This window comes from Heptranchias perlo, unplaced genomic scaffold (assembly GCF_035084215.1).
Source record: "Heptranchias perlo isolate sHepPer1 unplaced genomic scaffold, sHepPer1.hap1 HAP1_SCAFFOLD_423, whole genome shotgun sequence".
NCBI lineage: Eukaryota > Metazoa > Chordata > Chondrichthyes > Hexanchiformes > Hexanchidae > Heptranchias > Heptranchias perlo.
In genome coordinates, this window is record NW_027139435.1 from 1,520 (window position 1) to 145,698 (window position 144,179).

A 144,179-nucleotide genomic window follows, 5' to 3' on the forward strand; every position below is an offset into this window, starting at 1 on the left:
AGAGAGAGAGTGTGTGGGGGGAAAGAGAGAGAGAGAGGGAGGGTGTGGGGGGAGAGAGAGAGGGAGGGAGAGTGTGGTGGGAGAGAGAGAGGGAGAGGGAGGGTGTGGGGGAGAGAGAGAGAGAGGGAGGGTGTGGGGGAGAGCGCGAGGGAGTGAGGGTGTGTGGGGGAGAGAGAGAGAGGGAGGGTGTGGGGGGAGAGAGAGAGGGAGGGAGAGTGTGGTGGGAGAGAGAGAGGGAGAGGGAGGGTGTGGGGGAGAGAGAGAGAGAGGGAGGGTGTGGGGGGAGAAAGAGGGAGGGTGTGGGGGGAGAGAGAGGGAGTGTGTGGGGGGAGAGAGAGAGAGAGAGAGAGAGGGTGTGGGGGGAGAGGGAGAGAGAGGGAGGGTGTGGGAGAGAGAGAGAGAGAGAGAGAGAGAGAGGGTGTGGGGGGAGAGGGAGAGAGAGGGAGGGTGTGGGAGAGAGAGAGAGAGAGAGAGAGAGAGGGTGTGGGGGAGAGAGAGAGAGGGAGGGTGTGGGGGAGAGAGAGAGAGGGAGGGAGGGTGTGGGGGGAGAGAGAGAGAGGGAGGTTGTGGGGGTAGAGAGAGGGAGTGAGGGTTTGGGGGGAGAGGGAGAGAGAGGGAGGGTGTGGGGGGGGAGAGCGAGGGAGGGAGTGAGGGTTTGGGAGGAGAGAGAGGGAGAGGGAGAATGTAGGGGGAGAGAGAGAGCGAGGGAAGGTGTGGGAGGGAGAGTGGGTGAGGGAGAGAGAGAGATTTTGGAAGTTATGATGAACCTTTATAAAACACTGGTTCGGCCACAACTGGAGTATTGTGTTCAATTCTGGGCACCGCACTTTAGGAAAGATGTGAAGACCTTAGAGAGGGTGCAGAAGAGATTGACTGGAATGATTCCAGGGATGAGGGACTTAAGTTCCGTGGATAGACTGGAGAAGCTGGGAATGTTCTCCTTGGAACAGAGACGGTCGCGAGGAGATTTGATCGAGGTATTCAAAATCATGAAGGGTCTAGACAGAGTAGATAGAGAGAAACTGTTCCCATTGGCAGAAGGGTCAAGGACCAGAGGACATCGATTTAAGGTGATTGGCAAAAGAATCAAAGGTGACATGAGGAAAAACCTTTTTCCACAGCGAGTGCTTATGATCTGGAATGCGCTGCCCGAGGGGGTGGTGGAGGCAGATTCAATCATGGCCTTCAAAAGGGAACTGGATAAGTACTTGAAAGGAAAAAATTGCAGGGCTATGGGGATAGGGCGGGGGAGTGGGACTCGCTGGATTGCTCTCACAGAGTGCCAGCACGGACTCGATGGGCCGAATGGTCTCCTTCCGTACTGTAACCAATCTATGATTCTATGATTCTAGCGGGAGAGAGAGAGAGAGAGGGGGCGGGTCGCGGGGCGGGAGCGAGTAATACACACACACACACCAGTAATACACACACAACGCAGTAATACACACACACACACCAGTAATACACACACAACGCAGTAATACACACACACACCAGTAATACACACACAACGCAGTAATACACACACACACCAGTAATACACACACAACGCAGTAATACACACACACACCCCAGTAATACACACACAACGCAGTAATACACACACACACACCAGTAATACACACACAACGCAGTAATACACACACACACCAGTAATACACACACAACGCAGTAATACACACACACACCCCAGTAATACACACACAACGCAGTAATACACACACACACACCAGTAATACACACACAACGCAGTAATACACACACACCCCCCCCCCAAGTAATACACATACACACACCAGTAATACACACACACCCCAAGTAATACACACAACGCAGTAATACGCGCACACACACACCAGTAATACACACACACCCCAGTAATACACACACACCCCAGTAATACGCACACACACACACACCACAAATACTCACACACACACCCCAGTAATACGCACACACACCCCTCAAGTAATACACATACACACCCCAGTAATACACACACACACACACCCCAGTAATACACACACACACCAGTAATACACACACACACCAGTAATACACACACACACCAGTAATACACACACACACCAAGTAATACACACACCTCCCAAGTAATACACACACACACCAGTAATACGCGCACACACACCCCAGTAATACACACACACCCCAAGTAATACACACACACGCCAGTAATACACACACACACCCCCAAGTAATACACATACACACACCAGTAAAACACACACATGCCAAGTAATACACATACACACACCAGTAATACACACACACCCCAAGTAATACACCCCCCCCCCAAGTAATACACACACACACCCCCCAAGTAATACACACACACCCCCACCCCAAGTAATACACATACACACCCCAGTAATACACACACACCCCCAAGTAACACACACACCCCAGTAATACGCGCACACACACCCCAGTAATACACACCCCCAAGTAATACACCCCCCGCAAAGTAATACACACACACCCCAGTAATACACACACACCCCCAGTAATACACCCCCCCCAGTAATACACACCCCCCAGTAATACACACACACACCCCAAGTAATACACACATACCCCCAGTAATACACCCCCCCCAGTAATACACACCCCCCAGTAATACACACACACCCCAGTAATACACACACACCCCCAGTAATACACCCCCCCCCAGTAATACACACCCCCCAGTAATACACACACACACCCCAAGTAATACACACATACCCCCAGTAATACACCCCCCCAGTAATACACACATGCCCCCAATAATACACCCCCCCCAGTAATACACCCCCCCCCAGTAATACACACACACACTACCCAAGTAATACACAGACACCCCCAGTAATACACACACACCCCAGTAATACACATACACCCCAGTAATACACACACACCCCAGTAATACACACACACACCCCACATAATACACAGACACAAACCCCAGTAATACACACACACACCAGTAATACACACCCCCCCCCAGTAATACACACAACACACTACCCAAGTAATACACACACACACCCCAAGTAATACACACACACCCCAAGTAATACACACACACACCCCAAGTAATACACACATACCCCCAGTAATACACACACACACCCAGTAATACACACACACACCAGTAATACACACACACACGACCCAAGTAATACACACATACCCCCAGTAATACACTCCCCCAGTAATATACGCATGCACTCCCCAGTAACACACACACACACACGCACACCCAGTAACACACACACCCCCCACCGACAAGTAATAAACACACACCACCCCCCCATTAATACATTACCCCTCCCCACCCCGGTAATACACACCCGCCCCCCAGTAATACACACCCGCCCCCCAGTAATACACCCCCCCAGTAATACACACACACACCTCAGTAATACACACACACCCCACGTAATACACAGACACAAACCCCAGTAATACACACACCCCAGTAATACATACACAAACCCCAGTAATACACACACACCCCAGTAATACATACACAAACCCCCCAGTAATACATACACAAACCCCCAGTAATACACACACACCCCAGTAATACACACACACCCCAGTAATACATACACAAACCCCCAGTAATACACACACCCCAGTAATACATACACAAACCCCCCAGTAATACACACACACCCCAGTAATACATACACAAACCCCCCAGTAATACACACACACCCCAGTAATACATACACAAACCCCCCAGTAATACACACACACCCCAGTAATACATACACAAACCCCCCAATAGTACACACACACCCCAGTAATACATACACAAACCCCCCAGTAATACACACATACCCCAGTAATACATACACAAACCCCCCAATAGTACACACACCCCAGTAATACATACACCCCAGTAATACATACACAAACCCCCAGTAATACACACACACCCCAGTAATACATACACAAACCCCCAGTAATACATACACAAACCCCCAGTAATACACACACCCCAAAATGGACTGAGCACTCATCACATATGTTGATGCACAGCTCTGTAAAATAATTCCAAAAAGCAGGAGCATTGAGGCAGTTGCCATGGTAACTCACTTTATTCTGCGGAGTGTGTAGTTTGTTGGAATGCGAGAGTCTCTGCCTGGATCCCAGCTGCATGTCATGCTGACCGTGTTCTTTACGGTTGTTACGCAGGTTAAGTTGACTGGTTTTTCTGGAGGGACTGCAAACACAAACATTATCCAGAGGATGTGGAGTGAAGCATTTGAGAGTGTGTCAGCGCTGAGCCGAGAGGCAGGGCCCAACGACACAGAGCCCCGGCCTGCAGGGTTAGCCTGGGTAGACAAGAATCAGGTCACCAACTCTGGTGAGAGGCATTCCTGGAGCTTTGATCATGTCACGTTGTGACTGTAGGATAGTGTATAATATCACAGGGATAAAAGCTTTACAATGCGGAGGTCAGTATTATGTTTGTATTATGAGAATGTATTCTGTGTGATCGAGGTTAACATACTTCAGATTGGGTCGTTATGATTTTTATTACCTGCAGAATGCTGAGAGATGTAAAACGGGTGGTACAAATCACGATCACCCGTTCACACCGTCCCACAAAATCCAGATTCACCCCACGACCCACATACAAATCCCCCGCCCCCGAAGGCAGCGAATTCCAGATCATAACAACTCACTGCAGAAAAAACTGTTTCCTCAGGTCACCTCAGGATCCTTTGGCGATCACCTGAAATCCGTGTCCTCTGGTCACCGACCCTCCTGACACTGGAAACAGTTCCTCCTCATTTACTCTGTCAAAACACCTCATCATTTTGAACACCTCGATTAAATCTCCCCTTAACCTTCTTTACTCCAAGGATAAAACACACTGTATATAATCCAGATTCATAGTCCCATTACCAACACACACTGTGTATAATCCAGATCCATGGTCCCATTACCAACACACTGTGTATAATCCAGATCCATGGTCCCATTACCAACACACACTGTGTATAATCCAGATCCATGGTCCCATTACCAACACACACTGTGTATAATCCAGATCCATGGTCCCATTACCAACACACACTGTGTATAATCCAAATGCATAGTCCCAATAACAACAAACACTGTGTATAATCCAAATTCATAGTCTCATTACCAACACACACTGTGTATAATCCAGATTCATAGTCTCATCACCAACACACACTGTGTATAATCCAGATTCATAGTCCCATTACCAACACACACTGTGTATAATCCAGATCCATGGTCCCATTACCAACACACTGTGTATAATCCAGATCCATGGTCCCATTACCAACACACACTGTGTATAATCCAGATCCATGGTCCCATTACCAACACACACTGTGTATAATCCAGATCCATGGACCCATTACCAACACACACTGTGTATAATCCAAATGCATAGTCCCAATAACAACAAACACTGTGTATAATCCAAATTCATAGTCTCATTACCAACACACACTGTGTATAATCCAGATTCATAGTCTCATCACCAACACACACTGTGTATAATCCAGATTCATGGTCTCATTACCAACACACACTGTGTATAATCCAGATTCATAGTCTCATTAACAACAAACACTGTGTATAATCCAGATTCATGGTCTCTTTACCAACACACACTGTGTATAATCCAGATTCATAGTCCCATTACCAACACACACTGTGTATAATCCAGATTCATAGTCCCATTACCAACACACACTGTGTATAATCCAGATTCATAGTCCCATTACCAACACACACTGTGGAAAATCCAGATTCATAGTCCCATTAACAACACACACTGTGTATAATCCAGATTCATAATCCCATTACCAACACACACTGTGTATAATCCAGATTCATAGTCTCATTACCAACACACACTGTGTATAATCTAGATTCCTAGTCCCATTAACAACAAACACTGTGTATAATCCAGATTCATAGTCTCATTACCAACACACACTGTGTATAATCCAGATTCATAGTCCCATTAACAACAAACACTGTGTATAATCCAGATTCATAGTCCCATTACCAACACACACTGTGTATAATCCAGATTCATAGTCTCATTACCAACACACACTGTGTATAATCCAGATTCATGGTCTCATTACCAACACACACTGTGTATAATCCAGATTCATAGTCCCATTACCAACACACACTGTGTATAATCCAGATTCATGGTCTCATTACCAACACACACTGTGTACAATCCAGATTCACAGTCCCATTAACAACACACACTGTGTATAATTCAGATTCATGGTCTCATTACCAACACACACTGTGTATAATCCAGATTCATAGTCCCATTACCAACACACACTGTGTATAATCCAGATTCATGGTCTCATTACCAACACACACTGTGTATAATCCAGATTCATAGTCCCATTACCAACGCACACTGTGTATAATCCAGATTCATAGTCGCATTACCAACACACACTGTGTATAATCCAGATTCATGGTCTCATTACCAACACACACTGTGTATAATCCAGATTCATGGTCTCATTACCAACACACACTGTGTATAATCCAGATTCATAGTCCCATTAACAACACACACTGTGTATAATTCAGATTCATGGTCTCATTACCAACACACACTGTGTATAATCCAGTTTCATAGTCCCATTACCAACACACACTGTGTATAATCCAGATTCATGGTCTCATTAACAACACACACTGTGTATAATCCAGATTCATAGTCCCATTACCAACACACACTGTGTATAATCCAGATTCATGGTCTCATTACCAACACACACTGTGTATAATCCAGATTCATAGTCCCATTACCAACACACACTGTGTATAATCCAGATTCATGGTCTCATTACCAACACACACTGTGTATAATCCAGATTCATAGTCCCATTAACAACAAACACTGTGTATAATTCAGATTCATCGTCTCATTACCAACACACACTGTGTATAATCCAGATTCATAGTCCCATTACCAACACACACTGTGTATAATCCAGATTCATAGTCCCATTACCAACACACACTGTGTATAATCCAGATTCATAGTCCCATGAACAACAAACACTGTGCATAATCCAGATTCATAGTCCCATTACCAACACACACTGTGTATAATCCAGATTCATAGTCCCATTAACAACAAACACTGTGTACAATCCAGATTCATAGTCCCATTACCAACACACACTGTGTATAATCCAGATTCATGGTCCCATTACCAACACACACTGTGTATAATCCAGATTCATGGTCTCATTACCAACACACACTGTGTATAATCCAGATTCATAGTCCCATTAACAACAAACACTGTGTATAATCCAGATTCATAGTCCCATTACCAACACACACTGTGTATAATCCAGATTCATGGTCTCATTACCAACACACACTGTGTATAATCCAGATTCATAGTCCCATTACCAACACACACTGTGTATAATCCAGATTCATGGTCCCATTACCAACACACACTGTGTATAATCCAGATTCATGGTCTCATTACCAACACACACTGTGTATAATCCAGATTCATAGTCCCATTAACAACAAACACTGTGTATAATCCAGATTCATAGTCCCATTACCAACACACACTGTGTATAATCCAGATTCATGGTCTCATTACCAACACACACTGTGTATAATCCAGATTCATAGTCCCATTACCAACACACACTGTGTATAATCCAGATTCATGGTCTCTTTACCAACACACACTGTGTATAATCCAGATTCATAGTCCCATTACCAACACACACTGTGTATAATCCAGATTCATGGTCTCTTTACCAACACACACTGTGTATAATCCAGATTCATGGTCTCTTTACCAACACACACTGTGTATAATCCAGATTCATAGTCCCATTACCAACACACACTGTGTATAATCCAGATTCATGGTCTCTTTACCAACACACACTGTATATAATCAAGATTCATAGTCCCATGACCAACACACACTGTGTATAATCCAGATTCATAGTCTCATTACCAACACACACTGTGTATAATCCAGATTTATAGTCACATTACCAACACACACTGTGTATAATCCAGATTCATAGTCTCATTACCAACACACACTGTGTATAATCCAGATTCATAGTCTCATTACCAAAAAACACTGTGTATAATCCAGATTCATAGTCTCATTACCAACACACACTGTGGAAATCCAGATTCATAGTCCCATTACCAACACACACTGTATATAATCCAGATTTATAGTCCCATTACCAACAGACACTGTATATAATCTAGATTCATAGTCCCATTACCAACACACACTGTGTATAATCCAGATTCATAGTCCCATTACCAACACACACTGTGTATAATCCAGATTCATAGTCCCATTACCAACACACACTGTGTATAATCCAGATTCATGGTCTCATTACCAACACACACTGTGTATAATCCAGATTCATCGTCCCATTACCAACACACACTGTGTATAATTCAGATTCATAGTCTCATTACCAACACACACTGTGTATAATCCAGATTCATAGTCTCATTACCAACACACACTGTGTATAATCCAGATTCATAGTCCCATTACCAACACACACTGTGTATAATCCAGATTCATAGTCCCATTACCAACACACACTGTGTATAATCCAGATTCATGGTCTCATTACCAACACACACTGTGTATAATCCAGATTCATAGTCCCATGAACAACAAACACTGTGCATAATCCAGATTCATAGTCCCATTACCAACACACACTGTTTATAATCCAGATTCATAGTCCCATTAACAACAAACACTGTGTACAATCCAGATTCATAGTCCCATTACCAACACACACTGTGTATAATCCAGATTCATGGTCCCATTACCAACACACACTGTGTATAATCCAGATTCATGGTCTCATTACCAACACACACTGTGTATAATCCAGATTCATAGTCCCATTAACAACAAACACTGTGTATAATCCAGATTCATAGTCCCATTACCAACACACACTGTGTATAATCCAGATTCATGGTCTCATTACCAACACACACTGTGTATAATCCAGATTCATAGTCCCATTACCAACACACACTGTGTATAATCCAGATTCATGGTCCCATTACCAACACACACTGTGTATAATCCAGATTCATGGTCTCATTACCAACACACACTGTGTATAATCCAGATTCATAGTCCCATTAACAACAAACACTGTGTATAATCCAGATTCATAGTCCCATTACCAACACACACTGTGTATAATCCAGATTCATGGTCTCATTACCAACACACACTGTGTATAATCCAGATTCATAGTCCCATTACCAACACACACTGTGTATAATCCAGATTCATGGTCTCTTTACCAACACACACTGTGTATAATCCAGATTCATAGTCCCATTACCAACACACACTGTGTATAATCCAGATTCATGGTCTCTTTACCAACACACACTGTGTATAATCCAGATTCATGGTCTCTTTACCAACACACACTGTGTATAATCCAGATTCATAGTCCCATTACCAACACACACTGTGTATAATCCAGATTCATGGTCTCTTTACCAACACACACTGTATATAATCAAGATTCATAGTCCCATGACCAACACACACTGTGTATAATCCAGATTCATAGTCTCATTACCAACACACACTGTGTATAATCCAGATTTATAGTCACATTACCAACACACACTGTGTATAATCCAGATTCATAGTCTCATTACCAACACACACTGTGTATAATCCAGATTCATAGTCTCATTACCAAAAAACACTGTGTATAATCCAGATTCATAGTCTCATTACCAACACACACTGTGGAAATCCAGATTCATAGTCCCATTACCAACACACACTGTATATAATCCAGATTTATAGTCCCATTACCAACAGACACTGTATATAATCTAGATTCATAGTCCCATTACCAACACACACTGTGGAAAATCCAGATTCATAGTCCCATTACCAACACACACTGTGTATAATCCAGATTCATAGTCCCATTACCAACACACACTGTGTATAATCCAGATTCATGGTCTCATTACCAACACACACTGTGTATAATCCAGATTCATAGTCCCATTACCAACACACACTGTGTATAATTCAGATTCAGAGTCTCATTACCAACACACACTGTGTATAATCCAGATTCATAGTCTCATTACCAACACACACTGTGTATAATCCAGATTCATAGTCCCATTACCAACACACACTGTGTATAATCCAGATTCATAGTCCCATTACCAACACACACTGTGTATAATCCAGATTCATGGTCTCATTACCAACACACACTGTGTATAATCCAGATTCATAGTCCCATTACCAACACACACTGTGTATAATCCAGATTCATGGTCTCATTACCAACACACACTGTGTATAATCCAGATTCATAGTCCCATTAACAACAAACACTGTGTATAATTCAGATTCATAGTCTCATTACCAACACACACTGTGTATAATCCAGATTCATAGTCCCATTACCAACACACACTGTGTATAATCCAGATTCATAGTCCCATTACCAACACACACTGTGTATAATCCAGATTCATAGTCCCATTAACAACAAACACTGTATATAATCCAGATTCATAGTCTCATTACCAACACACACTGTATATAATCCAGATTCATAGTCCCATTACCAACACACACTGTATATAATCCAGATTCATAGTCCCATTACCAACACACACTGTATATAATCCAGATTCATCGTCCCATTACCAACACACTCTGTATATAATCCAGATTCATAATCCCATTACCAAAAAACACTGTGTATAATCTAGATTCATAGTCCCATTACCAACACACACTGTATATAATCCAGATTCATATTCCCATTACCAACACACACTGTATATAATCCATATTCATAGTCTCATTACCAACACACACTGTGGAAATCCAGATTCATGGTCCCATTACCAACACACACTGTATATAATCCAGATTTATAGTCCCATTACCAACATACACTGTATATAATCCAGATTCATAGTCCCATTACCAACACACACTGTGTATAATCCAGATTCATAGTCCCATTACCAAAAAACACTGTGTATAATCTAGATTCATAGTCCCATTACCAACACACACTGTATATAATCCAGATTCATATTCCCATTACCAACACACACTGTATATAATCCATATTCATAGTCTCATTACCAACACACACTGTGTATAATCCACATTCATAGTCTCATTACCAACACACTGTGTATAATCCAGATTCATAGTCCCATTACCAACACACACTGTGTATAATCCAGATTCATAGTCCCATTACCAACACACACTGTGTATAATCCAGAATCATCGTCCCATTACCAACACACACTGTATATAATCCAGATTCCTAGTCCCATTAACAACACACACTGTATATAATCCAGATTCATAGTCCCATTACCAACACACACTGTATATAATCCAGATTCATAGTCCCATTACCAAAAAACACTGTATATAATCCAGATTCATAGTCCCATTACCAACACACACTGTGTATAATCCAGATTCATAGTCCCATTACCAACACACACTGTATATAATCCAGATTCATAGTCCCATTACCAACACACACTGTATATAATCCAGATTCATAGTCTCATTACCAACACACACTGTATATAATCCAGATTCATAGTCCCATTACCAACACACACTTTATATAATCCAGATTCATAGTCCCATTACCAACACACACTGTGTATAATCCAGATTCATGGTCTCATTACCAACACACACTGTGTATAATCCAGATTCATAGTCCCATTACCAACACACACTGTGTATAATCCAGATTCATAGTCCCATTACCAACACACACTGTGTATAATCCAGATTCATAGTCCCATTACCAACACACACTGTGTATAATCCAGATTCATGGTCTCATTACCAACACACACTGTGTATAATCCAGATTCATGGTCTCATTACCAACACACACTGTGTATAATTCAGATTCATAGTCTCATTACCAACACTAACTGTGTATAATCCAGATTCATAGTCTCATTACCAACACACACTGTGTATAATCCAGATTCATAGTCCCATTACCAACACACACTGTGTATAATCCAGATTCATAGTTCCATTACCAACACACACTGTGTATAATCCAGATTCATGGTCTCATTACCAACACACACTGTGTATAATCCAGATTCATAGTCCCATTGCCAACACACACTGTGTATAATCCAGATTCATGGTCTCATTACCAACACACACTGTGTATAATCCAGATTCATAGTCCCATTAACAACAAACACTGTGTATAATTCAGATTCATAGTCTCATTACCAACACACACTGTGTATAATCCAGATTCATAGTCCCATTACCAACACACACTGTGTATAATTCAGATTCATAGTCCCATTACCAACACACACTGTGTATAATCCAGATTCATAGTCCCATTAACAACAAACACTGTATATAATCCAGATTCATAGTCTCATTACCAACACACACTGTATATAATCCAGATTCATAGTCCCATTACCAACACACACTGTATATAATCCAGATTCATAGTCCCATTACCAACACACACTGTATATAATCCAGATTCATAGTCCCATTACCAACACACACTGTATATAATCCAGATTCATAATCCCATTACCAACACACACTGTATATAATCCAGATTCATAGTCTCATTACCAACACAAACTGTGTATAATCGAGATTCATAGTCCCATTTCCAAAAAACACTGTGGAAAATCCAGATTCATGGTCCCATTACCAACACACACTGTATATAATCCAGATTCATAGTCTCATTACCAACACACACTGTGTATAATCCAGATTCATGGTCCCACTACCAACACACACTGTATATAATCCAGATTCATAGTCTCATTACCAACACACACTGTGTACAATCCAGATTCATGGTCTCATTACCAACACACACTGTGTATAATCCAGATTCATAGTCTCATTACCAACACACACTGTGTATAATCCAGATTCATGGTCCCATTACCAACACACACTGTGTATAATCCAGATTCATAGTCTCATTACCAACACACACTGTGTATAATCCAGATTCACAGTCCCATTACCAACATACACTGTGTATAATCCAGATTCATAGTCCCATTACCAACACACACTGTGTATAATCCAGATTCATGGTCTCATTACCAACACACACTGTGTATAATCCAGATTCATAGTCCCATTACCAACACACACTGTGTATAATCCAGATTCATAGTCCCATTACCAACACACACTGTATATAATCCAGATTCATAGTCCCATTAGCAACACACACTGTATATAATCCAGATTCATAGTCCCATTACCAACACACACTGTGTATAATCCAGATTCATAGTCCCATTACCAACACACACTGTATATAATTCAGATTCATAGTCCCATTACCAAAAAACACTGTGTATAATCCAGATTCATAGTCCCATTACCAACACACACTGTGTATAATCCAGATTCATAGTCTCATTACCAACACACACTGTATATAATCCAGATTCATAGTCCCATTACCAACATACACTATATATAATCCAGATTCATAGTCTCATTACCAACACACACTGTGTATAATCCACATTCATAGTCTCATTACCAACACACTGTGTATAATCCAGATTCATAGTCCCATTACCAACACACACTGTGAAAAATCCAGATTCATAGTCCCATTACCAACACACACTGTGTATAATCCAGATTCATAGTCCCATTACCAACACACACTGTGTATAATCCAGATTCATAGTCCCATTACCAACACACACTGTATATAATCCAGATTCCTAGTCCCATTAACAACACACACTGTATATAATCCAGATTCATAGTCCCATTACCAACACACACTGTATATAATCCAGATTCATAGTCCCATTACCAAAAAACACTGTATATAATCCAGATTCATAGTCCCATTACCAACACACACTGTGTATAATCCAGATTCATAGTCCCATTACCAACACACACTGTATATAATCCAGATTCATATTCCCATTACCAACACACACTGTATATAATCCAGATTCATAGTCTCATTACCAACACACACTGTATATAATCCAGATTCATAGTCCCATTACCAACACACACTGTATATAATCCAGATTCATAGTCCCATTACCAACACACACTGTGTATAATCCAGATTCATGGTCTCATTACCAACACACACTGTGTATAATCCAGATTCATAGTCCCATTACCAACACACACTGTGTATAATCCAGATTCATAGTCCCATTACCAACACACACTGTATATAATCCAGATTCATAGTCTCATTACCAACACACACTGTATATAATCCAGATTCATAGTCTCATTGCCAAAAAACACTGTGTATAATCCAGATTCATAGTCTCATTACCAACACACACTGTGGAAATCCAGATTCATAGTCCCATTACCAACACACACTGTATATAATCCAGATTTATAGTCCCATTACCAACATACACTGCATATAATCCAGATTCATAGTCCCATTACCAACACACACTGTGTATAATCCAGATTCATGGTCTCTTTACCAACACACATTGTGTATAATCCAGATTCATAGTCCCATTACCAACACACACTGTGTATAATCCAGATTCATGGTCTCTTTACCAACACACACTGTGTATAATCCAGATTCATGGTCTCTTTACCAACACACACTGTGTATAATCCAGATTCATAGTCCCATTACCAACACACACTGTGTATAATCCAGATTCATGGTCTCTTTACCAACACACACTGTATATAATCCAGATTCATAGTCCCATGACCAACACACACTGTGTATAATCCAGATTCATAGTCTCATTACCAACACACACTGTGTATAATCCAGATTCATAGTCACATTACCAACACACACTGTGTATAATCCAGATTCATAGTCTCATTACCAACACACACTGTGTATAATCCAGATTCATAGTCTCATTACCAAAAAACACTGTGTATAATCCAGATTCATAGTCTCATTACCAACACACACTGTGGAAATCCAGATTCATAGTCCCATTACCAACACACACTGTATATAATCCAGATTTATAGTCCCATTACCAACATACACTGTATATAATCCAGATTCATAGTCCCATTACCAACACACACTGTGTATAATCCAGATGCATAGTCCCATTACCAAAAAACACTGTGTATAATCGAGATTCATAGTCCCATTACCAACACACACTGTATATAATCCAGATTCATATTCCCATTACCAACACACACTGTGTATAATCCAGATTCATAGTCTCATTACCAAAAAACACTGTGTATAATCCAGATTCATAGTCTCATTACCAACACACACTGTGGAAATCCAGATTCATAGTCCCATTACCAACACACACTGTATATAATCCAGATTTATAGTCCCATTACCAACATACACTGTATATAATCCAGATTCATAGTCCCATTACCAACACACACTGTGTATAATCCAGATTCATAGTCCCATTACCAAAAAACACTGTGTATAATCCAGATTCATAGTCCCATTACCAAAAAACACTGTGGAAAATCTAGATTCATAGTCCCATTACCAAAAAACACTGTGTATAATCCAGATTCATGGTCCCATTACCAACACACACCGTGTACAATCCAGATTCATAGTCTCATTACCAACACACACTGTGTACAATCCAGATTCATAGTCTCATTACCAACACACACTGTGTATAATCCAGATTCATAGTCCCATTACCAACATACACTATATATAATCCAGATTCATAGTCTCATTACCAACACACACTGTGTATAATCCACATTCATAGTCTCATTACCAACACACTGTGTATAATCCAGATTCATAGTCCCATTACCAACACACACTGTGTATAATCCAGATTCATAGTCCCATTACCAACACACACTGTGTATAATCCAGATTCATAGTCCCATTACCAACACACACTGTGTATAATCCAGATTCATAGTCCCATTACCAACACACACTGTATATAATCCAGATTCCTAGTCCCATTAACAACACACACTGTATATAATCCAGATTCATAGTCCCATTACCAACACACACTGTATATAATCCAGATTCATAGTCCCATTACCAAAAAACACTGTATATAATCCAGATTCATAGTCCCATTACCAACACACACTGTGTATAATCCAGATTCATAGTCCCATTACCAACACACACTGTGTATAATCCAGATTCATAGTCCCATTACCAACACACACTGTATATAATCCAGATTCCTAGTCCCATTAACAACACACACTGTATATAATCCAGATTCATAGTCCCATTACCAACACACACTGTATATAATCCAGATTCATAGTCCCATTACCAAAAAACACTGTATATAATCCAGATTCATAGTCCCATTACCAACACACACTGTGTATAATCCAGATTCATAGTCCCATTACCAACACACACTGTATATAATCCAGATTCATATTCCCATTGCCAACACACACTGTATATAATCCAGATTCATAGTCTCATTACCAACACACACTGTATATAATCCAGATTCATAGTCCCATTACCAACACACACTGTATATAATCCAGATTCATAGTCCCATTACCAACACACACTGTGTATAATCCAGATGCATGGTCTCATTACCAACACACACTGTGTATAATCCAGATTCATAGTCCCATTACCAACACACACTGTGTATAATCCAGATTCATAGTCCCATTACCAACACACACTGTATATAATCCAGATTCATAGTCTCATTACCAACACACACTGTATATAATCCAGATTCATAGTCTCATTACCAAAAAACACTGTGTATAATCCAGATTCATAGTCTCATTACCAACACACACTGTGGAAATCCAGATTCATAGTCCCATTACCAACACACACTGTATATAATCCAGATTTATAGTCCCATTACCAACATACACTGTATATAATCCAGATTCATAGTCCCATTACCAACACACACTGTATATAATCCAGATTCATAGTCCCATTACCAAAAAACACTGTGTATAATCTAGATTCATAGTCCCATTACCAACACACACTGTATATAATCCAGATTCATATTCCCATTACCAACACACACTGTATATAATCCAGATTCATAGTCTCATTACCAACACACACTGTGTATAATCCAGATTCATATTCCCATTAACAACACACACTGTACATCATCCAGATTCATAGTCCCATTACCAACACACACTGTGTATAATCCAGATTCATAGTCCCATTACCAAAAAACACTGTGTATAATCCAGATTCATAGTCCCATTACCAAAAAACACTGTGTATAATCTAGATTCATAGTCCCATTACCAAAAAACACTGTGTATAATCCAGATTCATGGTCCCATTACCAACACACACCGTGTACAATCCAGATTCATAGTCTCATTACCAACACACACTGTGTACAATCCAGATTCATAGTCTCATTACCAACACACACTGTGTATAATCCAGATTCATAGTCCCATTACCAACATACACTATATATAATCCAGATTCATAGTCTCATTACCAACACACACTGTGTATAATCCACATTCATAGTCTCATTACCAACACACTGTGTATAATCCAGATTCATAGTCCCATTACCAACACACACTGTGTATAATCCAGATTCATAGTCCCATTACCAACACACACTGTGTATAATCCAGATTCATAGTCCCATTACCAACACACACTGTATATAATCCAGATTCCTAGTCCCATTAACAACACACACTGTATATAATCCAGATTCATAGTCCCATTACCAACACACACTGTATATAATCCAGATTCATAGTCCCATTACCAAAAAACACTGTATATAATCCAGATTCATAGTCCCATTACCAACACACACTGTGTATAATCCAGATTCATAGTCCCATTACCAACACACACTGTATATAATCCAGATTCATATTCCCATTACCAACACACACTGTATATAATCCAGATTCATAGTCTCATTACCAACACACACTGTATATAATCCAGATTCATAGTCCCATTACCAACACACACTGTATATAATCCAGATTCATAGTCCCATTACCAACACACACTGTGCATAATCCAGATTCATGGTCTCATTACCAACACACACTGTGTATAATCCAGATTCATAGTCCCATTACCAACACACACTGTGTATAATCCAGATTCATAGTCCCATTACCAACACACACTGTGTATAATCCAGATTCATAGTCCCATTACCAACACACACTGTGTATAATCCAGATTCATGGTCTCATTACCAACACACACTGTGTATAATCCAGATTCATAGTCCCATTACCAACACACACTGTGTATAATTCAGATTCATAGTCTCATTACCAACACACACTGTGTATAATCCAGATTCATAGTCTCATTACCAACACACACTGTGTATAATCCAGATTCATAGTCCCATTACCAACACACACTGTGTATAATCCAGATTCATAGTCTCATTACCAACACACACTGTGTATAATCCAGAATCATAGTCCCATTACCAACACACACTGTGTATAATCCAGATTCATAGTCCCATTACCAACACACACTGTGTATAATCCAGATTCATAGTCCCATTAACAACAAACACTGTATATAATCCAGATTCATAGTCTCATTACCAACACACACTGTATATAATCCAGATTCATAGTCCCATTACCAACACGCACTGTATATAATCCAGATTCATAGTCCCATTACCAACACACACTGTATATAATCCAGATTCATAGTCCCATTACCAACACACACTGTATATAATCCAGATTCATAATCCCATTACCAACACACACTGTATATAATCCAGATTCATAGTCTCATTACCAACACACACTGTGTATAATCCAGATTCATAGTCCCATTTCCAAAAAACACTGTGTGTAATCCAGATTCATGGTCCCATTACCAACACACACTGTATCTTATCCAGATTCATAGTCTCATTACCAACACACACTGTATATAATCCAGATTCATAGTCCCATTACCAACACACACTGTGTATAATCCAGATGCATGGTCTCATTACCAACACACACTGTGTATAATCCAGATTCATAGTCCCATTACCAACACACACTGTGTATAATCCAGATTCATAGTCCCATTACCAACACACACTGTATATAATCCAGATTCATAGTCTCATTACCAACACACACTGTATATAATCCAGATTCATAGTCTCATTACCAAAAAACACTGTGTATAATCCAGATTCATAGTCTCATTACCAACACACACTGTGGAAATCCAGATTCATAGTCCCATTACCAACACACACTGTATATAATCCAGATTTATAGTCCCATTACCAACATACACTGTATATAATCCAGATTCATAGTCCCATTACCAACACACACTGTATATAATCCAGATTCATAGTCCCATTACCAAAAAACACTGTGTATAATCTAGATTCATAGTCCCATTACCAACACACACTGTATATAATCCAGATTCATATTCCCATTACCAACACACACTGTATATAATCCAGATTCATAGTCTCATTACCAACACACACTGTGTATAATCCAGATTCATATTCCCATTAACAACACACACTGTACATCATCCAGATTCATAGTCCCATTACCAACACACACTGTGTATAATCCAGATTCATAGTCCCATTACCAAAAAACACTGTGTATAATCCAGATTCATAGTCCCATTACCAAAAAACACTGTGTATAATCTAGATTCATAGTCCCATTACCAAAAAACACTGTGTATAATCCAGATTCATGGTCCCATTACCAACACACACCGTGTACAATCCAGATTCATAGTCTCATTACCAACACACACTGTGTACAATCCAGATTCATAGTCTCATTACCAACACACACTGTGTATAATCCAGATTCATAGTCCCATTACCAACATACACTATATATAATCCAGATTCATAGTCTCATTACCAACACACACTGTGTATAATCCACATTCATAGTCTCATTACCAACACACTGTGTATAATCCAGATTCATAGTCCCATTACCAACACACACTGTGTATAATCCAGATTCATAGTCCCATTACCAACACACACTGTGTATAATCCAGATTCATAGTCCCATTACCAACACACACTGTGTATAATCCAGATTCATAGTCCCATTACCAACACACACTGTATATAATCCAGATTCCTAGTCCCATTAACAACACACACTGTATATAATCCAGATTCATAGTCCCATTACCAACACACACTGTATATAATCCAGATTCATAGTCCCATTACCAAAAAACACTGTATATAATCCAGATTCATAGTCCCATTACCAACACACACTGTGTATAATCCAGATTCATAGTCCCATTACCAACACACACTGTATATAATCCAGATTCATATTCCCATTACCAACACACACTGTATATAATCCAGATTCATAGTCTCATTACCAACACACACTGTATATAATCCAGATTCATAGTCCCATTACCAACACACACTGTATATAATCCAGATTCATAGTCCCATTACCAACACACACTGTGCATAATCCAGATTCATGGTCTCATTACCAACACACACTGTGTATAATCCAGATTCATAGTCCCATTACCAACACACACTGTGTATAATCCAGATTCATAGTCCCATTACCAACACACACTGTGTATAATCCAGATTCATAGTCCCATTACCAACACACACTGTGTATAATCCAGATTCATGGTCTCATTACCAACACACACTGTGTATAATCCAGATTCATAGTCCCATTACCAACACACACTGTGTATAATCCAGATTCATAGTCTCATTACCAACACACACTGTGGAAATCCAGATTCATAGTCCCATTACCAACACACACTGTATATAATCCAGATTTATAGTCCCATTACCAACATACACTGTATATAATCCAGATTCATAGTCCCATTACCAACACACACTGTGTATAATCCAGATTCATAGTCCCATTACCAAAAAACACTGTGTATAATCCAGATTCATAGTCCCATTACCAAAAAACACTGTGGAAAATCTAGATTCATAGTCCCATTACCAAAAAACACTGTGTATAATCCAGATTCATGGTCCCATTACCAACACACACCGTGTACAATCCAGATTCATAGTCTCATTACCAACACACACTGTGTACAATCCAGATTCATAGTCTCATTACCAACACACACTGTGTATAATCCAGATTCATAGTCCCATTACCAACATACACTATATATAATCCAGATTCATAGTCTCATTACCAACACACACTGTGTATAATCCACATTCATAGTCTCATTACCAACACACTGTGTATAATCCAGATTCATAGTCCCATTACCAACACACACTGTGTATAATCCAGATTCATAGTCCCATTACCAACACACACTGTGTATAATCCAGATTCATAGTCCCATTACCAACACACACTGTGTATAATCCAGATTCATAGTCCCATTACCAACACACACTGTATATAATCCAGATTCCTAGTCCCATTAACAACACACACTGTATATAATCCAGATTCATAGTCCCATTACCAACACACACTGTATATAATCCAGATTCATAGTCCCATTACCAAAAAACACTGTATATAATCCAGATTCATAGTCCCATTACCAACACACACTGTGTATAATCCAGATTCATAGTCCCATTACCAACACACACTGTGTATAATCCAGATTCATAGTCCCATTACCAACACACACTGTATATAATCCAGATTCCTAGTCCCATTAACAACACACACTGTATATAATCCAGATTCATAGTCCCATTACCAACACACACTGTATATAATCCAGATTCATAGTCCCATTACCAAAAAACACTGTATATAATCCAGATTCATAGTCCCATTACCAACACACACTGTGTATAATCCAGATTCATAGTCCCATTACCAACACACACTGTATATAATCCAGATTCATATTCCCATTGCCAACACACACTGTATATAATCCAGATTCATAGTCTCATTACCAACACACACTGTATATAATCCAGATTCATAGTCCCATTACCAACACACACTGTATATAATCCAGATTCATAGTCCCATTACCAACACACACTGTGTATAATCCAGATGCATGGTCTCATTACCAACACACACTGTGTATAATCCAGATTCATAGTCCCATTACCAACACACACTGTGTATAATCCAGATTCATAGTCCCATTACCAACACACACTGTATATAATCCAGATTCATAGTCTCATTACCAACACACACTGTATATAATCCAGATTCATAGTCTCATTACCAAAAAACACTGTGTATAATCCAGATTCATAGTCTCATTACCAACACACACTGTGGAAATCCAGATTCATAGTCCCATTACCAACACACACTGTATATAATCCAGATTTATAGTCCCATTACCAACATACACTGTATATAATCCAGATTCATAGTCCCATTACCAACACACACTGTATATAATCCAGATTCATAGTCCCATTACCAAAAAACACTGTGTATAATCTAGATTCATAGTCCCATTACCAACACACACTGTATATAATCCAGATTCATATTCCCATTACCAACACACACTGTATATAATCCAGATTCATAGTCTCATTACCAACACACACTGTGTATAATCCAGATTCATATTCCCATTAACAACACACACTGTACATCATCCAGATTCATAGTCCCATTACCAACACACACTGTGTATAATCCAGATTCATAGTCCCATTACCAAAAAACACTGTGTATAATCCAGATTCATAGTCCCATTACCAAAAAACACTGTGTATAATCTAGATTCATAGTCCCATTACCAAAAAACACTGTGTATAATCCAGATTCATGGTCCCATTACCAACACACACCGTGTACAATCCAGATTCATAGTCTCATTACCAACACACACTGTGTACAATCCAGATTCATAGTCTCATTACCAACACACACTGTGTATAATCCAGATTCATAGTCCCATTACCAACATACACTATATATAATCCAGATTCATAGTCTCATTACCAACACACACTGTGTATAATCCACATTCATAGTCTCATTACCAACACACTGTGTATAATCCAGATTCATAGTCCCATTACCAACACACACTGTGTATAATCCAGATTCATAGTCCCATTACCAACACACACTGTGTATAATCCAGATTCATAGTCCCATTACCAACACACACTGTATATAATCCAGATTCCTAGTCCCATTAACAACACACACTGTATATAATCCAGATTCATAGTCCCATTACCAACACACACTGTATATAATCCAGATTCATAGTCCCATTACCAAAAAACACTGTATATAATCCAGATTCATAGTCCCATTACCAACACACACTGTGTATAATCCAGATTCATAGTCCCATTACCAACACACACTGTATATAATCCAGATTCATATTCCCATTACCAACACACACTGTATATAATCCAGATTCATAGTCTCATTACCAACACACACTGTATATAATCCAGATTCATAGTCCCATTACCAACACACACTGTATATAATCCAGATTCATAGTCCCATTACCAACACACACTGTGCATAATCCAGATTCATGGTCTCATTACCAACACACACTGTGTATAATCCAGATTCATAGTCCCATTACCAACACACACTGTGTATAATCCAGATTCATAGTCCCATTACCAACACACACTGTGTATAATCCAGATTCATAGTCCCATTACCAACACACACTGTGTATAATCCAGATTCATGGTCTCATTACCAACACACACTGTGTATAATCCAGATTCATAGTCCCATTACCAACACACACTGTGTATAATTCAGATTCATAGTCTCATTACCAACACACACTGTGTATAATCCAGATTCATAGTCTCATTACCAACACACACTGTGTATAATCCAGATTCATAGTCCCATTACCAACACACACTGTGTATAATCCAGATTCATAGTCTCATTACCAACACACACTGTGTATAATCCAGAATCATAGTCCCATTACCAACACACACTGTGTATAATCCAGATTCATAGTCCCATTACCAACACACACTGTGTATAATCCAGATTCATAGTCCCATTAACAACAAACACTGTATATAATCCAGATTCATAGTCTCATTACCAACACACACTGTATATAATCCAGATTCATAGTCCCATTACCAACACGCACTGTATATAATCCAGATTCATAGTCCCATTACCAACACACACTGTATATAATCCAGATTCATAGTCCCATTACCAACACACACTGTATATAATCCAGATTCATAATCCCATTACCAACACACACTGTATATAATCCAGATTCATAGTCTCATTACCAACACACACTGTGTATAATCCAGATTCATAGTCCCATTTCCAAAAAACACTGTGTGTAATCCAGATTCATGGTCCCATTACCAACACACACTGTATCTTATCCAGATTCATAGTCTCATTACCAACACACACTGTATATAATCCAGATTCATAGTCCCATTACCAACACACACTGTGTATAATCCAGATGCATGGTCTCATTACCAACACACACTGTGTATAATCCAGATTCATAGTCCCATTACCAACACACACTGTGTATAATCCAGATTCATAGTCCCATTACCAACACACACTGTATATAATCCAGATTCATAGTCTCATTACCAACACACACTGTATATAATCCAGATTCATAGTCTCATTACCAAAAAACACTGTGTATAATCCAGATTCATAGTCTCATTACCAACACACACTGTGGAAATCCAGATTCATAGTCCCATTACCAACACACACTGTATATAATCCAGATTTATAGTCCCATTACCAACATACACTGTATATAATCCAGATTCATAGTCCCATTACCAACACACACTGTATATAATCCAGATTCATAGTCCCATTACCAAAAAACACTGTGTATAATCTAGATTCATAGTCCCATTACCAACACACACTGTATATAATCCAGATTCATATTCCCATTACCAACACACACTGTATATAATCCAGATTCATAGTCTCATTACCAACACACACTGTGTATAATCCAGATTCATATTCCCATTAACAACACACACTGTACATCATCCAGATTCATAGTCCCATTACCAACACACACTGTGTATAATCCAGATTCATAGTCCCATTACCAAAAAACACTGTGTATAATCCAGATTCATAGTCCCATTACCAAAAAACACTGTGTATAATCTAGATTCATAGTCCCATTACCAAAAAACACTGTGTATAATCCAGATTCATGGTCCCATTACCAACACACACCGTGTACAATCCAGATTCATAGTCTCATTACCAACACACACTGTGTACAATCCAGATTCATAGTCTCATTACCAACACACACTGTGTATAATCCAGATTCATAGTCCCATTACCAACATACACTATATATAATCCAGATTCATAGTCTCATTACCAACACACACTGTGTATAATCCACATTCATAGTCTCATTACCAACACACTGTGTATAATCCAGATTCATAGTCCCATTACCAACACACACTGTGTATAATCCAGATTCATAGTCCCATTACCAACACACACTGTGTATAATCCAGATTCATAGTCCCATTACCAACACACACTGTGTATAATCCAGATTCATAGTCCCATTACCAACACACACTGTATATAATCCAGATTCCTAGTCCCATTAACAACACACACTGTATATAATCCAGATTCATAGTCCCATTACCAACACACACTGTATATAATCCAGATTCATAGTCCCATTACCAAAAAACACTGTATATAATCCAGATTCATAGTCCCATTACCAACACACACTGTGTATAATCCAGATTCATAGTCCCATTACCAACACACACTGTATATAATCCAGATTCATATTCCCATTACCAACACACACTGTATATAATCCAGATTCATAGTCTCATTACCAACACACACTGTATATAATCCAGATTCATAGTCCCATTACCAACACACACTGTATATAATCCAGATTCATAGTCCCATTACCAACACACACTGTGCATAATCCAGATTCATGGTCTCATTACCAACACACACTGTGTATAATCCAGATTCATAGTCCCATTACCAACACACACTGTGTATAATCCAGATTCATAGTCCCATTACCAACACACACTGTGTATAATCCAGATTCATAGTCCCATTACCAACACACACTGTGTATAATCCAGATTCATGGTCTCATTACCAACACACACTGTGTATAATCCAGATTCATAGTCCCATTACCAACACACACTGTGTATAATTCAGATTCATAGTCTCATTACCAACACACACTGTGTATAATCCAGATTCATAGTCTCATTACCAACACACACTGTGTATAATCCAGATTCATAGTCCCATTACCAACACACACTGTGTATAATCCAGATTCATAGTCTCATTACCAACACACACTGTGTATAATCCAGAATCATAGTCCCATTACCAACACACACTGTGTATAATCCAGATTCATAGTCCCATTACCAACACACACTGTGTATAATCCAGATTCATAGTCCCATTAACAACAAACACTGTATATAATCCAGATTCATAGTCTCATTACCAACACACACTGTATATAATCCAGATTCATAGTCCCATTACCAACACGCACTGTATATAATCCAGATTCATAGTCCCATTACCAACACACACTGTATATAATCCAGATTCATAGTCCCATTACCAACACACACTGTATATAATCCAGATTCATAATCCCATTACCAACACACACTGTATATAATCCAGATTCATAGTCTCATTACCAACACACACTGTGTATAATCCAGATTCATAGTCCCATTTCCAAAAAACACTGTGTGTAATCCAGATTCATGGTCCCATTACCAACACACACTGTATCTTATCCAGATTCATAGTCTCATTACCAACACACACTGTGTATAATCCAGATTCATGGTCCCATTACCAACACACACAGTATATAATCCAGATTCATAGTCTCATTACCAACACACACTGTGTATAATCCAGATTCATGGTCTCATTACCAACACACACTGTGCACAATCCAGATTCATAGTCTCATTACCAACACACACTGTGTATAATCCAGATTCATAGTCCCATTACCAACACACACTGTGTATAATCCAGATTCATAGTCCCATTACCAACACACACTGTGTATAATCCAGATTCATAGTCCCATTACCAACACACACTGTATATAATCCAGATTCATAGTCCCATTACCAACACACACTGTATATAATCCAGATTCACAGTCCCATTACCAACACACACTGTATATAATCCAGATTCATAGTCCCATTACCAAAAAACACTGTATATAATCCAGATTCATAGTCCCATTACCAACACACACTGTGTATAATCCAGATTCATAGTCCCATTACCAACACACACTGTGTATAATTCAGATTCATAGTCTCATTACCAACACACACTGTGTATAATCCAGATTCATAGTCTCATTACCAACACACACTGTGTATAATCCAGATTAATAGTCCCATTACCAACACACACTGTGTATAATCCAGATTCATAGTCCCATTACCAACACACACTGTCTATTATCCAGATTCATGGTCTCATTACCAACACACACTGTATATAATCCAGATTCATAGTCCCATTACCAAAAAACACTGTATATAATCCAGATTCATAGTCCCATTACCAACACACACTGTGTATAATTCAGATTCATAGTCTCATTACCAACACACACTGTGTATAATCCAGATTCATAGTCTCATTACCAACACACACTGTGTATAATCCAGATTCATAGTCCCATTACCAACACACACTGTGTATAATCCAGATTCATAGTCCCATTACCAACACACACTGTCTATAATCCAGATTCATGGTCTCATTACCAACACACACTGTGTATAATCCAGATTCATAGTCCCATTACCAACACACACTGTGTATAATCCAGATTCATGGTCTCATTACCAACACACACTGTGTATAATCCAGATTCATAGTCCCATTAACAACAAACACTGTGTATAATTCAGATTCATAGTCTCATTACCAACACACACTGTGTATAATCCAGATTCATAGTCCCATTACCAACACACAATGTGTATAATCCAGATTCATAGTCCCATTACCAACACACACTGTGTATAATCCAGATTCATAGTCCCATTAACAACAAACACTGTATATAATCCAGATTCATAGTCTCATTACCAACACACACTGTATATAATCCAGATTCATAGTCCCATTACCAACACGCACTGTATATAATCCAGATTCATAGTCCCATTACCAACACACACTGTATATAATCCAGATTCATAGTCCCATTACCAACACACACTGTATATAATCCAGATTCATAATCCCATTACCAACACACACTGTATATAATCCAGATTCATAGTCTCATTACCAACACACACTGTGTATAATCCAGATTCATAGTCCCATTTCCAAAAAACACTGTGTATAATCCAGATTCATGGTCCCATTACCAACACACACTGTATATAATCCAGATTCATAGTCTCATTACCAACACACACTGTGTATAATCCAGATTCATGGTCCCATTAACAACACACACTGTATATAATCCAGATTCATAGTCTCATTACCAACACACACTGTGTATAATCCAGATTCATGGTCTCATTACCAACACACACTGTGTATAATCCAGATTCATAGTCTCATTACCAACACACACTGTGTATAATCCAGATTCATAGTCCCATTACCAACACACACTGTGTATAATCCAGATTCATAGTCCCATTACCAACACACACTGTGTATAATCCAGATTCATAGTCCCATTACCAACACACACTGTATATAATCCAGATTCCTAGTCCCATTACCAACACACACTGTATATAATCCAGATTCATAGTCCCATTACCAACACACACTGTATATAATCCAGATTCATAGTCCCATTACCAAAAAACACTGTATATAATCCAGATTCATAGTCCCATTACCAACACACACTGTGTATAATCCAGATTCATAGTCCCATTACTAACAAACACTGTATATAATCCAGATTCATAGTCCCATTACCAACACACACTGTATATAATCCAGATTCATAGTCTCATTACCAACACACACTGTATATAATCTAGATTCATAGTCCCATTACCAACACACACTGTATATAATCCAGATTCATAGTCCCATTACCAACACACACTGTGTATAATCCAGATTCATAGTCCCATTACCAACACACACTGTGTATAATCCAGATTCATGGTCTCATTACCAACACACACTGTGTATAATCCAGATTCATAGTCCCATTACCAACACACACTGTGTATAATCCAGATTCATGGTCTCATTACCAACACACACTGTGTATAATCCAGATTCATAGTCCCATTAACAACAAACACTGTGTATAATTCAGATTCATAGTCTCATTACCAACACACACTGTGTATAATCCAGATTCATAGTCCCATTACCAACACACACTGTGTATAATCCAGATTCATAGTCCCATTACCAACACACACTGTGTATAATCCAGATTCATAGTCCCATTAACAACAAACACTGTATATAATCCAGATTCATAGTCTCATTACCAACACACACTGTATATAATCCAGATTCATAGTCCCATTACCAACACACACTGTATATAATCCAGATTCACAGTCCCATTACCAACACACACTGTATATAATCCAGATTCATAGTCCCATTACCAACACACACTGTATATAATCCAGATTCATAATCCCATTACCAACACACACTGTATATAATCCAGATTCATAGTCTCATTCCCAACACACACTGTGTATAATCCAGATTCATAGTCCCATTACCAACACACACTGTGTATAATCCAGATTCATGGTCTCATTACCAACACACACTGTGTATAATCCAGATTCATGGTCCCATTACCAACACACACTGTATATAATCCAGATTCATAGTCTCATTACCAACACACACTGTGTATAATCCAGATTCATGGTCTCATCACCAACACACACTGTGTATAATCCAGATTCATAGTCTCATTACCAACACACACTGTGTATAATCCAGATTCATGGTCCCATTACCAACACACACTGTGTAAAATCCAGATTCATAGTCTCATTACCAACACACACTGTGTATAATCCAGATTCACAGTCCCATTACCAACACACACTGTGTATAATCCAGATTCATGGTCTCATTACCAACACACACTGTGTATAATCCAGATTCATGGTCTCATTACCAACACACACTGTATATAATCCAGATTCATAGTCCCATTACCAACACACACTGTGTATAATCCAGATTCATAGTCCCATTACCAACACACACTGTGTATAATCCAGATTCATAGTCTCATTACCAACACACACTGGAAATAATCCAGATTCATAGTCCCATTACCAACACACAATGTATATAATTCAGATTCATAGTCCCATTACCAAAAAACACTGTGTATAATCCAGATTCATAGTCCCATTACCAACACACACTGTGTATAATCCAGATTCATAGTCTCATTACCAACACACACTGTATATAATCCAGATTCATAGTCCCATTACCAACACACACTGTATATAATTCAGATTCATAGTCCCATTACCAACACACACTGTGTATAATCCAGATTCATAGTCCCATTACCAACACACACTGTGTATAATCCAGATTCATAGTCCCATTACCAACACACACTGTATATAATCCAGATTCCTAGTCCCATTACCAACACACACTGTATATAATCCAGATTCATAGTCCCATTACCAACACACACTGTATATAATCCAGATTCATAGTCCCATTACCAAAAAACACTGTATATAATCCAGATTCATAGTCCCATTACCAACACACACTGTGTATAATCCAGATTCATAGTCCCATTACTAACAAACACTGTATATAATCCAGATTCATATTCCCATTACCAACACACACTGTATATAATCCAGATTCATAGTCTCATTACCAACACACACTGTATATAATCTAGATTCATAGTCCCATTACCAACACACACTGTATATAATCCAGATTCATAGTCCCATTACCAACACACACTGTGTATAATCCAGATTCATAGTCCCATTACCAACACACACTGTGTATAATCCAGATTCATGGTCTCATTACCAACACACACTGTGTATAATCCAGATTCATAGTCCCATTACCAACACACACTGTGTATAATCCAGATTCATGGTCTCATTACCAACACACACTGTGTATAATCCAGATTCATAGTCCCATTAACAACAAACACTGTGTATAATTCAGATTCATAGTCTCATTACCAACACACACTGTGTATAATCCAGATTCATGGTCTCATTACCAACACACACTGTGTATAATCCAGATTCATAGTCTCATTACCAACACACACTGTGTATAATCCAGATTCATAGTCCCATTACCAACACACACTGTGTATAATCCAGATTCATAGTCCCATTACCAACACACACTGTGTATAATCCAGATTCATAGTCCCATTACCAACACACACTGTATATAATCCAGATTCCTAGTCCCATTACCAACACACACTGTATATAATCCAGATTCATAGTCCCATTACCAACACACACTGTATATAATCCAGATTCATAGTCCCATTACCAAAAAACACTGTATATAATCCAGATTCATAGTCCCATTACCAACACACACTGTGTATAATCCAGATTCATAGTCCCATTACTAACAAACACTGTATATAATCCAGATTCATAGTCCCATTACCAACACACACTGTATATAATCCAGATTCATAGTCTCATTACCAACACACACTGTATATAATCTAGATTCATAGTCCCATTACCAACACACACTGTATATAATCCAGATTCATAGTCCCATTACCAACACACACTGTGTATAATCCAGATTCATAGTCCCATTACCAACACACACTGTGTATAATCCAGATTCATGGTCTCATTACCAACACACACTGTGTATAATCCAGATTCATAGTCCCATTACCAACACACACTGTGTATAATCCAGATTCATGGTCTCATTACCAACACACACTGTGTATAATCCAGATTCATAGTCCCATTAACAACAAACACTGTGTATAATTCAGATTCATAGTCTCATTACCAACACACACTGTGTATAATCCAGATTCATAGTCCCATTACCAACACACACTGTGTATAATCCAGATTCATAGTCCCATTACCAACACACACTGTGTATAATCCAGATTCATAGTCCCATTAACAACAAACACTGTATATAATCCAGATTCATAGTCTCATTACCAACACACACTGTATATAATCCAGATTCATAGTCCCATTACCAACACACACTGTATATAATCCAGATTCACAGTCCCATTACCAACACACACTGTATATAATCCAGATTCATAGTCCCATTACCAACACACACTGTATATAATCCAGATTCATAATCCCATTACCAACACACACTGTATATAATCCAGATTCATAGTCTCATTCCCAACACACACTGTGTATAATCCAGATTCATAGACCCATTTCCAAAAAACACTGTGTATAATCCAGATTCATCGTCCCATTACCAACACACACTGTATATAATCCAGATTCATAGTCTCATTACAAACACACACTGTGTATAATCCAGATTCATGGTCCCATTACCAACACACACTGTATATAATCCAGATTCATAGTCTCATTACCAACACACACTGTGTATAATCCAGATTCATGGTCTCATCACCAACACACACTGTGTATAATCCAGATTCATAGTCTCATTACCAACACACACTGTGTATAATCCAGATTCATGGTCCCATCACCAACACACACTGTGTATAATCCAGATTCATAGTCTCATTACCAACACACACTGTGTATAATCCAGATTCACAGTCCCATTACCAACACACACTGTGTATAATCCAGATTCATGGTCTCATTACCAACACACACTGTGTATAATCCAGATTCATGGTCTCATTACCAACACACACTGTATATAATCCAGATTCATAGTCCCATTACCAACACACACTGTGTATAATCCAGATTCATAGTCCCATTACCAACACACACTGTGTATAATCCAGATTCATAGTCTCATTACCAACACACACTGGAAATAATCCAGATTCATAGTCCCATTACCAACACACACTGTATATAATTCAGATTCATAGTCCCATTACCAAAAAACACTGTGTATAATCCAGATTCATAGTCCCATTACCAACACACACTGTGTATAATCCAGATTCATAGTCTCATTACCAACACACACTGTATATAATCCAGATTCATAGTCCCATTACCAACACACACTGTATATAATTCAGATTCATAGTCCCATTACCAACACACACTGTGTATAATCCAGATTCATAGTCCCATTACCAACACACACTGTGTATAATCCAGATTCATAGTCCCATTACCAACACACACTGTATATAATCCAGATTCCTAGTCCCATTACCAACACACACTGTATATAATCCAGATTCATAGTCCCATTACCAACACACACTGTATATAATCCAGATTCATAGTCCCATTACCAAAAAACACTGTATATAATCCAGATTCATAGTCCCATTACCAACACACACTGTGTATAATCCAGATTCATAGTCCCATTACTAACAAACACTGTATATAATCCAGATTCATATTCCCATTACCAACACACACTGTATATAATCCAGATTCATAGTCTCATTACCAACACACACTGTATATAATCTAGATTCATAGTCCCATTACCAACACACACTGTATATAATCCAGATTCATAGTCCCATTACCAACACACACTGTGTATAATCCAGATTCATAGTCCCATTACCAACACACACTGTGTATAATCCAGATTCATGGTCTCATTACCAACACACACTGTGTATAATCCAGATTCATAGTCCCATTACCAACACACACTGTGTATAATCCAGATTCATGGTCTCATTACCAACACACACTGTGTATAATCCAGATTCATAGTCCCATTAACAACAAACACTGTGTATAATTCAGATTCATAGTCTCATTACCAACACACACTGTGTATAATCCAGATTCATAGTCCCATTACCAACACACACTGTGTATAATCCAGATTCATAGTCCCATTACCAACACACACTGTGTATAATCCAGATTCATAGTCCCATTAACAACAAACACTGTATATAATCCAGATTCATAGTCTCATTACCAACACACACTGTATATAATCCAGATTCATAGTCCCATTACCAACACACACTGTATATAATCCAGATTCACAGTCCCATTACCAACACACACTGTATATAATCCAGATTCATAGTCCCATTACCAACACACACTGTATATAATCCAGATTCATAATCCCATTACCAACACACACTGTATATAATCCAGATTCATAGTCTCATTCCCAACACACACTGTGTATAATCCAGATTCATAGACCCATTTCCAAAAAACACTGTGTATAATCCAGATTCATCGTCCCATTACCAACACACACTGTATATAATCCAGATTCATAGTCTCATTACCAACACACACTGTGTATAATCCAGATTCATGGTCCCATTACCAACACACACTGTATATAATCCAGATTCATAGTCTCATTACCAACACAAAACTGTGTATAATCCAGATTCATGGTCTCATTACCAACACACACTGTGTATAATCCAGATTCATAGTCTCATTACCAACACACACTGTGTATAATCCAGATTCATGGTCCCATTACCAACACACACTGTGTATAATCCAGATTCATAGTCTCATTACCAACACACACTGTGTATAATCCAGATTCACAGTCCCATTACCAACACACACTGTGTATAATCCAGATTCATGGTCTCATTACCAACACACACTGTGTATAATCCAGATTCATGGTCTCATTACCAACACACACTGTATATAATCCAGATTCATAGTCCCATTACCAACACACACTGTGTATAATCCAGATTCATAGTCCCATTACCAACACACACTGTGTATAATCCAGATTCATAGTCTCATTACCAACACACACTGGAAATAATCCAGATTCATAGTCCCATTACCAACACACACTGTATATAATTCAGATTCATAGTCCCATTACCAAAAAACACTGTGTATAATCCAGATTCATAGTCCCATTACCAACACACACTGTGTATAATCCAGATTCATAGTCCCATTACCAACACACACTGTATATAATCCAGATTCCTAGTCCCATTACCAACACACACTGTATATAATCCAGATTCATAGTCCCATTACCAACACACACTGTATATAATCCAGATTCATAGTCCCATTACCAAAAAACACTGTATATAATCCAGATTCATAGTCCCATTACCAACACACACTGTGTATAATCCAGATTCATAGTCCCATTACTAACAAACACTGTATATAATCCAGATTCATAGTCCCATTACCAACACACACTGTATATAATCCAGATTCATAGTCTCATTACCAACACACACTGTATATAATCTAGATTCATAGTCCCATTACCAACACACACTGTATATAATCCAGATTCATAGTCCCATTACCAACACACACTGTGTATAATCCAGATTCATAGTCCCATTACCAACACACACTGTGTATAATCCAGATTCATGGTCTCATTACCAACACACACTGTGTATAATCCAGATTCATAGTCCCATTACCAACACACACTGTGTATAATCCAGATTCATGGTCTCATTACCAACACACACTGTGTATAATCCAGATTCATAGTCCCATTAACAACAAACACTGTGTATAATTCAGATTCATAGTCTCATTACCAACACACACTGTGTATAATCCAGATTCATAGTCCCATTACCAACACACACTGTGTATAATCCAGATTCATAGTCCCATTACCAACACACACTGTGTATAATCCAGATTCATAGTCCCATTAACAACAAACACTGTATATAATCCAGATTCATAGTCTCATTACCAACACACACTGTATATAATCCAGATTCATAGTCCCATTACCAACACACACTGTATATAATCCAGATTCACAGTCCCATTACCAACACACACTGTATATAATCCAGATTCATAGTCCCATTACCAACACACACTGTATATAATCCAGATTCATAATCCCATTACCAACACACACTGTATATAATCCAGTTTCATAGTCTCATTCCCAACACACACTGTGTATAATCCAGATTCATAGACCCATTTCCAAAAAACACTGTGTATAATCCAGATTCATCGTCCCATTACCAACACACACTGTATATAATCCAGATTCATAGTCTCATTACAAACACACACTGTGTATAATCCAGATTCATGGTCCCATTACCAACACACACTGTATATAATCCAGATTCATAGTCTCATTACCAACACACACTGTGTATAATCCAGATTCATGGTCTCATCACCAACACACACTGTGTATAATCCAGATTCATAGTCTCATTACCAACACACACTGTGTATAATCCAGATTCATGGTCCCATTACCAACACACACTGTGTATAATCCAGATTCATCGTCTCATTACCAACACACACTGTGTATAATCCAGATTCACAGTCCCATTACCAACACACACTGTGTATAATCCAGATTCATGGTCTCATTACCAACACACACTGTGTATAATCCAGATTCATGGTCTCATTACCAACACACACTGTATATAATCCAGATTCATAGTCCCATTACCAACACACACTGTGTATAATCCAGATTCATAGTCCCATTACCAACACACACTGTGTATAATCCAGATTCATAGTCTCATTACCAACACACACTGGAAATAATCCAGATTCATAGTCACATTACCAACACACACTGTATATAATTCAGATTCATAGTCCCATTACCAAAAAACACTGTGTATAATCCAGATTCATAGTCCCATTACCAACACACACTGTGTATAATCCAGATTCATAGTCTCATTACCAACACACACTGTATATAATCCAGATTCATAGTCCCATTACCAACACACACTGTATATAATTCAGATTCATAGTCCCATTACCAACACACACTGTGTATAATCCAGATTCATAGTCCCATTACCAACACACACTGTGTATAATCCAGATTCATAGTCCCATTACCAACACACACTGTATATAATCCAGATTCCTAGTCCCATTACCAACACACACTGTATATAATCCAGATTCATAGTCCCATTACCAACACACACTGTATATAATCCAGATTCATAGTCCCATTACCAAAAAACACTGTATATAATCCAGATTCATAGTCCCATTACCAACACACACTGTGTATAATCCAGATTCATAGTCCCATTACTAACAAACACTGTATATAATCCAGATTCATATTCCCATTACCAACACACACTGTATATAATCCAGATTCATAGTCTCATTACCAACACACACTGTATATAATCTAGATTCATAGTCCCATTACCAACACACACTGTATATAATCCAGATTCATAGTCCCATTACCAACACACACTGTGTATAATCCAGATTCATAGTCCCATTACCAACACACACTGTGTATAATCCAGATTCATGGTCTCATTACCAACACACACTGTGTATAATCCAGATTCATCGTCCCATTACCAACACACACTGTGTATAATCCAGATTCATGGTCTCATTACCAACACACACTGTGTATAATCCAGATTCATAGTCCCATTAACAACAAACACTGTGTATAATTCAGATTCATAGTCTCATTACCAACACACACTGTGTATAATCCAGATTCATAGTCCCATTACCAACACACACTGTGTATAATCCAGATTCATAGTCCCATTACCAACACACACTGTGTATAATCCAGATTCATAGTCCCATTAACAACAAACACTGTATATAATCCAGATTCATAGTCTCATTACCAACACACACTGTATATAATCCAGATTCATAGTCCCATTACCAACACACACTGTATATAATCCAGATTCATAGTCTCATTCCCAACACACACTGTGTATAATCCAGATTCATAGACCCATTTCCAAAAAACACTGTGTATAATCCAGATTCATCGTCCCATTACCAACACACACTGTATATAATCCAGATTCATAGTCTCATTACCAACACACACTGTGTATAATCCAGATTCATGGTCCCATTACCAACACACACTGTATATAATCCAGATTCATAGTCTCATTACCAACACAAAACTGTGTATAATCCAGATTCATGGTCTCATTACCAACACACACTGTGTATAATCCAGATTCATAGTCTCATTACCAACACACACTGTGTATAATCCAGATTCATGGTCCCATTACCAACACACACTGTGTATAATCCAGATTCATAGTCTCATTACCAACACACACTGTGTATAATCCAGATTCACAGTCCCATTACCAACACACACTGTGTATAATCCAGATTCATGGTCTCATTACCAACACACACTGTGTATAATCCAGATTCATGGTCTCATTACCAACACACACTGTATATAATCCAGATTCATAGTCCCATTACCAACACACACTGTGTATAATCCAGATTCATAGTCCCATTACCAACACACACTGTGTATAATCCAGATTCATAGTCTCATTACCAACACACACTGGAAATAATCCAGATTCATAGTCCCATTACCAACACACACTGTATATAATTCAGATTCATAGTCCCATTACCAAAAAACACTGTGTATAATCCAGATTCATAGTCCCATTACCAACACACACTGTGTATAATCCAGATTCATAGTCTCATTACCAACACACACTGTATATAATCCAGATTCATAGTCCCATTACCAACACACACTGTATATAATTCAGATTCATAGTCCCATTACCAACACACACTGTGTATAATCCAGATTCATAGTCCCATTACCAACACACTGTGTATAATCCAGATTCATAGTCCCATTACCAACATACACTGTGTATAATCCAGATTCATGGTCCTATTACCAACACACACTGTGTATAATCCAGATTCATGGTCCCATTACCAAAAAACACTGTGTATAATCCTGATTCATAGTCCCATTACCAACACACACTGTGTATAATCCAGATTCATGGTCCCATTACCAACACACACTGTTTATAATCCAGATTCATAGTCTCATTACCAACACACACTGTGTATAATCCAGATTCATAGTCTCATTACCAACACACACTGTGTATAATCCAGATTCATCGTCTCATTACCAACATACACTGTGTATAATCCAGATTCATAGTCCCATTACCAACACACACTGTGTATAATTCAGATTCATCGTCTCATTACCAACACACTGTTTATAATCCAGATTCATAGTCCCATTACCAACACACACGGTGTATAATCCAGATTCATAGTCTCATTACCAACACACACTGTGTATAATCCAGATTCATAGTCTCATTACCAACACACACTGTGTATAATCCAGATTCATAGTCTCATTACCAACACACACTGTGTATAATCCAGATTCATAGTCCCATTACGAACACACACTGTGTATCATCCAGATTCATAGTCTCATTACCAACACACACTGTGTATAATCCAGATTCATAGTCCCATTACCAACACACACTGTGTATAATCCAGATTCATAGTCTCATTACCAACACACACTGTGTATAATCCAGATTCATAGTCCCATTACCAACACACACTGTGTATAATCCAGATTCATAGTCTCATTACCAACACACACTGTGTATAATCCAGATTCATAGTCCCATTACCAACATACACTGTGTATAATCCAGATTCATAGTCCCATTACCAACACACTGTGTATAATCCAGATTCATAGTCTCATTACCAACATACACTGTGTATAATCCAGATTCATAGTCCCATTACCAACACACTGTGTATAATCCAGATTCATAGTCCCATTACCAACACACACTGTATATAATCCAGATTCATGGTCTCATTACAAACACACACTGTGTATAATCCAGATTCATAGTCCCATTACCAACACACACTGTATATAATCCAGATTCATGGTCTCATTACAAACACACACTGTATATAATCCAGATTCATAGTCCCATTACCAACACACACTGTATATAATCCAGATTCATGGTCTCATTACAAACACACACTGTATATAATCCAGATTCATAGTCCCATTACCAACACACACTGTGTATAATCCAGATTCATAGTCCCATTACCAACACACACTGTGTATAATCCAGATTCATAGTCCCATTACCAACACACACTGTGTATAATCCAGATTCATAGTCTCATTACCAACACACACTGTGTATAATCCAGATTCATAGTCCCATTACCAACACACACTGTGTATAATCCAGATTCATAGTCTCATTACCAACACACACTGTGTATAATCCAGATTCATAGTCCCATTACCAACACACACTGGAAATAATCCAGATTCATGGTCCCATTACCAACACACACTGTATATAATCCAGATTCATAGTCCCAGTACCAACACACACTGTATATAATCCAGATTCATAGTCCCATTACCAACACACACTGTATATAATCCAGATTCATAGTCCCATTACCAACACACACTGTATATAATCCAGATTCATAGTCCCATTACCAACACACACTGTGTATAATCCAGATTCATAGTCCCATTACCAACACACACTGTATATAATCCAGATTCATAGTCTCATTACCAACACACACTGTGTATAATCCAGATTCATAGTCCCATTACCAACACACACTGTGTATAATCCAGATTCATAGTCTCATTACCAACACACACTGTGTATAATCCAGATTCATAGTCCCATTACCAACACACACTGTGTATAATCCAGATTCATAGTCTCATTACCAACACACACTGTGTATAATCCAGATTCATAGTCCCATTACCAACATACACTGTGTATAATCCAGATTCATAGTCCCATTACCAACACACTGTGTATAATCCAGATTCATAGTCTCATTACCAACATACACTGTGTATAATCCAGATTCATAGTCCCATTACCAACACACTGTGTATAATCCAGATTCATCGTCCCATTACCAACACACACTGTATATAATCCAGATTCATGGTCTCATTACAAACACACACTGTGTATAATCCAGATTCATAGTCCCATTACCAACACACACTGTGTATAATCCAGATTCATAGTCCCATTACCAACACACACTGTATATAATCCAGATTCCTCGTCCCATTACCAACACACACTGTATATAATCCAGATTCAGAGTCCCATTACCAACACACACTGTATATAATCCAGATTCATAGTCCCATTACCAAAAAACACTGTATATAATCCAGATTCATAGTCCCATTACCAACACACACTGTGTATAATCCAGATTCATAGTCCCATTACCAACAAACACTGTATACAATCCAGATTCATATTCCCATTACCAACACACACTGTATATAATCCAGATTCATAGTCTCATTACCAACACACACTGTATATAATCCAGATTCATAGTCCCATTACCAACACACACTGTATATAATCCAGATTGATAGTCCCATTACCAACACACACTGTGTATAATCCAGATTCATAGTCCCATTACCAACACACACTGTGTATAATCCAGATTCATGGTCTCATTACCAACACACACTGTGTATAATCCAGATTCATCGTCTCATTACCAACATACACTGTGTATAATCCAGATTCATAGTCCCATTACCAACACACACTGTGTATAATTCAGATTCATCGTCTCATTACCAACACACTGTTTATAATCCAGATTCATAGTCCCATTACCAACACACACGGTGTATAATCCAGATTCATAGTCTCATTACCAACACACACTGTGTATAATCCAGATTCATAGTCTCATTACCAACACACACTGTGTATAATCCAGATTCATAGTCTCATTACCAACACACACTGTGTATAATCCAGATTCATAGTCCCATTACGAACACACACTGTGTATCATCCAGATTCATAGTCTCATTACCAACACACACTGTGTATAATCCAGATTCATAGTCCCATTACCAACACACACTGTGTATAATCCAGATTCATAGTCTCATTACCAACACACACTGTGTATAATCCAGATTCATAGTCCCATTACCAACACACACTGTGTATAATCCAGATTCATAGTCCCATTACCAACATACACTGTGTATAATCCAGATTCATAGTCCCATTACCAACACACTGTGTATAATCCAGATTCATAGTCTCATTACCAACATACACTGTGTATAATCCAGATTCATAGTCCCATTACCAACACACTGTGTATAATCCAGATTCATAGTCCCATTACCAACACACACTGTATATAATCCAGATTCATGGTCTCATTACAAACACACACTGTGTATAATCCAGATTCATAGTCCCATTACCAACACACACTGTATATAATCCAGATTCATGGTCTCATTACAAACACACACTGTATATAATCCAGATTCATAGTCCCATTACCAACACACACTGTATATAATCCAGATTCATGGTCTCATTACAAACACACACTGTATATAATCCAGATTCATAGTCCCATTACCAACACACACTGTGTATAATCCAGATTCATAGTCCCATTACCAACACACACTGTGTATAATCCAGATTCATAGTCCCATTACCAACACACACTGTGTATAATCCAGATTCATAGTCTCATTACCAACACACACTGTGTATAATCCAGATTCATAGTCCCATTACCAACACACACTGTGTATAATCCAGATTCATAGTCTCATTACCAACACACACTGTGTATAATCCAGATTCATAGTCCCATTACCAACACACACTGGAAATAATCCAGATTCATGGTCCCATTACCAACACACACTGTATATAATCCAGATTCATAGTCCCAGTACCAACACACACTGTATATAATCCAGATTCATAGTCCCATTACCAACACACACTGTATATAATCCAGATTCATAGTCCCATTACCAACACACACTGTATATAATCCAGATTCATAGTCCCATTACCAACACACACTGTGTATAATCCAGATTCATAGTCCCATTACCAACACACACTGTATATAATCCAGATTCATAGTCTCATTACCAACACACACTGTGTATAATCCAGATTCATAGTCCCATTACCAACACACACTGTGTATAATCCAGATTCATAGTCTCATTACCAACACACACTGTGTATAATCCAGATTCATAGTCCCATTACCAACACACACTGTGTATAATCCAGATTCATAGTCTCATTACCAACACACACTGTGTATAATCCAGATTCATAGTCCCATTACCAACATACACTGTGTATAATCCAGATTCATAGTCCCATTACCAACACACTGTGTATAATCCAGATTCATAGTCTCATTACCAACATACACTGTGTATAATCCAGATTCATAGTCCCATTACCAACACACTGTGTATAATCCAGATTCATCGTCCCATTACCAACACACACTGTATATAATCCAGATTCATGGTCTCATTACAAACACACACTGTGTATAATCCAGATTCATAGTCCCATTACCAACACACACTGTGTATAATCCAGATTCATAGTCCCATTACCAACACACACTGTATATAATCCAGATTCCTCGTCCCATTACCAAAACACACTGTATATAATCCAGATTCAGAGTCCCATTACCAACACACACTGTATATAATCCAGATTCATAGTCCCATTACCAAAAAACACTGTATATAATCCAGATTCATAGTCCCATTACCAACACACACTGTGTATAATCCAGATTCATAGTCCCATTACCAACAAACACTGTATACAATCCAGATTCATATTCCCATTACCAACACACACTGTATATAATCCAGATTCATAGTCTCATTACCAACACACACTGTATATAATCCAGATTCATAGTCCCATTACCAACACACACTGTATATAATCCAGATTCATAGTCCCATTACCAACACACACTGTGTATAATCCAGATTCATAGTCCCATTACCAACACACACTGTGTATAATCCAGATTCATGGTCTCATTACCAACACACACTGTGTATAATCCAGATTCATAGTCCCATTACCAACACACACTGTGTATAATCCAGATTTATGGTCTCATTACCAACACACACTGTGTATAATCCAGATTCATAGTCCCATTAACAACAAACACTGTGTATAATTCAGATTCATAGTCTCATTACCAACACACACTGTGTATAATCCAGATTCATAGTCCCATTACCAACACACACTGTGTATAATCCAGATTCAGAGTCCCATTACCAACACACACTGTGTATAATCCAGATTCATAGTCCCATTAACAACAAACACTGTATATAATCCAGATTCATGGTCTCATTACCAACACACACTGTATATAATCCAGATTCATAGTCCCATTACCAACACACACTGTATATAATCCAGATTCATTGTCCCATTACCAACACACACTGTATATAATCCAGATTCATAGTCCCATTACCAACACACACTGTATATAATCCAGATTCATAATCCCATTACCAACACACACTGTATATAATCCAGATTCATAGTCTCATTACCAACACACACTGTGTATAATCCAGATTCATGGTCCCATTACCAACACACACTGTATATAATCCAGATTCATCGTCTCATTACCAACACACACTGTGTATAATCCAGATTCATGGTCTCATTACCAACACACACTGTGTATAATCCAGATTCATAGTCTCATTACCAACACAAACTGTGTATAATCCAGATTCATGGTCCCATTACCAACACACACTGTGTATAATCCAGATTCATAGTCTCATTACCAACACACACTGTGTATAATCCAGATTCACAGTCCCATTACCAACATACACTGTGTATAATCCAGATTCATAGTCCCATTACCAACACACACTGTGTATAATCCAGATTCATGGTCTCATTACCAACACACACTGTGTATAATCCAGATTCATAGTCCCATTACCAACACACACTGTGTATAATCCAGATTCATAGTCCCATTACCAACACACACTGTATATAATCCAGATTCATAGTCCCATTACCAACACACACTGTATATAATCCAGATTCATAGTCCCATTACCAACACACACTGTGTATAATCCAGATTCATAGTCCCATTACCAACACACACTGTATGTCATTCAGATTCATAGTCCCATTACCAAAAAACACTGTGTATAATCCAGATTCATAGTCCCATTACCAACACACACTGTGTATAATCCAGATTCATAGTCTCATTACCAACACACACTGTATATAATCCAGATTCATAGTCCCATTACCAACACACACTGTATATAATTCAGATTCATAGTCCCATTACCAAAAAACACTGTGTATAATCCAGATTCATAGTCCCATTACCAACACACTGTGTATAATCCAGATTCATAGTCCCATTACCAACATACACTGTGTATAATCCAGATTCATGGTCCTATTACCAACACACACTGTGTATAATCCAGATTCATGGTCTCATTACAAACACACACTGTGTATAATCCAGATTCATAGTCCCATTACCAACACACACTGTATATAATCCAGATTCATGGTCTCATTACAAACACACACTGTATATAATCCAGATTCATAGTCCCATTACCAACACACACTGTATATAATCCAGATTCATGGTCTCATTACAAACACACACTGTATATAATCCAGATTCATAGTCCCATTACCAACACACACTGTGTATAATCCAGATTCATAGTCCCATTACCAACACACACTGTGTATAATCCAGATTCATAGTCCCATTACCAACACACACTGTGTATAATCCAGATTCATAGTCCCATTACCAACACACACTGTGTATAATCCAGATTCATGGTCTCATTACCAACACACACTGTGTATAATCCAGATTCATAGTCCCATTACCAACACACACTGTATATAATCCAGATTCATGGTCCCATTACCAACACACACTGTATATAATCCAGATTCATAGTCCCAGTACCAACACACACTGTATATAATCCAGATTCATAGTCCCATTACCAACACACACTGTGTATAATCCAGATTCATAGTCCCATTACCAACACACACTGTGTATAATCCAGATTCATAGTCTCATTACCAACACACACTGTGTATAATCCAGATTCATAGTCCCATTACCAACACACACTGTGTATAATCCAGATTCATAGTCTCATTACCAACACACACTGTGTATAATCCAGATTCATAGTCCCATTACCAACATACACTGTGTATAATCCAGATTCATAGTCCCATTACCAACACACTGTGTATAATCCAGATTCATAGTCTCATTACCAACATACACTGTGTATAATCCAGATTCATAGTCCCATTACCAACACACTGTGTATAATCCAGATTCATCGTCCCATTACCAACACACACTGTATATAATCCAGATTCATGGTCTCATTACAAACACACACTGTGTATAATCCAGATTCATAGTCCCATTACCAACACACACTGTGTATAATCCAGATTCATAGTCCCATTACCAACACACACTGTATATAATCCAGATTCCTAGTCCCATTACCAACACACACTGTATATAATCCAGATTCAGAGTCCCATTACCAACACACACTGTATATAATCCAGATTCATAGTCCCATTACCAAAAAACACTGTATATAATCCAGATTCATAGTCCCATTACCAACACACACTGTGTATAATCCAGATTCATAGTCCCATTACCAACAAACACTGTATACAATCCAGATTCATATTCCCATTACCAACACACACTGTATAAATCCAGATTCATAGTCTCATTACCAACACACACTGTATATAATCCAGATTCATAGTCCCATTACCAACACACACTGTATATAATCCAGATTCATAGTCCCATTACCAACACACACTGTGTATAATCCAGATTCATAGTCCCATTACCAACACACACTGTGTATAATCCAGATTCATGGTCTCATTACCAACACACACTGTGTATAATCCAGATTCATAGTCCCATTACCAACACACACTGTGTATAATCCAGATTCATGGTCTCATTACCAACACACACTGTGTATAATCCAGATTCATAGTCCCATTAACAACAAACACTGTGTATAATTCAGATTCATAGTCTCATTACCAACACACACTGTGTATAATCCAGATTCATAGTCCCATTACCAACACACACTGTGTATAATCCAGATTCAGAGTCCCATTACCAACACACACTGTGTATAATCCAGATTCATAGTCCCATTAACAACAAACACTGTATTTAATCCAGATTCATGGTCTCATTACCAACACACACTGTATATAATCCAGATTCATAGTCCCATTACCAACACACACTGTATATAATCCAGATTCATTGTCCCATTACCAACACACACTGTATATAATCCAGATTCATAGTCCCATTACCAACACACACTGTATATAATCCAGATTCATAATCCCATTACCAACACACACTGTATATAATCCAGATTCATAGTCTCATTACCAACACACACTGTGTATAATCCAGATTCATAGTCCCATTTCCAAAAAACACTGTGTATAATCCAGATTCATGGTCCCATTACCAACACACACTGTATATAATCCAGATTCATAGTCTCATTACCAACACACACTGTGTATAATCCAGATTCATGGTCCCATTACCAACACACACTGTATATAATCCAGATTCATAGTCTCATTACCAACACACACTGTGTATAATCCAGATTCATGGTCTCATTACCAACACACACTGTGTATAATCCAGATTCATAGTCTCATTACCAACACAAACTGTGTATAATCCAGATTCATGGTCCCATTACCAACACACACTGTGTATAATCCAGATTCATAGTCTCATTACCAACACACACTGTGTATAATCCAGATTCACAGTCCCATTACCAACATACACTGTGTATAATCCAGATTCATAGTCCCATTACCAACACACACTGTGTATAATCCAGATTCATGGTCTCATTACCAACACACACTGTGTATAATCCAGATTCATAGTCCCATTACCAACACACACTGTGTATAATCCAGATTCATAGTCCCATTACCAACACACACTGTATATAATCCAGATTCATAGTCCCATTACCAACACACACTGTATATAATCCAGATTCATAGTCCCATTACCAACACACACTGTGTATAATCCAGATTCATAGTCCCATTACCAACACACACTGTATGTCATTCAGATTCATAGTCCCATTACCAAAAAACACTGTGTATAATCCAGATTCATAGTCCCATTACCAACACACACTGTGTATAATCCAGATTCATAGTCTCATTACCAACACACACTGTATATAATCCAGATTCATAGTCCCATTACCAACACACACTGTATATAATTCAGATTCATAGTCCCATTACCAAAAAACACTGTGTATAATCCAGATTCATAGTCCCATTACCAACACACTGTGTATAATCCAGATTCATAGTCCCATTACCAACATACACTGTGTATAATCCAGATTCATGGTCCTATTACCAACACACACTGTGTATAATCCAGATTCATGGTCCCATTACCAAAAAACACTGTGTATAATCCTGATTCATAGTCCCATTACCAACACACACTGTGTATAATCCAGATTCATGGTCCCATTATCAACACACACTGTGTATAATCCAGATTCATAGTCTCATTACCAACACACACTGTGTATAATCCAGATTCATAGTCCCATTACCAACACACTGTGTATAATCCAGATTCATCGTCCCATTACCAACACACACTGTATATAATCCAGATTCATGGTCTCATTACAAACACACACTGTGTATAATCCAGATTCATAGTCCCATTACCAACACACACTGTGTATAATCCAGATTCATAGTCCCATTACCAACACACACTGTATATAATCCAGATTCCTCGTCCCATTACCAACACACACTGTATATAATCCAGATTCATAGTCCCATTACCAACACACACTGTATATAATCCAGATTCATAGTCCCATTACCAAAAAACACTGTATATAATCCAGATTCATAGTCCCATTACCAACACACACTGTGTATAATCCAGATTCATAGTCCCATTACCAACAAACACTGTATACAATCCAGATTCATATTCCCATTACCAACACACACTGTATATAATCCAGATTCATAGTCTCATTACCAACACACACTGTATATAATCCAGATTCATAGTCCCATTACCAACACACACTGTATATAATCCAGATTCATAGTCCCATTACCAACACACACTGTGTATAATCCAGATTCATAGTCCCATTACCAACACACACTGTGTATAATCCAGATTCATGGTCTCATTACCAACACACACTGTGTATAATCCAGATTCATAGTCCCATTACCAACACACACTGTGTATAATCCAGATTCATGGTCTCATTACCAACACACACTGTGTATAATCCAGATTCATAGTCCCATTAACAACAAACACTGTGTATAATTCAGATTCATAGTCTCATTACCAACACACACTGTGTATAATCCAGATTCATAGTCCCATTACCAACACACACTGTGTATAATCCAGATTCAGAGTCCCATTACCAACACACACTGTGTATAATCCAGATTCATAGTCCCATTAACAACAAACACTGTATATAATCCAGATTCATGGTCTCATTACCAACACACACTGTATATAATCCAGATTCATAGTCCCATTACCAACACACACTGTATATAATCCAGATTCATAGTCCCATTACCAACACACACTGTATATCATCCAGATTCACAGTCCCATTACCAACACACACTGTATATAATCCAGATTCATAATCCCATTACCAACACACACTGTATATAATCCAGATTCATAGTCTCATTACCAACACACACTGTGTATAATCCAGATTCATAGTCCCATTTCCAAAAAACACTGTGTATAATCCAGATTCATGGTCCCATTACCAACACACACTGTATATAATCCAGATTCATAGTCTCATTACCAACACACACTGTGTATAATCCAGATTCATGGTCCCATTACCAACACACACTGTATATAATCCAGATTCATAGTCTCATTACCAACACACACTGTGTATAATCCAGATTCATGGTCTCATTACCAACACACACTGTGTATAATCCAGATTCATAGTCTCATTACCAAAACAAACTGTGTATAATCCAGATTCATGGTCCCATTACCAACACACACTGTGTATAATCCAGATTCATAGTCTCATTACCAACACACACTGTGTATAATCCAGATTCACAGTCCCATTACCAACATACACTGTGTATAATCCAGATTCATAGTCCCATTACCAACACACACTGTGTATAATCCAGATTCATGGTCTCATTACCAACACACACTGTGTATAATCCAGATTCATAGTCCCATTACCAACACACACTGTGTATAATCCAGATTCATAGTCCCATTACCAACACACACTGTATATAATCCAGATTCATAGTCCCATTACCAACACACACTGTATATAATCAAGATTCATAGTCCCATTACCAACACACACTGTGTATAATCCAGATTCATAGTCCCATTACCAACACACACTGTATGTCATTCAGATTCATAGTCCCATTACCAAAAAACACTGTGTATAATCCAGATTCATAGTCCCATTACCAACACACACTGTGTATAATCCAGATTCATAGTCTCATTACCAACACACACTGTCTATAATCCAGATTCATAGTCCCATTACCAACACACACTGTATATAATTCAGATTCATAGTCCCATTACCAAAAAACACTGTGTATAATCCAGATTCATAGTCCCATTACCAACACACTGTGTATAATCCAGATTCATAGTCCCATTACCAACATACACTGTGTATAATCCAGATTCATGGTCCTATTACCAACACACACTGTGTATAATCCAGATTCATGGTCCCATTACCAAAAAACACTGTGTATAATCCTGATTCATCGTCCCATTACCAACAGACACTGTGTATAATCCAGATTCATGGTCCCATTATCAACACACACTGTGTATAATCCAGATTCATAGTCTCATTACCAACACACACTGTGTATAATCCAGATTCATAGTCTCATTACCAACACACACTGTGTATAATCCAGATTCATCGTCTCATTACCAACATACACTGTGTATAATCCAGATTCATAGTCCCATTACCAACACACACTGTGTATAATTCAGATTCATCGTCTCATTACCAACACACTGTTTATAATCCAGATTCATAGTCCCATCACCAACACACACGGTGTATAATCCAGATTCATAGTCTCATTACCAACACACACTGTGTATAATCCAGATTCATAGTCTCATTACCAACACACACTGTGTATAATCCAGATTCATAGTCTCATTACCAACACACACTGTGTATAATCCAGATTCATAGTCTCATTACCAACACACACTGTGTATAATCCAGATTCATAGTCCCATTACCAACATACACTGTGTATAATCCAGATTCATAGTCCCATTACCAACACACTGTGTATAATCCAGATTCATAGTCTCATTACCAACATACACTGTGTATAATCCAGATTCATAGTCCCATTACCAACACACTGTGTATAATCCAGATTCATAGTCCCATTACCAACACACACTGCATATAATCCAGATTCATGGTCTCATTACAAACACACACTGTGTATAATCCAGATTCATAGTCCCATTACCAACACACACTGTATATAATCCAGATTCATGGTCTCATTACAAACACACACTCTATATAATCCAGATTCATAGTCCCTTATACCAACACACACTGTGTATAATCCAGATTCATAGTCCCATTACCAACACACACTGTATATAATCCAGATTCATGGTCTCATTACAAACACACACTGTATGTAATCCAGATTCATAGTCCCATTACCAACACACACTGTGTATAATCCAGATTCATAGTCCCATTACCAACACACACTGTGTATAATCCAGATTCATAGTCCCATTACCAACACACACTGTGTATAATCCAGATTCATAGTCCCATTACCAACACACACTGTGTTTCATCCAGATTCATGGTCTCATTACCAACACACACTGTGTATAATCCAGATTCATAGTCCCATTAGCAACACACACTGTATATAATCCAGATTCATGGTCCCATTACCAACACACACTGTATATAATCCAGATTCATAGTCCCATTACCAACACACACTGTATATAATCCAGATTCATAGTCCCATTACCAACACACACTGTATATAATCCAGATTCATGGTCCCATTACCAACACACACTGTATATAATCCAGATTCATAGTCCCATTACCAACACACACTGTATATAATCCAGATTCATAGTCCCATTACCAACACACACTGTGTATAATCCAGATTCATGGTCTCATTACCAACACACACTGTGTATAATCCAGATTCATAGTCCCATTACCAACACACACTGTGTATAATCCAGATTCATGGTCTCATTACCAACACACACTGTGTATAATCCAGATTCATAGTCTCATTACCAACACACACTGTGTATAATCCAGATTCATAGTCTAATTACCTACACACACTGTGTATAATCCAGATTCATAGTCCCATTACCAACACACACTGTGTATAATCCAGAATCATAGTCTCATTACCAACACACACTGTGTATAATCCAGATTCATCGTCCCATGACCAACACACACTGTGTATAATCCAGATTCATAGTCCCATTATCAACACACACTGTGTATAATTCAGATTCATGGTCTCATTACCAAAAAACACTGTGTATAATCCAGATTCATAGTCCCATTACCAACACACACTATCTATAATCCAGATTCATAGTCTCATTACCAACACACACTGTGTACAATCCAGATTCATAGTCCCATTACCAACACACACTGTGTATAATCCAGATTCATGGTCCCATTACCTAAAAACACTGTGTATAATCCAGATTCATGGTCCCATTACCAAAAAACACTGTGTATAATCCAGATTCATAGTCTCATTACCAACACACAGTGTGTATAATCCAGATTCATAGTCTCATTACCAACACACACTGTGTATAATCCAGATTCATCGTCCCATTACCAACACACACTGTGTATAATCCAGATTCATAGTCTCATTACCAACACACACTGTGTATAATCCAGATTCATAGTCCCATTACCAACATACACTGTGTATAATCCAGATTCATAGTCTCATTACCAACACACACTGTGTATAATCCAGATTCATGGTCCCATTACCAACACACACTGTATATAATCCAGATTCATGGTCCCATTACCAACACACACTGTGTATAATCCAGATTCATAGTCCCATTACCAACACACACTGTGTATAATCCAGATTCATGGTCCCATTACCAACACACACTGTGTATAATCCAGATTCATAGTCTCATTACCAACACACACTGTGTATAATCCAGATTCATAGTCTCATTACCAACACACACTGTGTATATTCCAGATTCATAGTCCCATTACCAACACACACTGCGTATAATCCAGATTCATAGTCTCATTACCAACACACACTGTGTATAATCCAGAATTCATAGTCTCATTACCAACACACACTGTATATAATCCAGATTCATAGTCTCATTACCAACACACACTGTATATAATCCAGATTCATAGTCCCATTACCAACACACACTGTGTATAATCCAGATTCATGGTCTCATTACCCACACACACTGTGTATAATCCAGATTCATAGTCCCATTACCAACACACACTGTATATAATCCAGATTCATAGTCTCATTACCAACACACACTGTGTATAATCCAGATTCATAGTCCCATTACCAACACACACTGTATATAATCCAGATTCATAGTTTCATTACCAACACACACTGTGTATAATCCAGATTCATAGTCCCATTACCAACACACACTGTGTATAATCCAGATTCATAGTCTCATTACCAACACACACTGTGTATAATCCAGATTCATAGTCCCATTACCAACATACACTGTGTATAATCCAGATTCATGGTCTCATTACCAACACACACTGTGTATAATCCAGATTCATAGTCCCATTACCAACACACACTGTGTATAATCCAGATTCATGGTCTCATTACCAACACACACTGTGTATAATCCAGATTCATAGTCTCATTACCAACACACACTGTGTATAATCCAGATTCATAGTCCCATTACCAACACACACTGTGTATAATCCAGATTCATAGTCCCATTACCAACACACACTGTATATAATCCAGATTCATAGTCTCATTACCAACACACACTGTGTATAATCCAGATTCGTACTCCCATTACCAACACACACTGTGTATAATCCAGATTCATGGTCTCATTACCAACACACACTGTGTATAATCCAGATTCATGGTCTCATTACCAACACACACTGTGTATAATCCAGATTCATAGTCTCATTACCAACACACAATGTGTATAATCCAGATTCATAGTCCCATTACCAACACACACTGTATATAATCCAGATTCATGGTCCCATTACCAACACACACTGTGTGTGATCCAGATTCATAGTCCCATTACCAACACACACTGTGTATAATCCAGATTCATAGTCCCATTACCAACACACACTGTGTATAATCCAGATTCATAGTCTCATTAAGAACACACACTGTGTATAATCCAGATTCATAGTCCCATTACCAACACACACTGTGTATAATCCAGATTCATAGTCTCATTACCAACACACACTGTGTATAATCCAGATTCATAGTCCCATTACCAACACAAACTGTGTATAATCCAGATTCATAATCCCATTACCAACACACACTGTGTATAATCCAGATTCATAGTCTCATTACCAACACACACTGTGTATAGTCCAGATTCATAGTCTCATTACCAACACACACTGTGTATAATCCAGATTCATAGTCTCATTACCAACACACACTGTATATAATCCAGATTCATAGTCTCATTACCAACACACACTGTGTATAATCCAGATTCATAGTCTCATTACCAACACACACTGTATATAATCCAGATTCATAGTCCCATTACCAACACACACTGTGTATAATCCAGATTCATAGTCCCATTACCAACACACACTGTGTATAATCCAGATTCATGATCTCATTACCAACACACACTGTGTATAATCCAGATTCATAGTCCCATTACCAACACACACTGTATATAATCCAGATTCATGGTCCCATTACCAACACACACTGTATATAATCCAGATTCATAGTCCCAGTACCAACACACACTGTATATAATCCAGATTCATAGTCCCATTACCAACACACACTGTATATAATCCAGATTCATAGTCCCATTACCAACACACACTGTATATAATCCAGATTCATAGTCCCATTATCAACACACACTGTATATAATCCAGATTCATAGTCCCATTACCAACACACACTGTATATAATCCAGATTCATAGTCCCATTACCAACACACACTGTATATAATCCAGATTCATAGTCCCATTACCAACACACACTGTATATAATCCAGATTCATGGTCCCATTACCAACACACACTGTATATAATCCAGATTCATAGTCCCATTACCAACACACACTGTATATAATCCAGATTCATAGTCCCATTACCAACACACACTGTGTACAATCCAGATTCATGGTCTCATTACCAACACACACTGTGTATAATCCAGATTCATAGTCCCATTACCAACACACACTGTGTATAATCCAGATTCATGGTCTCATTACCAACACACACTGTGTATAATCCAGATTCATCGTCTCATTACCAACACACACTGTGTATAATCCAGATTCATAGTCTAATTACCTGCACACACTGTGTCTAATCCAGATTCATAGTCCCATTACCAACACACACTGTGTATAATCCAGAATCACAGTCTCATTACCAACACACACTGTGTATAATCCAGATTCATCGTCCCATGACCAACACACACTGTGTATAATCCAGATTCATAGTCCCATTATCAACACACACTGTGTATAATTCAGATTCATGGTCTCATTACCAAAAAACACTGTGTATAATCCAGATTCATAGTCCCATTACCAACACACACTATATATAATCCAGATTCATAGTCTCATTACCAACACACACTGTGTATAATCCAGATACATAGTCCCATTACCAACACACACTGTGTATAATCCAGATTCATGGTCCCATTACCTAAAAACACTGTGTATAATCCAGATTCATGGTCCCATTACCAAAAAACACTGTGTATAATCCAGATTCATAGTCTCATTACCAACACACAGTGTGTATAATCCAGATTCATAGTCCCATTACCAAAACACACTGTGCATAATCCAGATTCATCGTCCCATTACCAACACACACTGTGTAAAATCCAGATTCATAGTCTCATTACCAACACACACTGTGTATAATCCAGATTCATAGTCCCATTACCAACATACACTGTGTATAATCCAGATTCATAGTCTCATTACCAACACACACTGTGTATAATCCAGATTCATGGTCCCATTACCAACACACACTGTATATAATCCAGATTCATGGTCCCATTACCAACACACACTGTGTATAATCCAGATTCATAGTCCCATTACCAACACACACTGTGTATAATCCAGATTCATGGTCCCATTACCAACACACACTGTGTATAATCCAGATTCATAGTCTCATTACCAACACACACTGTGTATAATCCAGATTCATAGTCTCATTACCAACGCACACTGTGTATATTCCAGATTCATAGTCCCATTACCAACACACACTGCGTATAATCCAGATTCATAGTCTCATTACCAACACACACTGTGTATAATCCAGATTCATAGTCTCATTACCAACACACACTGTATATAATCCAGATTCATAGTCTCATTACCAACACACACTGTGTATAATCCAGATTCATGGTCTCATTACCAACACACACTGTGTATAATTCAGATTCATAGTCCCATTACCAAAAAACACTGTGTATAATCCAGATTCATAGTCCCATTACCAACACACACTGTGTATAATCCAGATTCATAGTCCCATTACCAACACACACTGTGTATAATCCAGATTCATGGTCCGATTACCAACACACACTGTGTATAATCCAGATTCATAGTCTCATTACCAACACACACTGTGTATAATCCAGATTCATAGTCTCATTACCAACACACACTGTATATAATCCAGATTCATAGTCCCATTATCAACACACACTGTGTATAATCCAGATTCATGGTCTCATTACCCACACACACTGTGTATAATCCAGATTCATAGTCCCATTACCAACACACACTGTATATAATCCAGATTCATAGTCTCATTACCAACACACACTGTGTATAATCCAGATTCATAGTCCCATTACCAACACACACTGTATATAATCCAGATTCATAGTTTCATTACCAACACACACTGTGTATAATCCAGATTCATAGTCCCATTACCAACACACACTGTGTATAATCCAGATTCATAGTCTCATTACCAACACACACTGTGTATAATCCAGATTCATAGTCCCATTACCAACATACACTGTGTATAATCCAGATTCATGGTCTCATTACCAACACACACTGTGTATAATCCAGATTCATAGTCCCATTACCAACACACACTGTGTATAATCCAGATTCATGGTCTCATTACCAACACACACTGTGTATAATCCAGATTCATAGTCTCATTACCAACACACACTGTGTATAATCCAGATTCATGGTCTCATTACCAACACACACTGTGTATAATCCAGATTCATGGTCTCATTACCAACACACACTGTGTATAATCCAGATTCATAGTCCCATTACCAACACACACAGTATATAATCCAGATTCATAGTTTCATTACCAACACACACTGTGTATAATCCAGATTCATAGTCCCATTACCAACACACACTGTGTATAATCCAGATTCATAGTCTCATTACCAACACACACTGTGTATAATCCAGATTCATAGTCCCATTACCAACACACACTGTGTATAATCCAGATTCATAGTCTCATTACCAACACACACTGTGTATAATCCAGATTCATAGTCCCATTACCAACACACACTGTGTATAATCCAGATTCATCGTCCCATTACCAACACACACTGTATATAATCCAGATTCATAGTCTCATTACCAACACACACTGTGTATAATCCAGATTCGTACTCCCATTACCAACACACACTGTGTATAATCCAGATTCATGGTCTCATTACCAACACACACTGTGTATAATCCAGATTCATGGTCTCATTACCAACACACACTGTGTATAATCCAGATTCATAGTCTCATTACCAACACACAATGTGTATAATCCAGATTCATAGTCCCATTACCAACACACACTGTATATAATCCAGATTCATGGTCCCATTACCAACACACACTGTGTGTGATCCAGATTCATAGTCCCATTACCAACACACACTGTGTATAATCCAGATTCATAGTCCCATTACCAACACACACTGTGTATAATCCAGATTCATAGTCTCATTACGAACACACACTGTGTATAATCCAGATTCATAGTCCCATTAGCAACACACACTGTGTATAATCCAGATTCATAGTCTCATTACCAACACACACTGTGTATAATCCAGATTCATAGTCCCATTACCAACACAAACTGTGTATAATCCAGATTCATAATCCCATTACCAACACACACTGTGTATAATCCAGATTCATAGTCTCATTACCAACACACACTGTGTATAGTCCAGATTCATAGTCTCATTACCAACACACACTGTGTATAATCCAGATTCATAGTCTCATTACCAACACACACTGTATATAATCCAGATTCATAGTCTCATTACCAACACACACTGTGTATAATCCAGATTCATAGTCTCATTACCAACACACACTGTATATAATCCAGATTCATAGTCTCATTACCAACACACGCTGTATATATTCCAGATTCATAGTCTCATTACCAACACACACTGTGTATAATCCAGATTCATAGTCTCATTACCAACACACACTGTGCATAATTCAGATTCATAGTCTCATAACCAAAAAAACACTGTGTATAATTCAGATTCATAGTCCCATTACCAACATACACTGTGTATAATCCAGATTCATGGTCCCATTACCAAAAAACACTGTGTATAATCCAGATTCATAGTCTCATTACCAACACACACTGTGTATAATCCAGATTCATAGTCCCATTACCAACACACACTGTGTATAATCCAGATTCATAGTCTCATTAGCAACACACACTGTGTATAATCCAGATTCATAGTCCCATTACCAACATACACTGTGTATAATCCAGATTCATAGTCCCATTACCAACGCACACTGTGTATAATCCAGATTCATAGTCTCATTACCAACACACACTGTGTATAATCCAGATTCATAGTCCCATTACCAACACACACTGTGTATAATCCAGATTCATAGTCTCATTACCAACACACACTGTGTTTAATTCAGATTCATAGTCTCATTACCAACACACACTGTGTATAATCCAGATTCATAGTCCCATTACCAACATACACTGTGTATAATCCAGATTCATAGTCTCATTACCAACACACACTGTGTATAATCCAGATTCATAGTCTCATTACCAACACACAATGTGTATAATCCAGATTCATAGTCTCATTACCAACACACACTGTGTATAATCCAGATTCATAGTCTCATTATCAACACACACTGTGTTTAATTCAGATTCATAGTCCCATTATCAACACACACTGTGTATAATCCAGATTCATAGTCTCATTACCAACACACACTGTGTATAATCCAGATTCATAGTCTCATTATCAACACACACTGTGTTTAATTCAGATTCATAGTCCCATTATCAACACACACTGTGTATAATCCAGATTCATAGTCTCATTACCAACACACACTGTGTATAATCCAGATTCATAGTCTCATTATCAACACACACTGTGTTTAATTCAGATTCATAGTCCCATTATCAACACACACTGTGTATAATCCAGATTCATAGTCTCATTACCAACACACACTGTATATAATCCAGATTCATAGTCTCATTACCAACATACGCTGTGTATAATCCAGATTCATAGTCTCATTACCAAAAAAACACTGTGTATAATTCAGATTCATAGTCCCATTACCAACACACACTGTGTATAATTCAGATTCATAGTCTCATTACCAAAAAAACACTGTGTATAATCCAGATTCATGGTCCCATTACCAAAAAACACTGTGTATAATCCAGATTCATAGTCTCATTACCAACACACACTGTGTATAATCCAGATTCATAGTCCCATTACCAACACACACTGTGTCTTATCCAGATTCATAGTCTCATTAGCAACACACACTGTGTATAATCCAGATTCATAGTCCCATTACCAACATACACTGTGTATAATCCAGATTCATAGTCCCATTACCAACACACACTGTGTATAATCCAGATTCATAGTCTCATTACCAACACACACTGTGTATAATCCAGATTCATAGTCCCATTACCAACATACACGGTGTATAATCCAGATTCATAGTCCCATTACCAACATACACTGTGTATAATCCAGATTCATAGTCCCATTACCAACACACACTGTGTATAATCCAGATTCATAGTCTCATTACCAACACACACTGTGTATAATCCAGATTCATAGTCTCATTACCAACACACACTGTGTATCATCCAGATTCATAGTCCCATTACCAACACACAGTGTATAATCCAGATTCATAGTCCCATTACCAACACACTGTGTATAATCCAGATTCATAGTCTCATTAACAACACACTGTGTATAATCCAGATTCATGGTCCCATAACCAACACACACTGTGTATAATCCAGATTCATAGTCCCATTACCAACACACACTGTATATAATTCAGATTCATAGTCTCATTACCAACACACACTGTGTATAATCCAGATTCATAGTCCCATTACCAACACACACTGTGTATAATCCAGATTCATAGTCTCTTTACCAACACACACTGTATATAATTCAGATTCATAGTCTCATTACCAACACACACTGTGTATAATCCAGATTCATAGTCTCATTACCAACACACACTGTGTATAATCCAGATTCATAGTCTCATTACCAACACACACTGTGTATAATCCAGATTCGTAGTCCCATTACCAACACACACTGTGTATAATCCAGATTCATAGTCCCATTACCAACACACACTGTGTATAATCCAGATTCATAGTCTCATTACCAACACACACTGTGTATAATCCAGATTCATAGTCCCATTACCAACACACACTGTGTATAATCCAGATTCATAGTCCCATTACCAACACACACTGTGTATAATCCAGATTCATAGTCTCATTACCAACACACACTGTGTATAATCCAGATTCATAGTCCCATTACCAACACACACTGTGTATATTCCAGATTCATAGTCTCATTACCAACACACACTGTGTATAATCCAGATTCATAGTCTCATTACCAACACACACCGTGTATAATCCAGATTCATAGTCCCATTACCAACACACACCGTGTATAATCCAGATTCATAGTCCCATTACCAACACACACTGTGTATGATCCAGATTTATCGTCCCTTTACCAACACACACTGTGTATAATCCAGATATATGTACAGTTCCATTACCACAATATAGAAAGAGGGGGAAAGATAATTGATAATCTAATCAAACATGGAGAGGATCAAACCACTGGTCTGGATGGATTTCATCCGCCTATTTTAAATGAAGTTCGGGAAGAGATAGCAGAGGCACTGTTATTTATTGGTAAAAACTCATTTGAAAAAGGGAATAGTGCCAGAGGACTGGTAGACAGATAATGTGATTCTATATTTAAAAAGGGAGAGAGAATGAGTCCAGGGAACTATAGACCAGTTCGCTTCACGTCGTGGGAGGAAAGATAATGGAATATTTACTCAAAGATGTAATAGAAAAACATCTAGAAACCGAAAATATAATAAAGAATAATCAGCACATGTTTCAAAAGGGAAAGTCATGATTGACCAACTTTATTGAATTCTTTGAAAGAGTAGACAAGGGTAATGTAGTAGATGTAATATATTTGGATTTTCCAAAGGCCTTCGATAAGGTACCGCATTGTAGACTCGTGGCTAAGGTCAGAGCATGTGGCGTAAGGGGACAGGTAGCAAAATGGATAGCAAGCTGGCTACAAAACAGAAAACAGAGAGTAGGAGTTAAAGCTTGTTACTCAGATTGGCCAAAGATGGGAAGTGGTGTTCCACAGAGATTGGTGCTGGGACCACTGTCCAAAACTAGGGGCCATAAATATATGGTGGTACAAGTAAATCCAGTAAGGAATTCAGAAGAAACTTCTTTACCTGGAGAGTAGTTGTAATGTGGATCAAGGGCTGGTTGAGACAAATATCATCGATGAATTTAAGGGGAAGCTAGATAAGTACATGAGGGAGAAAGGAATAGAAGGATATGCTGATATGGTGAGATGAAGTAGAGGGGGAGGAGGCTCGTGTGGAGCATAAACATATGGGCTAAATAGTCTGTTTTTGTGCTGTAAATTCTGTGTAATTCTATATGTATCCAGTCCCATTACCAACACACATGGTGTATAATCCAGATACATGTACAGTCCCATTACCAACACACATGGTGTATAATCCAGATACATGTACAGTCCCATTACCAACACACATGGTGTATAATCCAGATACATGTACAGTCCCATTACCAACACACATGGTGTATAATCCAGATACATGTACAGTCCCATTACCAACACACATGGTGTATAATCCAGATACATGTACAGTCCCATTACCAACACACATGGTGTATAATCCAGATACATGTACAGTCCCATTACCAACACACATGGTGTATAATCCAGATACATGTACAGTCCCATTACCAACACACATGGTGTATAATCCAGATACATGTACAGTCCCATTACCAACACACATGGTGTATAATCCAGATACATGTACAGTCCCATTACCAACACACATGGTGTATAATCCAGATACATGTACAGTCCCATTACCAACACACATGGTGTATAATCCAGATACAAAGGGCTCAATTTTTCTGGGAAATTGCGGGTGCGTTGGGGGCAGATGGCTCCGAACATTGGGGAAATCCCGTTTGGGTTCGGAACCCAGCTCCAATCCCCAGATTTCCGGGTTCTTCACTAACGCGTCTGTGTGCGTCTGCCTCCCGATTGTGGAAGTCCAACCGGCAATTAAAGCCGGCGGGATGATACTTGACACAGTTGTTTCGAGAGTTTAAGTAGTTGAACGACTTAATTTTCTTCACATTGAGGTAGAGGTACAATTTTGAAGGACCCTCAGCGTGTTTCCCGTGCTGTGGGAAACACTCCCTGTTGCAACAGACGTGTTTCAGCCAGCAGCCAGTGGGAGATGTAAACGCTTCTTTGACAGATGGGGAGAAAAGGTCACTTATTGCAGAATGGCACTCAATTATTTCAGACAAAGTTTTGGCTGCGAGATCTTTGTATTTTCACTGCAAATTCTTACTTTCCACTCAGAATTCTTCTGTTCACACATATTTAACTACTTTTTGGACCCCCTCAAACTCACACCACCAGGACTAGGGGCGCCATGGCTGCATTCACCACTACATCCGAGGAGGAGCAACATCACCAGCCTCGCTCAGCACAGCGAACACCTCCTCCACGTGGAGCTCCACAACACAGTGCTGTGCCACAGGCACCTGCACAAGAGAACAGAGGGCGACAACAGAGAGGGGGGGCCGCTGGAGGAGGCCCCATCCACATCTGCCACCCACATGGAGGAGGAGGTGGAGGAACCCATGGGCAGAGCAGCAGCTCACCTGGCTGCTCGTGAAGCCTGGGAGTCACTGGTATGTGAACGGTTCTCCCAACATCAGACAGTGTGAAGAGTCCCAGTCCTCACCGCCTGGACAGAGGAGCGGCCACACCAGCCCCCTCCCCCACCCCGGAACAAAACAGTGGTGCAACTACACAAACACCCACTGTAGATTGACCCAATGGGTGTTATCAAGTGTCGTCGTTCATGGTGAACCTCATGAAAGCGCCCTGTCACAAAAGCCAGTCACGAATGGGCAAGACAGGGCAGCAGAGGCGACAATCATAAAATTTAATGTCACTTTAACAAAAACTAAAAATAAATAAAAAACATGACCGTCTGTCAAACACCCTGTGCATCCCCTTCGTGATCACAAAACCGTAGCCTTTCTCCTCCTACTACTTCCACATGGTGCTTCCCCTGTGGCTGCAGCAGAGGGAGTGGCAGGTTGCTCTTGTTCATGCCCTGACCGATTAGATGCTTTGGGCCTACGCCCTCTGGGGCTTGGAGCCCGTGAGGGCCCCTCCAAAGACTGCTCCACCGGCACCTGTGCAGGGGCAGACTCGGCCACCTGGAGAGGAGGCAGCATTGCGGGTACTGGTTGAGAGGGGGCAACGGGTGAGACGTGAGAGCACTTTGAGTGGCGTCCCCACTTCCATGTCCCCTTTCGCCATCATCCCTCTCCTGGGCCAGGCCCACATCACTCCTACCACCCTGCTGGACAACAGTTTGGAGGACATGTGTGAAACTACACATACACTCACTGTGGAGTGACCCAATGGGTGGCATCAAGTGTGGGTGTTCATGGTGAAACTCGTAAGGCCAGTGCTAGTGTATCTGTCAGCCTGTTTAAGGCGGCAGAATGTTGTTCACCCTGAGTCCGAATGGCCGTTGTCAGGGCCTGAATGGATTCATTTGTGAGCAGTGCTTGAAGCACAATGAAGGCTAGCCTTCTCTCCATCGCAGACATTCCTGCATTTACCCATGACAGTATCTCAGAGAGTTGCTTAAGTCCCTCTGACAGTATCTCAGAGATTCCCTCACGTCCCTGTGACAGTATCTCAGAGATTCCCTCCCTTACCTGTGCCACCATTCCACTCATGCAGGAGTTGGACTCCTCCATTCTCTGTGCGATTGTGGAGAGTGTGCGTGGCACCTGTTCCAGCACCTCATAAATGTGCTGCTGCCCCTCGATCATTCTCCTTTTAAAGGATGGTCCCTGGGGTTCAGCATCAGTGTCCAGCTGAGCAGAGCCTGGAGAGGAGTGCTCCCACCGACGTAGACTCTCCGCAGCTGCCCCTGCCACCAGTGTCTGCTCGTGCTCACATGTGTGTGGTAACTCATCAGGTGCCAACCCAACTAACTGAGGACTAGGACCCACCAAGGTGTGAGTATCTGCGCTGGTGGATGGCTCGCTCAGATGTGACGGTGCCCCTTCAGAAGCCTCGAGCTCCTCTGAGGAATCGCCCTCTGCCGTCACTGCGGCCATTGAATGGTCTATAAGAGAACAGAAGGCAATATTAAGCATCATCACAGATGTGTCATATTGCGATGAGCATACTGAGGTGTTCAACATGCCAATCATTGTTAACATCAATTCATGTTGTGTGTGATGAATGTTAGAGTTGTTTCACCAGATGTTTGCGGGCTGCCAGTCTCGGTGTCCCCGACAGAGAGGCACTCGAGGGTGCGGCTGATCTGCAGGGCCTCCTGCCCTGCGTCTGTGAGGACCACTATTTGTTGTGGCCCACCTCTGGTCCTCGCCCTCTCCCGTGCATTCTGGGCTCTCTTCTCCTATAAGGGGAGAAAGTACAGACGTGTGAGTGAGTGATGGTGAAGTGGCCAGCCGATGAATGCATTGTTTTGAGAGAGGCTGACCATGAAAGAGATGCATCAGAGGGTGAGTATGAGACAGAACCGTGACATTGGATGACGATTGGGGTGAGTGGCAGTAGTGGGGTGGCTAATGCGGAGGTGAGGAACTGCTGAGGAAATGCAGGTAAGTTGAGGATGAGCCTTAAGTGGGTGTGAGGAGTGATGTGATGGAATAGTCGTGGCAGTGCAGAATGAGTTGTTGGGGGGGTGCGGTGATGTGATGGAATAGTCGTGGCAGTGCAGAATGAGTTGTTGGGGGGGTGCGGTGATGTGATGGAATAGTCGTGGCAGTGCAGAATGAGTTGTTGGGGGGGTGCGGTGATGTGGGAGACGGAATGTAGGAGAATGAGTAAGTGTACTCACTTTTGCTGACCTAGTTAGGTCATTGAAGCGCTTCCTGCACTGGATCCAGGTGCGGGAGATGTTGCTGCTGCTGGTGACCTCCTCTGCCACCTCGAGCCAGGCCTTCTTGGTGGCAGAGGCAGGGCACTTCCTCCCGTCCCCGGGGTGGAACACTTCCCTCCTCCTCCTCACCCCGACCAGTAGCACCTGGAATGAGGCATCACCGAATCTGGGAGCAGCCTTTCCCCTGGGCTGCTCCATTGTGCTGCGTGGGTGTTTGCTCCAGGAGCAGCCATTGGAGGACTGTCCCTTTAAATAGAGCTCCTCTCGTCGACAGCTTGTGATGCGGGTGTGCAGTCCGCCCACTGCGCAGCTTTCCAACGGCAAACCCGGAAGCCATGTTAAGTGGCTCCAATTGAATCGCAATCACGTGGGGAACGGACATTTTTTATTGGGCGGGCTACCCACGCGCCCAATCACCCCCCCCGCTGCCATCCCACCTCCCCGCTAATATCAGGGCCATATAGTCCACACACAGATTTATCAGTGGAGACTCCATGGTTAGAATTGAGGAATAAGAGTGGAACTTAAAACTGTAATGGGAGTTATCTACAAGCTTCCTGATAGCAACAATGAAGTGGCAGAATGTATTAATTCAGAGATTTGAGAGGATTGCAGCAAAAGCAAGTGGTTTTAATAGGAGACTTTAATTTTCATATAGATTGGGAAAAGCAGAGTAGCTCAAGTCAGAAAGGGAGTGAATTTCATGAGTGCTTTCAAGATAGTTTTCTGGAGCAAGATGTTCTAGAACCAACAAGAGGACGGGCCATACTAGATTTAGTGATGAATAATGAGTCAGACTTAGTAAATAATCTAACAGTAAGGGAACATTTACCTAACAGTGGACATAATATGATCAAATTCAATGTTAGGTTTGAAAAGGAGAAATATAACAGTTACTAAGATTCTAGATTTTGGTAAGGCTAACTTTAACGGGATGAGACAGAGACTGACAACAGCAAACTGGTCAAAACTGTTATTGGGTAAAATTACAGATGAACAGTGGGAGGTGTTCAAAGAAGAATTTAGTTTAATACAGGACCAGTATATAACGCTAAGGGGCAAGAGCTCTACTTAAATAAAATAGCCATGATCGCCAAAAGGGGTGAGAGATAACATAAAACTAAAGGAAAGAGCATACAAAAGTAATTACAGGCCAGTCAGTCTAACCTCGGTGGTGGGCAAATTATTGGAATCAATTCTGAGGGACAGGATAAACCGTCACTTAGAAAGGCACGGACTAATCAAGGACAGTCAGTATGGATTTGTTAAGAGAAGGTCGTGTCTGACTAACTTGGTGAGCAGGTTACAAGTAGGGTCAATGAGGGGAACGCGTTTGATGTGGTCTACATGGATTTTAGCAAGGCTTTGTCAAGGTCCCACATGGCAGACTGGTCAAAAAAAGTAAAAGCCCATGGGATCTAAGGGAAAGTGGCAAATTGGATCCAGAATTGGCTCAGTGGCAGGAAGCAAAGGGTAATGGTCGACAGGTGTTTTTGTGACTGGAAGGCTGTTTCCAGTGGGATTCCGCAGGGCTCAGTACTGGGTCCCTTGCTTTTTGTGATATTATTAATGATTTGGACGTGAATGTGGATGACCAAGGCTGGGAGCTGAATATCCAAGGGTATTCGATATTTAGGAAGGACAGGCAGAAAGGAAAAGGAGGTGGGGTGAGGTTGTTAGTAAAGGATGAAATCAGAGCAATAGTGAGAAAGGATACTGGCTCAGAAAATCAAGATGTAGAATCAGTCTGGGTGCAGTTAAGAAGCACCAAGGGGCAGAAAACACAGGTGGGAGTTGTCTATAGGCCTCCAAACAGTAGTGGTAATGTAGGGGCTGGGATCAAACAGGAAATTAGAGATGCATGTAACAAGGGTACTGCAGTAATCATGGGTGACTTTAATCTACATATAGACTGGCCAAACCAAATTAGCAATAATACTGTGGAGCATGAATTCCTGGAATGTGTATGAGATGGTTTTTTAGACCAGTACATTGAGGAACCAACCAGGGAACAGGGTATCCTAGATTGGGTATTGTGCAATGAGAAGGGGTTAATTAATAAACTTGTTGAGGGGGTCCTTTAGGGAAGAGTGACCATAACGTGATAGAATTCTTCATTAAGATGGAAAGTGAAGTAGTCCAATTCGAAACTAGGGTCCTAAATCTAAACAAAGGAAACTACGAAGGTATGAGGAGTGAGTTGGCTATGATAGATTGGGAAGCTTCATTAAAAGGCATGACAGTGGATAGGCAATGGCTAACATTTAAAGAACGAATGCATGAATTGCAACAATTATACATTCCTTTCTGGCGCAAAAACACAAAAGGAAAAGCGACCCAACCATGGCTAACAAAAGAAATTAAGGAAGGTATTAGATCCAAAGAGGAGTCATAAAAAGTTTCCAGAAAAAGTAGCAAGCCTGAGGATTGGGAGCAGTTTAGAATTCAGCAAAAAATGGACCAAGAGATTGATTAAGAGGGGAAAATAGAGTCTGAGAGTAAACTTGCAAGGGACATAAAAGTGGATTGTAAAAGTTTCTACAAGTATGTAAAAAGAAAAAAATTAGTGAAGACAAGTGAAGGCCGTCAGAAACGGGAGAATTTATAATGGGGAACAAGGAAATGGCAGAGCAATTAAACAAATACTTTGGTTCTGTCTTCACGGAAGAGGACACAAATAACTTCCCAGAAATACTAGGGAACCAAGGGTCTAGTGAGAAGGAGGAATGAAAGGAAATTAGTATGAGTAAAAAATAGTGCTGGAGAAATTAATGGGACTGATAGCTGATAAATCCCCAGGGCCTGATAATCTGCATCCCAGAGTAATAAAAGAGGTAGCCATGGAAATAGTGGATGCATTAGTTGTTATATTTCAAAATTCTATAGATTATGGAACAGTTCCTGCAGATTGGAGGGTGGCAAATGTAACCCCACTATTTAAAAAAGGAGGGAGACAGAAAACAGGGAACTATAGATCTGTTAGCCTAACATCAGTAGTAGGGAAAATGCTAGAGTCCACTATAAAGAATGTGATAACAGGACACTTAGAAAATATCAACGGGATTAGACAAAGTCAATATGGATTTGTGAAAGGGAAATCATGTTTTTGAGGATGTAACTGTTAGAATAGATAAGGGAGAACCAGTGGATGTGGTTTATTTGGATTTTCAGAAGGCCTTTGATAAAGTCCCACATAAGAGGTTAGTGTGCAAAATTAAAGCACATGGGATTGGGGGTAATATACTGGCATGGATTGAAAATTGATTAACAGACAGGAAACAGAGAGTAGGAATAAATGGGTCTTTGTCGGGATGGCAGGCAGTGACTAGTGGGGTACCGCAGGGATCAGTGCTTGGGCCCCAGCTATTCACAATATATATCAATGATTTGGATGAGGGAACCAAATGTAATATTTCCAAGTTTGCTGACAACACAAAACTAGGTGGGATCGTGAGTTATGAGGAGGATGCAAAGAGGCTCAAGGCGATTTAGACAAGTTGAGTGAGTGGGCAAATACATGGCAGATGCAGTATAATGTGGATAAATGTGAAGTTATCCACTTCACAAGGAAAAACAGAAAGACAGAGTATTATTTAAATGGTGATAGATTGGGGAATGTTGATGTACAAAGGGACCTGGGTGTCCTTGTACACCAGTCACTGAAAGAAAACATGCAGGTGCAGCAAGCAGTTAGGAAGGCAAATGGTATGTTGGCCTTCATTGCCAGAAGATTTGAGTACAGGAGCAAGGATGTCTTACTGCAGTTATACAGGGCCTTGGTGAGACCACACCTGGAGTATTGTGTGCAGTTTTGGTCTCCTTACCTAAGAAAGGATATACTTGCCATAGAGGGAGTGCAGCGAAGGTTCACCAGACTGATTCCTGGGATGGCAGGACTGTCGTACGAGGAGAGATTGGGTCGACTCGGCCTGTATTCACTCGCGTTTAGAAGAATGAGAGGGGATCTCATTGAAACATATAAAATTCTGACAGGGCTAGACAGACTGGATGCAGGGAGGATGTTTCCCCTGGCTGGGGGGTCCAGAACGAGGGGTCACAGTCTCAGGATACGGGGTAGGACATTTAGGACTGAGATGAGGAGAAATTTCTTCACTCAGAGGGTGGTGAACCTGTGGAATTCTCTACCACAGAAGGCTGTGGAGGCCAAGTCACTGAATATATTTAAGAAGGAGCTAGATAGATTTCTAGACACAAAAGGCATCAAGGGGTATGGGGAGAGAGCGGGAATATGGTATTGAGATAGAGGATCAGCCATGATCACATGAATGGCGGAGCAGGCTCGAAGGGCCGAATGGCCAACTCCTGCTCCTATTTTCCATGTTTCTATGTTTCTATGGCTCGATTAAGAAGTTTGCAGATGATACAAGAATTGGCCGTTTGGTTGATAGTGAGGAGGAAAATTGTAGACTGCAGGAAGATATCAATGGACTGGTCAGGTGGGCAGAAAATTGGCAAATGGAATTCAATCCGGAGAAGTGTGAGGTAATGCATTTGGGGAGCGCAAACAAGGCAAGGGAATACACAATAAATGGGAGGATACTGAGAGGTGTAGAGGAAGTGAGGGAACTTTGAGTGCATGTCCACAGGTCCCTGAAGCTGGCAGGACAGGTAGATAAAGTGGTTAAGAAGGCAGACGGGATACTTTCCTTTAATAGCCGAGGCACAGAATATAAGAGCAGGGAGGTTATGCTAGAACTGTATAAAACACTGGTTAGGCCACAGCTTGAGTACTGTGTACAGTTCTGGTCACCACATTACAGGGAAGATGTGATTGCACTGGAGAGGGTGCAAAGGAGATTTACGAGGATGCTGCCAGGACTGGAGAATTTTAGCTATGAGGAAAGATTGGAGAGGCTGGGGTTGTTCTCTGTGGAGCTGAGGAGGCTGAGGGGAGATTTAATTGAGGTGTATAAAATAATGACAGGACTAGATAGAGTGGATAGGGAGGACCTATTTCCTTTAGTGGAGGGGTCAGTGACCTGGGGGCATCAATTTAATGTAATTGGTAGAAGGATTGGAGGGCAGTTGAGGAGAATTTTTTCACCCCGATGATGGTGGGGGTCTGGAACTCACTGCCTGAGAGGGTGGGAGAGGCAGAAACCCTCAACTCATTTAAAAAGTACCTGGATGTGCACCTGAAGTGCCGTAACCAACAGGGCTACGGACCAAGTGCTGGAAAGTGGGATAGCACTTTTTTGGCCGGCACGGACATGATGGGCTGAATGGCCTCCTTCTGCACCGTAACTTTCTATGGTTCTATGAAAAGTGCAAAGAATAGTATAGATCCAGGGGACTGGGAGAGATAGTAAGATCAGCAAAGGAAGACTAAAAATAGTAAGAGGTGCAAAAAGGGAATATGAAAAGAAACTTGCGAGGGATAGCAAGGTTAACAGAAAGTTTTTACAATTATATTAGTAGAAAAAGGTTAATGTGGACTCTTTAAAAACAGATGCGGGTAATATTTGCAAATGAAAATAAGGAAATGACAGACTTGTTGAATAATGACTTTGTGTCAGTCTTCACAGTGAAGGAAGAGGACAATATACCTGACATTCCAGGGAAACTAATAATGAATCAAGGACTGGAACTCACTGAAGTTAATGTAAGTAAGAAACAGTATTAGAAAAAATAATGGCACTAAAGAGTGACAAATCCCTAGGACCTGATGGTTTCCATCCCAGGGTTTTAAAGGAAATAGGTGAGGAAATTTCAGATGGTTTAGCTATAATCTTCCAAAGCTCCCTCGATTCAGGAATTGTCCCTTTCGATTGGAAAATTGCAAATGTTATTCAAGAAAGGTGAGAGAGGGAAACCAGGAAATTATAGACCTGTTAGTCTAACATCTGTTGTGGGGAAGTTATTGAAATCTATAATTAAGGACAGATTGACTGAGCACTTAGAGAAATTTGAGCTGGTTGGAGAGAGCCAAAATGGATTTATAACAGGTCGGTCATGTCTAATGAACCTAATTGAATTTTTTGAGGCAGGAACTAAAGTAATAGACAGGGGAATGTCTATGGATGTAATTTATATGGACTTCCAGAAGGTATTCAGTAAGGTTCCACATGAGAGATTGTTAGCTAAAATTAAAGCTCATGGAATTGATGATAAATTATTGACCTGGTTAGGAGATTGGTTAGGTGGTACAAGAGAGAGCAGGGATAATGGATATGTACTCAAACTGGAGGGAAGTGACTAGTGGTGTCCCACAAGGATCTGTGCTGGGGCCTCAACTATTCACCATATTTATCAATTTGATAACACAATAGAGAGCCATATATCCAAGTTTGCTGATGACACAAAGATTGGTGACATGGTAAGTAGTGCAGATGGGAGCATAAAATTCAAAGAGACATTGACAGATTAAGTGAGTGGCCAAAACTGCAGCAGATGGATTTCAACGCAGGTAAGCGTGAGGTCATAAGAACATAAGAACATAAGAAATAGGAGCAGGAGTAGGCCAATCGGCCCCTCGAGCCTGCTCCGCCATTCAATAAGATCATGGCTGATCTGGTCCTAACCTCAAATCTAAAATCATGTCCAATTTCCTGCCCGCTCCCCGTAACCCCTAATTCCCTTTACTTCTAGGAAACTGTCTATTTCTGTTTTAAATTTATTTAATGATGTAGCTTCCACAGCTTCCTGGGGCAGCAAATTCCACAGACCTACTACCCTCTGAGTGAAGAAGTTTCTCCTCATCTCAGTTTTGAAAGAGCAGCCCCTTATTCTAAGATTATGCTCCCTCGTTCTAGTTTCACCCATCCTTGGGAACATCCTTACCGCATCCACCCGATCAAGCCCCTTCACAATCTTATATGTTTCAATAAGATCGCCTCTCATTCTTCTGAACTCCAATGAGTAGAGTCCCAATCTACTCAATCTCTCCTCATATGTCCACCCCCTCATCCCCGGGATTAACCGAGTGAACCTTCTTTGTACTGCCTCGAGAGCAAGTATGTCTTTTCTTAAGTCTGGACACCAAAACTGTATGCAGTATTCCAGGTGCGGTCTCACCAATACCTTATATAACTGCAGCAATACCTCCCTGTTTTTATATTCTATCCCCCTAGCAATAAAAGCCAACATTCCGTTGGCCTTCTTGATCACCTGCTGCACCTGCATACTAACTTTTTGATTTTCTTGCACTAGGACCCCCAGATCCCTTTGTACTGCAGTACTTTCCAGTCTCTCGCCATTAAGAAAATAACTTGCTCTCTGATTTTTCCTGCCAAAGGTCATCCATTTTGGACCAGGGAAGGATCGATCCGAGTATTGTTTAAATGGTGAAAAGCTCAGAACAGTGGCGGTCCAAAGAGATTGAGGAGTCCATGTACACAGATCACTAAAATGTAGTCATCAGGTACAAAAAATAATCAAAAGGCGAATGGAATGTTAGCCTTTCTAACTGGAGGACTAGAATATAAAGAGGAGGAAGTTTTGCTACAATTATACAATGACCTGGTTAGACCACATCTGGAATACTGGGTACAGTTCTGGACGCCGCACCTCAGAAAGGATATATTGGTCTTGGAGGGAGAGCAGCGCAGATTCACCAGAATGTTACCAGGGCTCCAAGGGTTAGATTATGAGGAGAGATTACATAAACTAGGCTTGTATTCCCTGGAATATAGAAGGGTAAGGGGTGATTTGATTGCGGTTTTTAGGATTTTGAAAGGAATTGATAGGGTAGATAGAGAGAAACTGTTTCTGCTGGTAATGCAAAGGGATGTAACCTTAAAAGCAGTCAGACCATTTAGGTGAGTAGTTAGGAAACACTTCTTCATGCAAAGGGTGGGAGAAGTGTGGAACTCTCTCCCACAAAATGCAATAAATGCTCGCTCAATTAATCATTTTAAATCGGAGATTGATAGATTTTGCCAACAAAGATTATTAAGGGATATGGACCCAAGGCTGGTGGGTGGAATTTGGACACAGATCAGACATGATCTCATTGAATGGCTGAACAGGACGGAGTTGCTGAATGGCCTAATCCTGTTCCTATTTAATCCAGATTCATATAGAGTCCCATTCCCAACACGCTGTGTATAATCCAAACATTACTCAGTGACAACATCTTAAGTAGGATTGAATTATACATTGGGTGAAAGTGGGCCGACAGTGGGTCACAATCAGAACCTTACGCTAAAGGTGAATACCATTCACGGGGCAATCAGGGGCCAGTGACACCCAGTAACAGTGGGGTCCCTACACCCAGGAAACATTTTCATGCAATCTGAGTCAAGAGTGTGGCTGGTCAATGTAAATGGTACTTTAGTGGTCAAGGCTGGGCCCCCCCCCGCATACTGGGCCCCCCCACACACACTGGGCCCCCCCCCACACACTGGGCCCCCCCCCACACACTGGCCCCCCCCCACACTGCCCTCCCCCACACACTAGCCCCCCCCCCCCGCACACTGGGCCCCCCCACACACACTAGCCCCCCCCACACACTGGGCCCCCCCCCACACTGCCCTCCCCCACACACTAGCCCCCCCCACACACTGGGCCCCCCCCCACACTGCCCTCCCCCACACACTGGGCCCCCCCCCACACTGCCCTCCCCACACACTGGGCCCCCCCCCACACTGCCCTCCCCCACACACTAGCCCCCCCCACACACTGGGCCCCCCCCCACACTGCCCTCCCCCACACACTGGGCCCCCCCCCACACTGGGCCCCCCCCCACACTGCCCTCCCCCACACACTGGGCCCCCCCCCACACTGGGCCCCCCCCCACACTGCCCTCCCCCACACACTGGGCCCCCCCCCACACTGGGCCCCCCCCCCACACTGCCCTCCCCACACACTGGGCCCCCCCCCACACTGCCCTCCCCCACACACTAGCCCCCCCCACACACTGGGCCCCCCCCCACACTGCCCTCCCCCACACACTGGGCCCCCCCCCACACTGGGCCCCCCCCCACACTGCCCTCCCCCACACACTGGGCCCCCCCCCACACTGGGCCCCCCCACACACTGGGCCCCCCCACACTGGGCCCAGAATGAGAATGCTGCAGCAGTGAATTTCCTTCTTTTGAGGATCATCAGAACCATTACTCACTTTGCCCTTCGTATCTGGTTCATATCATAGAATCATAGAAATTTACAGCAATGAAGGAGGCCATTCGGCCCATTGTGTCTGTGCTGGCCGAAAATGAGCCACCCAGCCTACTCCCACTTTCCAGCACTTGGTCCGTTGGCCTGCAGGTTACGGCTCTTCAGGTGCACATCCAGGTACTTTTTAAATGAGTTGAGGGTTTCTGCCTCTATCACCCTCTCAGGCAGTGAGTTCCAGACCCCCACCACCCTCTGGGTGAAAAAAAATTCTCCTCAGCTCCCCTCTAATCCTTCTTTACTTTAAATCTATGCCCCCTGGTTATTGACCTTTCTGCTAAGGGAAATAGGTCCTCCCTATCCACTCTATCTGGGCCCCTCATAATTTTATACACCTCAATTAAATCTCCCCTCAGCCTCCTCTGTTCCAAAGAAAACAACCCCAGCCTATCCAATCTTTCCTCATAGCTAAAATTCTCCAGTCCTGGCAACATCCTCGTAAATCTCCTCTGCACCCTCTCGAGTGCAATCACATCCTTCCTGTATTGTGGTGACTAGAACTGTACACAGTACTCAAGCTGTGGCCTAACCAATGTTTTATACAGTTCCAGCATAACCTCCCTGCTCTTATATTCTATGCCTCAGCTAATAAAGGAAAGTATTCCATATGCCTTTTTAACCACTTTATCTACCTGTCCTGCTACCTTCAGGGACCTGTGGACATGCACTTTAAGGTCCCTCACTTCCTCTACATCTCTCAGTATCCTCCCATTTATTGTGTATTCCCTTGCCTTGTTTGCCCTCCCCAAATGCATTACCTCACACTTCTCTGGATTGAATTCCATTTGCCACTTTTCTGCCCACCTGACCAGTCCATTGATATCTTCCTGCAGTCTACAGCTTTCCTCCTCACTATCAACCACACGGCCAATTTTTGTATCATCTGCAAACTTCCGAATCATGCCCCCCACATTCAAGTAGCTCCAAGAGGCCTATAATGTTGCGAAGAAGAATAGTAAGCCTGAGGATTGGGAGAGTTTTAGAAACCAGCAAAAAATTGATAAAAAGGTAGAAAATAGAATATGAAAGTAAACTAGCAAGAAATATAAAAACAGATTGTGAGAGCTTCTGCAAGTATGTAAAAGGGAAGAGATTAGTGAAAGTAATTGTGGGTCCCTTAGAGTCAGAGACTGGAGAAATTATAATGGAGAATAAGGAAATGGCAGAGATGTTAACCAAATATTTTGTATCTGTCTTCACAGTAGAAGACACAAAAAACATACCAGAAATAGTGGGGAACCAAGGGGCAAGTGAGAGTGAGGAACTTAAAACAATTAATATCAGTAGAGAAAAAATACCGGAGAAATTAAGGGGACTAAAAGCTGACAAATCCCCTGGACCTGATGGCCTACATCCAAGGGTTCTAAAAGAGGTGGCTGCAGAGATAGTGGATGCATTGGTTGTGATCTGCCAGAATTCCCTAGATTCTAGAACTATCCCAGTGGATTGGAAGGTAGCAAATGGGTAACCCCACTATTCAAGGAAGGTGGGAGAGAGAAAACAGGGAACTACAGGCCAGTTAACCTGACATCAGTCGTCAGGAAAACGCTGGAATCCATTATTATGGAAGTGGTAAGAGGGCTGCATAAAAGGTTGTTACACAAGATAAGGGCTCATGGGATTGGAGTAATATATGAGCATGGATAGAGGATTGGTTCAAAGACAGAAATCAAAGTCGGGATAAACGTGTCATTTTCAGGTTGGCAGGCTGTAACTAGTGGGGTGCCACAAGGATCGGTGCTTGGGCCTCAGCTATTCACAATCTATATTAATGACTTAGATGAGGGGACCGAGTGTAATGTATCCAAGTTTGTTGATGATACAAAGCTAGGTGGGAAAGTAAGCTATGAGGAGGACACAGAGAGTCCGCAAAGGGATATAGACAGGTTAAGTGAGTGGGCAAGAAGGTGGCAGATGAAGTTTGGTGGGAAGAATAGAAAAACAGAATATTTTTTAAATGATGAGAATCAATTAATTGTTGGTATTCAGAAAGATCTGGGTGTCCTCGTACAAGAAACACAAAAAGTTAGCATGGGGGTACAGCAAGCAATTAGGAAAGCAATTGGTATGTTGGCCTTTATTGCAAGGCGATTGGAGTACAAGAGTTAGGAAGTCTTGCTACAATTCTACAGGGCTTTGGTGAGACCACACCTGGAGTACTGTGTACAGTTTTGGTCTCCTTATCTAAGGAAGGAAATACTTGCTGAGGGGCTTGACAGGGTAGATACTGAGAGGTTGTTTCCCCTGGCTGGCAAGTCTAGAACTAGGGGCATAGTCTCGAGATAAGGGGTCGGCCATTTAACACTGAGATGAGGAAGAATTTCTTAATTCAGAGGGTTGTGAATCTTTGGAATTCCCTACCCCAGTGGGCTGTGGATGGTCAGTCGTTGAATATATTCAAGGCTGAGATAGAAAGATTTTTGGACTCAAGGGAATCAAGGGATACGGGGAATGGAGTTGAGGCCAAAGATCAGCCATGATCTTGTTGAATGGCGAAGCAGGCTCGAGAGGCCGAATGGCCTACTCCTGCTCCTATTTCTTATCTTCTTGAGTCTAAATCATTGACATTAACCACTAAAAGCAAGGTACCTAGTACTGAGCCCTGCAGCACCCCACTGGAAACAGCCTTCCAGTCACAAAAACACCCGTTGACCTTTACCCTTTGCTTCCTGCCACTGAGCTAATTTTGGATCCAATTTGCCACTCTCCCTTGGATCCCATGGGCTTGTACTTTTTTGACCAGTCTGCCACGTGGGACCTTGTCAAAAGCCTTGCTAAAATCCATGTATACTACATCAAATGCACTACCCTCATCGACCCTCCTTGTTACCTCCTCAAAAAATTCAATCAAGTTAGTCAGACACGACCTTCACTTAACAAATCCGTACTGATTGTCCTTGATTAATCCGTGCCTTTCTAATGACGAATTATACTGTCCCTCAGAATTGATTCCAATAATTTGCCCAACACCGAGGTTAGACTGACTGGCCTGTAATTACTCGGTCTGTCTCTTTCTCCCTTTTTAAACAATGGTACAATGTTAGCCGTCCTCCAATCCTCTGGCACCTCGCCTGTATCCAGTGAGGATTGGAAAATGATGGTCAGAGCCTCTGCTATTTCCTCCCTTGCTTCTCTTAACAGCCTGGGATACATTTCATCCGGGCCTGGCGATTTATCTACTTTCAAAGATGCTAATCCCATTAATACTTCCTCTCTCACTAAGTTTATCCCATCCAATATTTCACACTCCTCCTCCTTAACTACAATCTCTGCATCGTCCCCCTCTTTTGTGAAGACAGACGCAAAGTTTTCATTAAGAACCAGACCCACATCTTCCGCCTCCACACATAGGTTACCTTTTTGGTCTCTAATAGGCCCTACTCTTTCCTTAGTTATCCTCTTGCTCTTTATGTATTTATAAAACATCTTTGGGTTTTCTTTGATTTTACTTGCCAGTACTTTTTCATGCCCTCTCTCTGCTTTTTAATTTCCTTTTTAATTTCACCCCTGCACTTTCTATACTCCTCTAGGCTTTCTGCAGTATTGAGCTCTCGGTGTCTGACATAAGCTTCCCTTTTTTGCCTTATCTTACCCTGTGTGCTCCTTGTCATCCAGGGGGCTCTAGATTTGGGAGTCCCACCCTTTTTCTTTGTGGGAACATGTTTACTCTGAACCCCTTGAATCTCCCCCTTGAATGCCTCCCACTGCTCTGACACTGATTTACCTTCAAGTAGCTGTTTCCAGTCCACTTTTGCTAAATCACTTCTCAGCTTAGTAAAATTGGCCTTTCCCCAATTGAGAACTTTTACTCCTGTTCTATCTTTGTCCTTTTCCATAACAATGCTAAATCTAACTGAATTATGATCACTATCACCAAAATGCTCTCCCACTGATACTCCTTCCACCTGCCCAGCCTCATTCCCTAAAACTAAATCCAGAACTGTCCCCTTTCTTGTTGGGCTTGCTACCTACTGGCCAAAAATGTTCTCCTGAATGCATTTTAAGAATTCTGCTCCCTCTATACCTTTCCCACTGATTCTATCCCAGTTAATATTCGGGTAGTTGAAATCCCCCACTATTACAGCACTATTGTTTTTGCACTTCTCAGAAATTTGCCTCCATATTTGCTCTTCTATCTCCCTCTGACTGTTTGGGGGTCGATAGTACACTCCCAACAGTGTGACTGCCCCTTTTTTTGTTCTTTAGCTCAACCCATTTGGCCTCATTTGACGATCCTTCTAACGTATCATCCCTCCTCACAGCTGTAATTGTTTCTTTAGCCAATATTGCAACCCCCCTCCTTCTTTATCCCTCGCTATCTCCTCTTGAAAACCCTGTAACCAGGAATGTTGAGCTGCCATTCCTGCCCCTCTTCAAGCCATGTTTCAGTAATAGCTAAGATATCGTACATCCACGTGTCTATCTGTGTCCTCAGCTCATCCGCCTTATTCACTGGACTCCCTGTATTGAGGTTGACACCATTAATCACTGACAAACACGTCTGTTGTCTAGTTTCTAGCCTGTGTTTCCTCTGCCTTCCAAACTCGCTCACTAATTTTCTGCTTCCATTTCCAGTTCTGTTTCTCTCCCTTCTGAATCTACACTCAGGCTCCCATCCCCCTGCCAAGTTAGTTTAAACCCTCCCCCACAGCACGAGCAAACCTCCCCATGACGATATTGGTCCCGGCCCTGTTGAGGTGCAATCCGTCCGGCTTGTACAGGTCCCACCTCCCCCAGAACCGGTCCCAATGTCCCAGGAATCTAAAGCCCTCCCTCCTGCACCATCTCTCCAGCCACGCATTCATCTGCTCTATCCTCCTATTCCTATACTCACTAACGCGTGGCCCCGGGAGTAATCTGGAGATTACTATCTTTGAGGTTCTGCTTATTAATCTCTTTCCTAACTCCTTAAACTCTGCCTGCGGGACCTCATCCCTCTTTCCATGTCATTGGAACCAATATGGACCACGGAGGCAACATACCATCCTGGAATCACGTCTGCAGCTGCAGAAACGCCTGTCTGCTCCCCTAACTATAGAATCCCCGATCACTATCGCTCTCCTCATCTTTCTCCTCCCTCCTGGACAGCTGGGCCACCCATGGTGCTCTGGTCTTGGCTCTGGCTGTACTCCCCAGAGAAACCATCGCGCTCACCAATATTGATACCGATTAGAGAGTGAGATGCCCTCAGGGGACTCCTGCACTACCTGCCTGGTCCTCCGTGTCTGTCTGGTGGTCACCCAGTCCCTCTCTGCCTGCTCTCTCTTAATCTGTGGGGTGACCACCTCCTGAAACGTGCTGTCCACGTAGCTCTCACCCTCGTGGATTCACTGCAGTGACTCCAGCTGCTGCTCAAGTTCCAAAACCTGGAGCTCGAGCTCCTCCAGCTGACGACACTTCCTGCACCCAGGACATGGAAAACATCCTGGAGTTCCCACATGGCACAGGCCGTGCATTTGTCAAAGCACCAGGTGACTCTCGGTCCTGCTCAAACAGTAACTTTAGTTCCACTCTGTCCACTTCTTCAGAGTGTGGGATGTCCATCTTAGAATAAAGATAAAACATAAACCAAGGGCTCAGATTTTTTTTTTAAAACCAGTTTTTGTTGCTGACAGTGAAGGATGACACTTTCCCCACTTTGGGACCCAGTGTAATTCATCAATCAATCTGACAGATCCTTAAAATTGAAGTTTGACAGATACACTTAGTAATGAAGTGACAAGAGCTGTTACGCAGTGAGATGGTCCTCGCTCACTCCCAGCTGTTACCCAGTGATATGGTCCTCGCTCACTCCCAGCTGTTACCCAGTGAGATGGTCCTCGCTCACTCCCAGCTGTTACCCAGTGAGATGGTCCTCGCTCACTCCCAGCTGTTACCCAGTGAGATGGTCCTCGCTCACTCCCAGCTGTTACCCAGTGAGATGGTCCTCGCTCACTCCCAGCTGTTACCCAGTGAGGTGGTCCTCGCTCACTCCCAGCTGTTACCCAGTGAGATGGTCCTCGCTCACTCCCAGCTGTTACCCAGTGAGATGGTCCTCGCTCACTCCCAGCTGTTACCCAGTGAGATGGTCCTTGCTCACTCCCAGCTGTTACCCAGTGAGATGGTCCTCGCTCACTCCCAACTGTTACCCAGTGAGATGGTCCTCGCTCACTCCCAGCTGTTACTCAGTGAGATTGTCCTTGCTCACTCCCAGCTGTTACCCAGTGAGATGGTCCTCGCTCACTCCCAGCTGTTACCCAGTGAGATTGTCCTCGCTCACTCCCAACTGTTACCCAGTGAGATGGTCCTCGCTCACTCCCAACTGTTACCCAGTGAGATGGTCCTCGCTCACTCCCAGCTGTTACTCAGTGAGATTGTCCTTGCTCACTCCCAGCTGTTACCCAGTGAGATGGTCCTCGCTCACTCCCAGCTGTTACCCAGTGAGATTGTCCTCGCTCACTCCCAACTGTTACCCAGTGAGATGGTCCTCGCTCACTCCCAGCTATTACCCAGTGAGATTGTCCTCGCTCACTCCCAACTGTTACCCAGTGAGGTGGTTCTCACTCACTCCCAGCTGTTAACCAGTGAGATGGTCCTCGCTCACTCCCAGCTGTTACCCAGTGAGATGGTCCTCGCTCACTCCCAACTGTTACCCAGTGAGATGGTCCTCGCTCACTCCCAACTGTTACCCAGTGAGATGGTCCTCGCTCACTCCCAGCTGTTACTCAGTGAGATTGTCCTTGCTCACTCCCAGCTGTTACCCAGTGAGATGGTCCTCGCTCACTCCCAGCTGTTACTCAGTGAGATTGTCCTCGCTCACTCCCAACTGTTACCCAGTGAGATGGTCCTTGCTCACTCCCAGCTGTTACCCAGTGAGATTGTCCTCGCTCACTCCCAACTGTTACCCAGTGAGGTGGTTCTCACTCACTCCCAGCTGTTAACCAGTGAGATGGTCCTCGCTCACTCCCAGCTGTTACCCAGTGAGATGGTGCCTTGCTCACTCCCAGCTGTTACCCAGTGAGATGGTCCTCGCTCACTCCCAGCTGTTACCCAGTGAGATGGTCCTCGTTCACTCCCAGCTGTTACCCAGTGAGATGGCCCTCGCTCACTCCCAGCTGTTACCCAGTGAGATGGTCCTCGCTCACTCCCAGCTGTTACCCAGTGAGATGGTCCTCGCTCACTCCCAGCTGTTACCCAGTGAGGTGGTCCTCGCTCACTCCCAGCTGTTACCCAGTGAGATGGTCCTCGCTCACTCCCAGCTGTTACCCAGTGAGGTGGTCCTCGCTCACTCCCAGCTGTTACCCAGTGAGATGGTCCTCACTCACTCCCAGCTGTTACCCATGGCTTAGCAAAGTAACTGAGTTTTTGTGCTTCTGCCTGTCAATACGTACAGCCACCGTAGATCCTGACTCTATGTTGTGGAGACAATGGTGAACCTCGGTGGAGCCGACAGCTGAGAATTCCAGCCGATTGATTGAAGGCAGGAATGTTGAGCTGTGACACGGTCTTGCTGACAATGGCGTACTGTGTCCTGGGGAGGTCCCTATTGTCCAGTCTCCAGATTATCTGCGAGGCGTGTATGATGGGGTCCCCAAAGCAGGAGGTGTTTGTTACTGTGCAGGAAGCGAACAATGGGGAGCCCCAGTGCACGGTGTTAGCACTCACTGAAATATGGGTGCAGCCTCTCGCCTCTGAAACAGCTCCTGTAAAGAAGTAAGAGGAAATAATAAGGAATTATCCTTCATTTAAAACCAGCCCCCTCATTTCACAAATCAGTGCAGTAAACCAGCATCAATGTGGAATATTGAGCCAGTACATCCTGACCATAGAGAAGGACTAATCCAACCCAGCCAATTACCACGGTCAAGTGATGGAAGGAGTCACCTGTACAACAAAAACTTGCATTTATACAGAGTCTTTAATGTGGTAAAACGGCCTAAGGCACTTCACAGGAGCGATTATCGAACAAAATTTGACACCAAGTCACATAAGGAGATATTAGGACAGGAGACCAAAAGCTTGGTCAAAGAGGTAGGTTTTAAGGAGCATCTTAAAGGAGGAGAGAGAGATAGAGAGGTGGAGACATTTAGGGAGGGAATTCCAGAGCTTAGGGCCCAGGCAGCTGAAGGCACGGCCGCCAATGGTGGAGTGATTAAAGTCGGGGATGTGCATGAGGCCAGAATTGGAGGAGCGCAGAGATCTCGGAGGGTTGTAGGGCTGGAGGAGGGAACAGAGATAGGGAGGGATGAGGCCGTGTAGGGATTTGAAAACGAGAATGAGAATTTTATAATCGAGGCATTCCCGGACCGGGAGGCAATGTAGGTCAGCGATCACAGGGGTGATGGGTGAACGGGACTTGGTGCAAGTTAGGATATGGGCAGCAGAGTTTTGGATGAGCTCATTTTTACGGAGGGTGGAAGATGGGAGGCCGGCCAGCAGAGCATTGATTTCTATGATTAGTCAACAACTCCAACATCATTATATCAGGCGACTATCAGAATGGTGGAAGGTGAACTAGATGGACATTGGTATTTTTCGGCTTAAGCTGAACCTAAATGAAACAGTGTCATTGCAAAGACAGGTGGGGGAGGAATTAATAATATGACAAGAGGGTGGGGAACATCTGGGCTTGATACTGGAGAGGGTGGGGAACATCTGGGCTTGATACTGGAGAGGGTAGGGAACATCTGGGCTTGATACAGGAGAGAGCTGGGGAACATCTGGGCTCGATACTGGAGAGGGTGTGGAACATCTGGGCTCGATACTGGAGAGGGCGGGGAACATCTGGGCTTGATACTGGAGAGGGCGGGGAACATCTGGGCTCGATACTGGAGAGGGCGTGGAACATCTGGGCTCGATACTGGAGAGAGCGTGAACATCTGGGCTCGATACTGGAGAGGGCGGGGAACATCTGGGCTCGATACTGGAGAGGGCGGGGAACATCTGGGCTCGATACTGGAGAGGGCGGGGAACATCTGGGCTCGATACTGGAGAGGGCGGGGAACATCTGGGCTCGATACTGGAGAGGGCGGGGAACATCTGGGCTCGATACTGGAGAGGGCGGGGAACATCTGGGCTCGATACTGGAGAGGGTGGGGAGGATTAATGAAACTGTTGGAATGGAAGCAGAAGAGTTAGCTGAAATAAATAGTGAAAAAATATCAGGAGGAGAAAGAGAAAGAAAGAAGATTTGAGGTAGAGAGAGCTATGTAAACACTAGGTAAGGATGTGACAGAATCTCTAGAACAGTGACGTGGATTAGATTTGGACAGAATTGGAAATGGAATATTTCTGGTTAAAGCATTTTCAGGAGAAATGGGGAGGGTCGGGTGGCAGGACCACCTCGAACCCTCTGGGAGTGCAGCCACTCAAACCGGTTTTCAGTACTGAACACTGGTGAGGGTGACGACAACTAGGGGGGGTGCAGTCTAGAGCATATCCACGGCACTGTGGGGCAAATGACTTAACAGGAGGGCACAGTGAAGTGTAGAGATGCAGTAATCACAGGGGATTCGATAGTCAGGGGGACAGACAGGCGCTTCTCTGACCACCGACGTGAATCCCACATGGTGTGTTGGCCCCCTGGTGCCGGGGTAACGGACATCACTGTGAGGGTGCAGAACATTCTGAGGGGGGAAGGGGAACGGCCAGAAGTTGTGGTCCATGTGGGAACCAATGACATTGGAAGGAAAAGGGATGAGGTCCTCAGAGTTTCAGGAGCTAGGGAGGAAGTTAAAAAGCAGGACCTCAAAGGTAGTAATCTCTGGATTACTCCCAGTGCCTCGCACTAGTGAGTATAGGAATAGTAGGATAAGGCAGGTTAATGTGTGGCTGGAGAAATGGTGCAGGAGGAGGGCTTCAGATTCCTGGAGCATTGCGACCAGTACAAGTTGGACAGGTTGCACCACAACAGAGCTGGGTCCAATGTCCTTGGGGGAGGTTAACCAGTGCTGTGGGGGAGGGTTTAAACTAATTTGGGGGGGTGGGGCGCCAGGAGGAAACACTGGAGAGCAGAAATAAGGTGCACAGAGGACTGGGAGAGGCAAATAGCATTAGAGTAAAAAATCATTCACAAATAAGAGGGATCAGACAGGGGGCAAATGTGAGGCCGTCTAAGATAGTATGGTGAATAAGGTTGGTGAGCTGCAGACTCAAGTCACCACATGGGACAATAATATAGTGACAATAACAGAGACCCGGCTCAAAGAAGGGCAGGATTGGATACTTAATATTCCCGGCTACAAGGTACTCAGGAAGGATAGAGAAGGAAAGAAAGGAGGTGTGTGTGACAGTATTGATCAAAGATACTGTTACAGCCCGGGAAAGGGATGATTTGATTAAGGGTTCAAGGACAGAATCTATTTGATTAGAATTAAGGAACAATCGAGGAGATATTACACCACTGGGTGTAGACTATAGGACATCAAATAGTGGGAAGGAGATAGAGGAGCAAATCTGCAGGCAAATTACAGAAAGATGCAAGAACTATAGAGTTGTGATAATGGGGAACTTCAATTATCCCAATATAGACTGGGATAGTAACAGTGTAAAGGGCAAAGAGGGGGAGGAATTCCTGAACTGTGTACAAGAGAACTTTCTTGATCTGTGTGTTTCCAGCCCAATGAGGAAGGAAGCAGTGCTGGATCTGGTTGTGGGGAATGAAGTGGGGCAGGTGGAGCATGTTTCAGTGGGGGAGCATTTAGGAAAAAGTGATCACAATATTAGGTTTAGAATAGTTATGGAAAAGGACAAAGATAAATCAAATGTGAAAATACTCAACTGGAGGAGGGCAAATGTTAATGAGTTAAAAGGGGATCATGTCCAGGGGGACTGGAATCAAAGACTGGCAGCTAAAACAGTAAATGAGCCTTCAAAGAGGTGGTAGTTCGGGGATAGACTAGACACATTCCCAATAAGGGGAAAGGAGGGGTATCCCAAAGCTAGAGCTACCTGGATGACTAAAGATAGAGAGATTAAAATGAAACAGAAAAAGGAGACTTATGATAAATGTCAGGTTCATAATTCAGTAGAGAATAAAGCTGAAAAGCACAGGGGTCAACTGAAAAAGTAAATAAGAGGGGCAAAGAGAGAGCATGAGACTAGATTAGTGAATAACATAAAAGGGAACCCAAAACTCTTTTATAAACATATAAATAGTAAAAGGATAGTCAAAGGAAGGGTGGGACCGATTAGGGACAAAAAAGGGCCTGACTGAGTATTTTGCATCTGTCTTAACAAAAGAAGAGGATGTTGTCAGTGTCACAATAAAAGAGAAGAGGTAGAGAAACTGGATAGGATAAAAATAGATAAAGAGGAGGTACTTAAAAGATTGGCAGTACTCAAAGTAGAAAAGTCACCCGGTCCGGATGGGATGCATCCCAGGTTACTGAGGGAAGTGAGGGGGGAAATTGCAGAGACTCTGTCCACAATCTTCCAATCCTCCTTAGATATGGGAGCGGTGCCAGAGGACTGGAGGATTGTAAATATTACACCCCTGTTCAAAAAAGGGGAGAGGGATAAACCCGGTAATTACAGGCCAGTCAGCCTAACGTCGGTGGTGGGGAAACTTCCAGAGACAATAATCCGGGACAAAATTAATTGGCACTTGGAAAAGTCTGGGCCAATAAATGAAGTCAGCACGGATTTGTTAAAGGAAAATTGTGTTTGACCAACTTGATGGAGTTCTTTGATGAAATAACGGAGAGGGTCGATGAGGGGAGTGCGGTTGATGTTGTTTATATGGACTTTCAAAAGGCGTTTGATAAAGTGCCACATAATAGACCTGTTAGCAAAATTAAAGCCCATGGGATTAAAGGGACAGTGGCAGCATGGATACAAAATTGGCAAATGGACAGAAAGCAGAGAGTAGTGGAGAACGGTTGTTTTTCAGACTGGAGGGAAGTATACAGTGGTGTTCCCCAGGGGTCAGTATTAGGACCACTGCTCTTTTTGATATATGTAAGGAATCTTACAACACCAGGTTATAGTCCAACTGTTTTATTTGAAAATCACAAGCTTTCGGAGGCTTTCTCCTTCGTCAGTTGGACTATAACCTGGTGTTGTAAGATTCCTTACATTTGTCAACCCCAGTCCATCACCGGCATCTCCACATCATGGCTACTTTTTGATATACATTAATGACCTAGACTTGGGTATAGAGGGTATAATTTCAAAGTTTGCAGATGACACGAAACTCGGAAATGTAGTAAACAATGTGGAGGATAGTAACAGACTTCAGGAGGACAGAGACAGACTGGTGAAATGGGCAGACACATGGCAGATCAAATTTAACGCAGAGAAGTGTGAAGTGATACATTTTCATAGGAAGAATGAGGAGAGGCAATATAAACTAAATGGTACAATTTTAAAGGGGGTGCAGGAAAAGAGACACCTGGGGGTGTATGTGCCCAAATCTTTAAATGTGGCAGGAGAAGTTGAGAAGGTTGTTAAAAAGGCAGACGGGATCCTGGGCTTTATTAATAGAGGCATAGAGTACAAAGCAAGGAACTTGTGCTGAACCTTTATAAACACTGGTTAGGCCACAGCTGGAATATTGTGGCCATTTCTGGGCACCGCATTTTAGGAAAGATCTCAAGGCCATAGAGAGAGTGCAGAAGAAATTTACTAGAATGGTAACATGAATGAGGGACTTTTCTTTTTATTCATTCATGGGATGTGGGCGTCGCTGGCGAGGCCGGCATTTATTGCCCATCCCTAATTGCCCTTGAGAAGGTGGTGGTGAGCCGCCTTCTTGAACCGCTGCAGTCCGTGTGGTGAAGGTTCTCCCACAGTGCTGTTAGGAAGGGAGTTCCAGGATTTTGACCCAGCAACGATGAAGGAACGACGATATATTTCCAAGTCGGGATGGTGTGTGACTTGGAGGGGAACGTGCAGGTCGTGTTGTTCCCATGTACCTGCTGCTCTTGTCCTTCCAGGTGGTAGAGGTCGTGGGTTTGGGAGGTGCTGTCGAAGAAGCCTTGGCGAGTTGCTGCAGTGCATCCTGTGGATGGTACACACTGCAGCCACAGTGCGCCGGTGGTGAAGGGAGTGAATGTTTAGGGTGGTGGATGGGGTGCCAATCAAGCGGGCTGCTTTGTCCTGGATGGTGTTGAGCTTCTTCAGTGTTGTTGGAGCTGCACTCATCCAGGCAAGTGGAGAGTATTCCATCACACTCCTGACTTGTGCCTTGTAGATGGTGGAAAGGCTTTGGGGAATCAGGAGGTGAGTCATTCGCCACAGAATACCCAGCCTCAGACCTGCTCTTGTAGCCACAGTATTTATATGGCTGGTCCAGTTAAGTTTCTGGTCAATGGTGACCCCCAGGATGTTGATGGTGGGGGATGCGGCGATGGTAATGCTGTTGAATGTCAAGGGGAGATAGTTAGACTCTCACTTGTTGGAGATGGTCATTGCCTGGCACTTGTCTGGCGTGAATGTTACTTGCCACTTATCAGCCCAAGCCTGGATACTGTCCAGGTCTTGCTGCATGCGGGCTCGGACTGCTTCATTATTTGATGGGTTGCGAATGGAACTGAACACTGTGCAGTCATCAGCAAACATCCCCATTTCTGACCTTATGATGGAGGGAAGGTCATTGATGAAGCAGCTGAAGATGGATGGGCCTAGGACACTGCCCTGAGGAACTCCTGCAGCAATGTCCTCGGGCTGAGATGAATGGCCTCAAACAACCACTACCATCTTCCTCTGTGCAGCCACTGGAGAGTTTTCCCCCCCGATTCCCATTGACTTCAATTTTACTAGAGCTCCTTGGTGCCACACTCGGTCAAATGCTGCCTTGATGTCAAGGGCAGTCACTCTCACCTCACCTCTGGAATTCAGCACTTTTATCCATGCTTGGACCAAGGCTGTAATGAGGTTACGTGGAGAGACAAACTGGGGTTGTTCCCCTTCGTGCAGAGAAAGTCAAGGAGAAATTTGGTAGATGCTTTCAAAATCATAATGGGGAATAATGGGGAATAGGAAATGGCAGATGCATTAAACAAATACTTTGTATCTGTCTTCACAGTAGAAGGTCCAAAATACATACCAGAAATAATGGGGAACCAAGAGGCTAATGAGAGTGAGGAACTTAAAACAATTAATATCAGTAGAGAAAAAATACTGGAGAAATTAAGGGGACTAAAAGCCGACAAATCCCCTGGACCTGATGACCTATATCCAAGGATTCTAAAAGAAGTGGCTGCAGAGATAGTGGATGCATTGGTTGTGATCTTCCAAAATTCCCGAGATTCTGGAACAGTCCCAGTGGATTGGAAGGTGGCAAATGTAACCCCACTATTCAAGGAAGGAGGGAGAGAGAGAACAGGAAACTACAGGCCAATTAGTCTAAGTAGGGAAAATGCTGGAATCCATTATTAAGGAAGTGGTAAGAGGGCACTTAGAAAATCATAATATGATGAGGCAGAGTCAATATGGTTTTATGAAAGGGAAATCCTGTTTGATAAATCTATTCGAGTTTTTTGAGGGTGTAACGAGCAGGGTAGATAAATGGGAACCAGTGGATGTCGTATATTCGGATTTTCAAAAGGCATTCGATAAGGTGCCACACAAGAGGTTGTTACACAAGATAAGGTCTCATGGGGTTTGGGGTAATATATTAGCATGGATAGAGGATTGGGTAATGGATAGAAAACAGAGAGTGGGAATAAACGGGTCATTTTCAGGTTGGCAGGCTGTAACTAGTGGGGTGCCACAAGGATCGGTGCTTGGGCCTCAGCTATTCACAATCTATATTAATGACTTAGATGAAGGGACCGAGTGTAATGTATCCAAGTTTGCTGACGATACAAAGCTAGGTGGGAAAGTTAGCTGTGAGGAGGATGCAGAGTCTGCAAAGGGATATAGACAGGTTAAGTGAGTGGGCAAGAAGGTGGCAGATGGAGTATAATGTGGGAAAATGTGAGATTATTCACTTTGGTAGGAAGAATAGAAAAACAGAATATTTTTTAAATGGTGAGAAACTATTAAATGTTGGTGTTCAGAGGGATTTGGGTGTCCTGGTACAAGAAACACAAAAAGTGAACATGCAGGTACAGCAAGCAATTAGGAAAGTAAATAGAATGTTGGCCTTTGTTGCAAGGGGGTTAGAGTACAAGAGTAAGGAAGTCTTCCTATAACTGTACAGGACTTTAGTGAGACCTCACCTGGAGTACTATGTATAGTTTTGGTCTCTTTACCAAAGGAAGGATACACTTGCCTTAGAGGCGGTGCAATGAAGGTTCACTCGATTAATTCCTGGGATGAGAGGGTTGTCCTATGAGGAGAGATTGAGTAGAATGGGCCTATACTCTCTGGAGTTTAGAAGAATGAGAGGTGATCTCATTGAAACATAAGACTATGAGGGGCTTGACAGGGTAGATGCTGAGAGATTGTTTTTCCCTGGCTGGAGAGTCTAGAGCTAGAGGACATAGTCTCAGAATAAGGGGTCGGCCATTCAAGACTGAGATGAAGAGGAATTTCTTTACTCAGAGGATTGTGAATCTTTGGAATTCTCTACCCCAGAGGGCTGTGGATGCTCAGTCATTGAATATATTCAAGGCTGAGATTGATAGATTTTTGGACTCTCGGGGAAATCAAGGGATACGGGGATCGGGCGGGAAAGTGGAGTTGAGGTCGAAGATCAGCCATGAATTGATTGAATGGCGGAGCTGACTCGACAGGCCATATGGCCTACTCCTGCTCCTATTTCTTATGTTCTTGTGTTCTTAAATAAGGAGAAATTGTTTCCAGTGGCAGAAGGGTCGGTAACCAGAGCACACAGATTTAAGGTGAGGAAACATTTTTTTTTCTCAGCGAGGTAAATACTTGAAGGGTGAAAATATACACCGGGCTATGGGGAAAGAGCAGGGGAGTGGGCCTAATTGGATAGCTCTTTCAAAGAGTCGACACAGACTCGATGGGCCGAATGGCCTCCTTCTTTGCTGTATCATTCTATGATTCTATAATGCTGGAACCCAAGTTTGTCCTGGGAATGCAGACGGATAGAGTTAAGAAATAGGGAGCACGAGAAACAGTGGAGGTGAGATAGAGGGCAGGAGCAATAGAGAGAATCAAAGTTCTCTCTCTTTTGACTAACTCGATGGAGTTCTTTGATGAAGTAACGGAGAGGGTCGATGAGGAGAGTGCGGTTGATGTTGTTTATTTGGACTTTCAAAAGGCATTTGATAAAGTGCCACATAATAGACCTGTAAGCAATCATAAAGCCAATGGGATTAAAGGGACAGTGGCAGCATGGGTACAAAATTGGCAAAGGGACAGAAAGCAGAGAGTAGTGGTGAACGGTTGTTTTTCAGACTGGAGGGAAGTATACAGTGGTGTTCCCCAGGGGTCAGTATTAGGACCACTGCTCTTTTTGATATATATTAATGACCTGGACTTGGGTATAGAGGGTATAATTTCAAAGTTTGCAGATGACACGGAACTCAGACATGTAGTAAACAATGTGAAGGATAGTAACAGACTTCAGGAGGACAGAGACAGACTGGTGAAATGGGCAGACACATGGCAGATGAAATTTAACACAGAGAAGTGTGAAGTGATGCATTTTGGTTGGAAGAATGAGAAGAGGCAATATAAACTAAAGGGAGGGCGAGCACGGGGGGGGGCGCGTGGAGAGTGAGCATGGGGGGGCAGATAGAGAGTGAGCACAGAGGGGCGCGGAGGGTGAGCATGGGGGGGGCAGATAGAGAGTGAGCAGGGGGGGCGCGCGGAGGGTGAGCATGGGGGGCACGCACGGCAGGGTGTACGGGGGGGACGAGCGCGGTGGGGTGTTACGGGGGGGCAAGCACGGTGGGAGGGTATGGGGGGGCGAGCATGGTGGGAGTGTACGGGGGGTCGAGCATGGTGGGGGGGTACAGGGGCGAGCACAGCGGGGGGCACGGGGGAGAGCATGGCGGGGGGGACTGGGGCGAGCACGGCGGGGGGGGGGGGTTACGGGGGGCCTTTATTGATGTCTTCCTGTATTTTGTCGTATTCTTCCTTTGTATTAACTACACCTCCCCAATTTGGTGTTATCTTTTGCAAATTTTGAAATTGTACTTTCGAGTCCAAATCGTTTATGTAAGTTGTGAACAATAGTTCACAAATTACATAACCTGGGGAACACCACTTCCCACCTTTTGCCAGTCTGAGTAACGACCTTTAACCCCTACTCTCTGTTTTCTAGCCAGCTTGCTATCCATTCTGTTACTGTCCTGACTCCACATGCTCTGACCTTAGTCATGAGTCTACAATGTGGTACCTTATCAAAAGCCTTTTGAAAATCTAAATATATTACATCTACTACATTACCCTTGTCTACTCTTTCTGTTAATTCTTCAAAGAATTCAGTAAGGTTGGTCAATCATGACCTTCCCTTCTGTAATCTGTGCTGACTATTCTTTATTATATTTTCGGTTTCTAGATGTTTTTCAATTCCATCTTTGAGTAAAGATTCCATTATCTTTCCTCCCACCGACGTTAAGCTAACTGGTCTATAGTTCTCTGGATTTGTTCCATTTCCCTTTTTAAATATAGGAATCACATTAGCTGTCTGACTGTTCTCTGGCACTATTCCCTTTTCTAATTTTTATATATATGTAATAGTGCCTCTGCTATCTCCTCCCTAACTTCTTTTAATATTCGTGGATGCAATCCATCTGGACCAGGGGTTTTATTCTCTCTTAGTTTGATTAGTTTATCAATTATCTCCCCTCTTTCTATCTTAAATGTCTCAATGGGGGGTAAATTGAATAAGGCCCGAGTCCGGGCCCGAGCATCGCAGTGAGCAATTAACCCGCAACCGGTGGTTCGGATGCAGGCAGCACAAGACTGAACCTCTTAAAGGTAGCCTGCATCTCTTATTTGCACGGAATCTGAACGGAGATCAGACATCGCACACGTAAAACACAGACACAGGTCCCGTCCCAATGTTTACACACTGTTGAGTTATGTTAAAACATTGAATAAAGGTTGTGCACCACTTAATCCCACATCCTCCAATCTGCACGCCAAACCCCAGCAATCTGCCGATCCGCATTTGTACCAAAGGGGGGAGATAATTGATAAACTAATCAAAGGTAGAGAGAATAAAACCCCTGGTCCAGATTGATTGCATCCACGAATATTAAAAGAAGTTAGGGAGGAGATAGCAGAGGCACTATTACATATATATAAAAATTCATTAGAAAAGGGAATAGTGCCAGAGGACAGTCAGACAGCTAATGTGATTCTATATTTAAAAAGGGAGATGGAACAAGTCCAGAGAACTATAGACCAGTCAGCTTAACGTCAGTGGGAGGCAAGATAATGGAATCTTTACTCAAAGATGGAATTGAAAAACATCTAGAGAATGAAAATATAATAAAGAATAATCAGCACGGATTGCAGAAGGGAAAGTCATGATTGACCAACCTTACTGAATTCTTTGAAAGAGTAGACAAGGGTAATGTAGTAGATGTAATATATTTGGATTTTTCAAAAGGCCTTTGATAAGGTATCACATTGTAGACTCATGACTAAGGTCAGAGCGTGTGGAGTCAGGGGACAGGTAGCAGAATGGATAGCAAGCTGGCTACAAAACAGAAAACAAAGAGTACGGGTTAAAGGTCGTTACTCAGACTGGCAAAAGGTGGGAATTGGTGTTCCACGGGGATCGGTGCTGGGACCACTGTTATTCATTATTTACATAAATGATTTGGACTCAAGAATTGGAAATACAATTTCAAAGTTTGCGAACAACACCAAATTAGAGGGTATAGTTAATACTGAGCAGAACTGCGACAAAATGCAGGAAGATGTTAATAAACTTGCAGAATGGGCGTGTAAACAGCAAATTAATTTTAATATAGATAAGTGTGAAGTGGTGCATTTTGGTAGGAAGAATAAGGAGGCCTCATATTGCTTGGATAATAAGAGTCTAAATGGGACAGAGGAGCAGAGGGATCAGGGGGTGGAGATACACAAATCACTGAAAGTAGTGACACAGGTTAATAAGGCCGTAAAAAGGCAAATCAAGCTCTGGGGTTCATTTCTAGAGGGATAGAATTGAAAAGCAGTGAAATTATGTTAAACTTGTATAGAACCTTGGTTAGACAACACTTAGAGTGCTGTGAACAGTTCCGGTCTCCATATTATAAAAGGATATAGAGGCACTGGAGAAGGTGTAAAAAAGATTTACTCGGATGATACCAGAACTGAGGGGTTATACCTATCAGGAAATAGTGACCCCCTTTAAGATAATGAAAGGGTTTGATCGGGTAGATATAGAGAAGATGTTTCCACTTGTGGGGGAGACCAGAACTAGAGGCTGTAAATATAAGATAGTCACTAATAAATCCAATAGGGAATTCAGGAGAAACGTCTTTACCCAGAGAGTGGTGAGAATGTGGAACTCACTCCCACAAGGAGTAGTTGAGGCGAATAGCATAGATACATTTAAGGGGAAATTAGTTAAACATATGAGGGGGAAAGGAATTGAAGGATATGTTGATGGGGTGAGATGAAGAAGGGTGGAAGGAGGCTCATGTGGAACATAAACACCGGCATGGACCTTTTTTTTTTATTCGTTCATGGGATGTGGGCTTCGCTGGTGAGGCCGGCATTTATTGCCCATCCCTAATTGCCCTTGGGCAATGTTGGGCCAAATGACCTGTTTCTGTGCTGTACATTCTATGTAATTTTAATTATACTGTTACGAGAACATAAGAAATAGGAGGAGTAGGCCATACAGCACCTCGAGCCTGCTCCACCATTTAATCAGATCATGGCTGATCTTTGACCTCAACTCCATTTTCCTGCCTGATCCCCATATCCCTTGATTCCCCTCGAGCCCAAATATCTATCGATCCCAGCCATGAATATATTCATTGACTGAGCATCCACAGCCCTCTGGGGTAGAGAATTCCAAAGATTTACAACCCTCAATGAAGAAATTTCTTCTTATCTCAGTCCTAAATAGCCGAAACCTTATCCTAAGATAAGGATATCTATGTCCCCTCGTTCTAGACTCTTCAGTCAGGGGAACAGTCTCTCAGCATCTACCCTGTCAAGCCCCCTCATAATCTTATATGTTTCAATGTGATCACCTCTCATTCTTCTAAACTCCAGAGAGTATAGGCCCATTCTACTCAATCTTACCTCACAGGACAACCCTCTCATCCCAGGAATCAATCCAGTGAACCTTTGTTGCACCGCCTCTAAGGTAAGGAGACCAAAACTGTACACAGTACTCCAGGTGTGGTCTCACCAAAGCCCTGTACAATTGCAGCAAGACTTCCTTACTCTTGTACTCCAATCCCTTTGCAATAAAGGCCAACATACCATTTGCTTTCCTAATTTCTTGCTGTACCTGCATGTTAACTTTCTACGTTTTGTGTACAATGACATCCCTCTGGATGTCAAGATTTAATAGTTTCTCACCATTTAAAAATATTTTGTTTTTCTATTCTTCCTACCAAAGTAAATAATCTGACATTTTCCCATATCTGCCCCCTTCTTGCCCACTCACTTAACCTGTCTATATCCCTTTGCAGATTCTGTGTCCTCCTCACAGCTTACTTTCCCACCTAGCTTTGTATCATCAGCAAACTTGGATACATTACACTCGGTCCCTTCATCTAAGTCATTAATACAGATTGTAAATAGCTGAGGCCCGAGCACTATGATCACTACTGCCGAGATGTTTCCCTACACTTACTTCTCTTATCTGCTCTGGTTCATTTCCCATTACTAGATCCAGTGATTCCTCTCTTGTTGGGCTTCTTATGTACTGGGTAAGAAAAGAGTCCTGAACACAGTGAAGAAACTCCACTCCCTTATTGCCTTTCCCCACCTCTTACCAGTTTATTTGGGGGTTGTTGAAATTCCCCATGATTATTATTCTATGTCTTTTAAGCATTTCATAGATTTTCCTACATATTTCTTCCTCCACTTCCCTTCCACTATTAGATGGTCTGTAGAATATCCCTATTAATGTGATCGATCCCTTCTTACCCTTTGTCTCAATCCATATGGATTCTGTTTCGATCTGAATGTTACTTATTCCTTTTCCTTTGCCATTATGTTGTCTCTAATTAGTACAGGTACTCCACCCCCTTCTTCCTTCCCTGTCCTTTCTAAATACATTATATCCTGCAATGTTTAATTGCCAGTCCTGTCCTTTATGTTGCCATGTTTCAGTTATCCCTACAACACCTGGCTCCTCACTACGGATTATTGCCTCCAGTTCCCTCGTTTTGTTTCGGATGCTGTGCACATTGCTGTACAGGCAATTTAATTTGTTTTGAATAATTGTTCCACTTAATTACTGTATCTGTTCCCTGACTGTTTATATTTCCCTTATTCTTTACCTTGGTCTGACCTTCACTCTCATTTCCTGTTTCTTGTATCTTCAGATTTACGTTATTTTCACCAGATCCCTCCCCCCATCTTGCTAGTTTGAAGCCTTCTCCACGGCCCTATTTATCCTTTCCACTCGGACAATGTCCCATTCCGGTTCAGGTGGATCCTGTCCCAGTGGTACAGCTCCTTCCTGTCCCAGTACTGGTGCCAGTGTCCCATGAAATGGAACCCTCCTTCCCACACCAGTCTCTCAGCCACTCATTCACTCTCCTGATCGTCTATCCCAGTGCCAATTAACACGTGACTCGGGTAGTAATCCTGAGATTATCACCCGTGAGGTCCTGCTTTTTAAAATTTACTTCTTAACTTCTGATATTCCTTTAGCAGGACCTCCTCCATTTTCTTCTCTATGAGATTAGTCCCGACATGGACCGTGGAAACTGGATCCTCCCCCTCCCTTTCTGGGAGCGGAGTGAGAGGGAGCTGGGAATGGAGGTGGGGAGGGAGGAGGCGACAGAGACGGGGAGACGGGGACGGGACAGAGACGGGGAGACGGGGACGGGACAGAGACGGGGAGATGGGGATGGGACAGAGACAGGGACATGGGGACGGGACAGAGACGGGGACACGGGGACGGGACAGAGACGGGGACGGGACAGAGACGGGGACACGGGGACGGGACAGAGACGGGGACACGGGGACGGGACAGAGACGGGGACACGGGGACGGGACAGAGACGGGGACACGGGGACGGGACAGAGACGGGGACACGGGGACGGGACAGAGACGGGGACGGGACAGAGACGGGGACGGGACAGAGACGGGGACACAGGGACGGGACAGAGACGGGGACACAGGGACGGGACAGAGACGGGGACACAGGGACGGGACAGAGACGGGGAGACAGGGACGGGACAGAGACGGGGACACGGGGACGGGACAGAGACGGGGACGGGACAGAGACGGGGACACAGGGACGGGACAGAGACGGGGACGGGACAGAGACGGGGACACAGGGACGGGACAGAGACGGGGACGGGACAGAGACGGGGACACAGGGACGGGACAGAGACGGGGACACAGGGACGGGACAGAGACGGGGACGGGACAGAGACGGGGACACAGGGACGGGACAGAGACGGGGACACAGGGACGGGACAGAGACGGGGACGGGACAGAGACGGGGACACAGGGACGGGACAGAGACGGGGACACAGGGACGGGACAGAGACGGGGACGGGACAGAGACGGGGAGACGGGGACGGGACAGAGACGGGGACACGGGGACGGGACAGAGACGGGGACGGGACAGAGACGGGGACACGGGGACGGGACAGAGACGGGGACACAGAGACGGGGAGACGGGGACGAGACAGAGACGGGGACACGGGGACGGGACAGAGACGGGGACACAGAGACGGGGAGACGGGGACGGGACAGAGACGGGGACACGGGGACGGGACAGAGACGGGGACACGGGGACGGGACAGAGACGGGGACACAGAGACGGGGAGACGGGGACGGGACAGAGACGGGAACACGGGGACGGGACAGAGACGGGGACACGGGGACGGGACAGAGACGGGGACACGGGGACGGGACAGAGACGGGGACACGGGGACGGGACAGAGACGGGGACACGGGGACGGAGACGGGGACACAGGGACGGGACAGAGACGGGGACACAGGGACGGGACAGAGACGGGGACGGGACAGAGACGGGGAGACGGGGACGGGACAGAGACGGGGACACGGGGACGGGACAGAGACGGGGACACGGGGACGGGACAGAGACGGGGACACAGAGACGGGGAGACGGGGACGGGACAGAGACGGGAACACGGGGACGGGACAGAGACGGGGACACGGGGACGGGACAGAGACGGGGACACAGGGACGGGACAGAGACGGGGACACAGGGACGGGACAGAGACGGGGACACGGGGACGGGACAGAGACGGGGACACAGGGACGGGACAGAGACGGGGACACAGGGACGGGACAGAGACGGGGACGGGACAGAGACGGGGAGACGGGGACGGGACAGAGACGGGGACACGGGGACGGGACAGAGACGGGGACACGGGGACGGGACAGAGACGGGGACACAGAGACGGGGAGACGGGGACGGGACAGAGACGGGAACACGGGGACGGGACAGAGACGGGGACACGGGGACGGGACAGAGACGGGGACACAGGGACGGGACAGAGACGGGGACACAGGGACGGGACAGAGACGGGGACGGGACAGAGACGGGGACACAGGGACGGGACAGAGACGGGGACACAGGGACGGGACAGAGACGGGGACGGGACAGAGACGGGGAGACGGGGACGGGACAGAGACGGGGACACGGGGACGGGACAGAGACGGGGACGGGACAGAGACGGGGACACGGGGACGGGACAGAGACGGGGACACAGAGACGGGGAGACGGGGACGAGACAGAGACGGGGACACGGGGACGGGACAGAGACGGGGACACAGAGACGGGGAGACGGGGACGGGACAGAGACGGGGACACGGGGACGGGACAGAGACGGGGACACGGGGACGGGACAGAGACGGGGACACAGAGACGGGGAGACGGGGACGGGACAGAGACGGGAACACGGGGACGGGACAGAGACGGGGACACGGGGACGGGACAGAGACGGGGACACGGGGACGGGACAGAGACGGGGACACGGGGACGGGACAGAGACGGGGACACGGGGACGGGACAGAGACGGGGACACAGAGACGGGGAGACGGGGACGGGACAGAGACGGGGACACGGGGACGGGACAGAGACGGGGACGGGACAGAGACGGGGACACAGGGACGGGACAGAGACGGGGACGGGACAGAGACGGGGACACGGGGATGGGACAGAGACGGGGACACGGGGACGGGACAGAGACGGGGACACGGGGACGGGACAGAGACGGGGACACGGGGACGGGACAGAGACGGGGACACGGGGACGGGACAGAGATGGGGACACGGGGACGGGACAGAGACGGGGACACGGGGACGGGACAGAGACGGGGACGGGACAGAGACGGGGACACGGGGACGGGACAGAGACGGGGATGGGACAGAGACGGGGACACAGGGATGGGACAGAGACGGGGACGGGACAGAGACGGGGACACGGGGACGGGACAGAGACGGGGACACGGGGACGGGACAGAGACGGGGACACGGGGACGGGACAGAGACGGGGACACGGGGACGGGACAGAGATGGGGACACGGGGACGGGACAGAGATGGGGACACGGGGACGGGACAGAGATGGGGACACGGGGACGGGACAGAGACGGGGACACGGGGACGGGACAGAGACGGGGACACGGGGACGGGACAGAGATGGGGACACGGGGACGGGACAGAGACGGGGACGGGATGGACCCGGGGGAGTAATGATGACCAGACACTGTTGAAATGTACCATTCTCCCCTCAGGAAGGCTGCAGGTAATTCTGTCACATGGTCACACACATTGTTTACTGATATAACACTTACACAATGGGACTACTTACACCATTGCACGGAAGTTGCAAAAAATCTGTTCCTACCTGTTATGAAACTGAGTAGAAAAACAAGAGAGAATGTGGGCGTGTTCGAACCGGCAGTTATCGGCATGGTACCCAGAGTTACTCCACCTGCCAATCACATGAGACCATTAGTAAACCGCAGACAATGTCCAGTCACACCTCATCCCTCAGTGCGTTGACCCCTGTGCCCTGTAACCCTGTCACTGTACACCCAACCAGACTGACGGTATAGTGAGCAGTACAGTGCTGCATTTATATAGCACCTTTAACATTGTAAAATGTCCCAACCCGTTTCACAGGAACGATTATCAAACAAAATTTGGCACCGAGCCACATAAGAAGATATTAGGACAGGTGACCAAAAGCTTGGTCAAAGATCTAGGTTTTAAGGAGCGTCATAGAGGAGGGAGAGGTCGAGAGGTGGAGAGGTTTAGGGAAGGACTTCCAGAGCTGAAGGCACGGCCGCCAATGGTGGAGCGGTGAAAATCGGGGATGCACAAGAAGCAAGAATTGGAGGAGCGCAGAGATCTCGGAGGGTTGTAGGGCTGGAGGAGGTTACAGAGATAGGGAGGGGCGAGGCCATGGAGGGATTTGAAAACAAAGATAAGAATTTTAAACAATGCAATGTCGGAGGGTCAGTACTGAGGGAGCGCTGCACTGTCGGAGGGTCAGTACTGGGGGAGTGCTGCACTGTCGGAGGGTCAGTATTGAGGGAGCGCTGCACTGTCGGAGGGTCAGTACTGAGGGAGCGCTGTACTGTCGGAGGGTCAGTACTGAGGGAGCGCTGTACTGTCGGAGGGTCAGTACTGAGGGAGCGCTGCACTGTCGGAGGGTCAGTATTGAGGGAGCGCTGCACTGTCGGAGGGTCAGTACTGAGGGAGCGCTGTACTGTCGGAGGGTCAGTACTGAGGGAGCGCTGTACTGTCGGAGGGTCAGTATTGAGGGAGCGCTGCACTGTCGGAGGGTCAGTACTGAGGGAGCGCTGTACTGTCGGAGGGTCAGTATTGAGGGAGCGCTGCACTGTCGGAGGGTCAGTACTGAGGGAGCGCTGTACTGTCGGAGGGTCAGTACTGAGGGAGCGCTGTACTGTCGGAGGGTCAGTATTGAGGGAGCGCTGCCCTGTCGGAGGGTCAGTACTGGGGGAGTGCTGCACTGTCGGAGGGTCAGTATTGAGGGAGCGCTGCACTGTCGGAGGGACAGTATTGAGGGAGCGCTGCACTGTCGGAGGGTCAGTACTGAGGGAGCGCTGTACTGTCGGAGGGTCAGTACTGAGGGAGCGCTGTACTGTCGGAGGGTCAGTACTGAGGGAGCGCTGCACTGTCGGAGGGTCAGTACTGAGGGAGCGCTGCACTGTCGGAGGGTCAGTACTCAGGGAGCGCTGCACTGTCGGAGGGTCAGTACTGGGGGAGTGCTGCACTGTCGGAGGGTCAGTACTGAGGGAGTGCTGCACTGTCGGAGGGTCAGTACTGAGGGAGCACTTCACTGTCGGAAGGTCAGTACTGAGGGAGCGCTGCACTGTCGGAGGGTCAGTACTGAGGGAGTGCTGCACTGTCGGAGGGTCAGTACTGAGGGAGCACTTCACTGTCGGAAGGTCAGTACTGGGGGAGTGCTGCACTGTCGGAGGATCAGTATTGAGGCAGTGCTGTACTGTCGGAGGGTCAGTACTGAGGGAGCACTTCACTGTCGGAAGGTCAGTACTGAGGGAGCGCTGCACTGTCGGAGGGTCAGTACTGAGGGAGCGCTGCACTGTCGGAGGGTCAGTACTGAGGGAGCGCTGCACTGTCGGAGGGTCAGTACTGAGGGAGCGCTGCACTGTCGGAGGGTCAGTACTCAGGGAGCGCTGCACTGTCGGAGGGTCAGTACTGAGGGAGCGCTGCACTGTCGGAGGGTCAGTACTGAGGGAGCGCTGCACTGTCGGAGGGTCAGTACTCAGGGGGCGCTGCACTGTCGGAGGTACAGTAATTTGGTTGAGACATTAAACCGAGGCCCTGTCCGCCCTCTCCGGTGGATGTAAAAGATCCCATGGCAACTATTCGAAGAAGAGCAGGGGACTTCTCCCTGGTATCCTGGTCAATATTTACCCCTCAACCAACATCCGTACAACAGCTTATCTGATCATTATCTCGTTGCTGATTGTGGGATCTTGCTGTGCACAAATTGGCTGCCACATTTCCTACATTACAACAGTTACTGCACTTCAAAAGTACTTCATTGGCTGTGAAGATCTTTGGGATGTCCTGAGGTGGAGAAATGCAAGTCTTCAAGTTCAGTGACCTGCCTGAATCTGCCTGGAGTCCCACCTGGGACCGCATCTATCCATCAGGCTTTATGGGATGTAAAATGATAATGAATTACTGAAGAATAGAGCAGGAAATGGACAGCGGAGGACTCCGTGGATCGTGGACCCCTAAACAAGGCAGCCTATCGATCTGGTGGAGCTTTGTACCCTGATGATGTGACTGTTAGATTTCTACCTGATCGAAACAGGTTTGGAAGACTGACATTTTGGTAATTTGAAAGGGTCAGGGAGTGAGAAAGTAATGTTACAACACAATAACTTCCAGAATGTTCTCGGTTTCAATGGTGCAATGCACTGTTTACAGTCTGCAAGGTCTGATCACACTGATAAAGTGTTTATCTTCCTTCCTCTCAGTCTTTATCAAATACACAGCTCACCAGAATCTGAACTGCCTTGTTGAGCGATTTTATATGACAGGCCGTGTCTCAGGAGGTCTCAGTGCACCACTCCCATATTTACATTTCAATCGTGTAAATCAGATGCAAAAGTGATCCCAACGTGTAGCAGTCATGCAACAATGACTGACACTGTGCAACAATGACTGACACCGTGCACAATGACTGACACCGTGCACAATGACTGACACTGTGCAACAATGACTGACACCGTGCACAATGACTGACACCGTGCACAATGACTGACACCGTGCACAATGACTGACACCGTGCACAATGACTGACACCGTGCAACAATGACTGACACTGTGAACAATGACTGACACCGTGCACAATGACTGACACCGTGCACAATGACTGACACCGTGCACAATGACTGACACTGTGCAACAATGACTGACACCGTGAACAATGACTGACACCGTGCACAATGACTGACACTGTGAACAATGACTGACACCGTGCACAATGACTGACACCGTGCACAATGACTGACACTGTGCAACAATGACTGACACCGTGCACAATGACTGACACCGTGCACAATGACTGACACCGTGCACAATGACTGACACCGTGCACAATGACTGACACTGTGCAACAATGACTGACACTGTGAACAATGACTGACACCGTGCAACAATGACTGACACCGTGCAACAATGACTGACACCGTGCAACAATGACTGACACTGTGCACAATGACTGACACCGTTCACAATGACTGACACCGTGCAACAATGACTGACACTGTGAACAATGACTGACACCGTGCAACAATGACTGACACCGTGCAACAATGACTGACACTGTGAACAATGACTGACACCGTGCACAATGACTGACACCGTGCAACAATGACTGACACCGTGCAACAATGACTGACACTGTGCACAATGACTGACACTGTGAACAATGACTGACACCGTGCACAATGACTGACACTGTGCACAATGACTGACACTGTGCAACAATGACTGACACCGTGCAACAATGACTGACACCGTGCAACAATGACTGACACCGTGCAACAATGAATGACACCGTGCAACAATGACTGACACTGTGAACAATGACTGACACTGTGAACAATGACTGACACCGTGCACAATGACTGACACTGTGCACAATGACTGACACCGTGCAACAATGACTGACACTGTGAACAATGACTGACACCGTGCACAATGACTGACACCGTGCACAATGACTGACACCGTGCACAATGACTGACACGGTGCGCAATGACTGACACCGTGAACAATGACTGACACCGTGCACAATGACTGACACCCGAACAATGACTGACACCGTGAACAATGACTGACACCGTGAACAATGACTGACACCGTGCACAATGACTGACACCCGAACAATGACTGACACCGTGCACAATGACTGACACCGTGAACAATGACTGACACCGTGCACAATGACTGACACCCGAACAATGACTGACACCGTGAACAATGACTGACACCGTGCACAATGACTGACACCGTGAACAATGACTGACACCGTGCACAATGACTGACACTGTGCACAATGCGAAGCACTGCTGTGGTCTCATCACTAAAGGGAAGCATGTCGTCATTGTGGCAGCTCATTTACTAAATCAAAAGCAAAATACCCGCTCCCCGCCCCACGGCATCTTCCTGTGTGAGCGCAGGAGATGCAACACCTGCCCTTTCACCTCCTCCCTTCCCACCATCCAGGGCCCCAAACACCCCTTCCAAGTGAAACAATGATTTACTTGTACTTTGATTTACTTGTACTTCAATTTACTTGTACTTTAATTTACTGGACTGTATCCGCTGCTCACAGTGCGGTCTCCTCTACATTGGGGAGAACAAACACAGACTGGGTGATCACTTCGCTGAACTCCTCCGCTCAGTCCACAAGTGTGACCCTGACCTGCTCCCACTCTGACCTCTGTCCTCGGCCTCTTACACTGTTCCAATGAAGCTCAACATAAGCTCGAGGAACAGCCCCTCATCTTTCATTAGACACTTTACAACCTTCCGGACTCAACATTGATTTCAATAACTTCAGATCAGAATCACTGCTCCCATTTTTTCGGACAGCAGGTGCTGGTAATGGTTCTGCTGTTGCCATTGACAGCGACAGGTAAGAAGATGGTGCTCGGGCCAGCTGGGAGCAGCTCGGCATGAAGGAGGCTGCAGATGTCCACGACTACATGTCGAGTGACTCTGAGCCTCCGTGTGCACTGCTGCTCAGAGAGGTCCAGGAGGCTGAGCTACTCGAGACCCATCTTTTGTTTCTTAACCTGTCCCATTCCCACCCTCCTCACCTTGCACCATCATCCCTTTTATCATTTAATCACTCCTGCCCTCCACCCTATCACAGTCCTTCCCTTTTGTTCTTTTCTCCCCTCCGTCCCCCCCTTTTCCCGATTCTGTATTTGCTAAAAAAATGTTTTAATCTTCAACGTCTTCTAGTTCTGATGAGAGGTCACCGGCCTGGAACATTGGGCCTGATATTACCAGGGTGGTGGGTTCGCGGTGGGGGGGTGATTGGGCGCGTTGGTAACGCGCCCGGTGAAATCAGTCTGCCCCGAACGCAATCACAGGCTGATTGGATCCACTTACCTCTTGTTCCGGGTTCCCCGCTGCTGATCTGCGCGGCGGGCGGACTGCGCATGCGCAGTAAGGTCTGTCAGCTGGAGGCGCTCTATTTAAAGGGGCAGTCCTCCACTGACTGATGCTGCAAGAAATAGGAAAAATTACAGCATGGAGCAGCCCAGGGGGAAGGCTGCTCCCAGTTTAATGATGCCTCACTCCAGGTATCATTGGATGGGAGGAGGGGGAGGAGGAGGAGGAGGAGGAGGGGAGGGGGAGGACAGAGATCTTCCCCCCGGCGGGCGGGAGGAAGCGGCCTGCCTCTGCCACCAAGAAGGCCTGGCTCGTTCCCCTACACTCCGTCTGCCACTTAAGCTATTTATTTTGGTATTTCAGGTCGTTTACAGACCTGATTAACGAGATATTTTAGGAGGGTTGGGATCTAACAAACAACTGGGACTGTTTCCTGTACTGGGGGAAACACTCCCAGTTCAAATGGACGTGTTGCAGCTGTCAGTCTGTGGCAGCTGCAAAGGTCCATTTGACAGGTGGGGGGGAGACCCTCACTCATTGCAGGAGGCCACTCTGTCACTTTGGACAAAGTTTGGCCTCCACCACCCTCCTCCTGACAATAAAATTCACCAACATGCACACTTACCCCGGTGTCCAGACACATGTACCTACCTTGCGGACCCCCTCAGATGCACATCTTCCGGATGGGGGGCCGCTGTAGCTGCAGTCATGACCTCCTCGGAGGGCGAACAGCATCACCAGCCTCACCAGCCACGCCGTCCACCTCTGACACGTGGAGCTCCACAACACAGTGTTGTGACACATCCACCTGTACAGCAGGAGGGAGGGCAACCGCAGAGAGAGATGCGTCGCAGAGGGCACTACCCTCGCCACAGGGTCCACAGACCGAGGCTCAGCTTCCTGGACCTCTCTGAGCAGCAGTGCACACGGAGGCTCAGAGTCACTCGACATGTAGTCGTGGACATCTGCAGCCTCTTTCATGCCAAGCTGCTCCCGGCTGGACCGAGCACCATCTTCTTACCTGTCGCTGTCAAAGTCACCACTGCCCTCAACAACTTCTCCTCTGCATCCTTCCAGGCTGCAACCGGGGGCATCGCCGACGTCTCTCAGTCATCTGCACAAAAAAGCCCTGCAAATACACCTACACCCACTCTGCAGTGACACAATGGGTGGTATCAGTTGTGGGTCTTCATAGTGATCCTCAGGAAAGGGCATTATTGCACAAACCAGACAAGATTCGCGAAGACGTGGCAGTAGTGGTGACAATATAATGTGTAATGTGAGTTGCTCAGAAATTAAATATAAGTAAAAACCATGACAAACCCTCAAACACCCTTGTGCATCCCCTTCATGCTCACGACACGTTTGCCTTACGCTTCCTACTGCACATATCTGATGCATGCCCTGTGGCTGCAGCACAGGTAGTGGCAGGTTGAGTGAGGCTGGCCGTGAGAGAGATGCATGAGAGGGTGAGTACGAGATAGAACCATGAGATTGTATGAGGATTGGGTTGAGTGGTAGTGGCGGGATGAGTACTGGCGAGGTGAGTAAGTGCAGGTAAGATGAGGATGAGCTTTGAGTGGGTGTGAGGAGTCATGTGACAGAGTAGTGTTGGCAGTGCTGAAGGAGATGTGGGTTGGGGGCGGTGATGTGTCAGACGGAGTGCAGGGGAAAGACTACGTGTACTCACTGTGGCTGACCTACTGAGGTCATTGCAGCGCCTCCTGCTCTGTATGCAGGTGGGCGATATGTTGGTGGCGCAGGTGACCTCCTCTGCCACCTCGAGCCAGGCCTTCTTAGTGGCAGAGGCAGGCCGCTTCCTCCCGCCCGCCGGGGGGGGAGATCTCTGTCCTCCCCCTCCCCTCCTCCTCCTCCTCCTCCTCCTCCTCACCCCATCCAATGATATCTGGAGTGAGGCATCATTAAACCTGGGAGCAGCCTTCCCCCTGGGCTGCTCCATGCTGTAATTTTTCCTATTTCTTGCAGCATCAGTCAGTGGAGGACTGCCCCTTTAAATAGGGCTCCTCCAGCTGACAGACCTTACTGCACATGCTCAGTCCGCCCGCCGCGCAGATCAGCAGCGGGGAACCCGGAACAAGAGGTAAGTGGATCCAATCAGCCTGTGATTGCGTTCGGGGCAGACTGATTTCACCGGGCGCGTTACCCACGCGCCCAATCACCCCCCCACCGCGAACCCACCACCCTGGTAATATCGTGGCGTGTTTCCCCCAGTACGGGAAACAGTCCCAGTTGTTTGTAAAATCCCACCCCTCCTAAAATATCTCGTTAATCAGGTCTGTAAACGACCTGAAATACCAAGATAATTACTTTACGTGGCACCCCGCTGGCTTTAATTGCCGGCGGGAGTCCCACATGCGGGGGCTGCGCGCGCATGTCAGCGCGTCTGTGGGGAACCCGGAAGTGGGCGGGTTGGAGCCGGGCTCCTGACCCGCCCTGGGAATCCCCGATTTTCGGAGCCCCCCCCGCCAGGAACACACCCGATCGCGGGTGCTAAAATAGAGCCCTCTATCTCTGTCTCTGCACTAAGATCAGTTCGAGATCAATCAATTCATCGAATCAGCATCAACAGTTCCTGTGAAATCCAAAGTCAAAATTTTAAGCATTGAAGGCGCCCAATCGACAATCACCACTGGACCAACTCAGGGGAGAAACAGGTCAGTCTCGCTCCTAACACCAATAACCCGAATAATTACCACCAGGAAGATGGAAATCACCCACCCCCCCCGACCAGAAACTAAACCCTCAAACCCCCCCAGTATAAAATAAACCCTCAAACCCCCCCCAGGATAAAATAAACCCAAACCCCCCCCCAGGATAAAATAAACCCTCAAACCCCCCCCCCCAGGATAAAATAAACCCTCAAACCCCCCCCAGTATAAAATAAACCCAACCCCCCCCCCCCAGGATAAAATAAACCCAAACCCCCCCCAGGATAAAATAAACCCAAACCCCCCCCCAGGATAAAATAAACCCAAACCCCCCCCCAGGATAAAATAAACCCAACCCCCCCCCAGGATAAAATAAACCCAACCCCCCCCCAGTATAAAATAAACCCAAACCCCCCCCCCCCCAGGATAAAATAAACCCAAACCCCCCCCCAGGATAAAATAAACTCAAACCCCCCCCCCCAAGTATAAAATAAACCCACAAACCCCCCCCAGTATAAAATAAACCCACAACCCCCCCCCCAGTATAAAATAAACACACAACCCCCCCCCAGTATAAAATAAACCCACAACCCCCCCCCAGTATAAAATAAACCCACAACCCCCCCCCCAGTATAAAATAAACACACAAACCCCCCCCAGTATAAAATAAACCCACAACCCCCCCAGTATAAAATAAACACACAACCCCCCCCCCAGTATAAAATAAACACACAAACCCCCCCCAGTATAAAATAAACCCACAACCCCCCCAGTATAAAATAAACCCACAAACCCCCCCCAGTATAAAATAAACCCACAAACCCCCCCCCAGTATAAAATAAACACACAACCCCCCCCCAGTATAAAATAAACCCACAACCCCCCCAGTATAAAATAAACACACAAACCACCCCCCCAGTATAAAATAAACACACAAACCCCCCCAGTATAAAATAAACCCACAACCCCCCCAGTATAAAATAAACACACAAACCACCCCCCCAGTATAAAATAAACACACAAACCCCCCAGTATAAAATAAACACACAACCCCCCCCCAGTATAAAATAAACACACAACCCCCCCCCCCAGTATAAAATAAACCCACAAACCCCCCCCAGTATAAAATAAACCTACAAACCCCCCCCAGTATAAAATAAACCTACAAACCCCCCCCCAGTATAAAATAAACCCCCCTCCCCCACCGCCCCCCCCAGCCTCTGTCAGTACCATCCAGTACCTGATGGTAGAGCTGGGTAAAATGTTGGGCTAATATCCATCTTATTGATTGGCCTGATGAACGTGTTTGTTGTGATCGATCTCGTTATTCTCCGACGGGTGATCATATATCACTGTATGATGGTCGCACCATTCCTGCCCATCTCACTCTGCTTTCTATCTCAGTTACCTACCGTGTGTTAGGATGGTGATAATTCCATGTTGTGATCTGTAGTCTGGAGATTCAAACATCCCTGAATTGGTTGGCTGTTTCGATCAGTCAGTGGGGACGAGCACCTTCCAGCTCCACATGTTCACAATTATTCCCTGGATCAGAAAGCGGCTGGGCCGTGGAGCAACAGGTTAAGCCACAGCTTCTGTTCTGTGAGTATACTTTACCTCTGGCACTGCTCACTACACAAATAAGCTTTTCATTCCATCAAATGCAACTGAATTAAAACAGCAATAAAATGGCAGTTTCCTGCCATATACTGTGCCCCGTCACCAAAGATCAGCAAAATATAACATTACAAAATGTGAAAGTGAAAAAAGGAACATACTGCAATCGGGAAATGAAATCTGGGAACAATGTGACAGGCAAACCCAGCACACTCATCCCACCGTTAGTGATTCTCACATCCTGCTCACTCAACCCATGGCTATTTATTCTCACACCCAGCACACTCACCCCACTGTGAGTGATTCTCACACCCAGCACACTCACCCCACTGTGAGTGATTCTCCTTCCCAACACACTCATAGAATCATAGAAATTTAGGGCCCATCATGTCTGTGCCGGCCGACTAAGAGAGCCACCCAGCTTAGTCCCACTTTCCAGCACTTGGTCCGTGGCCCTGTTGTTTACGGCACTTCAGGTGCACATCCAGGTACTTTTTAAATGAGTTGAGCGTTTCTGCCTCTCCCACCCTTTCAGGCAGTGAGTTCCAGACCCCCACCACCCTCTGGGTGAAAAAAATTCTCCTCAACTCCCCTCTAATCCTTCTACCAATTACTTTAAATCTATGCTCCCTGTTTATTGACCTCTCTGCTAAGGGAAATAGGTCCTTCCTATCCACTCTATCTAGGCCCCTCATAATTTTATATACCGCAATTAAATCTCCCCTCAGCCTCCTCTGTTCCAAAGAAATCAACCCCAGCCTATCCAATCTTTCCTCATAGCTAAAATTCTCCAGTCCTGGCAACATCCTCGTAAATCTCCTCTGTACCCTCGAGTGCAATTACATCCTTCCTGTAATGTGGTGTCGAGAACTGTACGCAGTACTCAAGCTGTGGCCTAACCAGTGTTGGGATGTTCATGGGATGTGGGCATCGCTGGCGAGGCCGGCATTTATTGCCTCATCCTAATTGCCCTTGAGAAGGTGCGGGTGAGCTGCCTTCTTGAACCGCTGCAGTCTGTGTGGTGAAGGTTCTCCCACAGGTCTAGCATAACCTCCCTGCTTTATTAACCACCTGATCTATCTGTCCTGCTACCTTCAGTGATCTGTGGACATGCACTCCAAGGTCCCTCTGTTCCTCTACACCTCTCAGTATCATCCCATTTAGAGTGCATTCCCTCGTCTTGTTTGCCCTCCCCAAATGCATTACCTCACAGTTAGAATCACAGAATCATAGAATGCTTACAGCACGGAAGGAGGCCATTCGGCCCATCAAGTCCATGGTGGTTCTCTGCGAGAGCAATCCAGCTAGTCCCACTCCCCCGCTTTATCCCTGTAGCCCTGCAAATTTTTTCCTTTCAAGTACTTATCCAGTTCCCTTTTGAAGGCCATGATTGAATCTGCCTCCACCACCCCCTCGGGCAGCGCATTCCAGATCATAACCACTCGCTGTGTAAAAAAGTCCTCATGTCACCTTTGGTTCTTTTGCCAATAACCTTAAATCTGTGTCCTCTGGTTCTTGACCCTTCCACCAATGGGAACAGTTTCTCTCTATCTACTCTGTCTAGACCCTTCATGATTTTGAATACCTCGATCAAATCTCCTCGCAACCATCTCTGTTCCAAGGAGAGCAACCCCAGCCTCTCCAGACTATCCACGTAAATAAAGCCCCTCATCCCTGGAATTATTCTCGTAAATCTTTTCTGCACCCTCTCTAAGGCCTTCACATCTTTCCTAAAGTGCGGTGCACAGAACTGGACACAATACTCCAGTTGTGGCCGAACCAGTGTTTTATAAAGGTTCATCGTGACTTCCATACTTTTGTACTCTATGCCTCTATTTATAAAGCCCAGGATCCCGTATGCTTTTTTAACCACTTTCTCAACCTGCCCTGCCACGTTCAACGATTTGTGCACATATACCCCCAGATCTCTGTTCCTGCACCCCTTTTAGAATTGTGCCCTCTAGTTTATATTGCCTCTCCTCGTTCTTCCTACCGAAAAGTATCACTTCATATTTTTCTGCATTAAATTTCAGCTGCCGCGTGTCCACCTATGCCACCAGCCTGTCTATATCCTCTTGAAGTCTATCACTATCCTCCTCACTGTTTACTACCCTTCCAAGTTCTGTGTCATCTGCAAATTTTGAAACTGTGCCCTGTACTCCCAAGTCCAAGTCATTAATATATATCAAAAAAAGCAGTGGTCCCAGCACCGACCCCTGGGGAACACCACTGTACACCTCCCTCCAGTCCGAAAAACAACCGTTCACCACTACTCTCAGTTTCCTGTCCCTTAGACAATTCTGAATAGGTCACTATTGCCCCCTTTATTCCATGGGCTATAATCTTGATGATAAGCCTACCATGCAGCACTTTATCAAACGCCTTTTGAAAGTCCATATACATCACATCAACTGCATTGCCCTCATCAACACTATGTTACCTCATCAAAAAACTCTATCAGGTGAGTTAAACATGATTTACCTTTAACAAATCCGTGCTGGCTTTCACTAATCAATCCACCCTTGGCCAAGTGACTGTTAATTCTGTCCCGGATTATTGTTTCTAAAAGTTTCCCCACCACTGAGGTTAAACTGACTGGCCTGTAGTTGCTGGGTTTATCCTTACACACTTTTTTCTACTTCTCCAGATTGAATTCCATTTGCCACTTTTCTGCCCACCTGACCAGTCCATTGATATCTTCCTGCAGTCTACAGCTTTCCTCCTCACTATCAACCACACGGCCATTTTTTGTATCATCTACAAACTTCTTAATCAAGTCCCCTACATTTAAGTCCAAATCATTAATATATATCACAAAAAGCAAGAGATTTAGTACCAAGCCCTGTGGAACCCCACTGGAAACAGCCTTCCAGTCACAAAAACACCCGTCGACCATTACCCTTTGCTTCCTGCCACTGAGCCAATATTGGATTTAATTTGCCACTTTCCCTTGGATCCCAAGGGCTTTTAGTTTTCTGACCAGTCTGCCATATGGGACCTTATCAAAAGCCTTGCTAAAATCCATGTAGACTACATCAAACGTGTTACCCTCAACGACCCTCTTTGTTACGTCCTCAAAAAATTCAATCAAGTTAGTCAGACACGACCTTCCCTTAACAAATCCATGCTGATTGTCCTTGATTAATCCGTGCCTTTCTAAGTGACAGTTTAACCTGTCCTTCAGAATTGATTCCAATAATTTGCCCACCATCGAGGTTAGACTGACTGGCCTGTAATTACTCAGTCGAGCCCTTTCTCCCTTTGTAAACAACGGTACAATGTTAGCAGTCCTCCAATCCTCCGGCACCAGGCCTGTATCCAGGGAGGATTGGAAAATGATGGTCAGAGCCTCCGCTATTTCCTCCTTTGCTTCTCTTAACAGCCTGGGATACATTTCATCCGGGCCTGACGATTTATCTACTTTCAAGGATGCTAAACCCCTTTATACTTCTGTTTATCCCATTCTGTTTATGTTTATCCCATCCAATATTTCACACTCCTCCTCCTTAACTACAATCGCTGCATCTTCCCTCTATTTTGTGAAGACTCACCTCACTGTTGGTGATTCTCACACCCTGCTCGTTCACCCCACTGTAACAGGACAGCACAGGACAGCAGGAAGGTGATTGGTTGGTGAGTATCACTGTTTTTTCTCTCTAAGTTAGGACAGTGGGTTAAATTAACAGCTTAAATTAATAATTTACAGTAGATAAATTAATTAGTTAATAAAACTAAGGATAGCAAGTGATTAAAACCTCTAATAAAGTAAATAAATAAATTCTGTTTCGACAAGACAGTGCAGGTTTTGCTGTAACTGCAGCATGTGGGAGTTTGTGGAGAGCAGTGTGATCCCAGGCAACATCTGCAATAAGTGTCTGCAACTCGAGGAACTTCGGCTCAGAGTTGTTGAGCTGGAGTGTGAGGTGCAGACACTGTGGTGCATCAGGGAGGGGGAAAGTTACCTGGACACTTCGATCCAGGAGGCAGTCACACCCCTTAGATTAGGTAATAGTTTCGATTTGTTCAGTGGTCAGGGACAGGAGGATGTGCCTGCGAGTCAGGGGGGTATGGGGACCCAGGATGTAGTGATGGAGGAGTCTCAGCCCTTGACCTCGTCCAACAGGTACGAGGTACTTGCTACCTGTGTGAATGAGAACAAAGACTGCAGGGAGGATGGGCAAACTCACCACAGCACCGTGGTACAAGTACGGGGAGTAAAACGGAATGTGGTCGTGGTAGGGGACAGTAGAGTCAGGGGGACAGATACTGTTCTCTGCAGCCGCGAGAGTGAGTCCCAAAGGCTGTGTTGCCTGCCCGGTGCCAGGGTTAAGGACATCTCCTCGCGGCTGAGAAAGAACTTGGAGCATGAGGGGGAGGATCCAGTTGTCGTGGTCCACGTAGGGACCAACGACATAGGTAGAACTAGGAATGAGGTTCTGCTGAGGGAGTTTGAGGAGCTTGGGTCCAAATTAATAATCTCTGGATTACTACCTGAGCCAAGCACAAATTGGCATCGCGTCAAACAGATCAGAGTGTTAAATGCGGGGCTCAAAGAGTGGTGTGGGAGACAGGGGTTTCAATTCATGGGGCACTGGCACCAGTACTGGGGAAAGAGGGAGCTGTTCCTTTGGGATGGGCTCCACTTAAACCAGGCTGGGACCAGTGTCCTGGCGAATCGAGTGACTAGGGCTGTAGATAGGGCTTTAAACTAAAAAGAGGGGTTGGGTTGGTGTCAGGTGAGGGGAAATTTAGAAATCTGAAGTGAAAAGTCAAGGCAACAGAACAGTGTAGTGATTTGGGTAAAAACAAGCAGAGTGTGACAGGAAGGGACAGAGAGTTTACCGATAATAGAGCATCAACAAGTAAGGTCAAAGCAGGGAAAAATGGTAAAAAGTTAAAATTACAGGCTCTTTATCTGAATTCACGAAGCATTCATAACAAGATAGATGCATTAATGGCACAAATAGAGATAAGTGGGTTTGATCTAATCGCCATTACTGAGTTGTGGTTGCAAGGTGACCAAGGTTGGGAACTAAATATTCCAGGGTACTCGACGTTTATAAAAGCCAGGCAGAATGGAAAAGGAGGGGGGAGGGTAACCATAATAATAAAGGATGAGATAAGGAGAGTGGTGAGAAAGGATCTCGGCTCAGAAGACCAGGAAATAGAATCAGTCTGGGTGGAAATAAGAAATAACAAGGGGCAGAAAACACTGGTGGGAGTAGTTTATAGGCCCCCTAACAGTAGCCATATTGTTGGACAGAGAATTAATCAAGAAATAACAGGAGCTTGTAACAAAGGTAATGCAATAATTGTGGGGGACTTTAATCTTCATATAGACCGGGCAAATCAAATTGGCAAAAGTAGTTTGGAGGACGAGTTCATGGAATGCATTCGAGACAGTTTCCTGGAACAAAACGTCGTGGAACTAACCAGGGAACAGGCTATTTTAGACCTTGTATTGTGTAATGAGACAGGTTTAATTAGTAATTTCATAGTAAAGGACCCTCTGGGGAAGAGTGATCATAATATAATATGATAGAATTTCACTTAAGTCAGAAACTAGTCTTAAACTTAATCAAAGCCAATTATGTAGGTATGAGGGGCAAGTTGGCTACGGTAGATTGGGAAATTAGATTAATAGGTATGACGGTAGATAAACAATGACAAACATTTAAAGAAATATTTCATAATTCTAAACAAATTTACATTCCATTGAGAAATAAAAACTCCATGGGAAAAGTGATCCACCCGTGGCTAACTAAAGAAGTTAAGGATAGTATTAGATTAAAAGAAGAGGCTTATAATGTTAACAAGAAGAGTATTAAGCCTGAGGATTGGGAGAGTTTTAGAAACCAGCAAAGGATAAGCAAAAAATTGATAAAAAGGGAGAAAATAGAATATGAGAGTAAACTAGCAAGAAATATAAAAACAGATTGTGAGAGCTTCTATAAGTATGTAAAAAGGAAGAGATTAGTGAAAGTAAATGTGGGTCCCTTAGAGGCTGAGACAGGAGAAATTATAATGGAGAATAAGGAAATGGCAGAGACATTAAACAAATATTTTGTATCTGTCTTCACAGTCGAAGACACAAAAAAATACCAGAAATAGTGGGGAACCAAGAGTCTAATGAGAGTGAGGAACTTAAAGTAATTAATATTAGTAGAGAAAAAGTACTCAAGAAATTAATGGGACTAAAAGCTGATAAATCCTCTGGACCTGATGGCCTACATCTGAGGGTTCTAAAAGAGGTGGTTGCAGAGATAGTAGATGCATTGGTTGTGATCTTCCAAAATTCCCACGATTCCATGAACTAAAGGGTACAATTCTAAAGGGGGTGCATGAACAGAGAGATCTGGGGGTATATGTGCACAAATCGTTGAAGGTGGCAGAGCAGGTTGAGAAAGCGGTTCAAAAAGCATACGGGAACCTGGGATTTATAAATTGAGACATAGAGTACAAAAGCAAGAGAATTGGTTAACAGACAGGAAACAGAGAGTAGGAATAAATGGGTCTTTTTTGGGGTGGCAGGCAGTGACTAGTGGGGTACCACAGGGATCAGTGCTTGGGCCCCAGCTATTCACAATATATATCAATGATTTGGATAAGGGAACCAAATGTAATATTTCCAAGTTTGCTGACAACACAAAACTAGGTGGGATCGTGAAGAGGATACAAAGAGGCTTCAGGGCGATTTAGACAAGTTGAGTGAGTGGGCAAATACATGGCAGATGCAGTATATTGTGGGTAAATGTGAAGTTATCCAGTTTGGAAGGAAAAACAGAAATGCAGAGTATTATTTAAATGGTGATAGATTGGGAAATGTTGATGTACAAAGGGACCTGGGTGTCCTTGTACACCAGTCACTGAAAGCAAACATGCAGGTGCAGCAAGCAGTTAGGAAGGCAAATGGTATGTTGGCCTTCATTGCAAGAGGATTTGAGCACAGGAGCAAGGATGTCTTACTGCAGTTATACAGGGCCTTGGTGAGACCACACCTGGAGTATTGTGTGCCGTTTTGGTCTCCTTATCTAAGAAAGGATATACTTGCCATAGAGGGAGTGCAGCGAAGGTTCACAGACTAATTCCTGGGATGGCAGGACTGTCGTATGAGGAGAGATTGGGTCGACTCGGCCTATATTCACTCGCGTTTAGAAGAATGAGAGGGGATCTCATTGAAACATATAAAATTCTGACAGGGCTAGACACACTGAATGCAGGGAGGATGTTTCCCCTGGCTGGGGGGTCCAGAACGAGGGGTCACAGTCTCAGGATATGGTGTAGGACATTTAGGGCTGAGATGAAGAGAAATTTCTTCACTCAGAGGGTGATGAACCTGTGGAATTCTCTACCACAGAAGGCTGTGGAGGCCAAGTCACTGAATATATTTAAGAAGGAGCTAGATAGATTTCTAAACACAAAAGGCATCAAGGGGTATGGGGAGAGAGCGGGAATATGGTATTGAGATAGAGGATCAGCCATGATCATATTGAATGGCGGAGCAGCTCGAAGGGCCGAATGTCCTACTCCTGCTCCTATTTTCTATGTTTCTATGAGTTATGATGAACGTTTCTAAAACACTGGTTCGGCCACAATTGGAGTAATGTGTCCAATTTTAGGCACCGCACTTTAGGAAGGATGTGAAGGCCTTGGAGAGGGTGCAGGAAAGATTTACTCGAATGGTTCCAGGGATGAGGGACTTCAGTTACGTGGATAGACTGGAGAAGCTGGGGTTGTTCTCCTTAGAACAGAGAAGGTTGAGAGGAACCATAGAATCATAGAATCATGGAAAGGTTACAGCATGGAAGGAGCCCATTCTGTCCATCGAGTTCGTGCTGGCTCTATGCAAGAGCAATCCAGCTGATCCCACTCCCCTGCCCTTTCCCTGTAGCCCTGCAATTTTTTCCTTTCAAGTACTTATCCAGTTCCCTTTTGAAGGCCTTGATTAAATCTGCCTCCATCCCCCATCCTCGGACAGTGCATTCCAGATCCTAACCACTCACTGTGTAAAAAGGTTTTTCCTCATGTCACCTTTGGTTCTTTTGCCAATCGCCTTAAATCTATGTCCTCTGGTCCTTGACTCTTCCACCAGGAGATTTGATAGAGGTGTTTAAAATCATGAGGGGTCTAGACAGAGTAGATAGAGAGAAACTGTTCCCATTGGCAGAAGGGTCAAGAACCACCAATGGTGGAGTAATTAAATTTGGGGATGCGCAAGAGGCAAGAATTGGAGGAGCGCAGAGATCTCGGAGGGTTGTAGGGCTGGAGGAGGTTACAGAGATAGGGAGGGGCGAGGCCACGGAGGGATTTGAAAATGAGAATGTATCTCCAATAAATTTGTCAGCGAGCACAGAGGTGATGGGTGAACGGGACTTGGTGCGAGTTAGGATACGGGCAGCAGAATATTAGATGAGCTCAAGTTTATGGAGGGTGGAAGATGGGAGGCCGGCCAGGAGAGCATTGGAATAGTCGTGTCTAGAGGCAACAAAGGCATGGATGAGGGTTTCAGCAGCAGATGAGCTGAGGCAGGGACGGAGACGGGCGATGTTACGGAGGTGGAAGTAGTTGGTCTTGGTGACGGAGCGGATATGGGGTCAGAAGCTCATCTCGGGGTGAACTAGGACGCCAAGATTGTGAACAGTCTGGTTCAGCCTCAGACAGTGACCGGGGAGAGGGATGGAGTCGGTGGGTGGGGACTGAAGACAATGGCTTCGGTCTTCCCAATATTTAGTTGGAGGAAATTTTTACTTAGTCGGACAAGCAATGTGACAAATCAGAGACAGAGGAGGGGTCGAGAGAGGTGGTGGTGAGGTAGAGCTGGGTGTCATCAGTGTCTATGTGGAATCTGACATTGTGTTTTCAGATGATGTCGCCGAGAGGCAGCGTGTAGCATCTGGTTAGTAATTCTGTTATTACTAGCACCTTGAGCGGTACTAGTTAACAATTCTGTCATTTCTAGGACCTTGGCCACTACTGGCTAGTAATTCTGTTATTACTAGCACTTTGACCAATACTGGTTGATAATTCTGTATTACAACCAGCACTTAGACCAGTTCTGGTTAGAAATTCTGCACTACGACTAGCACTTTGACCAATACTGGTTACTAATGCTGTGTTAATACCAGCATTTTTACCACTAGTACCTTGAAAAGTACTGGTTAGTTATCATGTGTTAGTACTCGTACTTTTACCAGCACTTGTTAGTAACGTTGTGTTACAACTAGCACTTTTAGAGGTACTGTTTAGTAATCCTATTATTTCCAGCCCCTTTACCATTTCTGGTTGGTAATTCTGTTATTACAAGCATTGTGAGTGGTACTGGTTAATAATCATTTCTCGCACCTTGATCATTACTGGTTAGTAATTCTGTTACTCTTAGCACTTTGACCAGTATTGTGATGTAATTCTGTTACAATTTTCACCTGGACATGTACAGATTAGTGATTCTGAATTACTACTAGCACTTTGACCAGTACTGGTTATTAATTCTCTGTTACGACTAGTACTTGTTAGTAATTGTGTGTTCCTACTTCCACCTTGACCAGTACTGGTTAGAAAATTCTGTGTTAATACCAGCACTTTGACCAGTACTGGTTAGTAATTCTGCATTACTATTAACACTTTGAGCAGTATTGGTTAATAATTATGTCAGAACTAGCACCTTGATCAGTACTGGTTAGTAATTCTGTGCTACTTCTAGCATTTTGACAGGTCCTGGTTAATAATTCTGTGATGATACTAGCACCCTGACCCCATACTGGTTGGTAATTCTGCATTATGACTAGCACTTTGACCATTACTGGTTAGTAATTCTGTGTTATGACTAACACTTTCACCAATACTGTACAGTAATTCTGTCACTACCAGCACCTTGACAGGTCCTGGTTAATAATTCTGTGATGATACTAGCACCCTGACCCCATACTGGTTAGTAATTTTGTGTTACTACTAGCACTTTGACCACCACTGGTTAATAATTCTGTGTTACTACTGGCATTTTGATCAGTATTGTTTAGTGCTCACATACATTAACCAGTACTGGTTTGTAATTCAGTGTTACAACTAGCACATTCACCAGTACTGGTGATTAATTCTGTGCTATAACTAGCACTTTGACTAGTACTGGTTAGTAATTCTGTGTTAATACCGGCAGGTTGACCTGTACTGGTTAGTAATTATGTGTTACTACTAGCACCTTGACCAGTATTGGATAGTAATTCCATTTCTACTAGCATCTTGACCAGTGCTGATTAGTAATTCTGTTACTACTAGCACCTTGACCAGTACTAGGTAGTAATTATTTTACTATTAGCATCTTTACTAGTACTGGTTAGTAATTCTATTACTACTAGCACATTGAATAATACTTGATAGTAATTCTATCACCTTGACTAGTACTGGTTAGTAAATCTGTGTTACTACTAGCACATTGACCAGTACTGGTTAATAATTTTGTGTTACCACTAGCACCTTGACCAGTACTGGTTAGTAATTCTGTTAGTTCTAGAACCTTGATCATTATTGGTTATTAATTCTGTATTACTACTCGAACTTTGACCAATACTGGTTAGTCATTTTGTGTTACTACTAGCACCTTGACCTGCACTGCTTAGTGATTCTGTTACTACTAGCACCATGACTAAACTGGTTAGTAATTCTATAATTATTAGCACTTTCACCAGCACTGGTTAATAATAATGCTTTTCTCCTAGCACTTTGACCAATACTGGTTAATAATTGTCACTTCTTGAATCTTGACCATTATTGGTTAGTAATTCTGTTACTACTAGCACTTTCACCAGTGCTGGTAGATAATAATGTTTTTCTATTACCACTTTGACCAGTACTGGTTAGTTATTAAGTGTTACTTCTAGCACTTTGAACAGCCTTGGTTAGTAATTCTGAGTTAATGATAGCACCTTGACTAATACTGTTTATTAATTCTGTCATTTCTAGAATCTTGACCATTATTGGTTTGTAATTCTGTTACTACTGGCATTTTGACCAGTACTGGTTAGTAATTCTGCTACAATTTTCACCTGGACAAGTAATGGTTAGTCATTCTGTGTTACAACTAGCACATTCTGTGTTATGGCTAGCATTTTGACCAATACTGGCTAGAAATTTTGTGTTACTACTAGCACTTAGACTAGTCCTGGTTAGTAATTCTGTGTTAATACTAGCACCTTTACAATATACAGGTTAGTAATTCTGTCATACTACCAACACTTTGACCAATGCTATTTAGTCATTTAGTAGCACTTTGAGCTGCACTGGGTATTAAATCTGTGTTACTACTAGCACATTGACCAGTACTGGTTAGTAATTCTGATATAATTTTCACATGGACAAGAAGTGGTTAGCACTTTGACCATTACCCGTTAGTAATTCTGTTATTACGAGCATTATGACCAATACTGGATAATAATTCTGCTACTACTAGCACACTGACCAATACTGGTGAGTAATTCTATGTTACTTCTAGCATCTTGACCAGTACTGTTCAGCAATTCTGTGTTCCTACTAGCACCTTGACCAGTGCTGGGTGGTAATTCTTTATTACTAGCAACTTTACCAATACTGGTTAGTATGATTTCAAAGTGTTCAGTTCCATTCGCAACCCCTCATATAATGAAGCAATCCGAGCCCGCATGCAGCAAGACCTGGACAACATCCAGGCTTGGGCTCATAAGTGGCAAGTAACATTTGCTCCAGATAAGTGCCAGGCAGTGACCATCTCCAACAAGAGAGAGTCTAACCACCTCCCCTTGACATTCAACGGCATTACCATCGCCGAATCCCCCACCATCAACATCCTGGGGGTCACCATTGACCAGAAACTTAACTGGACCAGCCACATAAATACTGTGGCTACAAGAGCAGGTTAGAAGCTGGGTATTCTGTGGCGAGTGACTCACCTCCTGACTCCCCAAAGCCTTTCCACCATCTACAAGGCACAAGTCAGGAGTGTGATGGAATACTCTCCACTTGCCTGGATGAGTGCAGCTCCAACAACACTGAAGAAGCTCAACACCATCCAGGACAAAACAGCCCGCTTGATTGGCACCCCATCCACCACCCTAAACATTCACTCCCTTCACCACTGGCGCACTGTGGCTGCAGTGTGTACCATCCACAGGATGCACTGCAGCAACTCGCCAAGGCTTCTTCGACAGCACCTCCCAAACCCGCGACCTCTACCACCTAGAAGGGCAAGAGCAGCAGGCGCATGGGAACAACACCACCTGCACGTTCCCCTCCAAGTCACACACCATCCCAATTTGGAAATATATCGCCGTTCCTCATTGTCATTGGGTCAAAATCCTGGAACTCCCTTCCTAACAGCACTGTGGGAGAACCGTCACCACACGGACTGCAGCGGTTCAAGAAGGCGGCTCACCACCACCTTCTCAAGGGCAATTAGGGATGGGCAATAAATGCCGGCCTCGCCAGCGACGCCCACATCCCATGAAAGAATTTTAAAAATTTAGTTATTACTAGCACTTTGAATAATAGTGGTTAATAATCCTGTGTTACTTCTCAGACCTTGACCAGTACTGATTAGTAATTTTGTGTTACTATTAGCACCTTGACCAGTACAGGTTAGTAATTCTGTCATTTCTAGAACCTTGACCATCATTGGTTGTAATTCTGTGTTACGACCAGCTTGTCGACCAATACTGGTTAGTAATTTTGTGTTACTACTGGTACCTTGACCAGAACTGGCATGTAATTCTGTGTTACTACTAGCACTTTGAACAGTACTGGCTAGTAATTCTGTGTTACTACTAGTACTGTGATGTGTACTGGTTAGTAATTATGTATTACTACTAGCACCTTGACTTGTACTAGTTAGTAATTCTGTACTACTAGCACTTTTACCAGTACTGGTTAGTAATAATGCTTTTCTATTAGCACTTTGACCAGTACTGGTTATTAATTCTGAATTACTTCTAGCACTTTGACCAGTCCTGGTTAGTCATTCTGTGTTAATACTAGCACCTTGACCAGCACTGGTTAGTAATCTTGTTGTACTACCAGCACTTTGACCAGTACTATTTAGTCATTCTGTGTTACTACTAGTTCGTTGACCAGAACTGGTATGTAATTCTGTGTTACTATCTGCACTTTCACTGGTAGCGATTAGTAATCCTTTGTTACTACTAGTGCCTTGACCAGTATTTATTAGTGATTCTGTGTTACTACCATCACCTTCACCAGAACTAGTTAGTACTCCTGTTACGACTTGCACCGTGACCATTTATGGTTAGTTATTCTGTTTCTACGAGCAGCTTGACCAGTACTCGTTAGTATTTCTGTGATCATTTTCACCTGGACAAACACAGTTTATTAATTTAGTGTTCATAGTAGCACTTTTACAGGTAATAGTTAGTAATTCTGTGTTATTACTAGCACATTGAACATTATTGGTTAGTAATGTTGTGTTTTTGCTAGTGACATGAGACATACTGGTTAGTAATTCTGTGATACTGGTATGTGTTACTACTAGCACCTTGTCCAGTATTGGTTAGTAATTCTATGTTACTTCTAGCACCTTGAGCAATACTGGTTGGTAATTCTGTTACAACTTGCACTTGGACAATTACTGGTTAGTAATTCTGTGTTACTACTAGCACCTTGAACAGCACTGGTTAGTAATTCTGTTGAACTACCAGCAATTTGACCAATACTATTTAGTCATTCTGTGTTACTATTAGTACGTTGAACAGAACTGGTATGTAATTCTGTGTTACTTCCTGCACTTTCACCAGTACTGATTAGTAATTCTGTTTCACTACTGACACCTTGACCAGTACTGGTTTGTAATTGTGTGTTGCTACTAGTGCCTTGACCAGTACTGGTTAGTAATCATAGAATCATAGAAAGGTTCCAGCACGGAAAGAGGCCATTCAGCCTATCGAGTCCGTGCCGGCACTATGCAAGAGCAATCCAGCTAGTCCCACTCCTCCGCCCTTTCCCCGTAGGCCTGCAAATTTTTCCTTTCAAGTATTATCCAGTTCCCTTTTGAAGGCCATGATTGAATCTGCCTCCACCACTCCTTTGGGCAGTGCATTCCAGATCCTAACCACTCGCTGTGAAAATAGTTTTTCCTCATGTCACCTTTGGTTCTTATGCCAATCACCTTGAATCTATGCCCTCTGGTTCTTGACCCTTCCACCAATGGGAACAGTTTCTCTCTATCTACTCTGTCTGGACCCTTCATGATTTTGAATACCTCGATCAAATCTCCTCGCAACCGTCTCTGTTCCAAGGAGAACAACCCCAGCTTCTCCAGTCAATCCGTGTAACTAAAGTCCCTCATCCCTGGATTCATTCTAGTAAATCTCTTCTGCACCCTCTCTAAGGCCTTCACATCTTTCCTGAAGTGCGGTGCCCAGAACTGAACACAATACTCCAGTTGTGGCCGAACCTGTGTTTTATAAAGGTTCATCATGACCTCCATACTTTTGTACTCTATGCCTCTATTTATAAAGCCCAGGATCCCGTATGCTTTTTTAACTGCTTTCTCAACCTGCCCTGCCACCTTCAACGACTTGTGCACATATACCCCCAGATCTCTCTGTTCCTGCACCCCTTTTAGAGTTGTGCCCTCTAGTTTATATTGCCTCTCCTCATTCTTCCTACCGAAATGTATCACTTCACATTTTTCTGCATTAAATTTCATCTGCCATGTGTCCGTCCATTCCACCAGCCTGTCTATATCCTCTTGAAGTCTATCACTATCCTCCTCACTGTTTACTACCCTTCCAAGTTTTGTGACCTCTGGAAATTCTGAAATTGTGCCCTGTGCACCCAAGTCCAAGTCATTGATATATATCAAGAAAGACAGTGGTCCCAGCACCAACCCCTGGGGAACACCACTGTACACCTCCCTCCAGTCCGAAAAATAACCGTTCACCACTACTCTCTGTTTCCTGTCCCTGAGACAATTCTGTATCCACGTTGCTATTGCCCCCTTTATTCTATAGGCCTCAATCTTGATGATAAGCCTACCATGCAGCACTTTATCAAATGCCTTTTGAAAGTCCATATACATCACATCAACTGCATTGCCCTCATCTACTCTCTCCATTACCTCATCAAAAAACTCTATCAGGTTAGTGAAACATGATTTGCCTTTAACAAATCCGGGTTGACTTTCCCGAATCAATCCACCCTCGTCAAGTGACCGTTAATTCTGTCCCAGATTATTGTTTCTAAAAGTTTCCCCACCACTGAGGTTAAACTGACTGGCCTATAGTTGCTGGGTTTATCCTTACACTCTTTTTTGAACAAGGGTGTAACATTTGCAATTCTCCAGTCCTCTGGCACCACCCCCGTATCTACGGATGTTTCGAAGATTATGGCCAGTACCTCCGCAATTTCCACCCTTACTTCCTTCATCATCCTAGGATGCATCCCATCCGGACCGGGTGACTTATCTACTTTAAGTACAGCTAGCCTTTCCAGTATCTCCTCTATATCCCATCCAGTATCTCAACTATATCTTCCTTTACTGAGACTCTGGAAGCATCTTCTTCCTTGGTAAAGACAGATGCAAAGTACTCATTTAGTACCTCAGCCATGCCCTCTGCCTCCATGAGTATATCTCCTTTATTGTCCCTAATCGGCCCCACTCCTCCTCTTACTACCCGTTTACTATTAACATGTCTGTAGAAGACTTTTGGATTCCCGTTTATGTTACAATTTTCATCTGGACAAGTAATGGTTAGTGATTCTGTGTTACAACTAGCACTTGACCAATACTGGTAATTGATTTTGTTACTTCCAGCACCTTGACCAGTACTGGTTAGTAATTCTGTGTTGCTACTACCACCTTCACCAGAACTGTTTAGTAATTCTGTTAATTCTTGCACCTTGACCATTTCTGGTTAGTTATTCATTTTCTACAAGCAGTTTGACCAGTAGTGGTGAGTGTTTCTGTGATCATTTTCACCTGGACCAGCACTGTTCATTAATTCTGTGTTAGTGGTTACACGTTTACGAGTAGTGGTTAGTAATTCTGTTTTACCACTAACACGTTGAATATTATCGGTTAAACATAGAAACATAGAAAATAGGAGCAGGAGTAGGCCATTCGGCCCTTCGAGCCTGCTCCGCCATTCAATAAGATCATGGCTGATCCCCTATCTCAATACCATATTCCCGCTCTCTCCCCATACCCCTTGATGCCTTTTGTGTCTAGAAATCTATCCAGCTCCTTCTTAAATATATTCAGTGACTTGGCCTCTACAGCCTTCTGTGGTAGAGAATTCCACAGGTTCATCACCCTCTGAGTGAAGAAATTTCTCCTCATCTCAGTCCTAAATATCCTACCCTGTATCCTGAGACTGTGACCCCTCGTTCTGGACCCCACAGCCAGGGGAAACATCCTCCCTGCATCCAGTCTGTCTAGCCCTGTCAGAATTTTATATGTTTCAATGAGATCCCCTCTCATACTTCTAAACTCGAGTGAATACAGGCCGAGTCGACCCAATCTCTCCTCATACGACAGTCCTGCCATCCCAGGAATCAGTCTGGTGAACCTTCGCTGCGCTCCCTCTATGGCAAGTATATCCTTTCTTAGGTAAGGAGACCAAAACTGCACACAATACTCCAGGTGTGGTCTCACCAAGGCCCTGTATAACTGCAGTAAGACATCCTTGCTCCTGTACTCAAATCCTCTTGCAATGAAGGCCAACATACCATTTGCCTTCCTAACTGCTTGCTGCACCTGCATGTTTACTTTCAGTGACTGGTGTACAAGGACACCCAGGTCCCTTTGTACATCAACATTTCCCAATCTATCACCATTTAAATAATACTCTGCCTTTCTGTTTTTCCTTGTGAAGTGGATAATTTCACATTTATCCACATTATACTGCATCTGCCATGTATTTGCCCACTCACTCAACTTGTCTAAATCGCCTTGAGCTTCTTTGCATCCTCCTCATAACTCATGATCCCACCTAGTTTTGTGTTGTCAGCAAACTTGGAAATATTACATTTTGTTCCCTCATCCAAATCATTGATATATATTGTGAATAGCTGGGGCCCAAGCACTGATCCCTGCGGTACCCCACTAGTCACTGCCTGACACCCGGAGAAAGACCCATTTATTCCTACTCTCTGTTTCCTGTCTGTTAACCAATTTTCAATCCATGCCAGTATATTCCCCCCAATCCCATGTGCTTTAATTTTGCACACTAACCTCTTATGTGGGACTTTATCAAAGGCCTTCTGAAAATCCAAATAAACCACATCCACTGGTTCTCCCTTATCTATTCTACCAGTTACATCCTCAAGAAACTCCAGTAGGGTTGTCAAACATGATTTCCCTTTCATAAATCCATGTTGACTATGTCTAATCCGATTGATATTTTCTAAATGTCCTGTTATCACATTCTTTATAGTAGATTCTAGCATTTTCCCTACTACTGATGTTAGGCTAACAGATCTATAGTTCCCTGTTTTCTCTCTCTCTCCTTTTTTAAATAGTGAGGTTCCATTTGCCACCCTCCAATCTGCAGGAACTGTTCCATAATCTATAGAATTTTGAAATATAACAACTAATGCATCCACTATTTCCATGGCTACCTCTTTTAGTACTCTGGGATGCAGATTATCAGGCCCTGGGGATTTATCGGCTTTCAGTCCCATTAATTTCTCCAGCACTATTTTTTTACTAATACTAATTTCCTTTAATTCCTCCTTCTCACTAGTCCCTTGGTTCCCTAGTATTTCTGGGAAGTTATTTGTGTTCTCTTCCGTGAAGACAGAACCAAAGTATTTGTTTAATTGCTCTGCCATTTCCCTATTCCCCATTATAAATTCTCCCGTTTCTGACTGTAAGGGACCTACATTTGTCTTCACTAATTTTTTTCTTTTTACATATTGTAAAAGCTTTTACAATCCACTTTTATGTTCCTTGCAAGTTTACTCTCCGACTCTATTTTTCCCCTCTTAATCAATCTCTTGGTCCTTTTTTGCTGAATTCTAAACTGTTCCCAATCCTCAGGCTTGCTACTTTTTCTGGCAACTTTATATGACTCCTCTTTGGATCTAATACTATCCTTAATTTCTTTTGTTAGCCATGGTTGGGCCGCTTTTCCTTTTGTGTTTTTGTGCCAGAAAGGAATGTATAATTGTTGCAATTCATGCATTCGTTCTTTAAATGTTAGCCATTGCCTATCCACCGTCATGCCTTTTAATGAAGCTTCCCAATCTATCATAGCCAACTCTCTCCTCATACCTTCATAGTTTCCTCTGTTCAGATTTAGGACTCTAGTTTCGGATTGGACTACTTCACTTTCCATCTTAATGAAGAATTCTATCATGTTATGGTCACTCTTCCCTAAAGGACCCCACACAACTTTTTAACCCCTTCTCATTGCACAATACCCAATCTAGGATACCCTGTTCCCTGGTTGGCTCCTCAACATATTGGTCTAAAAAACCATCTCATACACACTCCAGGAATTCATGCTCCACAGTATTATTGCTAATTTGGTTTGGCCAGTCTATATGTAGATTAAAGTCACCCATGATTACTGCAGTACCCTTGTTACAAGTATCTGTAATTTCCTGTTTGATCCCAGCCCCTACATTACCACTACTGTTTGGAGGCCTATAGACAACTCCCACCTGTGTTTCCTCCACCAGACTGATTCTACATCTTGATTTTCTGAGCCAATATCCTTTCTCACTATTGCTCTGATTTCATCCTTTTCCTTTTTGCCTGTCCTTCCTAAATATCGAATACCCTTGGATATTCAGCTCCCAGCCTTGGTCAACCTGCAGCCATGTCTCTGTAATTGCTATTATGTTATATCTGTTTACATCTATTTGCGCTGTTAATTCCTCTACCTTATTACAAATGCTTCGTGCGTTCAGATACAGTGCCTTTAGATTTGTCTTTTTAACATTTTTAGACATCTTAACATTTTTTGTACTTTGGCCCTATTTGTCTTATTACCATTTTTTCTTACCCAGACCCTATTTGTTGTTTTTTGTTTGTACGCTCTGTCCCTTCCTGACACAATCTGGTTATCCTTACCCCAATCACTTTCCTGCACAGCTTCTTTGTCTTTTCTCTTTAACATTCTAGATTTCTCTACACTGGGACCTTACCCCCACCCCCCACCCCCCACTTATTTAGTTTAAAGCCCTTTCTACCTCCCTAGTCATTCGATTCGCTGGAACTCTGGTCCCAGCGTGGTTCAGGTGTAGTCCGTCCCAACAGGACAGCTCTCTCTTTCCCCAGTACTGGTGTCAGTGCCCCATGAATCGAAACCCACTTCTCCCACACCAATCTGAGCTACACATTCATCTCTCTGATCCTTTCTAGATGGTAAAAAGTTAAAAACAGTGGATGTCCAAAGGGGCTTAGGGGTTCAGGTACATCGATCATTGAAGTGTCATGAACAGGTGCAGAAAATAATCAATAAGGCTAATGGAATGCTGGCCTTTATATCGAGAGGACTGGAGTACAAGGGGGCAGAAGTTATGCTGCAGCTATACAAAACCCTGGTCAGACCGCACCTGGAGTACTGTGAGCAGTTCTGGGCACCGCACCTTCGGAAGGACATATTGGCCTTGGAGGGAGTGCAGCGTAGGTTTACTAGAATGATACCCTGAGTTCAAGGGTTAAGTTACGAGGAGAGATTACACAAATTGGGGTTGTATTCTCTGGAGTTTCGAAGGTCAAGAGGTGATCTGATCGAAGTTTATAAGATATTAAGGGGAACGGATAGGGTGGATACAGTGCCTGAAGGACCCTCCATCGGTGCTATTTAAAGGGACCATGCAGGTGTTGCAGGTTAGTTGCTGGATTATTGCTTCTGGCTGCTGGAGGAGTAAGAAGTGTTTTTTGAAGCTCCCTATTCTTATTGAGAGTTCCTGCACTACTTTTGAGAGTGCTTTGGCAGGTATTGCCTTACGGGTCAGGAAACTACAACCCTGGTGGAACATTCCTGGCAACCATGGGCGGTCTGCTAGGGCTCCCGCTGGGCATTGATCACGACTGGGATCATGCAGAGAGGCCACGCCCAGCAGGTCAAGCTGCGAGGAGAGGGAGGGTGAGGAGGCGCAGGGCACTGAGCAGGAGGCCCTATCCAATGAGGGTCTTCAGGGATCAATTCTCTTACCTCAACATGATCGAGGAGGATTGCATCTGATGCCTGAGGTTCACCAAGGAAGCCGTGACCGAGATCTGTCAACTGGTGCGGCCACAACTGCAGCCTCAGAGCAGGGCGAGGACAGCATTGCCTGTGGCTGTGAAGGTCACCGTGGTGCTGAATTTCTACGGCTCAGGAGCATTTCAGGCCTCCGCTGGCGACATGTGCAACATCTCACAGTCTGCAGTGCGCTGCTGCATAAGAGAGGTCACAGACGCACTGTACCACATGAGGAACAGGTTCATCACCTTCCCTCTCCACAGAGACAAGCAGAACGAGCGAGCACGGGGGTTCGCCCACATTGCTGGCTTCCCCATGGTGCAGGGTGCCATGGACTGCCCACATATTGCCCTGCGTGCCCCGCACATCAACTCAGCCGTCTTCATCAACCGAAAGGGCTTCCACTCCTTCAATGTGCAGCTGGTGTGTGACCACATGCATCGAATCATGGAGGTCGATACCCGCTACCCTGGGAGCAGTCATGACACCTTCGTCATGTGGCAGTCCAACGTGCCAGTTATCTTTCACCCGACTCGGCAAGTCAAAGGCTGGCTAGTGAGCGACAAGGGCTATCCCCTCATGACGTGGCTCATGACACCGGTCAGGAACCCACACACACGTGCACAACAGGCCTATAATGAGAGCCATGCGGCCACACGCAACATTGTAGAGCACACCATAGGCCTCCTCAAACAACACTTCCGCTGCCTAGACTGGTCTGGAGGAGCCCTGCAGTACTCCCCTGAGTGGGTGGGCAGATTTGTGGTGGTCTGCTGCATGCTGCACAACCTTGCCTCATGAGGGATCAGCCTTTGCCACCAATGACTGCAGAAGATCCTGAGCCAGAGGTGGAGGAGGAGGGTGAGGAAGAAAAGGCAGAGGAGGTGGAGGAGGAAGAGGCTGAGGAGGAGCAGGAGGAGGGGATGGAGCCGGAAGAGGAGGTGGAAGAGGACGCAAGGGTGCAGCAGGAACCACAAGCCTTGTCTGCAAGCGCTCTGTGTGCTCGCCTGATCCATGCCCGGTATCAATAATTGGAACTACATCCCCCAACTCACCAATAGTCCGACATTCCCCACCTTTCCCCTCCCACAAGACAATCAAATCGCCCTCCATCATATTACACATTAGTTTCCCTCTCAGCTCATTGCATGAATAAAAACCACCACCAAATACAAAATCAAAGTCTCATTTATGGATTAATAAATGAAAATATGCAAACATATTCCCCCTTGTGCATTCCCTTAGTGCCTGTTGTCCGTGTGCCTTTCCCTATCCTAGTGCTCCGACGAGGTGCTTCCCCAGTGGATGGAGCGTGGGTGGTGGGAGGCTGCTGGCCTTCAATGGAGGAACGTCCAGATGGCCTTGGTGGATGACCTCGAGCAGCTCTGGGCCGGGAGGGCCCGGCTTCAGACTGCACCATCTCAGCATGGGCTGCAGCAGTCTGGCCTGGCTGGCCGACAGGCAACAACAGGGGCACTGGCGGAGTGGCAGGGGTGGGAGCTGGATTGCTGTTGTCCTGAGAGAGGACACCAGGTCCGACTGTCATGGCGCTACTGTCACTCTCCCAGGGCGGCGCCTCAGCAATCCTGGTGATCGGCTGGAGAACGGATTGCTGGAGTGCTGTGACACCCTGGAAGCCCCGTTATGGTCCCCAGAGCCAATGTAGCAGCAGTCTGAGCTTCCAAGGCAGCAGTCTGAGCTGCAAATGCAGCAGTCAGACCTTTGATGACATTGGTTTGTACTGCAATGGATGTTGTGACATCGGCCATCAGATGCTGCATCATGGTGGGTTCCACAGGTGCGCTGATGGAGGTGACCACCGTTCCATGTTGGAAACGATGGGCTCCAAGCTCTGCGCAAAGCCCTGTGCCAAGTTGGAGCTGGCCTCCTCCATGCCCCTTCTCATTGTGCACAGGCTTTCTGGCAGGTTTTCCAGTGCCCCAAGCATTTGTTGGTGTACGCCCATCAGCCATCTTCTGTAGCCTGGCCCATCGAAGTCCTCATCTGACTCCTCTGCAGCAGAACTAGTGAGCGACCTCGCCCTCCGGCGAATGGCTCCTGTGGTATCCGTTCCCTCCGCCCCGGCTCCTGCTCACTTGTGCTCGGTGTCTCACCACGTGCAGATCCCTCCTCAAAGCTAACCTCTAAAGGACGCGCAGTGTCAGTCTCTGAGCTGGTGGGTGTGAGTGTCAGATCGAGTGACGGTGTGGCTTCAGTGTCCTCCTCCTCCTCCCCCTCCTCCTCCTCCTCCTCCTCCTCAGACAGTGCCAGCTCCAGTTCTTGGGTATCTGCAATGACAAAGGGAAACAGGTTGAGTTGTGGAGTGGGGAGAGGAGCAAGTAAGAGGTGCGTGCTGGCAGCATGTGCAGCACATGAGTCAGAGAAGATTATGGGAGGAGGGAGATGTGGAAAAGGAGAAGGATCATTAGATATGCAGAGACCCCTTTGACCGGACCTCCAGCACGGCACGTTGTAACGGCTGCAGCGACGGCCCGCCCAATGATCCGCAGCACAGTCTCCTCGAGGGGGGGTGAGGACGTGTAGACGTGCCCGTCCAGCCTCAGGTCCCTCCTGCTGGTGGGTGTTATGCGCCACCTTCTCCTGCAAGACAGAGGACAGTGTGTCAGTGAGTGTCCTGCAAGGTGTGTGGGTGATGTGCCCGTCATGGTTGAATAGCTGTCAGTTTGTGTGACTTGTGAATGATGGTTGTGTGGCCTACTAGTATGGTACTATGTGCGGGTGAGATGCAGCATTGTGTATGGACGGGCAGTGTTTGTTGGTGGGTGGGTGACGGGGAGTGTCGTGCGGAGTATTGGTGCAGTTGGTTGGATGTGCTACTTGACACTTGCATTCACTCACCTTGACCACTCGTGTCAAATCATTGAACTTCTTTCAGCACTGCACCCACGTGCGTGATGCAATGCTCCTGGTGTTTACTTCCTGCACCAAAGCCTGCCAATGCCTGCGGAGCTGCAGTCTGGAGGGTCTCCGGTCACCCTGCGGGTACATGTTGACCCTACTTTCATCCATGCCTTCCACCAGGGCCTCCAGAGCATCATCAGAGAAGCGTGGAGCTCTCTCTTATGCTGGTCCAGCCATTCTCGTGGCCATCTTTCCCTCCTGTAAGTAAGCTGTGTATCTGCCATTACCTTTAAGAGGTGCAGGCTGCTGATGACGTGCGCTGTGCACGCCCCATTTCCAACTTCCTCATTCTCCGTGCAGCCTCTCAAAAGTGTGGGTTGCACTTGCTGCACGGAGACATCACGGTAAGTAGCAGGCAGCACAAAATTCACGTGCTGCCTGCGTAGGGTCCATCAGGCGCAGGGTACGAGCGCATCGCGCTACCCCCGCCCGAAAACGGACCGTTATCCAATTTTTCCCCCAACCTCCCTTTAAGAGGTTGAGCTCCCCCTGCTGGTGGAAAGTGCGAATTGCATTGAATCTTCGTGTCAATGCGGATTTCCAACGCTGCTTGCAGGTAAGTCCTCAGGCCGGACGAAAGTCTCGTCCTGCCTGCACAGGGGCCATTAAATGAGGGTTAATAGCAGATCATGTTCTTATGTTCTTATCACACTACCCACGCCCAATAATAGACCTTATCGAATTTTTCCCCCTTTGTGTTTTTGCTTGTGACATGAGTAATACTGTTTAGTAATTCTATGATACTGGTGTGTGTTACTACTAGTATCTTGTCCAGTACTGGTAAGTAATTCTGTTACTGCTAGCACCTTGACTACTATTGGTTAGTAATTCTGTTACTATTAGCACATTGACCAGTACAGGTTCGTAATTCCCTGTTCCTGCACCCCTTTTAGAGTTGTGCCCTTTAGTTTATATCGCCTCTCCTCATTCCAGAGCTTAGGGCCTAGGCAGCTGAGACACAGCCACCAGTGGTGGAGCGATTAAAATTGGGCATGCACAAGAGGCCAGAATTGGAGGAGCGCAGAGATCTTGGAAGGTTGTAGGGTTGGAGGAGGTTACAGAGATAAGGAGGAACGAGGCCGTGGAGGGATTTGAAAACAAGGATGAGAATTTTAAAAGCAAGGTGTTCCCGGACAGTGTGTTGGCAGGCTGTAACTAGTGGGGTGCTGCAAGGATCAGTGCTCGGGCCTCAGCTATTTACAATCTATATTAATGACTTAGATGAAGGGACTGAGTGTAATGTATCCAAGTTTGCTGACACTACAAAGCTAGGTGGGAAAGTAAGCTGTGAGGAGGACACAGAATCTGCAAAGGGATATAGACAGGTTAAGTGAGTGGGCAAGAAGGTGGCAAATGGAGTATAATGTGGGGAAATGTGAGATTATTCACTTTGGTAGGAGGAATAGAAAAACAGAATATTTTTTAAAGGGTGAGAGACTATTAAATGTTGGTGTTCAGACAAACTTGGGTGTCCTTGTACACTAAACACAGAAAGTGAACATGCAGGTACAGCAAACAATTAGGAAGGCAAATGGTATGTTGGCCTTTATTGCAAGGGGGTTGGAGTACAAGAGTAAGGAAGTCTTGCTGCAATTGTACAGGGTTTTGGTGAGACCACACCTGGAGTACTGTGTACAGTTTGGTCTCCTTACCTAAGGAAGGATATACTTGTTTTAGAGTTGGTGCAACAGAGGTTCACTTGATTGATTCCTGGGATGAGAGGGTTGTCCTGTGAGGAGAGATTGAGTAGAATGGGCCTATACTCTCTGGAGTTTAGAAGAATGAGAGGTGATCTGAGAGGGCTTGACAGGGTAAATGCTGAGAGGCTGTTTCCAGCAGGAGAGACTAGAACTAGTCTCAGGATAAGGGGTCCGCCATTTGCACTGAGATAAGGAGGAATTTCTCCACTCAGAGGTTTGTGAATCTTTGGAATTCTCTACCCCAGAGGGCTGTGGATGCTCAGTCGTTGAGTATATTCAAGGCTGAGAGTGATAGATTTTGGGACTCTAGGGGAATTAAGGGATATGGGGATCGGGCGGGAAAGTGGAGTTGAGGTCGAAGGTCATCCATGATCTGATTGAATGGTGGAGCAGGCTCGAGGGGCCGAATGGCCTACTCCTGCTCCTGTTTCGTATGTTCTTATGGACCAGGAGCCAGCGAGCACAGGGGTGATGGGTGAACGGGACTTGGTGCGAGTTAGGATACGGGCAGCAGAGTTTTGTATGAGCTCAAGTTTAAGGAGGGTGGAAGATGGGAGAGCATTGGAATAGTGCAGTCTGGAGGAAACAAAGGCACGGATGAGGGTTTCAGCAGCAGATGAGCTGAGGAGGATGGAGTGGTCAATGTGTCAAAGGCTGCAGACAGGTGGAGAAGGATGAGGAGGGATAGTTTACCACGGTCACTGTCACACAGGATGTAATTTGTGACTTTGATAAGGGCCGTTTCAGCACTGTGGCAGGAACAGAAACCTGATTGGAGGGATTCAAACATGGAGTTGTGGGAAAGATGGGCACAGATTTCGGAGAAGACAAAATGTTCAAAGACTTTGGAGAGGAAAGGGAGGGTGGAGATGGGGCGGGAGTTTACAAGGTCAGAGGGGTCAAGCGTGGGTTTTTTGTGGGGGGGGTGATGGCAACAGATTTGAAGGGGAGGGGACAGTACCTGAGGAGAGGGAACTGTTAACAATATCAGCTAACATGGGGGGTTTTCTCTTTGTGCCTGCGTTGAGCTCGATTTGGCTCTGACAACGTGAGTGACTCTGAGCACCCTGGGAGGGGCTTCCCCACTGACTGTGAAACGTTCTGAGCAGCAGGCACAAGATTCCTAAAGGGCCTTCCTATGTTTGAGAGTTTAATGGAGGAGGAGCAGCACAGGATGGAGTAAACGAGGGTGAAGCAGCTTCTGAGGTGTGGGGAAGGGGGTGGGTGAAGGTGGGGGTGGGAGCGCTGGAGGCAGGTTGGGGGTGGATAATGGACTCGCTCCTGGCTGGTTCTGAAGTGGGTGAGGGGGAGGGTGAAGGGGAGGGGGAGGGGGACGGGGTGAGGTAGCAGGTGGGGTGATGGGAAGGCATGGAGAGGGTGGTGGAGAGGTTGGGGACGAGAGGTCACTCAGTGCCTGGTCCTGGGGGTGAGAGGTTACTCAGGGCCTGTCCTGGGGGTGAGAGGTCACTCAGAGCCTGTCCTGGGGGTGAGAGGTCACTCAGGGCCTGTCCTGGGGGTGAGAGGTCACTCAGGGTCTGGTCCTGGGGGTGAGGAGGTCACTCAGGGCCTGTCCTGGGGGTGAGAGGTCACTCAGGGCCTGTCCTGGGGGTGAGAGGTCACTCCCCCCGGGACAGCTCCCCCTCCCCCTCCCCCGGGACAGCTCCCCCTCCCCCTCCCCCCCGGGACAGCTCCCCCTCCCCCTCCCCCCCGGGACAGCTCCCCCTCCCCTCCCCCTGGGACAGCTCCCCCTCCCCCTCCCCCGGGACAGCTCCCCCTCCCCCTCCCCCCGGGACAGCTCCCCCTCCCCCTCCCCCCGGGACAGCACCCCCTCCCCCTCCCCCCGGGACAGCTCCCCCTACCCCGGGACAGCTCCCCCTCCCCCTCCCCCCAGGACAGCTCCCCCTACCCCCGGGACAGCTCCTCTCTCCCCCTCTCCTTCTCTTCTTCTCTCCTCTCTTCTCCCCCACTCCCTACCCCCTCCCCTCTCCTAACCCCCTCCCCTCCCGCTCCCCCCGGGACAGCTCCACTCTCCCTCCCCCCTCTCCCTTACCCCCTCCCCCCCTCTCCCTCACCCCTCCCCACTGTCCACCTGGGACAGCTCCCCTCTCCCCCTCCCGCTTCCCTCTCCCCCTTTCCCGCTCTCTCTCTCCCTCGTCCCCCCTCCCACTCCCGCCGGGACAGCTCCCCTCCCTCCCCCTCTCTCTCCCTCCTCCCCCCGGGACAGCTCCCCTCTCCCCAGCCCCTCACCCTCTTCCCCCCCCCCCCACCACCCACCTCTCCCCACGGGACAGCTCCCTTCTCCCCCTCCCCCTCCCACCGGGACAGCTCCCCTCCCTCTCCCTCTCTCCCCCTCCCTCTCCCTCCACTCTCTCTACACCCTCCACCCCACTCTCTCTCACCCCTCCACCCCACTCTCTCTCCCCCTCCCCCCACTCTCTCTCCCCCTCCCCCCACTCTCTCTCCCCCTCCCCCACTCTCTCTCCCCCTCCCCCCACTCTCTCTCCCCTCCCCCCACTCTCTCTCCCCCTCCCCCCATTCTCTCTCTCCCCCCTCCACCCCACTCTGTCACCCCCTCTCTCTCTTTCTAGCCCCTCTCTCCCACCCCGCTTCTCTCCCCGCCTTCCCTCCCTCCCTCTCTCCCCCGCCCTCCTCCCTCGCTCCCCCGCCCTCCCTCCCTCTCTCTCTCTCCCCCGCCCTCCCTCCCTCTCTCTCTCTCCCCCGCCCTTCCCTCCCTCCCCCGCCCTCCGTCCCTCTCTCCCCCACCCTCCCTCCCTCTCCCTCCCTCCCTCCCCCACCCACCCTCCCTCCCTCTCTCTGTCTCCCCCCCCCGCTTTCCATCTCCTTCTCACTCCTTCTCTCCCTCTCCCTCCCCTTTCCCGTATCTCCCTCCCCACCCTCTCCCTCTCTCTCCCACACGACAGCTCCCCCCCCCCCCCCCCCGCAGGACAGCTCCCCACTGCCACCCCCCCCCAGGACAGCTCCCCACCCCATCCCCCCCCAGGACAGCTCCCCACCCCCTCCCCCAGGACAGCTCCCCACCCCCTCCCCACCCCAGGACAGCTCCCCACCCCCTCCCCCCCCCAGGACAGCTCCCCATCCCCTCCCCCCCAGGACAGCTCCCCAACCCCCTCCCCCCCAGGACAGCTCCCCACCCCCTCCCCCCAGGACAGCTCCCCACCCCCTCCCCCCAGGACAGCTCCCCACCCCCTCCCCCCAGGACAGCTCCCCACCCCCTCCCCCCACCCCAGGACAGCTCCCACCCCCTCCCCCCCCCAGGACAGCTCCCCACCACCCCCCTCCCCCCCCAGGACAGCTCCCCACCCCCTCCCCCCCCAGGACAGCTCCCCACCCCCTCCCCAGGACAGCTCCCCCACCCCCTCCCCCCCAGGACAGCTCCCCACCACCCCCTCCCCCCCCAGGACAGCTCCCACCCCCTCCCCCCAGGACAGCTCCCCACCCCCTCCCCCAGGACAGCTCCCCCCCCCCAGGACAGCTCCCCACCCCCTCCCCCCCCAGGACAGCTCCCCACCCCCTCCCCCCCAGGACACCTCCCCACCCCCTTACCCCAGGACAGCTCCCCATCCCCTCCCCCCCCCAGGACAAGCTCCCACCCCATCCCCCCCCAGGACAGCTCCCCACCCCCTCCCCCCAGGACAGCTCCCCACCCCCCTCCCCACCCCAGACAGCTCCCCACACCCTCCCCCCCCCCAGGACAGCTCCCCATCCCCTCCCCCCCAGGACAGCTCCCCACCCCCTCCCCAGGACAGCTCCCCACCCCCTCCCCCCAGGACAGCTCCCCCACCCCCTCCCCCCAGGACAGCTCCCACCCCCTCCCCCCCACCCACCCCAGGACAGCTCCCACCACCCCCTCCCCCCCCAGGACAGCTCCCCACCACCCCCCCCTCCCCCCCCAGGACAGCTCCCCACACCCTCCCCAGGACAGCTCCCCACCCCCTCCCCCAGGACAGCTCCCCACCCCCTCCCCCCAGGACAGCTCCCCACCCCCTCCCCCCAGGACAGCTCCCCACCCCCTCCCCCCCACCCCAGGACAGCTCCCCACCCACCCCCTCCCCCCCAGGACAGCTCCCCACCACCCCCTCCCCCCCCAGGACAGCTCCCCACACCCCTCCCCCCAGGACAGCTCACCCTCCAGGACAGCTCCCCACCCCCTCCCCCCCCCCAGGACAGCTCCCCACCCCCTCCCCCCCCAGGACAGCTCCCACCCCCTCCCCCACCCCCTCCCCCCCTCCCCCCTCCCCCCCCCTCCCCCCCCCTCCCCCCCCCAGGACAGCTCCCCACCCCCTCCCCCCCAGGACACCTCCCCACCCCCTTACCCCAGGACAGCTCCCCATCCCTCCCCCCCCCCCCAGGACAGCTCCCACCCCATCCCCCCCCAGGACAGCTCCCCACCCCCTCCCCCCAGGACAGCTCCCCACCCCCCTCCCCACCCCAGGACAGCTCCCCACACCCTCCCCCCCCCAGGACAGCTCCCCATCCCCTCCCCCCCAGGACAGCTCCCCACCCCCTCCCCAGGACAGCTCCCCACCCCCCTCCCCCCCAGGACAGCTCCCCACCCCCCTCCCCCCAGGACAGCTCCCCACCCCCTCCCCCCCACCCCAGGACAGCTCCCCACCACCCCCTCCCCCCCAGGACAGCTCCCCACCACCCCCTCCCCCCCCAGGACAGCTCCCCACCCCCTCCCCAGGACAGCTCCCCACCCCCTCCCCCCAGACAGCTCCCCACCCCCTCCCCCCAGGACAGCTCCCCACCCCCTCCCCCCACCCCAGGACAGCTCCCCACCACCCCCCTCCCCCCCCAGGACAGCTCCCCACCACCCCCTCCCCCCCAGGACAGCTCCCCACCCCCTCCCAGGACAGCTCCCCACCCCCCTCCCCCCCCCAGGACAGCTCCCCACCCCCTCCCCCCCCAGGACAGCTCCCACCCCTCCCCCCCTCCCTCCCCCCCTCCTCCCCCCCCCTCCCCCCCTCCTCCCCCCCCCCCCCCCCTCCCCCCCCTCCCCCCCCCCCTCCTCCCCCCCTCCCCGGGCCAGCTCCTGTATTTTGGGGAAGTTCCCTGGGTGAGGCGCGGTGACTGGAGCCTGAGCCCGGGCCCGGCCCGCAACCTCCGGGATAGAAATGGAGAAGTGAGTGAGCGAGGGGCCGGGCCCGGGGACTCTCGCTCTGCCTCAGCCTAATGTCGCATTGGGAGGCGGACTGAAACAGGTAGGAGAGCGGCCGGAGCCGGGAGTGGGCCCGGGCCGGGGGGAGTGGGAGAGTGTGTCGGTGGGGAGTGGGAGAGTGTGTCGGGTGGGGAGTGGGGAGAGTGTGTCGGGGGGGGGGGTGGGGAGAGTGTGTCGGGTGGGGGGTGGGAGAGTGTGTCGGGTGGGGGGTGGGGGGAGTGTGTCGGGTGGGGGGTGGGGAGAGTGTGTCGGGTGGGGGTGGGGAGAGTGTGTCGGGTGGGGGTGGGGAGAGTGTGTCGGTTGGGAGTGGGGAGTGGGGAGAGTGTGTCGGTTGGGGGGTGGGGAGAGTGTGTCGGGTGGGGGGTGGGGAGAGTGTGTCGGGTGGGGGGTGGGGAGAGTGTGTCGGGTTGGGGGTGGGGAGAGTGTGTCGGTTGGGGGGTGGGGAGTGGGGAGAGTGTGTCGGTTGGGGGTGTGGGGAGAGTGTGTCGGGTGGGGAGTGGGGAGAGTGTGTCGGGTGGGGAGTGGGGAGAGTGTGTCGGGTGGGGGGTGGGGAGAGTGTGTCGGGTGGGGGGTGGGGAGAGTGTGTCGGGTGGGGGGTGGGGAGAGTGTGTCGGGTGGGGAGTGGGGAGAGTGTGTCGGGTGGGGAGTGGGAGAGTGTGTCGGGTGGGGGGTGGGGAGAGTGTGTCGGGTGGGGGGTGGGGAGAGTGTGTCGGTTGGGGGGTGGGGGGTGGGGAGAGTGTGTCGGTGGGGGGTGGGGAGAGTGTGTCGGTTGGGGGGTGGGGGGTGGGAGAGTGTGTCGGGTGGGGGGTGGGGAGAGTGTGTCGGGTGGGGGGTGGGGAGAGTGTGTCGGTTGGGGGGTGGGGGGTGGGGAGAGTGTGTCGGGTGGGGGGTGGGGAGAGTGTGTCGGGTGGGGGTGGGGAGAGTGTGCGGTTGGGGGTGGGGGGTGGGGAGAGTGTGTCGGGTGGGGGGTGGGGAGAGTGTGTCGGTTGGGGGGTGGGGGGTGGGGAGAGTGTGTCGGTGGGGGGTGGGGAGAGTGTGTCGGGTGGGGGGTGGGGAGAGTGTGTCGGTTGGGGAGTGGGGAGTGGGGAGAGTGTGTCGGTTGGGGGGTGGGGAGAGTGTGTCGGGTGGGGGGTGGGGAGAGTGTGTCGGGTGGGGGTGGGGAGAGTGTGTCGGGTTGGGGGTGGGGAGAGTGTGTCGGTTGGGGGGTGGGGAGTGGGGAGAGTGTGTCGGTTGGGGGTGGGGAGAGTGTGTCGGGTGGGGGGTGGGGAGAGTGTGTCGGGTGGGGGGTGGGGAGAGTGTGTCGGGTGGGGGGTGGGGAGAGTGTGTCGGGTGGGGGGTGGGGGGTGGGGAGAGTGTGTCGGGTGGGGGGTGGGGAGAGTGTGTCGGGTGGGGAGTGGGGAGAGTGTGTCGGGTGGGGGGTGGGGAGAGTGTGTCGGGTGGGAGAGTGTGTCGGGTGGGGAGTGGGGAGAGTGTGTCGGGTGGGGAGTGGGGAGAGTGTGTCGGGTGGGGAGTGGGGAGTGGGGAGAGTGTGTCGGGTGGGGGTGGGGAGAGTGTGTCGGGTGGGGGGTGGGGGAGTGGGAGAGTGTGTCGTTGGGGGTGGGGGTGGAGAGTGTGTCGGGTGGGGGTGGGGGGTGGGGGGTGGGGAGAGTGTGTCGGTTGGGGGGTGGGGAGTGGGGAGAGTGTGTCGGGTGGGGAGTGGGGAGTGGGGAGAGTGTGTCGGTTGGGGGTGGGGAGAGTGTGTCGGGTGGGGGTGGGGAGAGTGTGTCGGGTGGGGGTGGGGAGAGTGTGTCGGGTGGGGGGTGGGGAGAGTGTGTCGGGTGGGGGTGGGGGGTGGGGAGAGTGTGTCGGGTGGGGGGTGGGGAGAGTGTGTCGGGTGTGGGGTGGGGAGCAGAGCTGAGCGCGGCACTGACCAGAGTGAGAATGAGTGAATTTGCCTTGAGGATCATGTGATCCTTTAGAAGCCTGAGGAAAAATAATTGCCGAGCCAAACAAAATAGGAGGAGTGAACAAAAGCTCGGTCAAAGAGGTGGGTTTTCAGGAGGGTCATAAGGGGGAGAGAGAGGGGGAGGTTTAGGGAGGGAATTCCAGAGCTCAGGGCCGAGGCAGCTGTAGGCACAGCCGCCAATGGTGGAGTGAGGTTAAGGCAGCAGGCGAGAGTCAGACGAACAGAGTTTGAGTTGGGGGGGGTGTTGTGGGGCTGTATGAGGTTATGGAGATAGGGAGGGGCAAGACCATGAAAGGAATAAAACAGGAGGATAAGATTTCAAATTTGATTCATTGCCGGACCAGGAGCCAATGTCGGTCAGCGAGCACAGGGGTGATGGGTGAACGGGACTTGGTGCGAGTTAGGATACGGGCAGCAGAGTTTATGGAGGGTAGAAGATGGGAGGCCGGTCAGGAGAGCATTGGAATAGTCGAGTCTGGAGGTAACACAGGCATGGATGAGGGTTTCAGCAGCAGATGAGCTGAGGCAGGGGCAGAGACGGGCGATGTTACGGGGGTGGAAGTAGGCGGTCTGAGTGATGGAGCGGATATGGGGTCAGAAGCTCATCTCAGGGTCAAATAGGAAAACGAGGTTGTGAACAGTCTGGTTCAGCCTCAGACAGTGGCCGGGGAGAGGGATGGAGTAGGCGGTGGGGACCGAAGACAATGGCTTCTGTCTTCCCAATATTTAACTGGAGGAAATTGTGGCTCGTTGGACAAGCAGTGTGACCAATGAGAGACAGTGTCGGGGTCGAGGGAGGTGGTGGTGAGGTAGAGCTGGGTATCAGTGTCTGTGTGGAACCTGACGTGGTGTTTTCGGATGATGTCACCGAGGGGCAGCGTGTAGATGAGAAATAGGAGGGGCCACGGATAGATCCTCGGGGAACTCCAGAGGTAACGGTGTGGGAGTGGGAAGAGAAGCCATTGCAGGAGATTCCCTGGCTACGACTGGATAGATAAGTATGGAACCAGGTGAGGGCAGTCCCACCCAGCTGGACGATGGAGGAGAGGCGGTGGAGGAGGATGGTGTGGTCAATGTGTCAAAGGTTGCAGAGCGGATGAGGAGAGATGGTTTACTACGGTCCACTAATTGCAGAAAGAAGCAGATATATCAGGGAGGGAAGGAGGGAGGGGTTACAGCGAGGAGCATGAGGAGGAGGCAGCATCTCTGTGAACTGGGAGGAAGAGTTGGAGGGAGAGAGGGGCCTGTTTTTCTGATTGTGTTCACTGGGTTTATATGTGTACATTGGGCTGATTGGTCAGGTGGAGTTCTGTGACAAGGAATCTCATTTAGTTTTGTGAAGCACACAATAGTTTGAGGTGAGGGAATGGTGGCAGTAGAAACAGTCAAGGCAGGCAGGGTTATTAGGCCTATATAGTCAGTGTAGGGAAGTCATGCTCATAGTTGCTGCAAATCCTCAGAGACTGACCTCGTAGGATGACCCTTGAACATCCTTCTCTTTGGGCGAGTACCCATCAGGTCAGAGTCCCACAGCTCCGAAGCCAGGGGCAGCCTCCTCCTCGGCCTCCGCTGGGAAGGTGGCACATCCTCACCCACACTCCACTCCTCTGGCTCCCTAATGCCCTGCAAATCACCCAGTGCCACGTCCTCGCTAACGCTCTCTAACTGCGCTCGGGTGACCATATCTGAGCTGCAGCGTGGGAGTGAGAATGCCAGGGACGCGGGGGGTGAGATTGAGGGGGGCGGGGCAGAAGCTGGAGTATTCTGGGCAAATACATCTCCCTCTTCATCATCATTCTCTTCGTCTACCTCAGCATCGTAATTCACAAGGAAATAGTTGTATTTTTCTATCCTTCTCATCCTCCTCCTCCTGTTGATCTGCAGGAAATGAGAATATAAAGCTAAGAATGGGTGGGCACAACCCATCGGGATTAAGGAGACAGAATGAGGAGGGAGGCTTGTGGCTGAGTAAAGATATACAACATGCCCCTGATCTTGAATGGATGAATTGGTGAAAAGGTGGGGAGTTGGATGGGGTTCAGAGGACTGCAGAATTGCAAATGTTACACCCTTGTTCAAAAAAGGGTGTAAGGATAAACCCAGCAACTACAGGCCAGTCAGTTTAACCTCGGTGGTGGGGAAGCTTTTAAAAACAATACTCCGGGACAGAATTAGCAGTCACTTGGACAAGTGTGGATTAATAAAGGAAAGCCAGCACAGATTTGTTAAAGGCAAATCGTGTTTAACAACTTGATTGAGTTTTTTGATGAGGTAACAAGTTTGAGCCAGACAAGTGCCAGGCAATGACCATCTCCAAGAGAGAGTCTAACCACCTCCCCTTGACATT

The 144,179-nt window shown here is 44.6% G+C and overlaps 1 protein-coding gene across 1 annotated transcript; it reads right to left on the minus strand.

Annotated features, from left to right (window-relative positions):
* Positions 1 to 4,112: 4,112 nt before the first annotated feature.
* Positions 4,113 to 110,005, minus strand: LOC137312344 (granulocyte colony-stimulating factor receptor-like). The gene is made up of 5 exons (XM_067978916.1): positions 109,705 to 110,005; positions 100,339 to 100,425; positions 82,828 to 83,139; positions 65,424 to 65,539; positions 4,113 to 4,234 (listed from the first exon to the last, which is right to left on the minus strand). Exons 1-5 carry the CDS (start codon positions 109,760 to 109,762, stop codon positions 4,208 to 4,210), a joined length of 600 nt encoding a protein of 199 aa, XP_067835017.1. The 5' UTR covers positions 109,763 to 110,005; the 3' UTR covers positions 4,113 to 4,207.
* Between the last annotated feature and the right edge of the window lie 34,174 nt (positions 110,006 to 144,179).

What these genes read in the sequence shown, in the direction of transcription:
- LOC137312344 (XM_067978916.1), bottom strand. Translation starts at nt 109,762, where the DNA reads ATGTTTGAATCTCCAGACTACAGATCACAACATGGAATTATCACCATC. An exon ending in TCTACTCAGTTTCATAACAG is followed by an intron (nt 83,140 to 100,338) that starts GTAGGAACAGAT and finishes ACTTCTTTACAG; the next exon opens with GAGCTGTTTCAGAGGCGAGA. An exon ending in GCGCAGATACTCACACCTTG is followed by an intron (nt 4,235 to 65,423) that starts GTGGGTCCTAGT and finishes TTGTGTTTGCAG; the next exon opens with TCCCTCCAGAAAAACCAGTC.